This window comes from Lathyrus oleraceus, chromosome 3 (genome assembly GCF_024323335.1).
Source record: "Lathyrus oleraceus cultivar Zhongwan6 chromosome 3, CAAS_Psat_ZW6_1.0, whole genome shotgun sequence".
Taxonomy (NCBI): domain Eukaryota; kingdom Viridiplantae; phylum Streptophyta; class Magnoliopsida; order Fabales; family Fabaceae; genus Lathyrus; species Lathyrus oleraceus.
The window spans coordinates 345,989,813-346,133,991 of record NC_066581.1 but is presented as its reverse complement, the minus strand read 5'-3'; the positions used below and the strand labels follow the sequence as shown (position 1 = coordinate 346,133,991).

The following is a 144,179-nucleotide window of genomic DNA, read 5'->3' as shown; positions in this document are numbered from 1 at the left end:
ATTCTTCCCCTGATAGGACTTTTTGGTGCTTGCAGAGGTAGCCACCTGTATCTTTCCACTTCGAATGCCACTTTTAACACGTTCACCTGTTAATATAAGTTCAGTGAAACCCGATGAGGAACTTCCCAATAGATGGCTGTAGAATGGGCCAGTCAGTGTACCCATGAACATGTCCACTAATTCTCGATCAGTCATAGGGGGTTTGACTCTGCCAGCCAAATCTCTCCATTTTTGAGCATATTCTTTGAAGCTTTCTTTAGATCCCATAGTCATATTCTGCAACTGCAGCCGAGTAGGCGCCAATTCAGAATTATACTGGTAGTGCTTGTAGAAAGTTGTCGCTAAATCAGTCCAGGTGCGGATGTTAGAACTCTCGAGCTGATAATACCACTCTAACTGTGTGCCATACAGACTCTCTTGGAAGAAATGGATCCATAGCTTCCTATTAGTGGTATATGGCTGAATCTTTCTCACATAAGCTCTCAGATGCATCTGGGGACAAGACGCACCATCGTACTTAGTGAAAGCGGGGACCTTGAATTTGCGGGGAATGACCACATCAAAGACCAGACCTAAGCTTTCGAAGTCCAGACCGGGCGCCTTCTGACCCTCCATAGCTAGCATACGTTCTTCCAGCAACTTATACTTATCATCTTTTGGAGAGTACTGTTCATTTTCATAATCTTCATCGTTGTCCTCAGGGTTGAAGGGATCAGCATTCTCCTCTTCCGAATCATTTTCTATCAAATCCTCTTTATCTTTCGGAATTCCAAACTTGACTCCCGGAACCTGTCCTTTAAGCCTTCTTCCCGGGTTAATGTAACTCACAGCTTTCTTGTCTTTCTTCTTCTCGAGCAATAGAGCCTTCAGCTCCTCCTGCCCCTTGGATAAGCTCAAGATCATCTCCTGGAATTGAGCATTCTGATCCTGGAGATCTTTGACAGTTTGTTCGAGGGCCATTTTTCTGTTTAAGAGGAAGACCGTGAGAACATTGATCCTTTAGAGTACCTGTTATGCAATGTTATGGTATGCCATGCAATGTATGAAATGTTTTCAAGGACTTTTGGAATTTAACTTTGCGTAAACCACCAAAAGAGGGAAACTTTTATTAATAATTTCTTTAATCAATGTTCATTATAAAAAATAATAAAATACAATGAAAGCTCAAGTCTCCCAGGGACGGCTTCTTTTGGGGCGGAGATATGCATTGAGTCTTCGTTCCTCATTAAGTTGGCTGGTGAGCTCTAATACTTTTTTCCTTTCTGCACCGAACTGAGTTTCAAAAGTATCCCTTTCCTCCCTCAACTGGATCCAGGACTTCTTCAATTCTTCAACATTGGTAGGCATATCTGGATAAGGAATGATCTGAGGGGCACCCCCTTCAACTTTTGGCTCGACAATCAGAGGTCCGATTGCAAGATATGGCATGGTAAGCTCACGAGCTCTGGCGCGTACCCATCTGAGATAAGGTTCCATAGGAATAGAGTTTTTTTGTCCTAAAGTACTTCTTTTCACCATGTCCCAAGCTCGTACAAACCTTTGACGGAGACCTTGAGAGTCGTTGTCATAGTCAAACACAGTGCCTTGGATAATTATTTCATGCGGACCATCTCTTCGAGCATAACCAAACTGACGTAGGGCTAAAGCTGGGTTATAAGTAATACCTCCTCTTATCCCCAGGAGTGGTACGTTAGAGAATTCTCCACAACGGTCAATAATGATAACATTTTCTTTGGGTTGGGGACACCAATGGATGTCTGAATGGGAGAGCGACATTATCCTTTGAGACCATTTCAAATTTTGCTCATTCTTCAAGACTGATTGAGGAAGGTGCGAAATAAACCACCTAGATAATAAAGGTACGCAGCACATGAGAGTCCCTTGCCTTTTCATAGTACGAGTGTGAAGGGAATGCAAAATGTCTCCAAGCAAGGTGGGCATAGGGTTATGAGTGAGAAATATCCTAACCGCATTCATGTCTATGAATTGATCCGGGTTAGGAAATAGCACCAAACCATAGATTAGTAGTGCTAGAACATCTTCGAAAGCATGGACATTCATAACTTTTAGGAATTCTCGGGCCTTATTTATCAGAAATTTGGCAAGTAAACCCTTAACTCCACTTCTTGTTACCCAATTAGTTTCAATGTCGGACTTTGTCATGTGTAAAGCCGCGGCGACTTCTTCAGACTTCGGAATCTTTTCTAAACCACTGAAAGGTGTTTGATCAAGGATAGGTATCCCAAGCAGCTTGGAAAATTCTTCTAATGTGGGTACCAACTGATAATCTGGGAAGGTGAAGCAATGATGTTTAGGATCGAAGAACTGGAATAGAACTCTCATCATATCTTCCTTGAAACCGGTGGTAACTAAATTGAGGAGAGAACCATGTTTCTTGATGAACTGAGCATGATCGGGAAGCTCTGACACTAAATTCTTGAGTTGCGGAGAGATCGCTACAAGACTGATCCGGATGGTCTTCCTGGAAGCCATAGCCTGTTTGCAATGCAAAGTTAAACCCCTAAGTCCTTGAAATGGTTAGTACAATGTCATGATGTTATGATGTTATGATGTTATGATGTTATGATGTTATGTAAGTAACAAACACAAACAAGTCACACCGCAATCATTCCTAGGTTTTTAAGGCTTGCATGAGTTCCATAGGTAAGTACCCTCCCTACTGAAGTTTGGTTGGTTCCACCTGTCCTAGAATAGTAACCGGGTTCTAGAAGGATCTCCAATCATTGACCTTTCCTTAAGTCCACTTCAGTGCAACACCAAGTGGTTGACCAAAGCTTCCCTAAAGTCCAATCTCAAAGAGTGTAGTATCGAGTCTCAACCAACCCCAGTCGGAACCGAAGTCAGTTATCTCACTACTTTCTAATGGCTAGGATGAGTCAATTAGGGTTCTAAAGGTCTAGTTAACGCTTTGATGACACCACGCGGACGCCAAATTTTTCCTCAAGTAAACATGAGGAACATCAGGACATCCAAAGTGTCACATTAACCGTAGCCATCATTTTAACCATTCCAGTATACGCCGGATAGTCGCGATGATCTCTTGCTACTTACCTAAGGTACACTAGATCCGGGTGTAGGATCTTTCACTCAAGCATAGAATACCCAAACAATCCCTTAAAAGTAAATCAGACAATTCAAATAAGTGATCTTGTTTTTTAAGGCAACCTCTCTTTTTAAGGGTCCCCAGCAGAGTCGCCAGTTCTGTCATACGGTGAACTGACTTTTTGTGTTTTTGCTTTGGAAAGCAAATGTTGCGGATAGCAAGAGTCGCCACCGACTTTTCTTTTATCCAATAAGGAAAGGCGGAAAAGAACAGGAAAGACCTTGATTAGATTTTGGGTTCGGGAGGTATATTATACAAAGGGAAGGTGTTAGCACCCTTTGTATCCATGGTTATCCATGGGATCTTAATTGCTTGATCACTTATGTTTTTCTTGTCTGAAAAAAGTGTTTGAGAGCTGTTTAGAAAATGTTTTGAACAGAGAGTTTAACTTTGTAATGATTCTTGTACGAATGTATACAAAGTATTTATCTCGCTTAATTTTGAAAGCTGTTTAGAAAAATATAACTTGGCAATGATTCTAGTACGAATGTATACCAAGTGGTGATTTTCTAATAGATGTTTTGAAAAGAGTGAGGTGTGAAAAGTATTTTAAGTTGTGAGTCAGCATTTAAGAGTTATACCTACCCAAGATCTTTATGGGTATTTCCTATCCTTATGAAGGTAACACTGTCCTTACTATTGAGAAGTAAGTAGTCTTATCCTTTGGATGTAAAGGGACATCGTAGGGTCATCGATTGGTCATTGAAGGCAACATTTGTAAGGATACCTTAGCATTCGAAGGGACGATCATCATTTAACCGTAGGCTACCACGAAGGGTCATCGAGGGACAAAGTCATGTATTCGAAGGCAACATTCGAGGGATTATGATGATTTAACCGAAGGGTCTTTGCTAAGGGTATCCTTACATTCGCGGGACATGGCCGTAATATCGTAAGGCAACAAAGAGAGGGTCAAGGTCATATATTTAAAGGCAACATTTGTAATCAGTTAGGTAATTAGGATGAATCTCCACAAGGGTATCCCACAAATAAAGTGGAATACCTAGCAAGCTACCTTCTTCGGGAATATGTGAGCCCTCACAAAATTCAGCAAACAGGTCAGAATATCAAATGGGGTGCAATCAATAGTTGCACCGAACAAAGGAATCGCAGCAGTAATAATGTCAGGCAAATAATACACAGCTATGATAGGACATGTCAGATAAACACAAAACAGAATAGAAAAAAAAAGTCAGCGACTGTCATGTTCGCTACTGCCTCGGCTAGCGAAGGCTTGGCGAACACTCGCTACATGTTCGCATAGCGATGTGCTAGCGAATGGCTGCGGGTTTTGATTTTAATAACAGTACGATTTCAGCAAGCTCTAAACCCTATGACATCCATTACAGAAATTACATGGTTAAACATTCAAGACATCCATGCATACTTAGATCCACATGCAAAACCTAAGATATATTTATAAATTCAATCATTATGTCACATGTAAATTGGGAGCATAGAGAGGTAGTGTTAGTGCAAACCTGTTTGCAATTGAATTGCAACGTTGAATTGGCAGATCACTCTTGGGGTCGGTGCCGGATTGAGTTGGGCGGAGGTAACCTTAGTGCAGATGAGTTTCCTTCAGGGTTTCCTTTAGGGTTGCTCTGAATTCTCTTAGTTAGCCTCCAGGGTTTGCTGTCTGTGTGGGTTTGTCTTCTTTCCTCCTCCTTTTTTCCGTTTTTCTTCCCTCTTTTGCTTGAATGAGTTCTTGGTATTTATAATAGTTTTTGTGACCTAATGGGCTCAGAATGAAGCCCAAAATTTCTGGTATTCGCAAGCTTCGCTAGGCGAGTGGTGCAGCGAAGGTTTCGCTAGGCGAAGGATTTTGCTCGCCTAGCGAGCAAGCCAGTTTAAGTCATTTTCTGGATTTGGCCACCTGTGTGCTGGGTCTTTGTTCCTTTAAGATCAATGTCTTGAAACATGAGTTGGAGTGTCTTGAAAAATGTCTTGCAAGATTAACGGGCAAATTTTGGGGTATGACAACTGGCATAATATATGACATGCAGAAGCTTATCTCTCCGTTGCCCAAGAACTGCTCCCATTGCGATGTCACTCGCATCACACATGATCTCAAATGGTAGAGACCAATCAGAAGCAATGACAATAGGTTCCGTCACCAATTTATTTTTTATCGTTTCAAAAGCAACGACACACTCTTTATCAAAAATGAAAGCCTTGTCCTTAACCAACAGGGTAGTTAAGGGTTTAGCTATCTTGGAGAAATCTCTTATGAACCTGCGATAGAAACCTGCATGTCCTAAGAAACTTCTTATACATTTTTCATTCACAGGAGGTGGAAGCTTTTCGATTACCTCAATCTTGGCTTGGTCCACTTCTATCCCTTTGTGAGAGATTTTGTGACCCAAGACTATTCCTTCTCGAACCATGAAGTGACATTTCTCCCAATTGAGAATCAGATTGGTTTGTTGGCATCTTTCTAACACAAGGGAAAGGTTAGTTAAACAATTATCAAAAGAAAAACCAAATACCGAAAAGTCATCCATGAAGACCTCCATATGCTTTCCGAGCATGTCCGCAAAAATGGAGGTCATGCATCTTTGGAATGTGGCTGGAGCATTACATAACCCGACTGGCATTCTTCTGTAGGCGAAGATACCATAGGGGCATGCAAAAGATGTCTTCTCTTGATCTTCCGGTGCAACAGCTATCTGGTTGTATCCAGAGTATCCATCAAGGAAACAATAGTACTCATGACCTTCCAACCTTTCCAACATCTGATCAATGAATGGTAGCGGAAAATGGTCCTTTCTGGTTGCCAAATTCAACCTCCTGTAGTCGATGCACACACACGAACCCGTGACCGTCCTAGTAGGGAGTAACTCATTTTTTTCATTCCTTATAACTGTAGTTCCTCCTTTCTTCGGGACCACATGAACCAGACTCACCCAAGAGCTATCAGATATGGGATAAATTAACCCGACATCTAACAGTTTAACAACCTCTTTCCTAACCACTTCCTTCATCACGGGGTTTAGTCTTCTTTGTGGTTGCACCACCGGTTTGTGATCATCCTCCATGAGAATTTTATGCATACACACCGTAGGGCTAATTCCCTTCAAGTCTTCTATTGCCCATCCCATGGCACTTTTGTGTTTCTTCAAAACCTTGACAAGCTTGTCTTCTTGAGAAACCTCTAGATGAGAGCTTATAATAGTAGGGCATTTCTTTCGGGGTCTAGAAAAACATACTTAAGATTGTCAGGTAACTGTTTCAGCTCAGCCACTTTCTTGGTCTCATCTTTCTTTTCTTTAACTTGAGGTTCCCTTAAGTTTTCCCATCGGAGTGATCGGGATCCCTTAAAGGGCTGTTGTGTTGCCATCAAAGTTAACACTTCCATCTCCTTGTCATCAACTTCTTGAGTGTCTTCAAAGATTGAGAGACTTAGAACTCTCTCCAAGGGTAATTTTTGTTCACCTATGTGATTTTCTTTCAGAACCATTTGATCAATAACCTCTATGTGTTGGCTGGTGGCCACATCATCTTTGTATTTCATGGTGTTGCGCACATCAATTTTTAACTCTTCGTCATAAACCTTTAGAGTCATGGTGCCTTCTTCTATATCTATCAAACACCTCCCGGTCTCCAAAAATGGTCTACCAAGAATGAGCGGTATCTCTTCATCTTCCGGCATTTCTAAGATCACAAAGTCCACCGGAAACACAAACTTATCAATCTTCACAAGAACATCTTCCACCACTCCATAAGGTCTCTTCACAGAGTGGTCAGCAAATTGAAGTGTCATTCGGGTATCCTGTACTTTTCCAATCCCCAACCTCTTGTAGATGGATAAGGGCACGAGGCTCACACTTGCCCCCAAGTCTATAAGGGCCTTCTTGAAAGATCTATCCCCGATAGTGCAAGGGATAGTTACCGAGCCTCGATCTTTTTTCTTTACCGGGATCTTCATACCCTGCAAAATAGCACTCCAAGTTTCGGTTAGTACAATAGAGTCAGTGTCAGTGCTACTCCTTTTTGAAATAATGTCTTTCATGAATTTAGCATAAAAGGGCATTTGCTCAAGTGCCTCCAAGAACGGAATGTTGATTTCAAGCTTTTTGAACATCTCCAAGAATTTCTCAAAGTTCTTCTCATGTTTCTCTTTCTTCTTATTTCTTGTTGGGAAAGGGAGTTTGACAACCGGCTTTGATTCACTAACTTTTTCTTTAGCCACAGGTTCAGGTACCATCACCTCTTCACTAACAACCTCATTTTCTTTTATCTCCAAATCAACTTCAAGCAATTGGTCTTCTTGTTCATCATCTTTTTCAGGGACTTCTTTTTCCTTACCACTCCTTGTGGTTACCGCACTCACATTATTATGCTCTCTTGGATTTGTAACTGTAGCACTCGGTAATGCACCTGGTGTTTGTGAACCTGCAAGTTGTTGAGCAATCTGACTCATTTGTACTTCCAGATTTTTTATTGAAGCACTAGTGTTTCTCAAATTACTTCTAGTCTCCTCTTGAAATTGTGAACTTTGAGCAGCCATTTTTTCAATGGAAATTTCCCAATCTGCTTTTCTTGGAACCTATTGTTGAAATTGTTGTTGGGATGGTTGAAACTGCTGCTGCTGGTAAGGTTGTTGTTGTTGTGGACGATACTGTTGTTGTGGTTGACTTTGATACTGGGTGGGCGCGTGTTTCTGAGCATTTCCCTGCTGGTCCTTCCAGGAAAAATTCGGATGATTTTTCCATCCAGGATTATATGTATTGGAGTAAGGATTTTTCTGCTTTAGAAAATTAATCTCTTCTACCTGTTGAGCAGTTGCCACACAATGCTTGGCGAAGTGAGGACCTCCACAAATTTCACAACTAACAGCTTGAATAGGTTGGACCGGTTGCACTTGTGCCGCCGTTTGAGTGTCAAGAGTCATTTTCTTGAGTCTTCTCTCTACTTCAACTGTTATTTGATCTTCCATCTTCACAACTTGATTTGCCAGTTTGAGATCAATGATACCTTCAGGTTGACTTACACTGCGGTCGTAAAGTTCCAGATGCTCATTTGCTGCAATGGCTTCAATGATTTTCTTTATTCTAATGGCTGTTGTAAAGTTTGTTGAGCCACCGACAGCTGTGTCTATGAGTTGCTTAGTCTTCATTCTAAGTCTATTCACAAAATTTTGCATCTGTTCAGTTGCATCCATGTTATGAGTAGAACATGCAACCAACAATCGCTTGTAAGCGTCTCCGAGTGAATCTCCTTCTTTCTGTTTAAAATTAACAATATCATATCTCTTACGGATATACACGGAAGCAAGGAAGTACTCATTCAGAAATGTTGTCTCCATTTGTTGCCAAGCTGTTATGCTTCCTGCGGGTAAAGAGTAAAACCACTCTTCGGCATCTTCTGACAGTGTAAACGGGAACATAACCAACTTTTTAGCTTCCTCTGAGTGTCCCTCAATTTTCAACGATGTCGTCATGGTCAGAAATCTTTGTAAATGCTTGTTGGCATCTTCATTGATTTTTCCGGAGAACGGTCTCCTCTCGAGTTGACGAATCGTTGAAGGGTGCAGCTGAAAGTGATCAACATTTACCGGTTGGTTCACAATTGTTAACCTTCCAGTAGGAGCATTTGCACCCCCATAGTCACCCAGAAGTCTTTCTGCAGGAGGTAGTGGGGTTTCACCCAGTGGTTCAGAAACAGCTTCTGAGTCTTCCGAATGAACTGAAACAACTTCTTCTTTTTCAGACTCAGACACAATAGGGGCTGATTCTGAAAGTTCCAACCTAGCTTTTCGTCGTCTTGCACACAATAATCTTTTGGGTTCTGCGTCAAAAAGAAATTTAGCTGAGGCTTTACCTCGCATACACAGATTAGACAATTATTAGAATAAACAATAATACAGAAAAAATTTAGCTGCAGAGAAACAAAATTCCAATTGAATTATTTATCAACTTATACTTTTGGCAGTCCCCGGCAACGGCGCCAAAAACTTGATCGGTCAAATAGCAAGTGTACTATTTGCACCAATGTAGTAATAAAAAGGGAGTTATCCCGAGTATCGATCTCGAGGACTGCGTAGCAAGTATCAATTTTTAGAATAATTCAATTGAACAAAAGTTCATGTGGGGTTTGATGATTGTGTTCACAATTGAAAAGAAATAAAAATATAAAGTGTATAAAAACAGTTTAACCGATATAAGAAATAATGCTATGGCTAGGTGTATGAATTGTTGTGTATTCCACTTTTTCCATATCATATAACATCTATATTATTATAATTCAAAACCGTTTCTCCAGATTAGTTTTCTCTAATTCCTTAGCCAAAACCATTTAACAGGCAATTTCAATCCTAATTCCTTAGTCATTCAAATTGTTGTTATGAAAAACTTATTTTATCAAGAATTTACAGTAACCAAGTTTGATCCTCATTCCTAAGTGATTAAACGCGGGTTTTATTATACAACAAGTGATAAGGCGGTTTGTCCGACCTAAACCTTAACCATAGATCCGAATTTCATTTGTCCGATAAAATTAAGCATTAAGCACGTTGTATAATAATTTGAATTACGAAAAAATCAATGATTATAAGAACATGGATAAAATATTCATACAGTAGCAATTCAGGGACACCCCCTAGCATTGGGGGGTTTAGCCTATCATAATATTCAAAGATAAAAGATTACAAATTAAAGACATTACAAGTTGTTGTTGATGAAAGTTGATCTTCAATTTCTTCCGATCTTGAAGATCTCTTCTCTTCTCCACACCTTGCAAGGTTGCTTCTCCTTTTCGTCTTCTTTTCTTTCACGATCAAAAGTCCCTTTTCTCAGTACCCAAATTCAAACTAAATAGTTTCCAAACAACTAAAAACATTGCGAAATGCCCAAAATGCCCTTCGGATGTCTAAAGGAGTTAAAATAAGAAAAATCAGCAATTGGGGCGAAATGGCCAACACGGGCCGTGTCAGGTGACACTGCTGCCCGTGTTGGCTCCTCTGTAAGTCCAATAAGGCGCTCCATGCTGACACGGGCCGTGTCAGGTGACACGGGCACCCGTGTCAGCCCACTATTTTACTGGGTTCTGGATGGCTGGCTTGCACATGCTGACACGGGCACCCGTGTCATCCCTCTGTTTTGTCTATTTTTCGCTTTTCCTTAAGTCTCTGACCTCCATTCTTCCGGTACGCAACTTTCGGACTTGTTATCTAACCTGGAAACCAAACAGTCTACACCGAAACGCATAAAATGCGACAAAAGGCAAAAAACTACTAATGCAACATAAAACAAACGGAAATTCATAAAATGTAATAAACTCAAGAATTCATTAAAATAAAATGCAAAAAGTTACCAATTCATGAAGATTCCATGCTGGATAGATGAAAAAAACTGAGTGTAAATGGTGGCCGATCAAAAACCACTTTCTCGACCCAATTATCTAGAACAGTTGGGACATTGATACTTAGGGCTAAAGTTATCTTCTTTGGGCCCGCTTCCTCTTCGAGATTTGGAAATAGATTGAAATCTTTCAACTTGAGACCCACAATTCTCTCAACTTCTTCCAAAGTATGAGCTAATTGGAAATCAGCGAATGTGAAACAGCGTAGATGTGGATCATAATATTGTGCCAAAGAATTGATAATCCCATAGTCAACTTTCTTAGTCAGAAGGCTCAAAATTTTCCCATAGTCTTTTCCGACGTCATCACGTTTACTGAGAGTTAAATCAGGGATCAAACCTTTCAGACTGTCAAGCTTAGGTTCCTTGTACTTAAGTGTGAAAGTGTTTCTTCTTGGAGTTGTCATTTTCTAGTTCTCAATTCCTGAAACAAATAAGAGACAACTAAGAGTTTGCTTTTTATGATGTCGATGCAATATATGTGGATGAATGTGATAGATTTTTTTTGTATAAGTTCAATAGGCTTAAGGCATAAATAAGTCTGATTGCTTCATATAAAACAAGGTTCTCACCAGGTATGATCTAAGGTTTCAAAACAATAGGTTCTTATAGTCATGGATCCATTAGACTGTTTGCTACTTGCAGCAACTTACTTGCCGGGCATCAACTCCATCTAAAGAATCTACTCTAATTGAGGTTCTCGCATCGATCCAACGAGAAATTCAACTTGCAGACCCATGCTACGCAACCATCTTTCCTAGTTGGACAAAGGATTAAGGTTCTACAATTGGTCCCCAGAGTCATGGATCCTAAAGAAAATATTGAAGCTTACGACAACTTACTTGTCGGGCGACAACATCCTCTCAAGGATCTACTCTAAGTAAGGTTCTCACACTGACCCAACGAGAAATTCATCTCGCGGACCCGCACTACTCAACCTCGTCCTATCTTATGTTTTTACTCGAGACTCGGGTAAAAAGTCTTTTCCACAAGGTTTGCAATCAGAGTATCTAAGTACCAAAGCATAATGGAACCGATACAACAAATTATATCAATATGATAATAAAGATAGAAAAATCAATAAAGAAAAGCCACACAAGTAAACAAACAAAGGCACATAAATAACCTAACTAGGTTTGACTCACTTAGGGGTTTCCCCAGCAGAGTCGCCATCTGTCGCACCTCGAAAAATGAGAACACGACTTAAGCGAAGCGCAATCCCATGCTCGCATGATGGACTAAATAGAGTCGCCACCGAACCTTATTTATTCCTAAAAAGGAAAGGGGAAATATCGATAAAACCCAAAAAACAAAACAACAATGATTATGGTCATCGGAACCAATATCAAGGTTCAGGAGTCGATTACGCAAGGGGAATGTATTAGCACCCCTCACGTCCGTTGTACTCAACGGGAACCATTAGGTTAGTTGTGCGCGTTAGTGTTAGTTAGAAATGTTAGGCTTCTCAAGTTATTAGGTGGGAAAGAAAGAACAGAAGAGAGAAGAATGTTTTTGGATTTTGAAACGAAGGGGTCTAAACCTAAGTTTTTTATTAATGGGTCTGACAAGATTTACAAATCTTGCTCCTACATATCTCAATAGAGAACTCAAGGCTTACGTAGTTCTCAGTAGAAAATGTTTGTTTGTTGGTCGATTTTAGCGAAAGCTATATTGTATTAATCAACGAAAACATTGTTTTACCCAAAACAGATAAGGAGCAGACATATACCACACATCAAATGGATTTACAAATCAAGATTCGGAAAAATGTCACTTATTTCAACTCAACAGTTGTGGCCGAAGCATTGTTTTACATCACCTTAAGACAAGATGTCTCTCATTTATGAAAAGGTTTTTCTGATCAATCGCACGGAGGCGAAAAATAGAGTTTGATTGGTTGAATGTATTTTTGGGCTGGAAAGACGAGTATTTATGACTTGCAAGCTCTTACAACTTGGGTCTAATACTCGGGACTACGTTTGGACCTTTCATCTAGGAAATCTTATTTTCTTTCAATTGTATTGAGAAAAGACGTTTGAATATTTATAAGTATTTTGAAGAGAAGACGAATACATAGGGTTTACAAGCTCTTACAACTTGGGCCTAATATTCGGGACTACGACTGGATATTTCATCCAGGTAATCTTTTTCTTCCAACTTACTTATGAAAATGATTTGAATATTGGAGCGTTTTGAAGAGAAGACGAATACATAGGGCTTACAAGATCTTACAACTTGGGCCTAATATTCGGGATTACGACTGGATATTTCATCCAGGTAATCTTTTTCTTCCAACTTACTTATGAAAATGATTTGAATATTGGAGCGTTTTGAAGAGAAGATGAATACATAGGGCTTACAAGCTCTTACAACTTGGACCTAATATTCGGGATTACGACTGGATATTTCATCCAGTAATCTTTTTCTTCCAACTTACTTATGAAAATGATTTGAATATTGGAGCGTTTTGAAGAGAAGACGAATACATAGGGCTTACAAGCTCTTACAACTTGGGCCTAATATTCGGGATTACGACTGGATATTTCATCCAGGTAATCTTTTTCTTCCAACTTACTTATGAAAATGATTTGAATATTAGAGCGTTTTGAAGAGAAGACGAATACATATGGCTTACAAGTTCTTACAACTTGGGCCTAATATTCGGGATTACGACTGGATATTCCATCCAGGGTAATCTTTTTTTTCAGATTCTATTTTGAAAAATATTTGAGCAAAAAGGTTAAAGTGAAGGTTTGAGATTAAAATAACCAGAATAGGAGTTAAAACTAAAAAATTGAATGGATGTCTCCAAAAGGGCTTGATGTGAAGGAAAACAAAATATGTTGATAATAAATAAATAAATAAATAAAATATGAATAAATAAAAAGGATTTCTTTTTTTTAAGCATAAGAAAATAAAAATAGAATAATAAAAAAATGTTTTGGAATAATTTAAATTAAATGGAGTGAAAACTAAGCTAAATTAAATGGTATGATCTAAGGTTTCAAAACAATAGGTTCTTATAGTCATGGATCCATTAGACTGTTTGCTACTTGCAACAACTTACTTGCCGGGCATCAACTCCATCTAAAGAATCTACTCTAAGTGAGGTTCTCGCATCGATCCAACGAGAAATTCAACTTGCAGACCCATGCTACACAACCATCTTTCCTAGTTGGACAAAGGATTAAGGTTCTACAATTGGTCCCCAGAGTCATGGATCCTAAAGAAAATATTGAAGCTTACGACAACTTACTTGTCGGGCGACAACATCCTCTCAAGGATCTACTCTAAGTAAGGTTCTCACACTGACCCAACGAGAAATTCATCTCGCGGACCCGCACTACTCAACCTCGTCCTATCTTATGTTTTTACTCGAGACTCGGGTAAAAAGTCTTTTCCACAAGGTTTGCAATCAGAGTATCTAAGTATCAAAGCATAATGGAACCGATACAACAAATTATATCAATATGATAATAAAGATAGAAAAATCAATAAAGAAAAGCCACACAAGTAAACAAACAAAGGCACATAAATAACCTAACTAGGTTTGACTCACTTAGGGGTTTCCCCAGCAGAGTCGTCATCTGTCGCACCTCGAAAAATGAGAACACGACTTAAGCGAAGCGCAATCCCATGCTCGCATGATGGACTAAATAGAGTCGCCACCGAACCTTATTTATTCCTAAAAAGGAAAGGGGAAATATCGATAAAACCCAAAAAACAAAACGACAATGATTATGGTCATCGGAACCAATATCAATGTTCGGGAGTCGATTACGCAAGGGGAATGTATTAGCACCCCTCACGTCCGTTGTACTCAACGGGAACCATTAGGTTAGTTGTGCGCGTTAGTGTTAGTTAGAAATGTTAGGCTTCTCAAGTTATTAGGTGGGAAAGAAAGAACAGAAGAGAGAAGAATGTTTTTGGATTTTGAAACGAAGGGGTCTAAACCTAAGTTTTTTATTAATGGGTCTGACAAGATTTACAAATCTTGCTCCTACATATCTCAATAGAGAACTCAAGGCTTACGTAGTTCTCAGTAGAAAATGTTTGTTTGTTGGTCGATTTTAGCGAAAGCTATATTGTATTAATCGACGAAAACATTGTTTTACCCAAAACAGATAAGGAGCGGACATATACCACACATCAAATGGATTTACAAATCAAGATTCGGAAAAATGTCACTTATCTCAACTCAACAGTTGTGGCCGAAGCATTGTTTTACATCACCTTAAGACAAGATGTCTCTCATTTATGAAAAGATTTTTCTGATCAATCGCACGGAGGCGAAAAATTGAGTTTGATTGGTTGAATGTATTTTTGGGCTGGAAAGACGAGTATTTATGACTTGCAAGCTCTTACAACTTGGGTCTAATACTCGGGACTACGTTTGGACCTTTCATCCAGGAAATCTTTTTCTTTCAATTTTATTGAGAAAAGACGTTTGAATATTTATAAATATTTTGAAGAGAAGACGAATACATAGGGTTTACAAGCTCTTACAACTTGGGCCTAATATTCAGGATTACGACTGGATATTTCATCCAGGTAATCTTTTTCTTCCAACTTACTTATGAAAATGATTTGAATATTGGAGCGTTTTGAAGAGAAGACGAATACATAGGGCTTACAAGATCTTACAACTTGGGCCTAATATTCGGGATTACGACTGGATATTTCATCCAGGTAATCTTTTTCTTCCAACTTACTTATGAAAATGATTTGAATATTGGAGCGTTTTGAAGAGAAGATGAATACATAGGGCTTACAAGCTCTTACAACTTGGACCTAATATTTGGGATTACGACTGGATATTTCATCCAAGTAATCTTTTTCTTCCAACTTACTTATGAAAATGATTTGAATATTGGAGCGTTTTGAAGAGAAGACGAATACATAGGGCTTACAAGCTCTTACAACTTGGGCCTAATATTCGGGATTACGACTGGATATTTCATCCAGGTAATCTTTTTCTTCCAACTTACTTATGAAAATGATTTGAATATTGGAGCGTTTTGAAGAGAAGACGAATACATAGGGCTTACAAGTTCTTACAACTTGGGCCTAATATTCGGGATTACGACTGGATATTCCATCCAGGGTAATCTTTTTTTTCAGATTCTATTTTGAAAAATATTTGAGCAAAAAGGTTAAAGTGAAGGTTTGAGATTAAAATAACCAGAATAGGAGTTAAAACTAAAAAATTGAATGGATGTCTCCAAAAGGGCTTGATGTGAAGGAAAACAAAATATGTTGATAATAAATAAATAAAATATGAATAAATAAAAAGGATTTCTTTTTTTTAAGCATAAGAAAATAAAAATAGAATAATAAAAAAATGTTTTGGAATAATTTAAATTAAATGGAGTGAAAACTAACCTAAATTAAATAGTTCCAAAAAAAGAAATAAATACAAATAAAATAAAATAAAGTGACAACAAATACCCAAGCCAATGATTCAACTGGGGACATAGTGGGGGATAGTCAAAGTCTTAACCACTATGCCAAGAGCAATTGGTTGGAATAGATCTTCACCCAACGATATAAAACATGGTTTGAAAGAAAAAATTTAAAATAAAATAAAAAGGCTCGAGATTGGGCCGCTCTGGATTTGCTTGAGCCCAAAAGGGTCGCGGGTCACAAGTGGGTCGGTTGAGCGACCCGAACCCAACAATAAAGAAGTGAAGCTAGGGTTTTTTTTATAGAAAATGTTATCCTTTTCTTCCCCAAAGGGCCGTTCCCCACCCTCTTCCAGAACACATATCCAAAGAAATCCTTCTCTCCCTATTGAATTCTCTGCTTTACCTTCCAAAGTTCCAAGCATCAAACACGATAAACACATAAGCAATGGCAAAACCAAAAAAACATTCTACTTCTCCATGAATTTGTCCCTCATTTAGCATGGAACTAGAGCGTTCCAAAGCCACAAATTGAACAGTGAATCCAAACAAATTAAAGATCAATAAAAATGGCTAGTAATTTCATCAAGAACATGGACAAAAATAGACCAAAGAAACAGCAAAATATGGATAAAGCATAAGAAGGTACAGACAACTTCAATAATCAATATCTGTTATTTACATAGCCATGCACGAAAATGGAGTTAACAAAAATAGGAGGAACAAAGATTTCTACTGTATGCAGATTCGAAATTGATCCGGATATTCTTCTCCTTTCTGTTATGTAATATCCACTTTTCCTTCCAAAATCGTTCACTTGTTATTGTTCAATAAATCAGTCTCTGTTCTTTTCTTGACAGCTTGGTGTTTTTTGATTGTGTAGCTAATCTGTTATCATTTTTTTGTAAAACGTTTTTTCTTATTGTGGCTATCTCAAAAAAAAAAAAAACTCTCTTGCTTTTGTTCACGATTTTTCCTTATAATGAGGATCCTTAGGTCCCTTGTTGTATGTTTGATACCAAAGTATATATGGAGATGGTTAGCTTTTTGAAATTTCAAAATTATTTATAACATTCTATTTCTTAATTCCTGCTATGATATTGTTGTGATAATCTGCATTTCCTTTCATTTTGTTTTTTGACTTATTATCTATTTCTATGCTAACTGTATTTGTATTTTGTACCTCCTGTATAAGACAAAACCTCTGCCCAAAAAAATCAGAAGGAGGAGAGAAGATCCTCTTGTCTCACTGTCTCACGCAAACAAAAGAAAGAAAAAAAAGAAACAGACTTGAGGGGACCCCTACTAGGAAATGTCTCTTAGGATGTAGATAAAAAGTAACATAAAAACTATTTTTCTTTTAATTTTTTTTAAATAAAATAAAATAAAAATAATCTAATTATAAATATTACAAAATATTCAAATAAATTTAAACGAAATGAATAAAATGTAAAACAAAATGTAAAATAAATTGTAAAACAAATTGTAGAAAAAAAACTATCATTATCATTTTTTTAAAATTCATATCTTTGATTTGTGAAACAAAAATTAAATTATCAATACTTATTTAAACATAACATAAAAAACTTTCTTGCTAAAAATTTAAAAATAATACCAATGCAAACCAAAAAGAACCTAATTTTTGAGAACGCAAAGATGTAACTATAAATAAAGGTCATGTTTTTTTATGTGAATGGGTAAAAGAATTTTTTTTAATGAAAATTAAATAAATGTCATTAAAATAAAATGATTTATGCATATAAATGCTTATGAATAAAAATCATATTTTTTTATGTGAATTGGTAAATAGAAAAAATTCTAATGAAATTTAAATAAATTCCATAAAAATGAAATTAAAAAATGGAATGATTTATGAATATGAATGCTTATGAATAAAGGTCATGTTTTTTTATGTGAATTGATAAATAGAAGAAAGAAAGAAAAATCTAATGAAAATTAAATAAATGTCAGTGAAATAAAATTTTAAAAAATGGAATAATTTATGTCAATGAGTGGATGCAAATTGATAAATACAAATACTTGAAATGTAAATGAATGCCTTTAGGCGGGGCAAAATTTAGGGCATGACAAATTCCTTGTCTGTTTATAGTTTGTTTGTTTAACTTGTATTGTTAATCACTTTATTATATCCCCATTCGACAAACTATAACCCAATTCCCGTAACGTGTAATAATTTTATTGTTTTTCTTTATTTTTATTGTTATTGTGTTAGTTGAATATTAACTCAAAGATTAAAATCAACCACTTTTAGAAAAGAACAAAAATAACGTTTGATCCAACATCGAGCCCCTTTTCCCAAACCAATTCAAATTGAATCCAATGTTAAATATCTTTTCCTCTGATCACTCAAATGCTTTCATAATTAAACACTTGATCCAATATCAAGTTGTCAATCATTAAACTCTTTTCACAATAAGTAATTGATTGAAAAATATTGACGCATAAGTAATTTTCTTCTCATTTCTTAAGTATTCATGTGATGGCCGCACGTAGCCTATCATTTGAACATTCATCAATCGCATAAAAATACTTTTAAATAACCGAATAAATTTAATTTCTTTCACGGGTGAAAAAGGATTAGGGTGGAAGTAATTTTCTCATCTTTTCCCTGAGTATTTGTGTCATGGAGCAGAACTACGTAGCCTTAAGTTCTCCATAGCACCTGGAGATACGTAGGAGCATGATTTTAAAATCTTGTCAGGCACACCTTTAATAAAATACATTTCTCTTTTCTTTATCTTTTCTTGATCAATACATTGAAGAAAACAATTAACATCACGCTAACATTCAATCACAAATTTAACTAAAAGGTTCATGTTGAGTACAACGGATATGAAGAGTGTTAATACATTCCCCTAGCAGAAATACACCCGAACGCATTGCACGCTCGAACATACAACAGAGTCACAATCGAACTTTATTTATTCCCGAAGGACAGGGAAAACATCGATAAAACCCGGGGGAAAGAGATGTGCTGGGTAAGGAATTTGGTTATGCAAGGGGAAGGTATTAACACCCCTAACATCCATGGTACTCGATGGGAACCGTTTTGATTGTTCTCGCTCGAATAGGTGTGATCTAAAGATTACTCGCAAAAGAATGGGAAAAGGAAGAGAATAGAAAAAGTGCTCGGTGAGGATTGGAGCCCTCATGCCTACTTATCCTCATAATGCAATGAGGAATTTAGAGCTCCGTAGTTCAAGAACTAGTGGTGGGAGATGAAAAGAATTGTGATAGAAAGTATGGTCTGAACCAAAGGATTGTGTGATTTGAACTCCAACAAGGGGTGAAATATGAACCCAAGAGTAAACTGGTATGAACCAACACGTGAGGGCCTACAACACTGCATTGGAACAACCGAAAAAGAATGAATTAAGTGTTTGTGTACAAGCCAAACAACTCTTGATTCACAAGGGCATACAAGATAGAGCACAAAGGATAATGTATTTGGCTCAAAACAAGGGTATATCACATGGAGTGAGTGAATGTAGAATAATGAGTGCATCATAGAGATGGATGGAATGAAGTGACCAAAGTCACTGAAATGAATATTTGGTAACAAGTGACTAAAAAGGTATAGTTTGAAACCAAAAGTCAAAGTATATTGGAATCCATAGGAGAAATGAGATTTGTACTATATAGGGCAATATGCATCTTGGCCAAAAAGAAGGAATTAAATGTCTGGGGACAATCCAAACAACTCTTGGTACAAATGCGTACTTTTCATGAGGCGTCCTAAAAGGATGTATATGGGTATCCAAAGAAAGTGTATCTGATTTCAAAGGAATAGTATGTCACTAGAGTGAACGGTTTATGATCGAAGGTAGGTAATGGATTGTGAGATATATGAGTGGTTCCCTAAGGCGGAAGAGGAATAATTAGGAGTATACTCACCAAGGATTTGCATCCTCGTGCCTACGTATTCTCATTTTGCAATGAGAAAATCAGAGCAATCATAGTTCGAAACTACGAAAACAAAGAAATAGATTGAGAGTGATGAAAATTATAAATCATACCAACAAAATGGTAAAATGGGAACTCAAAAGGTAAACTAACTTTGAACCCAAGAGTGAAAAGGTACATACTAATATGTGGAGGAACAGAGGCATACCCACTGTATTGTCTTACCAAAGGAATGAATTAGATGTTTGGATACAAGCCAAACGACTCTTGGTTCACAAGGCGGATTGTTCATTAGGCGTCCTAAAAGGATGAGTATGAGACCCACAAGAAAATATTGTTGGGTGCAAGGAATAATATATCCCTTGTTGGGGTACAAACAATTTGAAATCAAAGGAGAATAATATCTCAGATCCATGAAGGAATAAACTTTGAACCGAAGAGCGAGAGAGGTATTGACTAGGACGTGGAGGAACCTAGGCATACCCACTCCTGTCACAACAAATTAAATGTTTGGGGACAATCCAAATAACTCTTGGTTCACAAGGCGTACTATTCATTAGGCGTCATAACAGGATCTATATGGAATCCAAGGAAAAATGATATTTGATCTTAAAAAGATGGTATTGATTGATGAAGAATGAATAATTGATTAACTGAATAAATATGGTAGCTCGCGGAGAATCCGAATTCTCCTACCTACGTATCCTTATAGTGCAATAAAGAAATCAGAGCTTTCATAGTTCAGTCCACTAGGGCTGAAAACAAGATGATTAAGGAGGCAAGAAGAGATGATATAATTATTAATTGAAATGATTAGAATGAAGGATGAATAGACTTGATAGTTACTTGATAAGAATCACATTAAAGTCTATGAGTAAAGGTGGATACGATAAGCAACGAGCCAAGTGTTTCGCACCCAAAGAGATCCAGAATGAGTGTAGGAAAGCTTCAGTCTCATTCCTTCTTTACCACTTAAGGCTCGTGGCATGTAACTCTCGTCTTAACTTACGAGTGGAGAGAGGAGAATATTTGTTGTTGTTGTATTGACGAACACTGTATCAATCGTTCGATTCGAATTGCACTAAAGTCTATGAATAGAGGTGAATACGATGAGCGTTGGGTCATTCGTCCCATACCCAAAGATATTCAGAATGGGGGCAGGAATTCTCCAGTCTCATTCCTTCTCCATTGCTTAAGGCTCGTGTCCTACAACTTGAATTATGATTGATAAGTTATTGATATAGTCCTTGCTTTTTGTATTGCTTTATGAGAGAGAGAGAGAGAGAGAGAGAGAGAGAGAGAGAGAGAGAGAGAGAGAGAGAGACTTGTCAATTGCATGATTAGAATTGTGCTAAAGTCTACGAATAGAGGTGAATATGATGAACACTATGTCATTCATCCCATACCCAAAGATATTCAGAATGGGGGTAGGAATTCTCCAATCCCATTCCTTCTCTATTACTTAAGGCTCATGCCACACAATTCTAATTTTGATTTAACAAGCTCTTGAAGATGTCACCTTTGATGTGCTTGTATTATCCACTGCTTGGTATGACCGAGGATGCCTTGAATGAGAATATTGACTTGAGGCTTCAAGTTCCACAACTTAGGGAAAAGTCTTATTAAGTGACCAAGGGTAGCCACTCAATTTAGGTTGCGGGATTATACAAGTTCCAATGATTTAATTGATCAAAATTGCTTTTGATCAATTTAAATCATGGGTTTGATTTGATTTAAGAACTTAGGTTAACCCTAATCTAAAGGTTAGAATTGAATTCACAAGTTACTCCTAAGGGGAACATATATTGATTAGTAAAAAAAAATCGATTAAAAATACTAAGTCAAAATTCCTAAGGGAGCATGCATTTGGTCAAAATGACAAAATAAACCCCTAAGGGGTAAAATGGTCATGCTCACAAATATATTAATATTCTAATCAAAAATTCAGCTATGCCTAAAATTAACCCAATTCTAAAATTATTCTAATGGTTTTAAATCCTAAAGAACTTAATCAAAACCCTAAAACTTCTGATCAAATTCCAAAATTCCAATAAGGTTCTAAAGATTCAAATTTCTAAAATCAAGCCTAATCTAATTATTTCTACTAATCCCAATTAAATTCTACTATTCAAATAATATTTAATTCATTAATCAAGAATCCTAATTATTAATCTCATTTTAACGCCTAATTAACTAAGAAAAACCTAATTAGCAATAAATCCTAATTACTAACTAACCTAATTACCAACAATAAAGAAAATCCTAACTTTAACAATAACAAGCATATTCAAAGACAATATTAATTCAAGAATTAACTAAGATTAAAAATACCTTACATAAGATATGAAATGGATTAAGCAAGATCATCATGGCCATGGGGGTGTGAGCTGCAAAAACAAAAAAAAAGTAGATAAAAAAGAATGCATTTAGGCCATGGAGTCTGTTTGGGCAAAGAGAAAGCCCAGTTTCCTAATACTCCAAACCCTAGGTCACATGAATTCTCGGATTCAGTCTCCATATTCGAACCAAACACACCGAAACATCCACGACAAGAGGTGAAACACGATCGGAGGGATTTGACCCACAAACACTATGAACACGACGTGATTTCAACTTCCTCATTCAGTTCATCGCAACACCGTCTCCCTCATTTGATTCAATGTAATTTCGTCTTCAATGCTTTTCTCCCATGATCGAGCTTCACGCGCGGAACTGTACAAAAATGTTGAAGGCCAAGCGAATAACACACGTCCATGCTCGAGTGCTGAAGGACTTACCGTCAGCACTAGATTCAGTGGCGTACACGAGAAATCGAGTTATTCCAAGAGTAGTTCCTTCACTTCTACGTTGCGCTTTCATCCGCCCTTTGGTTCGTGTTGTCGTCGCCGCGCTTTCAAGATGAAGGTGAAGATGCTTCAGTTCGTGCCTTCGAAAAGAACGCGAATAAGTCATAACCAAATTCCTTCTCTTTTTGATCCTTCCCCCTTTTCCATTTTTGTTTTTGTTATCATGGTCGTTGAGGGTCCTTTTTTGGACTCACGATTGAAGGTTTCGGGCTTTAATGGAGTTCCCCTTTTTGAATGTTTTGATACAAGGTTTGGTTATGAGCTTGAAGGGGTGATTGAAGTTACCTCAAGAAGTGAAGTTCCGTTCAATTTTTATGGCCAGTTTTGGTGGTGATTGCAGCTGGTTCAAGTCATTCCGTGATGAGGTAGGGGAAGATTTTATGTATGTTAGTTACAGGGTGGTTAAAGGTGTGTTGGAAGGGAATGGAGGATGAAGAAGAAGGCTTTTTTAAGGTGGTTTTGAGATATTCGCACCAGTTCCACAAATGGTGAATGAAAATTGCCAAAATTGGATGAAACCTCAATGGAAAAGAAGGTATTCCCCCCTAACAGGTGAGAGATTCCCTCATAATATATCCTTGTGGTGAATGATTTTATTGCCTTTTTGAATTGCATCTCCCTTTCAATTTGTTTTCTTTCAAATCTGTTAGAGTATTCTTTTGTTTGGTTCCCATTTTGGGTAGCTGTTACAGTTAAACTTTTGTTGAATTCGGTTAAAAGAGTTAGTTGGAAATTCGGTTAAAATTCTGTTACGGTTTTGGTTAGTTGCAAAAACTAGTTAGGAATTTTGTTTTAGTGTTAACCGAATTCTGTTAAATGATGATTGATTGGGATGCTGAATCCAAACATTTTCAAATGTTCAGGAAGTGTCGATGCTGTCAATTCCTTCGTCACACACACTTTGTTAAAAAAGGATGGGGACCTTGGTGATAAACCCTTTACTCTTTCAATGGACTCCTTAGAGGGCAATGGTTTTGTTTTTTAGATCGTAACCGGAGTGCATATTTACAGTTTCTCTGCCATAATTCCAGCTCTGCATTAATATCAACAACTTTCCTGCCGCTGCCAGAAAATGGATCGGTGATTTTACTTCGTCCACATTCTGCGAGACTTCTTCTTTAGTGGGAGCAACTTTGACCGGGTTTAATACTTTCAATAAGGTTTGTTTGCTGGGACTTGCAACTTGAGTTGGTTTTGCTACGGAAACAATTTTCGGTTGGATGTAATGTATGCTCTGTATGAAATGCATTCTCTTAGAAAATTGCCTTCTTGCATTATATGATTTTTAATGAAACCATGGATGCTTTTACATTCCTATATGCCAATGCTCGAGGATCAGTCATGCTAACTTCCAAATGTCATGCAGGTTATTTGAATGCAGTGGGATTACCACGTGAAGCTAAGACTTGTTAGCTACTGCATTGAATCTACAACTTCATCATTGGCACAATGGTGGTTTTGAGGTCATGGCCACCCTATTTACTTGAAATGGAATGGCGTTATGTTTCGGAAACCATGTGTATTAATTTTTAATTGAAGATTTACTTTGTAATTCAAATGATGTTGCAATCAATGGTTTATGGATGTAATTGGAAATTGGTTATGTATTTTTGTTGTGATTTTGTAATAAATCGAAGTTGGCATATGAATGGAATAAAAAATGTAGAAAAATTGGAATTTGTATATGAGTTAATCATGTGTAAGATATGGTTTGGGTGTGGTTGAAACCAAACCAAGATGTAAACCAATGGTCGGGAATGTATAGAAGTGAAAATAGGTGTAAATATACTTGAAATATTATTTGTAATTTGCTTCTGAATGAAATAGAATGTGGATGGTTATATGGTGTTTGTTATATGAAATTAGCAATTTGGAAAAGATTTGCATAGTATTGCAAAGTTGTTTGGAAAATGAAATGGCTCACATTTGGTTAATTTTTTGGAAGCTTGAATGCAATAGATGAATTGTATTGATTTATGATGGAATGGAAAGTATATGTAGGATATTTATTTCGGTAATGTATATGAAAAATGTAAGTTTAACTTAAATGATAGTGATAGGAAGTTATGAATGGAATTATGAAAGCGAATTTGAATGGAATGGTTGTTGGATGCTAAAATTGGCATTTGAATGGATTAATGGGACATGATATATGATTTAAAGATTGGTTTCAAATGAATGATCGTTTTGTCATGGTTTGAAATTGTGTTTTTGGTTTATAAATAGAAACATGTGAATGGAAACGAAAAGACCTAGAATGATATGTAATGTGGCTTGGTCTTTTCTGTTCAAGTTAAATATCGAAACGTGGAAGTAAGAAATGATATCATGAAAATGGAAACTAGCATTGGCCTTTGAAATTGGTAATTCAAGGTCTATGATGAAATTGTGTAAAATAGGATGATTCTTAGTTTGAACTTAGAAATGATTCGAGGTTGTGGATTAAGAATGGCTCATGGAAAGTGGTTGACTTTTGTCAATTGTTTGACCACAAAGTCAACAGTTGACCCAAGTCAACTATAGGTCTCAAACTGGGGTTTTCTTGTATGACTTTTGATTAAGAACACATGAACCCGTAATGGTGACTTATGAATGGTTTAAAACCTTGAGGAATCAAAATCAAACATAAGCCAAAATAACCAATGTAATGTTGCAAGCATGAGCTCCTTGAACCAAGATTAAGTAATCCACACCATATGAACAAAACACATGATCTTACAAGGGCTAGGAAGATGTGACAAGATGTCGGGCAAGAACCTTCCCTAGGCGGGTTAGGGTTTTAATCCACATGATGAGGAAAACCACCATCTTCAGGCCAAAGCATCATGAATGAATGATGCCCATGAATGGGTCATGAATGAGTCTCGAGTCAAAAGTCAGATGAAAAGAGAAAATGGATGACAAATTTTGGGGTACAACAGATACATAGGAGCATGATTTTAAAATCTTGTCAGGCACACTTTTAATAAAATACATTTCTCTTTTCTTTATCTTTTCTTGATCAATACATCGAAGAAAACAATTAACATCACACTAACATTCAATCACAAATTTAACTAAAAGGTTCTCGCTGAGTACAACGAATGTGAGGAGTGCTAATACATTCCCCTTGCGTAATCGACTCCAGAACCCAAATTTGGTTACGACAACCATTTTCTTTTTCTTTTAAGGGTTTTGTCGATATTTTCCTCTTTTGGAATAAATAAAGTTTGATGGCGACTTTATTCGAATCAAGTTTTTTTGCGAGCATGCAAACGCCTTCGCAAAGGATCGTATTTTTCGAGATGCGACAGTGGCACCTTCTGAAACTAATGAATCGTGATAACACTTTTCGTTTTTTTATTATTTTGTGTAGACTATTATGATCTTGGTGATCCACTCACAGAATGCCAATTTTATAAAGCCTTGATGTGGTATTAGGAGAGAATGAACAAACATTATTATTCATCAAATCCTAAATATTTTTTGAGTTATGAAAATGACAAAGTTGAACTTCTATTGTTAAAAGCACCTCCTAAAGTTCTCTCACACCTCCTTTTTGATAAGGAATCTCCATCTTGCAAAAGTTTCAATAACAAATAAGAGTTTACAACATGATATTTGCATTCACATCATATGGTGCAAAGTTGGATAACAAGTACAACAATGGTAGTGGTCCACCAATAATATGTATTCAAGGTCAAACTTGTCACTGAATATGGAGTTTGTTGCCACCTGAAGGTCAACCACCAAAATTTGCTCAGTTATACATCCATGACACATAAAATGAAGTGTATAATCGAATACAAGGCCTACGGTATGTTATATACGTTATCAATTATACTATAAATATTACATAGTTCATATTTAAAAAATTATTAACTATTTGTTTCCCGTTTTGGGAACCCCAAAAACATTGACCCTCTAATTACTTAAAAGTTGTCTCATATGTTGTATGAACATAACACACATGCAAAATATTTTCAAATGGGTAAACAAATGATGAATGATGGAAATGTCCATAACTTGAAGTTACATGTAATCTCTGATAGAACAACTGATGGCATGATATACAACCACCTAACTATTTTAGAGGTTATAGCTTTGATTGTCAATGATGTTGACATGACCGAGAAAATAGATACTCTTTCTATCCCAAAATATAAGAGAAAAAATAAAAACCACACATATTAAGAAAAGTAAAAGCATAATAATTTGACTAATATGTTGTTGAAATAAATTGTATAGAAATATGTAAAAACAATTGTAATTGGTTGTTGGTTATAGAAAAGACGAGAGACAATGAATTAAATGCAATTTGCATTTAATCTTACCTTACAAAAGATAAAAGTTGATTTTTTTTCTTTTATATTTTGGGACAAGAAAAATGCTTTTTTTTTCTCTTAGATTTTGGGACGGGGGGAGTATTATAATGTAAACAAAAGGAGAACTACTTTGAAGAATAAATATGTTCAATGCAAGTTACTTACCTTACCAATATCCTTTGTTTTTTCCTAACATGGAAGGTGGATATAGACCTAATATTACATATAGATACTTAGAGATATTTGATGACAACAAGCAGAATAGACTTGCCTTTCTTTTCGTATTAAAAGTAGGTCATAAGAAGCAAAAACTTAGTTATTATCTAGGATATTAGTTCAACAATTCCTAGTTGATGATTACACAATGTTCGAGTCTGAAAGATATAAATGGCTCCATAAACCAAGTAAAGCTAATAGTGTCAAAATACATAAGTCTAAAGGAAGAGTGTGATCAAAGTCAAACAACATACTCAAGCATAGGAAAAAGAGTGGTATTGCCATTGTCATGTGTTGGTAGTTGAAGGTTTATGGATCAGTTGTACTATGATGACATGCCTATTTGTAGTAAGGTTGGTTTTCCTGATTTATTTATCACATATACATGCAATCATAATTGGTATGAGATGAAAATATGGCTTGGAACTCTTAATTTGAAGCCACAAGATATACCATATATTATATCCATAATATTTAAAACGATATTTGATCAACTGCTTTCAGATTTAACAAAGAATGATGTTTGTGCAAAGTTCTTACATGTGAGTTTTAACACTTAACCTTTCTTTCTCATTGCATTATAATATTATTTTAGAAGATATTATATTTATCAACATCTCATTTGCATATTATAGTATATTCATCATCTTTTCAATATTTTATTAGTTACCATATGTCTATTACAATAATGGAATGTTGGATACTAATTATATTTTATAATATGTAGATATGCACACATCTTAATTTTCTTGCATCCATCTAACAAATACCCAGGTTCTGAAGATATTGACAAGATTATTAGTGTTGAAATTCTTGATCATTTGAAGAATCCAAAATTGTACAATTTGGTTAAGAATCATATGGTTCATGGACATTATGGTTTGGCAAACAAAAGTTCACCTTGCATGAAGGATGGAAAATATTCCAAGTATTATACCAAAAGTTTTAAAGTTATACTATAGTTGATCAAGATGAATATCTTGTGTATAGAAGAAGAGTTAATGGCCACACAATTGAGAAAAATGGAATCATCCTTCATAACATCCATGTAGTTTCTCATAACCCAAGTTTGTTACTGAAGTGTGAAACACAAATCAACATGGAATTGTGCAATCAAAGTACTTCAATAAAATACTTATTCAAATATATAAACAAAGGTTTTAATATAGTTTCAGCTGTTATTGTACCATCAGAAACAAATACAAAGGTTGAAAAATAAAACATTGATGAACTCAAGAAATATCTAGACTGCAAATATAATTCTCCAAGTAAAACATGTGAGAGGATATTCTCTTATTCAATACATGGAAGGAAGCTTGCTGTGGAACGATTATTTTTTCACATGGAAGGAGAAAAATATATTTATTATAATGATTATGAGTGAATTGAAAATGTTTTGCTGAAATAAAATGTAACCGAATCTATGTTTACAACTTATTTAGACGCACACAAAATCTATGAAGATGCTAGGTTGTTAACTTATGGTCAATTTATTCTAAAGTTTGTTTATATTAACAAATCTAGAACTTGGAAACCAAAAAAAAAGGATACATCATCGGTTGACTTATTTAGGTTCCACAATGTACATGTGAGTTATATCATCTTAAGATGTTGTTGATTGTGAAGAAAGAACCTATAAGTTATTATGACATTAACAAAGTGAATGATTTCCAACATAAAACCTTTAAGGGTGCATGTTTTTCCATGATATTTTTACATGATGATCACAAGTTTATTGAAGCAATCAAAGAGACACATGTGTGCAGGTTTTGTTACATCTTTGCGGAAGCTATTTGACATTGTGTTGTTATCTGCATCAATAAAGCGACCTGAACATGTTTGGAGAAATATGTGACAATACTTAGCTAATAGTATTCTTTATGATCAACGTCGATTGTCTAAAAATCAAGATAATTTTAAATCTAGAATTACTATTTTGTTTTCAAATCTTGAATATTATTTAATCATCATTAAATTTTAATATTCCATTTTTAACATATATAAATACACAACTTTTTCTACATTAGAACTATTTCTCACTGATGAAGAAACATAAGAATTCACTCTCATTTGAGTCACAATTATAAATAATAGAAAAAGTTTGAAAGAGTTTAAGTCAATGTCGTATTTAAAGGATTATGTTTATGATTTCCTTAGAAATAGTTTAATTTACGAAGAAAGGTATTATGATCGTGTTTCTCAAAACATTGAATATCAAAGACTATTTAAATCTCTCACAAGTAAAATTTAAAATTTGATGTTTAGTAAACAACATAATATTACCTTTATTATTGTTTGCTACTAACAACTTCATATTTTACCTTTTTAAATTTTAGATGAGCAAAGAAAGATCTTTTTGAAAACTATGCAAGTTGTTTAAAACCAAGAAGGAGGTGTTTTTTTCTTATATGGCTATGGTGAAACATGTAATAAATTTATATGGAACACTCTTTCTGTTGCACTCCGCTCTAAAAGAAATTGTTTCTTAAATGTTGCATCGAGAGGAATAACAAATTTATTGTTACATGGAGGTAGAAATGCTCATTCTAAATTCAAGATTTCAGTTCTAACTATTGAAACTTACCGTTGCAATATAGAGAAAACGTTTGAACTCATAAAGCTATTAAAATTAACGAATCTCATCATTTGAGATGAAAGTCCTATGAGACATAAGTTTTGCTTGAAGCACTAAACAAAAGTTTGAAAGTTATTATGAGTACAAATAAAAATGCATCAAATGAATATATTTGGAGAAAAAATTATTGTGTTTGGTGGGGATTTTAGACAAGTTCTCCTTGTTATATCAAGAGGTATTAGACCTGATATTGTTTATTCAATAAAAAGTACTTCTTATATTTGTGATCATTGCAAAGTCCTAAAACTACTAATGAACATGCTTTTACAAACTAGTTCTACTTCATCATCAATAGAGGAAATAAAATAATTCTCAAAATAGATACTAATTAAAGGCTGGTGAAGGCAAAATTTCAGAGTCAAAGGATGGATATGCCAAGATTACAATACCAAAATAATTTTTACTTTATAATTTTGATGACCCAATTGAAATAATTGTTTCAAGCACATATCCATATTTGATTAACAATTACATGTATTTTAATTATATTCAAAATAAGGTAATTTTGGCTATCATTGAAGTTTAGATGACATTAATGATTCATAAAAAAAACTTATTTCAAGTAATTTACTATTTTTTTCCTAAATACTTTTATAGATACAATTTATTTTAGTTTGTAAATATGATAGGGCATACATATAACACTCCACTACGAACTTACGAACTTGATGTTATCTAATATATAATCACATTGCGTGCAATCTCCTCTATCAATAGGCCCATCATTTATAATCTCAAGAATAATTGTTAAACTATATTGGATTATACATATAACACTACTCAACAAATTATGATGAATATATTAGAGTATATGTTGCAATGTCTTGAGTCAAAAGTAAAAATGTATTAAATTTTTTAATTTATAACAAACAAAAAGAATGTTTGAATACAACAAATATTGTATTTAAAGAAATTTTCCAAAAACAAACTGTTGGAGGAGTTTTTTTCACTATGGAGCATTGAACATTGTGGGACTTAATTTCTAGAGCAACCTCTTTGTGAGAGACACACCACATATTCACCCAAAATCTTAAGGTGATAGGTGAGTGGGTTCTCTCACTTATAAATGTTCAAGTCTCCACATTACCAACCAATGTGGGACTATTATCCATACTACTCACACTTGATACATTCTCAACATTCTCCCTCAAGTGTGAGTCCACAATGCTTCCCCTCAAGTGAAAGCACTACTTACTTCTCTTGTACCGCACGAAACGTTTCTTATTCACCACACTAGCGCCGTTGACACTCTTCAACGGAACGTTTCTTATTCACCACACTGGCGCCGTTGGCTTACGATACAAGTAAGTCGGTCCCTTCTCGAACCAAAGGCTCTGATACCATTTGTTGGAGGAGTTTTTTTTCACTAGGGAGCATTGAACATTATGGGACTTCATTTCTAGAGCAACCTCTTTGTAAAAGACACACCACATATTCATCCAAAACCTTAAGGTGATAGATGAGTGGGTTCTATCACTTATAAATGCTCAAGTCTCCACATTACCAACCAATATCAGACTATTATCCATACTACTCACACTTGATACATTCTCAACACAAACTAATATTTTCCTTATATTTTTATATTCTCTTCAATTTTAATTTTAATTATATATATATATATATATATATATATATATATATATATATATATATTATTCTAGTTGTTGGAAATCCCCCAAAACCTATGGAGAATTTCAATCAATCTTGATGAACAAGATTGTTATTACCCACACAATAAAAATGAAAATAAAGAACAATGGAGAAAGAAAGAGTGTATAGAACGATAAAGGAGAAGAGTAATATAATTCTGCAGAGTTTCTCTCTGCCCACATACTGTGGAAATTTTCTTATTCACTTTGCAATTCTAAAATATTGTGAATACAATGTTATGAATGCTCTATTCACTTCTATTATAAAATAAGAGTTACTCCTTCTATTTATAGATTTAGGTTAACTTGGACCTCAAGGCAAAACCCAAAACTATAAAAGTCCAAAATAGCTAACACTACTAAAATAGGCATAGGTGGTTTGACACTTCCTTACTCTGTCGAGCAACCTGCTTCGACACAAGGAATTATAATTCAACACACCACCTAATTCATTGTGTCTAAGCTATCTACATTCATCATAGCTCTTAGTCTCCTGAACACTTTGACCTGCACTCCCTTTGTCATAATGTCTGCAATTTGATTCTCAGTTCTGCAGTGTTCCACATTCATCTTTCCATCTGCTACCTGCTCTCGAAGATAATGGAACCTCATCTCGATGTGCTTGCTTCGACCATGTTTCACAAACCCAGTTGGTTGTGCAACATAAACTTCTTCTTCCAAGGGGTCATTTGGGAATGCATATTTCACGTCCATCTGGCACATCGGCCAGTTGTTCATGTTTGCTAGACCAACAACCAACCTGATTGTTTCGATCCTAGCAACAGGTGCAAAAACTTCATCGAAGTCGATTCCTTCTTTCTGAAGAAATCCTTTCGCCACAAGTCTCGCCTTGTGTCGAGTCACTTCTCCTTTGGGATTCAACTTCACCTTGTATACCCATTTCACATCAATTGCCTTCTTGTCTTGGGGCAATTAGACAAGTGACCAAGTGTTGTTGACTTTGATTGACTTCAGCTCTTCGTCCATTGCTTTCATCCATTTCGAATCTTTCAATGCCTCAGCTACATTGACAGGTTCGACATCTGCGTAGAAAGTATAATGTACCATCTCACCTTCTTCATCGACCACATCATCTGATGTAATCACACATTCTTGCAATCTTGCAGGCATGTGTCTTGTTCTTTGAGGTCTGCTTGTACTTGCTTCACCTCTGACTTCTTCCTGTCGAACTTCTCTTTCGACTTCACTAGCTGGTTTATCATAAAAGATTCACACTAAATCTTTCTTGACATTCTTAGTCCAATCCCACTCCTTAAGCTCATCTATGATCACGTCCCTGCTGATCAATACTTGCTTATTCACTAGGTTGAACAACTTGTATCCTTCAGTCGAATGATATCCTATCAGGATCATCTGATTGGACTTGTCATCCAGTTTTCTTCTCAACTGATCTGACACATGTCTATGTGCTATAGATCCAAACACCCTCAGATGACTCAAGCTAGGCTTGACACCAGACCAACATTCTTCTGGCGTGATTCCTTCTAGCTTCTTCGTCGGACATCTATTCAGGATATATGTCGTAGTCGACACAACTTCTCCTCATAATTCTTTGGGTAGATGCTTACCTTTCAACATACTTCTAACCATATTCATAATGGTTCTATTCTTCCTTTATGCGACTCCATTCTGCTGTGGAGTGTAGGGTGGCACCACCTCATTCACAATCCCTTCTTTCACACATAATGCATCGAAGTCTTTCGACACATATTCTCCACCATCATCAGTTCTCAAAATCTTGATCTTTCGACCGCTATGTCTTTCGACCATATATTTAAACTTGGAAAATACCTCGATCACTTCACTTTTCTTCTGGATCAGGTAAGACCACAATTTTCGACTGAAATCATCTATGAATGTAACAAAGTATTTGTTACCTCCAATAGAATCCACTTGGAGAGGACCACATACATCAGAGTATATGACTTCAAGAATTGCCTTCGACCTACTTCCTGCATCCTTACTGAAGTTGTTCTTAAGTTGTTTTGCCTGCACACATTCTTCACACACTTCGTTTGGAATGTCGATTTCTGGTAATCCTGAAACCATATTTCTTCTCTTCAAATCTCTGATGTCTTTGAAATTGAGATGGCCAAGTCTGTAATGCCATATCCATTCATCTTTGTTGGCTGCTGTTGTTGTTGGTGTAAGCCCTTGAGGCCAATACTTTTGGTACTTGTATCGAATTATTTAAGGTTTTTTCTTTATTATGGTTGTTTAATAAAGTCCCTAAAATAGCTAGTCCGTTTAATGTATCAAGTATGACTTGATCATGAGATCACATTAAACATAAGGACACTATTCTTAAAGTATCCGTAGTCGAGCTTTATTGTGAAGTGGGATAACATTAAAGCATTAAGACTATTATGTTTGTAGACTGATGATCACATCTCATGGATCATGGATAAAGAGTTATCAAGTCTTAAACATAGGTATGAATATTAAGAGTAATATTTATACCGGATTGACCCGTTATGAGAACACTATTTAGAAAGTTATGCAAAGTGTCATAAGTTATTCTCATGGTGATAATAGTATATACCACTCTTCGACCTGAAACCACTATGGATCCTAGATGTTGAGTCGAGTGCTTTATTGCTGATCCAACGTTGTCCGTAACTGGATAACCATAAAGACAGTTGATGGGTACTCCATGAAGCATGCTGAGGGATATGAGTGACCTAGATGGAATTTTCCCATCCTGCGTAACAAGATAAATGTCTATGGGCCCAATATTAAACTGGACAAGGATGACACGGTCTATACCTTGTGTTCAATATAGACATAAGGGCAAATGGGTAATTATACACATAATTATTATCACAGGAGGTTTTGTCAGATCACATGACATTTTTGTGACTTGGGTAGCAATGATGTGTTGCTAGATACCGCTCACTGTTTATTATGTTAAATGCGTGATTTAATATAATTGCCAACGTCGCGAAAACCTACAGGGTCACACACAAAGGACGGATTGATGAGAGATAGAGTAGCTAAGGAACACCGTAAGGTACGGTGCACTTAAGTGGAATACGAAATATGGTAAGGTACCAAATACTTAAGTGATTTTGGGCATATTATAAGATATGGGCCAAAATGCACTTAAGTGGGCTTTTTAGCTTGAAGCCCACACAAGTGGTTCTATAAATAGAACCCCTTGGGTAGAAGCATTGTCACTCCACTCAGACTAACACTCAAGTGAAGACTTGGAATTTCGTTTCCCTCGCTCTCTCACTCAAAGCCTTCATTCATAACAGCTAGCACTGCGATTGAAGGAACCCGTTCGTGTGGACTGAGTAGAGACGTTGTTATCGTTCAACGTTCGTGATCGCTCAGTGGATTTGTATCCAAGGTTTTGATCGTTACAAGAGATCTGCACCAAAGGTTTGAATCGCCACAAGAGGTAACGATTCTATCACTGATCATGCCCATTCGTAAGGATCACTAAATGGAGAATTTTTTAAATTCCGCTGCGCCTTGGATGGCAATTCTCCTTCAGTTGCAAGGCACTTATGCTCCATCACATTTAGTTCAATCTTGAAGGTTCTATTCTGAGACATTTGAGCCTTCAAGATCAACCTTCCATTTGAGTCGAGAACTCTCATCATCTTGTCTTTGATCGATACCTTGTAGTTCTTTTCAACTAACTGCCCTATGCCGAGCAAATTACTCTTCATGCCTGGTATGTACAACACATTTGAAATAATTGACCTCTTGCCATCTTTCCTCATAATCAGAACATCGCCAACACCTTCAACTGCTAGAGTGTTGTCATTTGCAAATTTCACCATGTTCTTTATGGAGGGCTTTATGTTGACAAACCAATATTTTCTTCAAGACATGTGTGATGAGCATCCTGAGTCCAAGTACCACTGGTCCTTGAATCTCTCTTCTTCTCTTGTTGTAACCATCAACAACGTCTCTTCTTCTTCATGTTTCGCCAGCTTTGCATAAGTTTCTTGATTCTTCTACTTTTTTGGACAATCACTAGAATTGTAACACTGAATGTGACTCTTGTCTGGCTTTTGACCATCACCTCTTCCTCTACCTGTAACACCACCTCTTTAGTTGCCTTGGTTCCAGGGTTTTCTCTGATTCGACCAGTTTCCTTCTTGCTGATTTCGACCAGTCGAATTGTTGTAGGTTCCTCTGCCTTTGTTGCCATTCCAGCTTCCTTTGCCTTTTCTTTCTTTTGCTGATTGAGCCTGCAAAGCCATATCACTCTTTGACTTTCCTGCAACTCTTCCAGCCATTCTTTGTTCATGAGATTCAAGCGTCTCTTGAAGCTCTTCCTTTGTCAATTTTGACAAATCTTTCAACTCTTCTATGCTTACTACCAAGTGGTCGAACTTTGGAGCCAACGACCTCAAGATCTTTCCAACAACATATCTTGATGTCAATACTTCTCCACATACCTTGATTTGATTCACCAGTTTCGTAACCTTGATAAAGAAATCAGTTATGCTTTCATTGTCTTCCATCTGAAGCAATTCATACGTTCTTTTGTGAGTTTGTAACCTCACCTCTTTCACCTTCTCTACGCCTCTAAACGATTTCTCCAGAATTTCTCATGCTTCTTTCGCTGACTATGCATCACTAACATTTTCAAAGTTATTTGCATCAACACATTGATGGATTATAAATAGAGCTTTATAATATTTCTTCTTCAATTCTTTATGTGCAGCCTTTTCTTGATCCGTCGCGGCTTCTGCAAGCGTTATCTGCTTGCACCAATTCTCATAATTGTTGTTCTTGAGAATTAGAAGATTTGCTGGAAATTTCCCGTTTGGATGATTCGTTGTCATGGTGATTTTCTTCCCACGAATCGATTAAATTGGAGCTCTGATACCAGATGTTGGAAATCCCCCCAAACCTATGGAGAATTTCAATCAATCTTGATGAATCAGATTGTTATTACCCACACAATAACAACGAAAAGAAAGAACAATGAAGAAAGAAAGAGTGTATAGAACGATGAAGGAGAATAGTAATATAATTCTGCAGAGTTTCTCTTTGTCCACAAACTGTGGAAAATTTCTTATTCACTTTGCAACTGCAAAATACTGTGAATACAATGTTATGAATGCTCTATTCACTTCTATTATAAAATAAGGGTTACTCCTTCTATTTATAAATTTATGTTAACTTGGACCTCATGTCAAAACCCAAAACTATAAACGTCCAAAACTATAAAAGTTCAAAATAGCTAACACTACTAAAATATGCAGACACAAGGAATTATAATTCAACACTAGTAACTATTTTTAATGCCTACTATTTTTTAATAGATTGTGGATTGTAATTCTCATGAATTTTTTAAAAATGATGTATTTTTTTATTATATATATATATACTTTAAATACTATACCTAATTAAAATAATTTATTTTGTATAATCAAATTAATTTTTAGTAGACATTTCAACAAGTTTACAATTATATTCAATTTATATCTACTTTAATATTTTGAAATTTTATAAATATATTTTATTATAATATGAAGATGCAGAAATTACATTTACTTATACAAGAGTATATTTTAATACTAATTACTCCCTCTGTTCCTTTTTAAATGTCATTTTTTGATTTTTTACACATACCAAAGAAGCTAATCATTAGTGTTACTTTTCAAACAATAATTTTTTTTTATCTATAATACCCTTAATTATTTATTAGATTTATTTTACTTTTTCTCTCTCTGCAATCATTATCTAAGAATAATTTTGACAAAATTGCAATTAATACTACCTTGAAATAATTAATACGTATAAAGAAACGAGGGAGTATCATTTTCCACAAAAGCCAATATTGATTGAAATAATTAAAACGTATCTTCATTCGAATCAAAAATGAAAATAGATAATTAACTTTATGAATAAGTTTAAATAAAGAGAGGAAAACTATAATTTAAGTCAAATAAATTAATTTATTCAAAATATAAAAAATGATTATGTTTTCTTTTGATATATAGCAACAGGCCCATCATAGTTCCAGCAAAAAATGCTTTAGCGTAATGAGACACATGTCTCACTGACGAAGAACCGCCTCGAAGAACCCAAAACCATGTCCCCACACATTTCCCGAAAGTTCTACACGAAATCGCGCGTTTCAAATATGCAATCCGTAACTGCGGTCTGGATTACACCACGTGTCATAACCTCCACGTCATCATCCAACGTGGCACCAATTTAGCCTCGTAATTGATACGCATCACTCTCGTCCTTCATATTTACGGACGAACCTTTCTACATCTAACCCCATCAAACACAACGCGTCGTCGTTTCATTCTCATTCTCTCTGCGTTTTGAGCTTTTTGGTTTTTTAGATCGGAGAGTTTCATCGCCATGAACGGAAACGAAGCCGCGGTGGATGCAAAGGTGGTAGATGAGGAGGAGTCAACAGAGAAAACGGTTTACATGTGGGGTTACCTCCCTGGAGCATCGTCGGAGAAAGCTCCGATACTGTCTCCGACGGTGGTGCATCTCTCCGATCCTTCCTTTGCCGGAGATTCGTGGAAAGAAATTTGCGGCGGTGGCTGTGGATTCGCCGTAGCGATCTCAGGTTAATTTCTCGATCCATTGACTATACTTTGACTAAATTCAAATCAAAATGTTAATTTACTTCAAAGAAATTGTAGATCTAAGTTATTGAAAATCAAATCATGGAACTCGATGATTAGAATCTAAAGAAGTGTTTGTTTTGTAGAGAAAGGGAAGCTGGTGACGTGGGGATCGGCGGACGATGAGAATCAAAGCTACATGATGTCGGGAAAGCATGGGGTAATGCAGTTGGTATTGTAGTAATAAGGGTTTGGTTTAGGTATGAATTTGGTGATGGAATTGATTTTGCATCTTATTGTGGATGCATGTATGTTTTTCATGAAGGAGATTCCAGGGGCTTACAAGCTTCCCACTGAAGCTTCAGTGGTGAAAGCTGCTGCTGGCTGGGCTCATTGTGCAACTGTCACTGGTAATGCTTCGAACCAATCTTAGTTTCTTTTTTAGTCTGTGTATATTAATTGTTGAAGGATTGTGATTATTTATCTTCATCTTCAACTCACTTTCATCTCCATCTCCAAACTTAAACTGTTCTTTTAATCTATGCAACTCTCTTCAGTTTCTTTGAATTTTTAGATTTTGGTTTGGATGAGAAACTCATAAATAGTTTGAAGGTGAAGACTGAGGATGGAGATGGGTTGAAGATGATGAATTTTTTTATTTTTTATTTTTAATAAGAAATATTAAAAAATGTTATTTTTTTAAGATCTGCTAATAAAAACCCTAAAAGATAATTTTATTATAATCATGAAACTACATTTGGCCTATATTCTTCTCCTTCTACCCCCTCTTCTTTATCCCTCTCACTTTATCATGCAGGAAAATTTACCAATTTATTTTTCTTAACCATTGTCAAATACAGTACGGTTTTTCTTTTGAAGAGTTCTTGCAAAGTCATCACCTAAGGATCAAAAACAATATTTAATCCGGAAGGCCGGTGGAAAAAAAATATGAAGTGAATTTTAAAATTAATTTACAAAAAATAATTTTAATTTTACTAATAAAATTATATTTAATTTTACTATATATATTTTGTATTATATTATTTATTACTATTACCATGAATATTTAATTTCCATAATTTTACATTCATATTATTTATTGTATTATTTTATTTGTTATATATATATATATATATATATATATATATATATATATATATATATATAATTATATATATATATATATATAATTATGTAGTTAATTAAATATTTTATAGTAGTTAACTTTAAGTAATTTTAGTTTATATTTTTGTTTAAAAAATTATTAATTTATAAATATAAATAAATGCGGCTGACAAAAATTAAATTGTGGACCAATAGATTATGACTCAACTAGCCCATATGACTTATATAATTTTAGTTTATGAGATTATATTATATTTTATTCATTTATATATACAATATAGGTAGATTATATTACTTTTAAGAGTGTGATATTTTTGCTTATCTTGGTTTGCAATTTCTTTAGATTCTCTTTTTTTAAATGGGTTTTGGCCTAATCTTAAAATATTGGTACTTTATTAGAAAAAATAGTGTGAAGGCTGACATAGTTTTAAAATATAAAGAAATTTGTGTTTTGCATTTCTTTATTCAAGCATTATTATTTTGTTATTTGTAATTTTACTGATTTTTATAACTTTATACTATGTTTGTTTCAATTTAAAAAAGAAGTTTGTACTATTAAATATTTTGTTTAAAAAGTTATTTTATATATTTATCTTTTTACTATAATTTTTTTGAATACTAAAATTTTTAAGCATTACTTAAATTTCAAGTAATTTTAAATAGTTTTTTATAAAAATTAATTTTAAATGTTTACTATATTTTAATTCTTAGTAATGTTTATTTAATGTTAATATGAATTTTAAATTTTTAAAAAATGAGTTAAACTATTCATTTTTTATAATACTTTTTTTATTATAAAAAATGAGTTCCTCTATTTTTTATATGTGACCCCATGATTTAGTGAGTCTGAAATTTATGGAATTTTGAACAATAAAAAATAAAATATTGGTAATGTTATTAGAGAGTGTAATGTCAACCTTTCTTTTGGATGTTTTCTTTCTTTTGGATGGAGTCTTATCTAATTGCACACGTAGGTCTAATTGCACGGGACAATGACGACTCTCTTAGTCCATAAGATTTTTTTTAGGTGTATTTATTTGCAAAATATTAAATATGTGATAAATAGTAGGAGAGACTGGACAAATCAATACAATTTATTTTTGATATTCCATTGTATTCAATGATTTGTTTCATTGAGCAAACAATTTTGTAGTGTGCACATTATTTTTAATGTTTATGCAACTGACAAAAGAAGATAATTTGTACTAATTTTTTTATTGACATACATATGGAGAGAGAGATGAGAGAGATGAGAGAGAAAAAGTATAAGAGAGATACAAGAAAGAGAAGAAATGAGTGAGTTGGAGAGCAATGAGTGAGTTGGAGAGCAATGAGTGAGAGGCGGAACAAATCAAAATAATCTTTTGAAATATTCCATTATATTTGATGATCCATTCACATGGGCAAAATAATATAATTTATACTCTAATATTTTAGAGGCCTAACAAATCAATGCACATGGGCAAAATAATATAATTTAGACTATAATATTTTTTTATTGTATGGGATGAAGAGAGATACAAGAGATAGAGAGGAAAATTCCATTATGTTTGATGATCCATGTACATGGGCAAAATAATATAATTTATACTTGAATATTTTTTTATAAGAGAGAGAGGAGAAAGATAATAGAGAGAGAGTATAGGGATGAAAAGAGATACAAGAGATAGAAGAATGGGTGAGTTGAAGAGAAATGAAAGACAAAAAAATGAGGTATATTAGAAAGAGAAGATATATGAAAGATAAATGAGTGAGTTGGAGAGAAATGAAACATATGAGATGTATTAGAGAGAGAGAGGATATATGAAAGTGAGCAAATATGAATGAGTTGGAATGAAATGAAAGAGAGAAATATGAAGTTTATTAGAAAGAGCATAATATATAAGAAAGAAAGAGGAGAGTAGAGATATGGGGAGAGAGTAGACTAGAGTAAAAAAAGAGATAGAGAGAGAAATGAGATAGGAAAGTACCTAGAGTAAAGAGAGATGAGATGAAAATAATATTTTTTTATTTAAAAAATAAAAAATAATATTTTGATATCTTTTCTATATAAGATATGAAAAGCTGTCAAAAGGTAAAAGTGAGGGATACATTTATTTATTTATTTAATTTCTTCATATCTATTTTGTTGTCTTATGATCAGTTTATCAATTTATAAATCAAACTGATGCAATATAAGTTGTTTTGTTCCGTTCCTTATCTTTTAGCAAATTAAACCATCACTTTAAAGTCCAATTTAACTTTAAGCAAATTAAACCATCACTTTATAGTCCAATTTAACTTTAAGAGTAAGGAATGATTAGAGGTGGTAAACGGGCATGTCAGTCCTAGTCCTGTTTAGGTCCGTCCTACAAAAGTCCGCAAAAAAACGGGATGGGCTAACAGGCTCGTCCTGTAAAAGCCCGCAAAAAAACGGAGCGGGACGGGGTGGCCATAGTTGAGGACGCGGGTCTAAAATTTAGGTCTGGTCCGCAAAACAGTGAGGGCGGGGTGGGGTGGGGAAAGTTCACGGGCACTGTACTCTTTAAACCTAAAAATATAAAAAATTATGTAAATGCACGTGCCCGCAAAAGTCCGCAAAAAAAATGGGGCGGGGCGGGACGGACACATTAAAGGGTGAGGGCCTAAATCCTTGGTCCGCCTCCACACTAAAGTGCGGGTAAAACGGATATGCCCAGCGGGCCGGGCCCGTTTTGCCACCCCTAAGAATGATGAACCATTTTATAGAATTTTGTAGAATAGCATTTGAAAAAGTGGACAATTATTTATTGTTTTAAAAAACAATAGTAAATGGACGATAATTATTTGTTGGTTTAAATTGTTTTTAATAGTAATTTATTAATAATTAATTATTAATATTATACGGGAAATGCTAATGGGTGTCCTCGAGATATTGGTTAAGATATTTAAATGGATGAACATTATTTAAGAGATTAAAAAGATATATTTTTTCTTTCTCAATGTATTAAAAATATAAATAATCAATTTTTAAAAAAAATATTATATTAATTCAATAAATTGAATATAACATATTTTCTTTATTTGAAATTTGGAACCCTTATTATATTTATACTTTTTTCTTTATACTTTTGTCAAGAATTAAACTCTAGACCTCCTACTATTTTTAATCCTTAGTTCACCTAGTTAGTTGAGCATGAGCTACTCTCCACTCATTAAATTATTACTTTGAATTTATGTTACTTCTTATTGTTTATAAATAATGTCTTATTTGAATTGCATAGTTATTAATAAAAAACAAAATTCTAATACTCCTTCTATTCTTTTATATAAGTAATAAAAAACAAAATTTTACTAAAACTATTATATTTAATATTATTTTAAATTTATTTTAAAGTTAATTGGTTTATTTTTCAATATTTAAATTAATTTTTTCAATTTTTTATATTCTATGTTTTCATTCCTTTTTATTAAAGTGAAAGGGAAAGGTGAAATTGGAAAGATGTGATTTAAATGCTTTTGTTATTTGCTCCATGCATCTCTAATGCTATGGGATTGTAAATTATTTTTGCTGTTTTTTTAATTTTTTTTGGAAGGATGTGTTTTTTTTGTTGAGATAAGACTAGAGAGTCAATAAATACATGTTTTATCTATATTGAAAAAACAACTATATTGAAAAAAAATGGGAACGAGGCACCTTCATGAGGTGAGGGAATAGTAAATAATTAAATTTCTAACTTATGCATTACCTTTTGATTTAGATGTTTTAATTGGAAAAACTAAGCTTGATATAGAGCATAAAGTCGAGCAAATTGTTGCTGCTCTCATATAAAAGGTTCTTTTTGTGAAACTCGTATAAAAGGCTTGGTTAGAATTGTTATTGAAATGAATGCACTTGGGTTGGGATTTATAAATTTTAGTAAAAACTCGATGATCTCTTACGATTAATGTGCCGCGCTGAAAATAGTTTTTTAAAAAAGTTCTGAAATGAAGTCATTGACAATTACTTACAAAGTACACGTCAATATCATGTTATGGTTAGAACTTGAAACCATAAGGATGGTGAACAATTGAGTGTTGAGAGGGAGAGAGTGGGAGGATAAGAGAAAGTGATAATTGAGGTGTAATCAGTTGACATATTATGTCATCTGGTTGCACTTTATTACTGTAGATTCTATTTTATAATTTTAAGGAGGTGTAATCGATTACATCAATATGTCAACCAGTTACATGCACATGAATTGGTTTTTTCTTTTAACACACTATCTTAATTCATGTAATACATGTGTTCCAAGTCTTTCATGTCCATTAGTTTCTTCAATCTTTTGAATATTTCAATTGTGACTTCTTTGATCACGAAAATTTGATCTTACTTCTATCATACTCCAATCTCGACCTTCTTTTACTAATAAGTTCTTTCAAGTAGTAAAATATCATCTCAATATTCTCATGTGTAATGGAGTTCTTAGCAAGGTTTATAGCGTAAACGCTATCAACCATGAGCTTTACAGCGTCATCCTCTGCGCTGTCCAACTCCTTCAACAGATTCTTTAATCACACGACTTTGCAAGTACACAACGAAGTTGCAATGTACTCGACCTCACAAGAAGAAAGCACCACTACCGGTTCCTTCTTCGAACACCATGAGATTGGTGTTTTATTGAACATAAAAAGATGTATCCAGTTGAAATTTTCTATCATCTTTATCTCCACACTAGTTGGAATTTGGTATATTTGAGTAAATTGCATTTTTCGTCCTTGTCCATTGCGGGAAACAGAATTCTGTAGCCAATATAACCTTTGACATGTTGTAGAATCCTCTTGATTGCTGCTAAGTGAGACACCTTCAATCTTTCTATGAATCTGCTAAATACTGACACTAAACGTCAAATCCGTTCACTTATTGCACAAATAACGCAAGGATCCAATCAGTCCCCGATATTGAGTTGGATTAACATTTTTTTCTTCCTCATTCTTCGACAACTGCAACCTCGATTCAGTTAGATTAATGGTAGCATTATAATGTTTCATTTCAAACATCTTCAAAATCTCAAGCGCATACTTTTGTTGGTGCATGAGCAGTTCCTTCCTGGATTTGCAAAACTTAATGCCAAAGAAGTATTAAATGAGGTTTAGATCGGTCATCTCAAACTCCTTCATAAGTTCACTTTGAACTTAGAAATGCATCTCTCATCGTTGTCCGTAATCAATTGTCCATGTAGAGACAAAGGATTATCACCCTTTTATTTGTATCGGTTTTCACATATACACCATGTTCGACTACACACTTGTTTATGTGATACACGTAACATTAAAACTCCCTTATCCTCCACACCCTTAACCCACTCACTTCTCTATTTAAACATATTTTGTCCTAATTAATCCAATGATTTTATGTGTACTCTCACTTTCCCCCTAATACAAACTTAAATAAGGATTCAATAGCATAAATTATGGGATCCGTGAAGAAGGAAAGTAATTTGGTAGAGATGTCAAAACAGTTTTAATAAGTAAAAGTCGATTTTCATTGACAAGTTTTTTCCTTTCCGCTTCTATAGCTTGTTTTTTATTCTCTCCACCATAGAATTTAATACCGAATGTCTGCGAGGATTTCCCCCGATTGGTTGACCAAGGTATATGAACGAAATTTACAGATTTACAATTTAGCACCACTGAAGTCTTTACCAACAATGAATCCCTAATACTTAGGGATGTCAATGGATAGGGTTTGGGCAGGGTACTATAATACCCATCCTTATATCCGTGATTTGAAAAAATCCCCGTGTTCGAACCCATACCCGCTTGGGTGCCAAAGTTAGCACCCGTACCTGTGCCCTATGGGTATGTAAATACACATACCCGTATCCATGACCTGCATTCCTATTAAAAATAAGTAGATCAATTATAAAATATCATATAATTTTAAATTTTTAAAAACATTAAAAAGTTTTCAAACAATTTATTATTGAAATAAACGAACATTTATATTAAATAAATATTAAATAAATATAAGTTAAACATTGATATATATTTTATAATGATAGATATACATATTTATATAATAATATAAATTAAAATATATAAATATAAATAAAAATACATAAATATATAGTATGCGGGTATGGGGCGGTCAAGGTGCCCATATTTGCACCCATACCCGTTTTTTTTGTGGGTAATTACCCGAACCCTTGTCCGTATCCATTTTTGCAGGTGTCTATTGGAGATGGGTCAAATTGTCATCCCTACTAATCCTTATTAATCCTGACGCCAACCAACAAACTCTTGAAATGATTCACCTTCAATCAGAGGTCAAAAACTCTTGAAATGATTCACCTTCAATCAGAGGTCATTTTAAGGTGTTGACTACAACATTCAAACATAGTTTAGACCTTCTGACGCATGATCACAAACGGTGATATAAGGTTACTTTGCCTCAGAACCACTCCATAGGATCTAAGTGTATGCCATTAGGGGCACTTGCCCCCACTTATTTAATTATTTGTTTAGTAAATATTCAATACCTTTATATATATACTATTAAATATTAATTATTGTCCCCCATATTAAATTAGATATAATATTTTGCAATCTTTAATTCTTTTGTTCAATATATATTAATATTATTTATAATGGTAATAACAAAGTTTTATTGTAGTAATCTTAAAGTTTTCTTATGTAAATTTATTTCTCATTTTTATTTATTTATTCCATCAAATAATTTTTCTTATAAATAGTTTTATAAAATTTGCAACTTCTATTATTTTTATCAATATAGGAAAAAATCTTAAAGACAGAAAAAATAATGATAATAATATATCATTGTTAAACAAATTTCTTAATTATATAAAACTATAGTAAGAAATTTGTCCCCCCTAATTAAAATTTATGGATCCGTCACCGACTCCATAATCCAATGACTTCATCTTCTTGGAAAACTTATTTTCCCATTACATAATCCAAATTTCAATTGAAGCATAAGCTCTTTTGAAATTCATTTTATACAATCAACTTTATTAAAATTTATTGACTCAAGCCGGCCGAGCCTCATAAAAAGCATTACAAATAATAGTCCTCCTGTAATTTGCAAAAACCTTAGACATAATCTTATACATATATCGACTAAAAAATTCGGTCAAAAAGCTCTTAACTTTTGGGCTTTATAACTTTTGGAATCTCGACAATGAAGGTGCAGTTAGAAAGGTGGAATTAGAGTCTTTCACAATGTAAGTGTAATCTGTGTTGAGAGTGGTCCTATTAAGAATAGGAAGGCATAGTAGTCTATCACCCATGTAGCATTGATACTTCTGAAATAATGTGTCCGTATCTGTGTTGGATATTGACACCTATACTGTCATTTGTAATTATCTTTAATTTATTTATTTTTTAAATTATTATTGATATTATCATGTTGGTGTCGTATTTGAGGTGTCTGTACACTATAGTCCATCACTACGATGCTTTATGCCTGGTAGGTGCCATTAACAATCATTATGGTTGCAGTAGTTTTGTCAAAATTGTGGCTAAGAAGGATTTTCACCCACATACAGTTTTTTCGATTTTTGTCCAGAGTTGAGTTTTTTGAGATGAGTATGAATGGTTTTAAATAGACAAAAACATCGTTTCCTCTTAGATTCTCCATGGATATATTATAGTGAATAGAGCAAACTAAAATAGAATGAAACGGAAATGAATAGAGGGGGCCGAAATAGAATGGATGCAAGTTATCACTCTGGTGTGTGGGTATTTTATTGTGGAACAAAATATTGTTTCCATTCCATTATTTGAAAATGGATGGAATGAAATGAGTTATACATTTTTTATTTCCTTATGTTTTATCTTAAATACACAAATATAAATATTATAAGTTATTATTTTTTACTAATAAATATAGAAATACTAAATGTATGACCCATTTCATTCCATCCATTTGTAAAGTTAAAGAGTGAGTTGTTAAATGATAATCCATCTAAATATTCTAAATTAATATTATATATAACTCATGGGAATAATGGGAAGTTAAGATTGTCACCCATTCACAAAGTTGAAAATCATGTGTAATGGAGGTTCGAAATAATAAATAATTCTCTAAAACAATTTTTAGATGGATTCTCATTTAACAACTCATTTTCATGTCATAAAATAATATTAATTTATATTTATATTTATATTATATTACAAAATCAATCAAATTTAATTAAGACAATATCTAAGTGGGGTTTTAACTTAAAGACTCATTCCATTTTATCAAGTCAATAGTCACTAAAGTGGGGTTTTATTACAAGACATAGGAATAGTATGTCTAATAACAAGTTGACCGCATAGGTTACCCTGTTAAGTAATAGCCAAGATACTGTACCATACTAATGCATTGTTATGGAATTAACTGCTATGTGTGCAGAAGATGGTGATGTGTATTTATGGGGCTGGAAAGAATGCGTGCCTTCTGGAAAAGTTTTTACTGATCTCATCACTGCAGGAAGCCCCCAAAAGGATCTTGCCACGAAAAATAGTTCATCGGTAGCCGAGCAAGGTGCGGATCATTGATTATACATAAAACATAAATAATTCAACAAAGAAGGGAGTTGTCTGATTTTATTTTGAGAAACTAACAGAATTTTAAGATGCTAAACAGAAAGCCCGCAAAGCCCAAACACTAGTAGTGGATCTGATTCTCATCCCGACAACAAGAAAGTTGGAGAAGAAGCTGGGAAGCGAAGGAAGGTCTCATTTGCCAAACAAGAATCTGACAGTCAAGCTTCTGGAGATGATTTCTTTGTTGTATCTCCTTCCCTTGTTACCATTGGCCAAGGGGTGAAAATTACCTCGGTCGCAGTTGGTGGGAGGCATACCATAGCACTATCAGGTAGATCGTTTTGCGTATGCCTGCACTAATTACAATGATATTCTAGGTCTAGTTGGCTCTTCCTTGTGGTTACATTATATAGTTTTGTAGGTTCTATGAAGTACGAAGATATGGAAGGTTTTTGATGAAAAGCGAGACACCTGATGCATCATATTTTAACCGAAGTTTTCAGATGTGGGACAGGTCTGGGGTTGGGGCTATGGAGGCGAAGGACAGCTAGGTTTGGGTTCTCGAGTAAAGATGGTATCATCGCCTCATCTTATACCATGTATTGAGTCTCATTCTGGGAAGGATAGGCCATCTTTTCACCAAGGGGGCAGTGCTGGAGTTCAAAGTCCTGGGAGTTATGTCGTAGAAATAGCATGCGGAGGTCGGCATAGCGTTGTGATAACAGGTCAGAATTTGACTGCTGTCATAATATGCAGTCTGCAAAAGCATCTCTGAATGTTTAAAAAGTGACATGATCTACGTGTAAATCCATGTCACCAAAACTAAGTGCAATTTGAGAATCCTGTATATCAGTAACAAAATGTCTATTCTTCATCTAGTTCAAAGATATGCGAGTTTAAGTAAGCAGTCAATAAAACAATTCTAACCTTGTGTTTTAAATGGCTTTTGTAGATGCTGGAGCTCTTCTTACTTTTGGCTGGGGTCTGCATGGACAGGTGAGTCTGCTGCTCTTAAAATAGTTTTGTATATTCCTTGAGATAGATAATAAAATGCATTACTTTTCATTGCAAAAGATGTGATACAACTTGAACATGCTGAAAAGACATTTTTATCATATGTTCCTTAGGCCTTGTGTAGGAGGAAGTAGTAATGTAAAAAGTAGCCATCAAAAGTGTAAATAACAAGACTAAAGTTTGTTGTTATGACAGTTATTACAACATAAAAATGTGTCACATAGGTGGTAAGATCACATACACGCAGCTTTTACATTTTAACAGACAGGATGGTAAATTTGTGTTTGTTAACCAAAGCAAGATATTGCTACTTCTGTCAATCTCCTCCTGTTGGGAGTGCCTCAATGCTAGACCAACATGCTTGAGTGTTTCGTAAGAAATTTACGAAGAATAGATTTGAAAAAGGCTTAACAAGATAGCTTTACTAGACAGATTAATACTTAAACTTTACAGAAGATAGAAGTGGACTGTGATCCCAGATTAGATGTTGAAGTATTAGAATCCTACTTGGGAAATGATTTTATTACCTATTTATCACCTAAGTCCTCGGGGGAGGGATGTCAACAAGTGTCAACAAGGTAGAATCTCCATCCCCCATGTTACCCAAGCTCACGTATCTGTTCCTGTGGAGTCCCAAATAACAGTCCCCACTAGAATCTCCATGTACCACTAATAATTGACATCTCTATCTAAAGGTTAGTTTCCCGGTGCTACCCCTCAAAGAGCCCAAAAAAGACCAAGTAGGATGGCTTACCACAAATACTTCATTCATGTGATATGGCAGTACATCGAGTCTTGTTTGTCAAGATTTCGATCTAGATCTTAAAATCTTATGGCTCTGCAATCCCACTGACCCGAACAATCCAGGTCTTAAGCAGACTTGTGTATTGCAGCAAGATCGAGTACGATCACTTCAAAATTGTAACCATATTATGAACAAATCATAACATCGTTGGTTCTGTGTAATCTTGGCCAATTCCAACTATGATCGGCCGTTGACCGCGACCATTCAAACCAAGAAGAAACCAGTGAGAAAAAAATAAAATAAAGGATGAGGATGATAAAAGACACAAGAGGCGCAACAAATGGGTTTAGAGAATAAACATCTTAGATGTAGGGTTTGTTATAAATGAGGGCTTATGCTAAATCAAGTAATGTATCAAATATGTCCCTAATGTGTAACAAATATTTGTGGTGGTAAATGGTAATAAGGTATGAAAATTCTATCATAACGTCTAAATAATATAAAAAATGCTCACTTGCCTACTAAAATGTTGTGTAAAAATACTTTAAGATATATAGTATAATTTTTTGTTTTAATAAGATCTTGTGACTTTCTGACCATGGTTACGATCTTACGTTTTTCACGATTTTGCTATCCCTTCCCGAATTTATTCATGATCTCGATTTTGACAACCTTAGAGACAGAAACAACTGTAATATACTGCAATAGTACAGCAAAACATCAATATAATTTTTGTAGATAAAAATATTTGAGATTCTTGTAAGTCTTCATTCAACCCTAAAGGGCATGGTCTAAGGAATCTAAAAAATAGTTTTGGAAATAAAAATAGAACACTTTCACAAATTAATAAATATATCATTTTCTATACAAAAATTACATCTTCTAATTCCTTAAACAATACCTTAAAGATACTTGTTAGCATTTACAATTTACTAATTAATACAAACCTGAGTAAAATGTGAATAGCGTGCCTCCTCCTAACCTCACTTCTTTGGTTTAGTTTAGTCTGGCAGATTAATTTTACTTTACAAAACTTGCTGAAATGGCAAAGATTTCGTAACTTATGTAAGTAGCTTATCTGACATTTCATTACCTCTTTTCACGAAATATTCCTCCAGTGTGGCCAAGGGAATAATGCTGATCAGCTAAGACCAACTCTAGTTCCTTCTTTATTGGGAACTAGAGTGAAAAAAATCGCTGCTGGACTCTGGCATACATTGTGTGTTACAGTAAATGGTCAAATTTATGCTTTTGGTGGGAATCAATTTGGACAATTAGGTACTGGCAATGATCAGCCTGAGGTATGTATGTTTAGTTTACTCATTAGTCTGAATCATTTTGTTTTTTCTAGGACAATGTTAACAGACAAATGCTTTTTCACTATTTTAAACACAATGGAGGGTTCTATAGAACCTGTTACATTAGTTTGCGGTTTTATAAGAAACTAACAGTATTAAGTATTCTAGGATTTTAAGGTTGTTGCTTGTGATAGCTTTGTATGTAAGATGAGCTTTTTTGTAAATTGCTTTTGGAAGATGAAATTGTAGGAAACAGATTTATTATTGGCATAGATCACTTTAATACATGTAACTAATGGTTAGGCTAAAGGTCCAACCCATTCAGCTTGGAAAGATCTTGAAGTTTAACATTTATGATATAAAAGAGTTAACCTTGTCAGCTTGCTTGCATTTTATTCATCTTTATGAATACTCCTCCATCTTGATGGAATGTGCATCTAGTTTGCTGGAATGTTCTTAACAATCTGATGAGAAATGTTACAATGTAGCCACTCTCTTTTCATGGAAAGCCGTGATAGTCAGACCAATTTCTTAGGAATCCAAGAACAATCTTAAAGATTAGAGAAACGGGTGTAAAACAAACTCAAATGAATACAGATAAAAGAAATTGCAAATAGCTTAAATTTCTTTTATTTGAGTTGTGAGATTGAAAGAGAATATATAAAGTTTACCATTTAAGATAACTTTGAACATAAGGGTACTAAAGGAGCACTCTCCTTTCACACCAGATACTTTAGCCACCGTTTATTTATTCAATTATTCAAAGATATCTTTCCACTCTTAACAATTGAGATCTATTTAAAGACTTTCAAAGAATATTCAATTATTAAGTACGATGGTCTCTTTAATTTTGTGTAATTTTTTATTTTTGAAAATTTATGTTTACTTTATATACTAATGTTGAATCTTTGCAAACTTGCCACATGTCATTTGCTTATAGTTTAAATTTGAACAGTACTAAGGTAGTTAATTCCAGATAGTGATTGGACCGTGGTCTCAAAAATGGAATTGCTGGATATCGTATAGATTGGATCATATTTTAGACAAATTACATGAATTATTTTAAACTTGCCACATGTCATTTGCTTATAGTTTAAATCTGAACAGTAATAAGGTAGTTAATCCTTGATAGTGACTGGATGGAATTGCTGGATATGGTATAGATTTGACCATATTTTAGACAAATTACATGAATTATTATAAATACATTTAATGTAAAATTAAACAAATAATTCAACTCAAAAGATTCATAAATCAAATTACAAGGCTGAAAAAAAGGAAAACGGAAACATTGTGAATAGAAAAAAAATAGAGAAGAAAAAGAAAAACAGAGTAATGATAGAAGAAAGAAACACATAAGAAAAAAGAAAAAGTTAAAGTTAGAATCAACCAGGAGATGTGAATAAAAGAAAGAAACTGAGAAGAAAAAACACAATTAGAGTAGAGGACGGTGGCAATAACTGCATAACGAAGAACGCTTGATTTGTATGCTAGAACTCTAGAAAAAACGAAAGTGTAAAAATGACGAATGAAGCAAGGTTAGGGTTGAAGAGAAACTCAAATTTGGTGGGAAAATTTAAAAATACTCTTAGAATTTGGGTTAGGCCACCTTTTCAAATCCAAGACAATGAAGGTGTTGGGACTGTAATGAAGGCAAGTCAAAGTGTCACAATTAAGGCAACGAGAGGCGGACCACAATTAAGGCGAAAATTCCAATCACTCCCTTATGCTTGGGTCTCAATGAGTCCGAAGCGTGGACGATGCAGGAAACCCTACAAGTGATCTAGAATAGACTCTTAAACCATCTTAGAATTTGGGTTGGTCTCTATACAATCAATTTGTAAGGTGAGAATTATCCTCACTTATAAATGTAAGATAATGGAAATCGTGTCCTTCTCATTGATCTGAATAGAATATATATACATCGATGTTTAACATTTGCTCAACTATCTAATTATGATACAACATAATTATAGAAAACTAATTATGATCAATTATAACAAAATAATATATTCTATCACACCCCCGCAGTCGACTGGTTCACAGACGCTTAGACTGGTCCGAAAATCATCAAATAGAATGCAAGGAAGTCCTTTGGTGAAGATGTCTGCGATCTGATGTCTTGAGGGAATATGAAGGACACGAGTCTGACCACGAGCTACCTTTTTTCGAACAAAATGAATGTCCATCTCAATATGCTTAATGCGCTGATGCTGCACAGGATTATCAGATAGATAGATGACACTAACATTGTCACAATATACCAAAATGGCCTGAGGAATTGGAAAATGGAGTTCCAGGAAAAAATTGTGAATTCAACACGATTCGGAGACAACATTGGCAATCCCCCTATATTCAGTTTCAGCGCTGGAACGGGAGAGAGTTGACTGCCTTTTGGAAGACCAAGAAATAAGGTTGTCACCTAGCACAGTAATCAGATGTAGAACGTCTGGTGTCAGGACATCCACCCCAATCAGCGTCAGTGTAGGAGATAAGCTTTGTAATGGGAGATGGGGATAAGTGTAGTCCAAAAGTAAGGTGTCCTGAACATAGTGTAAAATGCGTTTAAGAGCAAGCACGTGTTCCGTGCGAGGGGCATGCATGTGAAGACAAATTTGTTGAACAACATATGATATATCAGGTCGAGTGAAGGTGAGATACTGTAGGCCCCCTGCAAGACTCCGATACAAGGAGGGATCCTCATAAGAAGTGCTGGAGGAGGTGCTGAGTTTCTGCTTGGTGTCAATAGGAGTGACTGATGGTTTATAGGACGCCATGCCAGCACGTTCAATGATCTCTGATGCATAAGTGCTTTGACTGAGAAATATGTCATCAGGATGACGAGATACTGCAATATCTAGAAAGTAACTTAGAGGACACAAATCCTTCATTGCAAACTCAGATGCTAAGAGTGACATAATTGATTAGCGAGGACCTGAGTGAAGGTGATGAGGATGATGTCGTCTACATACAGCAGAATGTAGGTCATGTCTAAACCTTGTCAATATATGAAGAGGGAGTGGTCTGATGTGCTATGGCAAAAGCCAATGGTGGCGACATAGTCAGCAAAACGTTGGTACCATGTCCTAGGCGCTTGCTTGAGACCATACAATGACTTCTTCAACCGACATACACAATCTGGATGACGGAGGTCGCGGAAATCCAATGGCTGATGCATGTAAACAGTCTCATGAAGATCACCGTGTAAAAAGGCATTCTGGACATCCAGTTGATTAATGAGCCAGGATTCGGAGAGAGCAATGGTAAGCACTGTTCGAATGGTAGCGGGTTTCACCACGAGGCTAAAAGGCTCATCACAATCCACACCTGCAACCAGTGATCTGCCATCACCTACAAGATGGGCCTTATAACGCTCAAAGGAACCATCATAATATTTCTTATGTCTAAAAATCCACATACATCGAATAAGATTAGCATCACAAGGACGAGGAACTAAATCCCACGTCTTATTTCGAATAAGAGCATCAAATTCAGATTGCATTGCGGATTTTCAATTCGGGTCTGATAAGGCTAGTTTGGGGTTTTTAGGTATGGGAGAGATGATGTGGTCAGAGTGAGAGATTGATAAGTTAAATATCGTACGGGGTTTGACAATGCCTTTCATGCTTCGGGTGGTGATGGTTCGTGTAGGTGGAGGTGGATGCGATTGAATTGATGGTGGTGATGGAAAGTTTATTGTAATGGGTGTGTTGATCGAAGAGGTAGGAGATGATGATTGTTGGTTTATTGAGGGTAGTGGTTGGTTAATTGGGATTGTGGGTGTTGGTTGGTTATGTGCAACAGGTGGTGAAATTTGATTTTGCCACTGATGTATAAGGTAAGGGGTGAAGCTCATCATTTGGGAATTGATAAGAGTGAGGTGAAGGGGAGTGTATCTTGGTGAAGGGAAATTAAGTTTCATCAAAGATAACATGCCTCGAAATTATTAATTTTCTATTAGACAAATCAAAACACTTATAACCTCTATGATTCGGCGGATAACTCAAGAAGACACACGGAGTAGAGCGGGGTTGTAACTTATGAATGGTAGATGACGGGAATAATGGATAACATAGACAACTAAAGACTCTGAGATGTGTTTAGGTGGGATCACGATGATACATGAGTTGTGTTGGTGATTGATTATGAAGTGTTTTACAGGGAATAATATTTAATAGTTAAGTTGTCATGTGGAGAGCATGATGCCAAAACAATGAGCTAGCATAGTGTGTATCATATTATTAATGGTTCTTATTTTGCGTTCCGCTTTCCCATTTTGTGAGGATGTGTGGGGACAAGAGAAACGAAAAACTAGACCATGATCTATGCAATATTTTTGAAAAAGTTCATTATTATATTCACCGTCATTGTCACATTGAATTGTTTTGAGTTTTTGCAAAAATTAAGTTTGAATGAGTTGAGTAAGTGACTTGAACGTTTCAAACACATGAGATTTTCTGCTAATAGGAAAAGTCCACAAGAAGTTTGTAAAATCATCTAAAAATAAGACATAATATTTATGATCAGCAAAACTTAAATTGGAGACGTCCATAAATCACCATGTAAAATGTCAAAAGGCATCAAAGTCGTAGTTTGAGAATCAAAAAATGGCAATTTAACCTGTTTTCTAAAACACAATAGTCATAAACGACAGAAGAATTAAAAGGTTCACAACATATGAACTTATTTTTGCGAAGGGATTCAAAACAGACACGCCAGGATGACCAAGACGACTATGCCAAAGACTGGATGTGAGACCGGCAAAATTGGGAGAAGTGGTAACTGGATAAAGATCTCCACGACTGTCGCATCTGAGAAGGGTGATCCCAGTCTGAAAATCAGAGACAGTAAAACCAAAAGGATCAAAGGAAACAGAAACATTGTTGTCAGTGGTGAGTCGTCTCACAGAAATTAAATTTTTAATAATTTTTGGGGCATGCAAGACATGGTTAAGGTGAAGTGGTTGGTGAGATGTGGTTATTTGTATGTGTCCGGTGTCGTGAATTGGAATTCCATGGCCACTGCCACAATGACTTTCTGATTTGAATTACTTACTGGAAAATAAGATGAGAGATTACCTTGTGATGCGACTGTGTGAGATGTTGCGTCCGTGTCCATGTACCACTGATTGTCAGGAGTGTGGAGTGACATGATGTGCATTGCGGTCTCAATATCTATCGGTATCTGAGATGAGGAAGAAGTTGCATACACCTGAAGACGCTGTCCTAGAATGCCTGGCTGCTTAGGAGGACCGACATGGCGTGTCCACTGAGAGGTGGGATACGAACACGGTGGCATAGTCCATGGTGGTGGAGTCCAACCCCATGGTTGTCAGGTTGGGTACTGCTGTTATTGTTGCCAAGGAGGAGGAGACCAAGATGAAGGAGCGATGGGAGCTCCAGACTGAGGTGCACTGTGGTTACCACGTCCGGAGCGAGAACTGTTGTCGGGGCGGCGGTTGCCACGTTGAGAGGTGTCTTCAGTAGGTTTCGGCTGAATATAATTTTTGAATTTTCCAAATTAGAGATTTTGTAATACAAAAGAAAAAAAAATTTCAATTCTCTCCACCTAATTTTCAAAATACTCTACCTTAATCTCTCAATTTTATCTCTCAATTCTTTTCTCTACAAATTTATTTAGTTTTTCCTTCTAAATTTTCAAATAAAATCTTAAAAATACAAGATTTAGCATCACTAATTTTTATCACTGTAGAGCCAGGTTACTAACATACTGTGTTTGATCAAAGCACCAGTAACACTAACCTACAATGTTAAAGGTGGCAAAACTCAGGAGTTCTAAGGCTTGGCACCGACTAAACAAGAATAATAGAGTAGAAACTCACCTCAATCCTTTAAGTGCATATGAGGCAAGTATTTGGTACCAAAATGGAGGAGTTAGGGCACGTCTGCTTTATTTAGTACATTCCGGAAATAGTGTTTCACTTGCTTTTTTATTTACCTTCTGTGAATCTCATTTATAAAAAGAGAGTAATGTAAATCCCAACTTTGTCCCTCCAATTTTATTACGATGCTCGACTACCTAATTGAAACATGATAAAGTGCTTGACTACAGTTAGGTGATGAGGTTCGAACATATAAAAGGAAAATGGTCACACAAATTTGACAAAAATGCTATGTCTCTTTGTGGTTTTGTATGTATTTTCATAATTTGTATAAGGTGAAAAAATAAATGAGACTGTGTCTTTAATCAGTACAAGTCATGAAAAATAAGGCAGCTTATTTGTTCCAATATTCATTTAATAAAAGAAATTCAGCATGTGATATTTTTTTTTCTCTACAAATTTGTGCAGTTTTTTTTTGAAAAGACCACAGTTTTATTTAAGTCTCCAACAAGAAAACATTTGTTGTTCACAAAAATTACCTTGACACATTAGTCTTTGAATTAAGATCCATGACTTAACCGCTTAAGGTCATCTGTTGGAGTTTAGAAGGAAAGGCTTAAGGTCATCTGTTGGAGTTTAGAAGGAAAGGCTTAAGATCCCCACGGGAAGATTTTGTTTTCCATCTCTGTGGATTTCCACGATTCCGGATCCTCATGATTCCTGCAGATTCCAAAACATAATAAAATAAATTTTTATTTTTTATGTTATCAAATTAATAGTAAAAAGATGTAGAAGCTATTCTTGTGTGATAAATCAATTGTTTTAATATTTAATTTCATGCTCATAAAAGTCTCGACCATCAAAATTTTCGAACTTAAAAAAATTTATAATAATCTTTGAGATCTTTCTTCTTTTTGTTAACATAACATATATGGTTTAATTTTTATAAAAGAAATGAATGATAAGACAAATACACATATTGAAAATTGTATATCTTTAAAGATTTTATGCTAATCAAAGAAGGGATATGGTCCTTGTCCCTGTCCTCAAAGTGTCTTTTGAGAGACTTTGTTTCCATCCCACTTCAGCGGGAGAGAATTCTCATCTTTGTGGCCCCAAACAGGGAGTTCTCCGCCGGAATCTGCACTAGTTGGTGCTTTGTCATGATAAATGAAAGAAATGAAAGTTTCCAACTTGAAATAGGGGAGTTAATTTTTCTTCATAATATAAAATTTATTAAAATAGGATAACTCAAAAATTATATATTATTATAATGATATTAAAATTAAAATATGCTAGATTTCTTACCTATGCAATGCAAGGACAAAAGATAATAATAATAATAATAATAATAATAATAATAATAATAATAATAATAATAATAATAATAATAATAATAATAATAATAATAATTTATCACAAAAGATTAACTAAACTTTGCAAAACATGGTTTAAGATTTAAGTCACCAATCTATAATTAGTTAGAGTGAAATATTTAGATTTTTATTATGGTCAGATAAATAAGGATTTAGTGGGATATAGGGCTATTTAGAAGAAATTAGAGGAAGCACTATAATGAGTGCTATACTAAATATGCGGCGAATAGTCTCAAATGAATTAATTATTTTTGGATGTCCATTGCTGCCTCTAACAGAATCAAGATTGTTGACAGTTTTTAGTATGTTGTTGAAGAAGTTGCGGAAGAAAATGCAGCTAATTACAAAACAACGGGGGGACAAAGTTGTATGAGACACCATGTGCTCCTCATTGCATCAACCTGTTGTTGCTAAATCTTGAAATATACAATTGGTAGTGGTAATGGACTTTTAAATAACATTTTCCTTGGGACTATTCACCAAAAAAATGTAGTATAGTCCTCCTCTTATTGTCATGCTGGATCAGTTTTCATTCCAAAGGCATTTTTAGAAACCTCAGAAACAAAAGCTCCATTATTAGCAGCTGTTTCAAAATTCTGTGACCCACTATTTGAAGTCATTACGGGGTTGTGAAATAAATAAAAGGCAAAATTCATTTGCAAGGAGAAAATGTTAAATAGAAGGAAAACAAGGGGGGAATGAAAGGATGTGGGACATCGGGTGCAGGAAGTTTTTCATTAGGGAGTGTTGAACATTGTGAGATTTTTTTTTTAGAGCAAAAATTTTTGTGGGAGATACATCACATATTCACCAAAAACCTTAAGGTGATAGGTGAGTGAGTTCTCTCACTTATAAATGCTCAAGTCTCTATATTTTCAATTAATGTGGGACTATTATCCACGCTACTCAACAAAATTGACTAATTTTAAATAGACTACAACTAACTACAAACCTAACTATTAACAGACTATAGCTGATGACAACTAGCTTACCCAAATTATACTCCCTCCAACTCATAAAAAATGTCCTATTTGAACAATTCACTGTTCTTAAGAAAATGATTGGATGTGTTGGTTTTGATGATAAAACTAATACCATTTATTATAATATCCCTATTAATTATAGTTAAAAGAGTGATTGAATAAAGTAAAAGTTAATAAATAGGGGTATGATAGTGAAAAAATAATAATAAATGTTGCATTGATATCGTAAAAGGACAATTATTTTGAGATAGAAAAAAAGTGCAAATAAGACACTTTTTATGAGACATAGGGAGTATTAACTTCATGTCATGATTCTAGTGTATGTTGATGATAATCTCAGGGAGTTCTCGATTACAAATTCAACAACTCATTTCCAAACCCAACATTGAGTTCACATCGAAACATCTTGGAACACTATTTCCTAGGCATTGAGATCTCTCATTTGTCTTTTGGGTCTTTACTGCTCTCTAAATCTAAGTATATTAGAGACCTCCTTTCAAGAGTCAATGTAGATTTTGCAATGGGAATGTCTTCTATCTTAAAATTATCTAAAGTGGGATTATTTCCTCTTGAGGATCCTCACCGTTTAGGTCAATTGTTGGAGCATTGCACTATGCAACTTTAAAAGAAGGATGCAATGCAGTTGAATAGAGGGAGACAAAAGAAGGATCCTCACCCTTAGAGAAACATTGAAGGTTGACAAAAGAATACTTAGATATTTGAGAGACACTCTTTACTATTGCAAGCTGCTCCTATTCATCAACCTCTATCCATCAAGGGCGTATATTTACTTAGGCTCTAATATAGTTTCATTGTGGTCAAAGAAACAAACACTAGTTTGCTCCAGTGCAGAAGCTGAGTATATAAGCTTGGTAAATCTCTCTGCAGAGATACTCTAGCTTCAATTTCTCCTATCAGAACTAGCTTGCAGGTTCAACACACCTCCGATTTTTTGTGATAATCTGAGTATTCGTTCACCACCACATAATCCTACTCTACACAATTGTACAAAACATATGGAATTGGATATCATCTTTGTGAGAGAGAAAGTACTTAGCAAGAATTTCATTATCTTACATATTCTGGTCAAGACCAGTGTGCAGATGGCCTAACTAAACCACTTTTTGCTTCTAGATTCTGCATTCTTCATGACAAGCTTCGTGTGTTTGACAAACACAATTTGGTCAAGATACCCTCCACATGTAGGGGGAATGTTATAGTAGAATTAGACAACCCAATATAGTTAGAGTAGCCGGCTTCTTCACAAGACTTGCCACTGTCTATTAAGAGTTAGTTTATAGCTACTAGCTAGTCTATTAAGAGTTAGTTAGCCTTAAAATATTAATACAATTGAACAATTTTCTGACTCTCTTCTCTTAACTTCTAACAAGAAGGATGCAATGCAGTTGAATAGAGGGAGAAAGGGGAGGCGTAACAATCTTGCTTTGATTGAGTACATTCCGGAAGCCATGACATGTAGGGTCGTACAATTCAACGACCCAACACTCGATCTTGAATACCTTGGAAGAGTCGAGTTAGTCCCTAGTAAAGTAAATAAATCAAATGTTAGTCCCTTACAAAATATGAAAATACGAAAAGACCATTTTATAGTAAAAACTCTAGTTGGTTTGGATGAACATAAATGATAGGAAATCCTATACCCTTTCGAAACTAGAATCACAAAATCAATTTAATTTTAAAAAAAATGAAACACTAAAAGATAAAGGTTTATTGGGATTCATGTGTATAAACAAACAAATGTGCTTTTATTCAACATCTGTAATCAGGGGCAGAAGCATTTCTCTTAATACCAGCACTTGAACTTTCATTTTAATTCAATGTCATGTTTGGAAGGTGATGGAGAAGTCTTCAACATGGTTAGGGTCATAGTATGAACAAACTCTGATTCTGATCCTTCAATAGAGAAAGAAAGGGGAAAGGAAGAAAACAATGAAATTTTCTGATTTTTAAAATTATTTAGGAATCAAATTGTCCCTAAATGTTCCTTACTTTCTTTTATATCCACGTGTTCAACACAATTACAGGTGTAGTGCCGCATCAATACTATCATGGTTTAACAAAATAAATTTGTGGAGAAAAATTTAACAAAAAGGCTAACTTATTTGGTTTATTTTGGGGGACAAAATGCTGCTGAAAAAACATTGCATTTCCTTGATTCTTGTTTATGCTTTCAGTTGCGTTCCACATTGCCTAAAAATTGTGTTTTTTCTCTTTTTCAGACTTCACCTAGACTGTTGGATACTTTCGAGAACAATCTCTCTAGAATAATTTCTTGTGGTGCACGTCATAGTGCTTTGCTAACAGGTATGCCTCTTTGATAATATGCTTAAGCTCAAATCTTATAATCAAATCAGTTTTCTTAAAATTAATTATGAATGTCAAATAAGTTATTATAGTGTCACATTATATTCTTACTATAATGATTCACATGTTCATATTGAAGATGATGGTCACCTTTTCACTTGGGGATGGAACAAGTATGGCCAGGTATTCTCCTTGCCTCAAGTAATCATTACAACGATCAATATTGTTATTAGAGTCGATTCCTAACGATGGTCTACCTGGGCAGCTTGGCTTGGGAGATTCTGTTGACAGAAACATTCCCTGTCGAGTTTCTATTTCCGGTTGCCATCCAAGAAATGTTGCTTGTGGTTGGTGGCATACACTGCTGATGGTTGATAAACCTGTTTGAAAGCTACGATTGATGTAAAAAAAATCAGTTGGTTTTGGTTGCTTCATTCTTCTATTTCTTTGTCTGGGCATGACTCTGCATTTTCTCTGGTTTCCATTTCTAGATTGTAGTCCGGGACTAACATGGAGATATACAATAGGGGTTAGGATTTAACTTGTTTAACCATGGTTGTAATTTATAGCACCATTTAATGGAGACCAAATTTATTCTTCAGAGAGCATATCTTAACGGTCTTGTTTCATTACATTAGCGAGTTATTGATAATGATTTTTGTCCGTATAAAATATCTTGAGTTTAAATAGTCATTTGATCTATGTTATTGATGATGATTTTTGTCAGTATAATTTATCTTGAGTTTAAATAGTCATTCGATCTATGTAAGTTAGCGTATTTTGGTTTTTTGTCTCTGTATTCTTTTTTAAATAGTCATTTAGAACTTAGAGTTGTTTGGTTTATTTAGGATTCCGAATTCGAAGCAGTGTCTTAAATGTGTATTCCTATATAGTAAATAGGAAGACATATAAGTTTTATGATTTAGATTCTAAAGGAATATATAATTAAATTATGTTGAGTTGAGTTGTATGAAAACAAACTTTCTTTCTTTTAAATCGAGAGCACTGATTTGAATCATATTTTTGTGATGAGAACTATAAAAAACAACAATGAAGAAGAAACATAACATCAAGAATTAAAAGAATAGAAGTCACTTAAGACCATGGACTCGATTAGGCCATTAGAACAAATCATTTAGTATGATATCAAGATCTCCATATTGGATTGTCAAGGAGCATATACAAAGGGATGTTTTGAAATAAATTGAAGAAATTCAATCTAGCATATGATTTATTCAGGTAGATGTGGATACCTCGGGCGCGATCCACAAGTCAAACATCCGTAGTAGAAGGCTACATAGTACGAGCAATAGCATATTCATCTACTACATGGTCAACAAACATCTGAAACAACTTTATCGCTTGATTCTCTCAGAACGGGATATATGAGCATGCTTGTGGCAGATTCTTAGTGTAGTTATCATCAAATGTCTAACCGGATATGCGAGGAAAGTGAGAAAGGATTCATGTTTGAAAATGATTCAGATAATATATTAGTAACGGTGTAACACAAGTGTTATTATATTAGTTTTATCGCTTGATTCTCTCAGAACGGGATATATGAGCATGCTTGTGGCAGATTCTTAGTGTAGTTATCATCAAATGCCTAACCGGATATGCGAGGAAAGTGAGAAAGAATTCATGTTTGAAAATGATTCAGATAATATATTAGTAACGGTGTAACACAAGTGTTATTATATCAGTAATTGTAGATGTCCAAATATATTAATGTAAGCAGCGTGTAACTTCTTATCAATTGTCTTGTCTTTCGAAGATAAGTTTCACCTAACTCTAAGTACAGATAAATCAAACATGCAAAATTTATTTGCTTATCTCTTAAGCTTTCGTTTTATTTATTATTGTTTCTTGAGTCTTCTTCATAGTTGCACATCTTTGAATCAAGTTTTGAATCGATTCGTTTTAGAATTGCGTAATTCAATTGTTTGTATTTGAGTATGACGTTTTAGTCAATTGCTTGAGCTAATGGAACACGAATTATATTTGAATTTGGTTAAGTGACGTGGAAAGTAAAATCTCAAACTATTTTGAAAATTTTGATTAATTGAGATTTGGTGTGTATGACTCGAGTCAATCAGAATCCATGAATCGAATCAAATCAAATAGAGGAGAACAAAATAATTCTGATGTTTGTGATTCGAATCACAATTTACACATAATTCGAATCATGTAACTCTTGACTCGAATCTAGCAACCTTTTTTTCATCTATTTTTGTGCATAATTTCCAGCACATATAAATTCATTTAGTTAGCTTTAATTTCAAAGTGATAGCAATTTCATAATCATTGTGAGTTTGTGAAATCAACAACCTCCAAATTTATAAAACTCGAAATCTCCTGCAAAGATTTCTTTCATCTTCAACCTCTAGTTTGACTTCAGATGTTTACCATGATAGATTTGTAATTATTGAGGGAGATGTGTCTTGAAAGTAACAAATCTTGAATGTTTGGTAAAGATTTTCAAGAAGCTTGCAAGATCTTGATTGTTGTAACTGGTAGTGACAAATTTCAGTTAAAAGAAGGAGGTTATTCTCTCCAGTTTGGCTTTAGTAGTGTTATGTGGAAGCCTACAGACAAGGTATGAGTTTTTCTCAATCTTCGGATAGTTCATTGCTCAAGAAATTGGTGGGATCAGGGGTGACTGCCACGCACAAAGACTTAGAGCAGATTTACGAAGCTGCCAGACTCAAGAAGTGAGAATCAAGTAAAGATTTTCTAGAGAGTTCAGCATAAAGTGTGTGTACAAGTCAAGATCTAGATATGAGGTTTATTTTTCTCGGCATTATTATGGATTAGTGATTGTACGAACCCGTGTAATAATTGTCAAAATATAGTGAAAGAAAAACTTTCAATGGGAAACCATTGGAGAGTGGAGTAGACTTCTACAAGGACGATAAAGTTGAACCATTGTACTCTCTCTCTCTCTCTCATTTAATTTTCATAGGCTATTACATGTTTACGTTTCGTTTCTTAGCGTAGTTTATGATTAATTTTTGTTGGTAGCGATTTATTACGTAAGTAGATTTTGTTAGAATCGGAACCTAATTGAGTTTTATTGCTGATTAAAATCCTCAAACTAGTGGTGTTAGAATCCTATAACAATTGTTAACTTTGTAAAGGACACATCTCGAGTAGTTTACAATTTATCAATAAGATATAACTGGCCATTTTTTGAGTGTTGTCTTTGAACAATCTGTGGTAATTGTGAATTGCGTATGTGTAATCGTGATTGATTTTTAATACAGACATATGCTATCTATTTTCTCTTTAAGGTTTTAGTGCGTTTGAAAAACTTTGATATTATCTTTGAAAAAACTGTCAAATTATTAAAATAGTGTATTCACCGCCTCTAGATCATTTTCTATCCCATATTCCTACCTAACAATTGGCCTCGGAGCCTGGTTTTTTGATCAGGTCTAAGCGACTATTTTTTTTGAAAATATGGTTGACGATGATGATCCAATGGGATCATATAATAGAGAAACTATTTTAAAATGCGGGAGTTATGCTTATTGGAAAGAAAATATGCATGTACATTACTATTAGTTGACAAAAGTCTATGGGTAGCCGTCACCTTTGGTCCTGTTATCCGAAAAGGCGACGATGATGTTGTTAAACACCCAAAAGATTGAACGAGATATGAAATAAAAAAGGCTTTATATGATTTGAAAGCGAGAAACATATTTATCTCAGCTTTATGCGTGAAAGTATTCTACTCAATTTTACATCATAAGAGTGCAAAAATAATGTGGGACGCTATTCAAACCCGTTATGAGGAAACAAATAACGCTAAGGATTCTAAGATCAACATGTTAACAAAGGAGTTCAAACTATTCCATATGGAACCCGAAGAATCCATGAATTCCATGCAGACTAGATTCCTCCATTTAATCAATAAAATAAACAACTTAAGAAAATCTGTTACTAACATAGATTATGCTAATAAAATATTAATGTCGATGTGCATAGAATGACATCCCAAAGTTACCACCACAAAAGAATATAACGATCTTAGTACTTTGGATATCACAAAGATATTTGGGAAACTTGCCGAACATGAAAATGAGATGAAACGACTCACAAATAGTGAAGTAAAGTCGAAAAAGAAAGAAAACAAAAAGGAAGAGAAAATGGATCTTTTTTGTAAGCCTTGTCATCTAAATTGAAGAATCAAAGGAAGAAAGTGACAATTTTGACGAATAAGGTCCTAAAGAAGAGGAAATAAGTTTATTTGTTAGATTCTACAATAAATACTTGAAGAGAAACAAGCTCAAGCATTCCGATAAAAGTTTGATAAAATTCAAAAATACCCACCTGCCTAAAAGAGAACACAAGAAAAAGGATGATGATATCACATATTATGAGTGCGGAAAATCGGGACATTTTAGAACTACTTGTCTAAGCCTCTTCTCTAAACATCGTAAAAAGAAAGATAAGGATTTCTATAAGATAAAGGAAAAAGCGTCAAAGGTTATAAAGCCTATATTGCGTGAGAAGAAGATGATGAAAGCTTCTGCCTTAGATTCTTGCTCCAGCTTGGACGATGAATGTGTTAACCTATGTTTAATGGCACGAAAGAAAAGTGAAGACTCACAGGTATATATTTATGATCCTGTAAGTGAACCTTCATATAAAGAATTATCGAAAGTGTTTGATGATATGTATGTGGATTCTATAAATGCTTTTAAGAAAATTTCTCTCTAAAAGAAAATGATTGAAACACTTGAAAAATAGATTAATGATCTTAATTGCGCTTTGGATTCTCTGAAAGAGGCACATACATGTCTAGTTGATGAGATTTTAATGTTTATGACACTTTAGTTGAATAGGTAAAAAAAAGTAGAGTGTGTTACTTGTCCAATTTTAAAATATAAGTTAAAAATATCAAAGGACAGTTAACTCATGCTATTTCACTATCTACTACTAGTTATACTTCTTCAAGTGATAGAGGGACTATTTTAAAGAAAAAATCTAATGTTACTAAAAGAAATAGAAAAAGTAACTCATATAAAGATGTATGTCATTATTGTGGTGATAAAGGACATGTTAGGTTTTTTTTTCCATATTAGGAATGTTCAAGCTCCTAATGGTAAAATGACAGGGGTTCTTAAGTGTTCTTTAACTAACCCCCAAGAATCCAACTAAAATTGAGTACTCAGTTCTATCTATTGATATTTTATGTAGGAGTTTCTGGGAATATTAAAGGATTCTTAAGACAAGTGAAGAAACATCCATTAAATCATACTTTTGATCGTTTTGTATTCTTTTTGTTGTATTAGTTTTGTTATTTAATAACTTTGCTTGTGCAACAATTTTAGTCATAGATCATCATAATTGATATGGTTGTTCCTTTATTCTAAATCTCGTGTAGTTGCACTTAATTTACCTTAATTTCTTAATTGCATCATGATCATTAAACTATTTTTTCATTTTCATCAAAATTGTTTTTCACTTGCATCAAAATTGTGTTTTAATTGCATTAAAATCTTTTTCATTATATTCATCCGGCATCAAATGGTTTTTGCATTAAAGTTTTTTCATACGCAAAACATATTCTCTTAGTTCAAATATATGTCGATGATATTATTTTCGGTTCTACTAACGAATCTCTTTGTCAAATATTTTCTAGTTTGACACAGTGAATTTGAAATGTCTCTTACGGGAGATCTCACATATTTCTTAGGATTACTCATCCGCTGTCGCACACGAGTCAAAACGAGTAATTAGAAAACGGTAGTTTAGCGGAGGTGACAACTCGAGTATCGTATCACAAGGATTATTGTATTATTCTTAACCTAATGAAATCGATATAAGGGGGTTTATGTTTTAGTGGTCGATTTAGAAAACAAATAAAAAAAGTGATTAAAATAAGTGATTATAAAATAAGCCAATCTACTATTTTCGGTTTCCGGCTAATCACTAGTTTTTACCTACCAATTCCCTAAGCGACTTTGATCTCTATTCGATTCAAATTCGATTGACAAGCGCAATAGATATATGACAAATTTCTATTCATATATTCTTAATTAAGCAAACGGATAAATACAATCGTGAATTAAGCGAACACGATTTAAAAACGCAATTTAACAACAAAGCGACGAAAACGACGATTAATAGTTAGGAGTGCAATCATACGAATTTAATCAAAACCATTTCACAAAATACAGATTAAGCAAATGAAATTTCATAGAATATAATTGAAAGAGAATGAAATTAAATTGATAGAATAAAAACCTCAAAGCCTTGGAAATTCGGTTACAACAGATTGACTCTAGAAGATTAATTCATCTTCATGATCGCACAAAAGCAAAAAGTTATCGTGAATAATGTATATTTGCTACAGTACCGCGACTTCCCTTTTAAACAGAATAAGGGTTTCACTTATAATTCAAACTGGGCCGAAAAACCTAAATTCGGCCCAACAAATGGTCCAAAAGAAAATATTTCCTAAAATATGAAACTTCAATGAATTGTTTGAGACGTCTTCACTCTGAATCATATTTTGGCTTCAACATAAATGTTGTAGATCTTTCTCTTAGCTTTCCAACGTATGTCAGAACTTATAAAACGGCATCCCGTAGCCCAAGTTATGATCCAATTAGTGGACAGGTATCAAATAACCGCTAAAACTGAAAATAGCAAACGAAAATAGATTAGAGGCAAACATGAACTTAAATCTAAAAACATAATAAAATAGTAAAATAAGTAAAATAAACTTGATAAATGCATAAGTACAATTATAGAAGAATGTGCATCAAAATGCACTGATCAAATTCCCTCACACTTGAACTTTTGCACTCCGAGCAAAATTACAATTTCAAAACAAAAGGAAAGAATACAGAGCATACACTTCCAAAGGTTTTCAAGATACAAGGTATAAGCATAATTCCAAGTCTAAGCTTCAAGAATATAGTGTTAGTAAGCAACTTTTTGTGACATTTAAAGCAGATAGAAAAAACAGATTACCAAAAAGTACATCAATAACAGTAAGATCCTCACAAGATATAATTCACTCAACTCTCAAGTGTTTAGATTAACTGTTTACACTCAAAGCAGAACATGAAACTTAGTACTACCATAAGCTTGAAAGGACTCTAACATCCACAACTGAAATACATGCATACAAAGATCAAAAGGACTTTTATTTGGTTGTAACGTGGCCAAGGTAAGGGTGAGATAAATCCTAAGGGGTATTAGACTAAAATTCAAAGAGATAAAAGAGACTTGAAAGAAACTGCGGGAGTTGAATTTACAAAATGTTTCATTCACTTGAACAACTCTATAGAAATTGTTTTCTTTTCTCCTTCCACTTTTTATTCTTTTTTTAAGGAGTATGTATTGTCATGTATTGAAATATTACAAACATAATTCCTTTTTTTTTCTTCCTCTTATCCTTCTATTTTCTCTTCCTCTTATCCTTCTATTTTTTCATTCCTTTTTTATCTTTTATATTTTTTTTCTTTTTCTGACAACTTCTGAAATATTACAAACATAATTATTCAAACCCACACAACTCCAAACAAGACTCTTTCAACCATTTGAATAGGGTGATAACATTGTTTTTCACTTCTCGGCTTGTAATGGGTTTTAAACAAAAAAAAGGATAATAGGCTTAAGGGGGTTTCAAACAAGGGATGCAATTTTTTAGGGTTAGCTTTTTGGTTAACTGACTAAAAAAACAAAAGAAAACAAAATTGCCTTTATTATATCAGTGTGCACAAGTAAACAATAACATCAATAGGAGTCAATTCAAGTTCTAGAGACCAACAAACATGAGTGAATCACACAAGAAAGAAAGAGATGAATTTTTGTATGTTATCCATATAAGGCTAAAAGCTCACCAGGGTTAATGATCTACTGCTAAAGATATACAATTTAGAGTCTAGTCCTACCTATCATACTAAAAATGCACAACAAATTTTTCACATCACACCACAAGACTTTAGTCAAGAGAACTAAGAAAAATACTCATAATTGTAACTCAAAAACCAAAGGAAAAAGCATGCAATTTTCATTTATTTTAAATTTTAACTAAAAACAAAGAAAAATTGAAAACGAAACAAAGAAAATAAAACAAATAAATGGTTCCCTCCCCCACACTCAAAATATGCATTATCCTCAATGAAAGGACACAACTATTAAATGAGAGTGAGAGGAAAGGAAAAAGTGCTCACTGGTCAAGTTGCAGGGTAGGTGGGCTTTTCCAAGGAAAGCTTTTCTAAGAGTGCATCTTCAGGCACCACACTTTCATGGAATATCTTCAGGCGCTGCCCATTGACCTTAAAGGTTTTATCAGTACCTGCACCTTTTATTTCTACTGCACCATGAAGGAAAATATTAGTAACAACAAAAGGGCCAATCCACTTGGATCGAAGTTTCCCATCCATAAGCTTAAGGCGGGAGTTAAACAGTAAAACCTGTTGGCCCACAGATAATTCCTTCCTAGAAATCATCTTATCATGGAAGTGCTTAGTTTTCTCTTTATAAATCCTAGAACTCTCATAAGCCTCTAGCCTAAGTTCTTCAAGTTGTCGTAATTGGAGTTTTCTTTCAATACCTGCTTGTTGCATCTCCAAATTACAACTTTTTACCGTCCAATAAGCACGGTGTTCTATCTCTACAGGAAGGTGACATGCCTTACCAAAAACAAGTCGATAGGGGGACATCCCTATTGGTGTCTTAAAAGCGGTTCTTTGAGCCCAAAGTGCGTCTTCTAGACAACGACTCCAGTCCTTCCTGTTTGGTTGTGTAACAACCCGTATAATATATATCTAGAATAATATCATACAAGTGTTAATAATTGGTACTGATCCAACATAAGTGCCTAATGGCATCAATATATACACATGTCCAAACTAAAAACATCAATGGAACATGTTATACAATAATGCCTAAACAATAAAAATCTAAGAACTATGTGCAATATCTTCATTACACACAACTCCACAGCGGAAGATGATGATAAACGGCATCCCTTGAAACATCCATAACAGCTTCTCATAGATTCAACCTGTAAGGATTACCTGAAAAATAACAACAATGATGGGATGTGATAATAATATCAGTGAGTTCTCCTATCCTATGGGTCCACTCGGCTCTATAGGGTTTTCTAATCAATATCAACTCATATCCGACTCAAGTCAACAAGGGAACGAAGACTTGAGCGATGGGGAAACTATCTCGCAATTGTATGGCAACATGCATCTGAGTTCTCATAACTCAACCTCGATCATTATTCAAATCACGAAACATCAATTCCCGGACGGACTTACGTCTAAGCTAGGCCCGGTTCATGCATGCTCGTATGATTCGACTTTCGCGGTGGATATCAGGTTCTCCTATGGGACTCGAACCCACTTTTAAGAACCATCACTCGTATGGGACTTTACCCATTTTGAGTCTCTTTCACCGTATGGGCCTTATCCCACTTTGGTGTCCACCTTTCCCCCATGTCCGCCATGGTTGGGGCTCAAACCAAATTGAGGCTCGAATCATTGGTCCCACATCCCAATGCTTACACGTCTAAGCATATCAATAGAGATGTGTACCATCACAGAAAAACACACATTCTGAATACATGATCAGTTTCACAAAACATCGGTTCCACGAACCATAACAAAATTCATCAATCATAGGTGACTTCATTCACCATAATATACAAATAATAACATGGCATGTTCCATACAATGTGTCTCATTGTCAATCATGGCAACAATTCGTCCACGACCTCCACATAAGCGTCGCACGAATGAATACCATATTCTCATACATATATCTCACATGTTCCATAACCTAGATTATCTTTCTAAGTTATTAATCATGTTATACTCCTAGGTTTCCTCACTCTCCTTTGTAAGATTTTTAATCATGTTATTTCACAATCAAACATATCAACCATGTTTAACATCCATCAAAATACAATTCATAGAATTTGTAAGACACATAATATACTACAACATGGTATCATAATAATAGCCTTTTTCGTTATCTTACTAACGCATCCGTCCGCATCCAAAACGGAGTTATAACACTCGATTAATTCATTAATCTATCTTAATCAAGATTTAGATTAACATTTACTCATTGTATAAGTATTCAATAGTAACATCTTTGGCCTAGTGGTAAGGCTTGTACAATTCCAAGGAGGTCTTGGGTTCAAACCCCATTGGTGACATATTTTAATTCATCAAATAATTAATTCATGTCAATAGATTGATCAAATGAATCAATCGATTGAATGTGAATTATTCTAAAAAATTTCACTAAACCAATCGATTAACATTTTCTCTTTTCACTTCACAGATACCATTTCCTCTGTTATTTCATTTCTAACACACCATCCCTTTCTTCTTCCAACAAAACTCATCATATTACATGTATAACAAGGATTTCAACATCATAAACACAACCATAACAAACCATGCAATCACAACAATCATGAAGAGCATATCAAACACATGTTCATAAAAATAACAACAACAAGAGAAATATTCATCACAAAGCATGGATTATTCATGATCTATCTATGATCCTACAACCCTAATCTTCTAGAAACCTAGAGTTTCTAACTAGAACTCACCTAGGAGATGAAGATGGAGAAATAGATGTGAAGTTGGTGATGATGATGATGAAGATGATATGATGGTGGTGATGATGAGTTTATGAACTTTCCTCTTCTTCTTCCATGAGTCTTCTTCTTCTCCTCTTCTTCCTCTTTCTCTTTTCCTCTTTTCCTCTTTCTTTCTCTTTCTTTTCTTTTCCCTTTCTGATATCTCTCACTCTCCCTTACCTACTTCTTCTTATCCTTTTCTTCTTCTTTCTCTTACCACCACACAATTATATAATATATATATATATATATATATATATATATATATATATATATATATATATATATATATATATATATATATATATATATATATATATATATATATTATAATATTAGGTAGTAATAAAAATATCCAAATTGATATTTCATCTTCCAGTACCAATTGACCAATTATTAATGTTACCAAAAATGTCCCCTCTTGTACCTATTAATATTAGTCTGTCTCTTTATTAATAATTAATCTCTTCAAAGTTCACTGGTTACTCTATTGTTACAATTGATAATAAATAGAGTAAATAGGAACTCAATTGATCTCAACTGACAACTAATTGAGCATTTAAGGAAATATGGGATATTACAGGTTGCACCATTTTCTCTAAGACTTGTTTGATCTCCCTGTTTGAGATCTCAACTTGCCCATTAGTTTATAGGTGATGTGGGTAGAGATTCTGTGCACAACTCCATACTTCTGGAGCAAAGCTTCCATGTGCGGTTACAAAAATTAGTGCCTTGGTCACTTATGATAGCTCGGGGGATTCCAAACCTGCAAAGAATATTGGACCTGACAAAATCTGCAACAACTCTAGAATCGTTAGTCCTAGTGGGGATAACTTCCATCCACTTTGAAACATAATCAACAGCAAGCAAAATGTATCGAAAACTAAATGATATAGGAAAGGGACCAATGAAGTCGATTCCCCATACATCAAATACCTCACAGAAAAGCATAGATTGCTGAGGCATTTCAGTCTTACGAGTGATGTCTATACCTCCTATTTGGCACTCTTTACAAGTTCTATAGGTCTCATAGGCATCTTTAAAAATAGTGGACCAATAGAAACCTGAATCTAAGACTTTTCTTTCAGTCCTTTGAGGACCAAAGTGCCCCCTACTTGAGAAGCATGAGAAAGATGCAAAATAGATTCAATCTCATAGTCGGGGACACATCTCCTAATTACCTGATCACTACCAAACTTCCAAATATATGGATCATCCCAAACATAACATTTGGCGTCACTCTTGGGTTTGTGAATTTGTGTCCTAGACGCACCTGCAGGAAAAACACCAGCAACAAGATAATTAACAATATCAGCAAACCAAGCAGTAACCCCATGCAAAAGTAAAAGCTGCTCATCAGGAAAGTCATCCTGAATGGGAAAAGGATCTTCATCCCTCTCTATCCTGCTTAAATGATCAACCACCAAGTTCTTAGCTCCACTTTTATCTTTAATCTCCATATTAAACTCTTAGAGCAACAACATCCACCGAATCAATCTTGGTTTTGCTTTTGTCTTCTTTAACAAGTATTTTAAAGTTGCATGGTCAGTAAAAACAACAACCTTGGAACCTAGAAAATATGATCTTAATTTATCAAGAGCAAAAACAATAGCTAGAAGTTCCTTTTCAGTGGTGGTGTAATTAGATTATGCAAAATCTAAAGTCCTAGAAGCATAATAAATAACATGGGAAGCCTTATCAACTCTTTGTGCAAGGATCGCCCCAATAACATAGTTTGAAGCATCATACATAATCTCGAAATGGAGGGTCCAGTCAGGGGGCTGGATGATAGGGGCGGAGGTCAATGCTTTCTTCAAGAAGTCAAATGCTTTTTTGCAGTTGTCATCAAAGTTAAAAGTGACATCATTATTCAACAAGTTTGATAGCGGAAGATCTATCTTGCTGAAATCCTTTATGAAGCACCTGTAAAAACCTGCATGACCAAGAAAAGAACGAATCTCGTGAATGCAAGATGGGTAAGGAAGTGTAGAAATAACATTAACCTTAGTAGGGTCTACTGGAATTCCTTTTTTAGAAATTATGTGACCCAGGACAATTCCATGTTCGACCATAAAATGGCATTTTTCATAATTTAAAACAAGGTCAGTTTCAATGCATCTCTCTAAAACCAAATTTAAACTATTCAAACATGCATCAAATGAAGAACCATAAACAGTGAAATCATCCATAAACACTTCCATGCAATTTTCAATAAAATCAGCAAAAATGCTAATCATGCATCCCTGAAATGTGCTAGGAGCATTACAAAGACCAAAAGGCATCCTCTTGTAAGCAAATGTACCGAATGGACACATGAAAGTGGTCTTTTCTTGATCTTCTGGTGCAATATGAATATGAAAGTAACCTGAAAAACCATCAAGAAAACAATAGTGTGATTTACAAGCTAGTCATTCAAGCATTTGGTCAATGAACGACAAAGGGAAGTGATCCTTTCTAGTAGCCCGATTCAATCTCCTGTAATCAATACAAACTCTCAAACTATTCTGAACTCTAGTGGGAACAAGTTCATTTTTGACCACAATGAGTCCAGATTCTTAGGTACAACTTGCACTGGGCCTACCCATTTACTGTCAGAGATAGGATAAATGATACCTGCTTGCAAGAGTTTGGTTACCTCTTTCTTCATAACATCGAGAATCAAAGGATTAAGCCTCCTATAGGGCTGCCTCACTGTTTTACAACCATCCTCAAGTAAAATCCTGTGCATACACATTGAAGGACTAATGCCTGGTATGTCAGCCAATGTCCACCCAATCACCTTTTTATGCTTCCTCAAAACTTGGAAAAACTTACTTTCTTGATCGAAATCAAGGTTAGAAGAAATTATAACCGGAAGTTTTTCATTACTATCTAAATAAGCATATTTCAGATTTTCAGGGAGTTGTTTCAGCTCTAGGGAAGGTGGTTGCTCAATGGATGAGGTGTTTGGGACAATCGGGATGTCAAGAGCTTCAATTGCATAAAAAACTTCATGGAAAACTTCACCTGTAGGAGAAATGTTACCCTGCAAGGCAACATCAATCTCAGCACATACAACACAAAGGTTTATGTCAGTACAATCATCACATGAATAAACATCACCAAACCCAGATAGAGATGGAAAATCAAATGAAAATAATTCAGAAAAAGTGTCATCAACCAACTCAGAAATCAATTCAATATGAAAAACAGAATGCTCCTCCAAGGGATGTTTCATGGCATCGAAAATGTTAAATTTTGTGACAATGTCACCAAATTCCATGGACATGGTTCCATCGTCGACATCAATTTTTGTTTTCTCCGTTTTCATGAACGGTCTGCCTAAAATGATGGGCGATCTGCTTGAATTTGTTTCTCCATACATGTCCAGAATGTAGAAATCTGCAGGAAAAATCAAGTCATTAACTTGAAAAAGCACATCTTCCACTACTCCAATAGGGTGAGCATTGCTTCTGTTCGCCAAAGCATGCAATTTTCGAATTTACTATCCCCAATGGCACATGGAATAACAAAAGTTCATGGATCCTTGCACTTTTGGGGTATGACCTGATTGAGGGATGAAACAGTAGCTTTCTCAGGTGACTGCTTAGGCTGGATAAGGGCTGAAATGTTTCGTCCCAAAATTACTCTCTCATTGCCCTTCAACCTTCTCTTACTTGTGCATAAGTCTTTTAGAAATTTTGCATACTTTAGAACCTGCTTAATAATATCAAGAAGCGGAATGTTTACCGCCACTTTTCTAAACACATCTAAAATCTCTCTCTCCTTGTATCCATCATCAATCCTTTTATTTTTCAGTATTCTATATGGGAAGGGAACTGGTGGCACATACTCTTTCTCTTTTTCTTTTTCAGTTTCTAGCACAACAGAGGGTTCAGTTTCTATCACAACGGAAGAAGGTTCAAGTGTTACCTCAAGAACTTTTTTATTTTTTTCTGGGGCTGGTTCTGTTACCTTCCTGGATCTCAACGAAATTGCACTCACATTAGCATTAGGGCCTTTTGAATTCACAACTGTTTGGGAAGGAAGTTGGTTTGATCCTTGGGCTTGCTGCATGACATTCATCGAAGTGGCAAGTTGTCCAATATGTGTCTGCAAAGTCTGAATAATGGAATCTGTTCGTTGCGGAAATTGGAGATTGTTCACAACCATTTGTTTGACAAGATCCTCTAATGAAGGTCCAGAAGGTGCAAAGGTGGAGACTTGGGGAGTGGTCTGTGGTTATGGCAGGGGTATGACTAATTGTTGTTGGGTGGGCTGCTGGTTTCCATATTGAAGGTTTGGATGGTTCCTCCAATTGGGGTGATATTTGTTGGTGGACAAGTTAGGAATGTTGTACCCTTTCTGATTGTTGCTTTGGCTGAAAAAGTTAGCTGCATATGCTTGAGGAAACTGAGTGACCGAATCATCTTGAAGAATAGGACATGTGTCAGTTGGATGTTCAGTAGAAGTATAAATACCACACAACTTTGCTGTTTGAGGTTTACTCACTGCCATTTGTTTCACTAAAGAAGTAAGCTCTTCAATTATGGTTTCTAAAGCCTTGTTGGAAGAGGAAACCTGAATGTTATTCACACCTTTCGTTTGGACCATAGAATTATTTTTGGTTGTGAATTGTTGGGAGTTGAGTGACATGTTCTCAATCAGGGCTTTGGCAGCAACTGGAGTTTTATCGACAAGTGCTCCACCACTAGCAGCATCAAGAATGTTTCTATCCATTGGTAACAATCCCTCATAGAAATACTGAATAAGCAGTTGTTCGGTAATTTGATGTTGAGGGGAGTTGGATACTAATTGTTTGAATCTCTCCCAATACTCATCCAATGACTCATTTCCCTGTCTAATACCACATATTTCTTTTCGGATTGATGCAACCCCGGAGGCAGGAAAGTATCTCTCTAGGAAGACTCTCTTCAAATCATTCCAAGTCGTGACAGAATTCGGCTCAAGATAATATAACCAATCCTTGGCAACACCCTGTAGTGAAAATGGGAAGGCTCTCAACTTGATGTGATCTTCAGTGATTCCTTCAGGTCTCAATGGTGTAGAGAAAACAACCTGAAATTCCTTAAGATGCTTATGCGGATCCTCACCTGCAAGACCACTAAACCTTGACAACAAGTGTATTAAACCAGATTTCAACTCAAAAGGAACAGTAACATCAGCATATTCAATACATAAATCATTGTAATTCATATCAGGAGCAGCAAGCTGCCCTAGTGTTCTTTGTTCAACCATGTTATTAAAATCAAGTTCAGAATCAGAATCAAATAAGTTATGCAAATAGTCAAAATCAGAATCGCTAACGGGTGGTGAACTAGTGCTAGCTTGATTTGCTCTACGACGTGCGTGCAAGGCTCTCTCTATCTCAAGATTAAAATAAAAAAGATCAGAACAACCAGACCTAGTAGCTAGAACTAATGCAACAACAAATGCGAAAATGCCAACAATGTCCCTATTAGGCAGAAACAAAAAAAAGAGAAGAAATATGATCAAAATAAATTCAGAAAAATACAAAAACACAAAATTTAATCTAATTAGACGAAATAAGAATTTTGGAAATTTTTTGGAAATTTTTCGAGACTAACAGTAAAAAATTCATAAAAAATAGAAAAAAGATGAATTTGGAAATTTGAGGGTGGTTTCCCGTAATTCTTTCCAAGAGTATGGGAATAATGATCGCACGATTTTTCTGCTCCTAGTAGACAAAACAGAATTTGAATCGGACACAATTTTTCAGAAAACCGGGTTTTCGGACCAGGACGGACCAGGTGGGACGAAAGGACGCGAATTGGCCAAAACAGCAAATCGGAGGGCCAAAACACTACAATCGACACCTATGACTAAACTAACAATTAAAAACAACAAGAATCCCCGACAACGACGCCAATTTGATCCGCTATCGCACACAGGTCAAAACGAATAATTAGAAAACTGTAGTTTAGCGGAAGCGACAACTCGAGCATCGTATCACAAGGATTCTTGTATTATTGTTAACCTAATGAAATCGATTTAAGGGGGGTTTATGTTTTAGTGGTAGGTTTAGAAAACAAAGCAAAAAAGTGATTAAAATAAGTGATTATAAAATAAGCCAATCTACTGTTTTCAGTTTCCGGCTAATCACTGGTTTTTACCTACCAATTCCCTAAGCTGCTTCGATCTCTATTCGATTCAAATTTGATTGACAAGCGCAATAGATATATGACAGATTTATATTCCTATATTCCGAATTAAGTAAACGGATAAATACAATCGTGAATTAAGCAAACACGATTTACAAACGCAATTTAACGACAAAGCGACGAAAACGACGATTAATAGTTAGGAATGCAATCGTATGAATTTAATCAAAACCATTCCATAAAATACAGATTAAGCAAATGAAATTTCATAGAATAAAATTGAAAGAGAACAAAATTAAATTGATAGAATAAAAACCTCAAAGCCTTGGAAATTCGGTTACAACAGATTGACTCTAGAAGATTAGTTCCTCTTCATGATCGCACAAAAGTAAAAAGTTATCGTGAATAATGTGTATTTGCTACAGTACCGCGGTTGCCCTTTTAAATAGAATAAGGGTTTCACTTATAATTCAAACTGGGCCGAAAAACCTAAATTCGGCCCAACAAATGGCCCAAAAGAAAATATTTCCTGAAGTACGAAACTTTAACAAATTATTTGTGACGTCTACACTCCGAATCAGCTTTTGGCTTCAACATAAAAATTGTATATCTTTCTCTTAGCTTTCCACACATGTCAGAACTTGTAAAACGATATCCCGTAACTCAAGTTATGATCATAACAGTGGACAGGTATCAAATAACCACTAAAACTGAAAATAACAAACGGAAATAGATTAAGGCAAACATGAACTTAAATCTAAAAACATAATAAAATAGTAAAATAATTAAAATAAACTAGATAAATGCCTAAGTATAATTATAGAAGAATGTGCATCAAAATGCACTGATCAATTACAAATTAAGAAAGCAGAAGAAGGAACTTTCATAACTCAAACAAAGTATTGTTGGGATCTTCTCTAGAAGTTCGATATTCAAAATATGCGGAGCATCTCAACACTCATGGCTTCAAATGTGATCATTGACAAAGACGAAAATGGAGTTGAAACGGACATTACCATATATCGAGGTATTATAGGATCCTTACTCTATTTAATAGTGAGTAGGCCATATGTTATGTTTAATGTGTATATGTGTGCTAGATATCAAGCTTCACCTAGAGAATCCCACTTTAAGATTGTAAAAATAATTTTTGAGGTATCTTAAGGGAACCTCACAACACGGTCTTTGGTTTCCTAAAGGTATTGCATATAGCGTAATAGGTTTTTCTTATTCTGACTTTTTAGGATGCAAGTAGGATAGGAAAATCTCTAATGGTACTATTCACTTGTTTGAAAAATGTTTGGTTTCTTGGCACAGTAAGAAACAACATATTGTTTCTCTTTCTACCTCCGAGGCTGAATACGTATTTACTGGTAGTTGTTGGGCACAAGTCTTATGGATAAAGCAGCAAATACTAGACTACACTTTAAAACTTGGTGCTATTCCGATCAAGTGCGATAAACCTCACTAAGAATCCAATACTTCAGTCACGAACTAAACATAGATAAATTCAGCATCATTTTCTTAGAGATCAAGTTGAAAAAGGGGATGTTTTTTTTAATACATTGATACGAAAAGTAAGCTTGCTGGCATTTTTAAAAACCATTATCTTCGAAACCTTTTCATAACATTTGTAGGGAATTGGGAGTCTTAGATTCCTCGTGCTTTAAATAGATTGAGATTTATGTTTAGTTTCTTTTACTATTAATATTTTTTTCACTAACACTCTTTTGTAGCAAATCATAGTTTCACCAACCTCTTGGTATGTTTCTATAACTCTTATATCATTGCATCTATGTTTGTTCTACATATGTTCATTAGTTTTCTTATTACATTCATTATTTCATCCATTCATCTATATTATGCTTATGATTGTTCATCTTTGGATTAAAATAATTTTTAAAAGTGTATTGCTAATTATGTGCATTTGAGCATTCATATACTTGTTCATGAATTATTTAATCTTCCATTCATAGTAGTTTTAATCACTTAATTTTGTTTTTTAAACTGTTGTTTCATGTCTATTTTCATATTTTTTTCATGTAGCATATCCATCTTCGTGTTATGTATCTGATCTCTAATGTTGTACAGTCTTGTTACCTTCTTAGCTCATGTGTTTGTCTAAAATTGTTTCTCTTTGTTGTTGGGTTTTAAGTGTTTTAGACTCATTACCATCTACCTCCTTTTGATCTTGTCAGATAGGGGAAAAGTTGTAATATTCTAGAATTGTTTTATGCGTTTTATGGTGTTGTGTGTATGCAATGTTTCGGGGGGGGGGGGGGGGGGGGGGGGCAAAAGCGTTTATTTGCTTTTGGCTCAAAGTCAAGTCAATTTCAAGTAAAAGTTTGCCAAGCATAAAAAATTGGGAGACTGAAGTTGCATGTCTCTAATATATTTAGGGGGAGTACCCCAATACGATTTTGTTGCTTGTCTCTTAAGCTTTCATTTTATTTATTATTTTTTATTGAGTCTCATTCATAATCTCACATATTTGAATCATGTTTTGAATTAATACGTTTTAGAATTGCATAATTCAATTATTTGTATTTGATTATGAGCGTTATGGTTTTAGTCAATTACTTGAGTTAATGGTACAAGAACCATATTTGAAGTTGGTTCATGTGATGTGGGAAGTGAAATCTCAAACTATTTTGAAAAACTTGAAATTGAGATTTGGTGTGTATGACTGAAGTCACTCACAACCCATGTCTCAAATTAAATTAAATAGAGGAGAATAGGATGATCCTGGTGTCTATGACTCAAATCATAGTTTACACATGATTCAAATCATGCAACTTAGTGACTCGAATCACAGGTTGTACATGACTTGAATGACATATATTATGTTAGCCACTGCCTCATTTGATTCGAATCACACTTTCTACATGACTCGAATCACTCAGTTTGTCACATTTTCCTAGTTGGCTCTGTCCAAATTATTTTAATCAACCTTTTTACATGACTTGAATCATGAGCCCTCATGACTCGAATCAGAGCTACAACATGACTCGAATCACATGAATATGGGTCATGTTTTTTATGTTGATCTTGTTCCACTCTACTTGCTCATTTGACTCAAATCAACAAATGCTCTTAACTCAAATCTAACAACATTTTTTCATCTATTTTTGTTTATACTCTTCACACATATAAATTCATTTAGTCATCTTAATTTCAAAGTGATGGCAATTTCATAATCATTATGATTTTGTGAAATCAACAACCTCCAAATTTTGAAAACTCAAAATCTCTTTCAAACAAAATTTATTTCATCTTCAACCTCTAGCTTGATTTAAGATCTTGATCATGAGAGGTTTGTAATTGTTGAGAGAAATCTGTCTTGAAACTAACAACTCTTGAAGGTTTGGCAAAATTTTTTAGGAAGCTTTGCTTGAAAATACATGATGCCACATACAAGTATACATATATGTTTTAAGTAGTAAGTGATAAAATAATAAGGATGTCGAACTCACGGGGTGTGGAAAGTAACTTAGATTAATTTTGCAGAAATTTATGTTCTATAAATAAGCATGAGCAAGATAAAAGTAATATATGATTGCAACAGGATCAGTTGAATAGTAAACAGATAAAGAACAATGTTAAAAAGGTGGTTTGAATTCAATAATAGAGAGTATGTTGGGTAATGATCCATTAATGTAACATAGTCATTTATGTGTACATGATGTGTTGTTTCATTCCAAGAAAGGTAAGAAAGTGATATAAAGGTGTATCTCTATAACGTCAACATCATATGTTTTAGGGCAAGGGGAAAAATCTCTAAGCTTAACTTGTAACCCTAAAACATGTCTATTTTTACTCTGAAAATCCTTTACGGTTGTATCTACTTATCTCTAAGAAGTTATTCTAGTGAATATCTCTATACTACTATTTTTAACCACTTTTACCATGAAATATGCTTGATGTTGGATCTCTCACAACAACAAGCTTTTATTTTTTTCCCAAATTAATCAATAAAAGAAATAGATTTATAGCATATTAACATGTGATAAAATAAATAATTAACAAAAAATCACTTAACATAAAAGCTACATTATATCAACTTCTCATAGCTTAAAAAACAGAGGTTTAGCTCATAATGAGCTGAATATAAACTAAAATGCTAGTCCTTAAGCGAATCATTCTTAAATACAAAGTGAAAAAAGAATAACAACTTAAGAGCAACATTATGGTTATTAAATAAGAGACAACTTCTATCGTGCTAGGATTCAACAGTTAACACTGGAGATGGTGATAAGAAGAAACTCCATTTTCAGTCAACAATTTTATTCAATGGTTTCTTCTATATGAATGTTTCTAACATATGTTGAACTCGTTTTAGATCTTCAAGACTTGATTTTATATGTGCTTGAGCTAGGGCTTTGCCATTTGTCTTGGATCACAGGCTTGAGAATAAATCAAATCAGGCCCAAGATCAAATCAACAGAGTTCCATTATTTTCCTTCTCATTCGTACATCATGGGATATAGGTACAAACATTGGTAGGGGACAAGGTATAAAATGGAAGATTGCATGTACAAAGGTGCATGTTATTGGTGTAAGCCATAGAGGCCAATGCTTTTGGTACTTATATCGAATTATTTATTAATAATAAAAGGTTTTTTATTTATTATGTTTGTTTAATAAAGTCCCTAGAATAGCTAGTCCGTTTAATGTATCAAGTGTGACTTAATCATGAGATCCCATTAAACATAAGGACACTATTCTTGAAGTATCCGGAGTCGAGCTTTATTGTGAAATAGGATAACATTAAAGCATTAAGACTATTATGTATATAGACCGATGATCACATCTCATGGATTATGGATAAGGAGTTATCAAGTCTTAAACATAGGTATGAATATTAAGAGTAATATTTATACCGGATTAACCCGCTATATGAATACTATATAGAATGTTATGCAAAGTGTCATAAGTTATTCTCATGGTGATAATGGTGTATACTACCCTTTGACCTAAAACCACTATGGACCCTAGATGTAAAGTCGAGTGCCTTATTGCTGATCAAACATTGTCTGTAATTGGATGACCATAAAGATAGTTGATGGGTACTCCACGAAGCATACTGAGGTACATGAGTGACCTAGATGGAATTTGCTCATCCTGTGTAACAGGATAAATGTCTACGGGCCCAATATTGAACTGGACAAGGATGACACGGTTTATGCCTTGTGTTTAATATATACATAAAGGAAAAAGGGTAATTGTACACATAAGTATTATCACAAAAGGATTTGTCAGATCACATGACATTTTCGTGTCTTGGGTAGTAGTGATGTGTTGCTAGATACCGCTCACTATTTATTATGTTAAATACGTGATCTAATATAATTGTCAATGTCGCGAAAACCTACAGGGTCACACACAAAAGGACGGATTGATGAGAGATAAAGTAACTAAGGAACATCGTAAGGTACGGTGCACTTAAGTGAATTATATAACATCGTAAGGTACGGTGTACTTAAGTAGAATACGAAATATGGTAAGGTACCACGCGCTTAAGTGATTTTGACATATTATAAGATATGGGCCACATACACTTAAATGGGCTTTTTAGCTTGCAACCCACACAAGTGGTTCTATAAATAGAACCCTTGTGCAGAAGCATTTGTGCAATTGTAATTTTGTTTCTCTCTCTCACTCACTCAAAGCCTTCATTCATAGCAGCTAGCACTGAGATTGAAGGAATCCGTTCGTGTGGACTGAGTAGAGGCGTTGTCACCATTCAATGTTCATGATTGCTCTGTAGATCTACATCAAAGGTTTCAATCACCACAAGACGTAACGATTCTATCACTGATCATGCCCATTCATAAGGATCACTAAAGGAGTTTTTTTTTAAATTCCGCTGCATTTTGGATCGCTCTTCTCCTTCACATGTGATGTTTGTCTTTTTGGTGCATGGCACGCGTAGTGGGTGTACTACGCACTACCTTTTGTCTTCTAGCGCCTTTGTTCTTATCCGTTCAAATAAGTTCTCCTTGCAATGGATATCTCTACCAATTATGCCCTTGGAATGCAGTTGTTATTTCTCTCTTCTTTGTAGTTGATTCCAACCTTGTGCTTTCCTTTGACTTCTAGTTGTTGTCCCCGACTATCATGCCTAAGCTCATAAGAACTGACCTTCCAAAAAGAAACAAACAGATAAAAACTACATAAGAGAGCACCTATTGTGCTCTTTGCAAACTACTATAAAAATATCAAAATAAAATAAATGTAACTACTAAATGATATAAAAAAGATATTACTAAGAATCAGGACTTGTAGTAACTCATAAAATGTGGATTATCAGAAGCTTGCAAGATCTTGGTTGTTGTAACTGGTAGTGTCAAATTCCAGTGGAAAAGGAGGTTCTTCTCTCTAGGTTTGCCTTGGTAATGTTGTGTGGAAGCCTATAGACATGGTATGAGTTCTTCTAAATCTTCAGACATACATCACTCAAGAAATCAGTGGGATCAGGTTTGATTGCCATACACGAAAACTTAAAGCAGATTGGTGAAGCTGGAAGACTCAAGAAGTCAAAATCAAGTAAATATTTTACAGAGAGTTCAACATAAAGGCTGTGTACAAGTTAAGATCCAAATAGGAGATTTATTTTTCTCAGAATTATTATGGATTAGTGATTGCGCGGATTCGTGTAATATTTGTCAAAAGATAGTGGAAGAAAAACTTCCAATGAGATGCCATTGAAGAATGGAGCAGGCTCCTACGAGGACGATATAGTTAAACTATTATACATCTCGGTGTACTCTCTCTCTCTCTCTCTCTCACTCTCTCTCTCTCTCTCACACACACACACACACACACACACACACACACACACACACACACACACACACACACACACACACACACACACACACACATTTAATTTTTGTAGGCTATTGCATGTTTATGTGTTTGTTTTTTAGCGTAGTTTATCATTAATTCATGTCGGTACCAATTTATTATCTAAGTGTAGGTTTTGTTAGAATCAGAACCTAATTGAGTTTTATTTCTGATTATAATCCTCAGACTAGTGGTGTTAGAATCCTGTAACAACTGTTAACTTTGTAAAGGACACATCTCGAGTAGTTTACAATTTATCAATAAGATATAATTGGCCATTTTTTGAGTTTTTTCTTTGAACAATCTATAGTAATTGTGAATTGTGTATGTGTAATCGTGATTGATTTCCAATACAAGCATAAGCTCTCTATTTTTGCTTTAAGACTTCCATGCGTTTGAAAAAACTCTGATATTATATTTGAAAAAATAGTCAAATTTTTAAAAGGGTCTTATTCATCCCCTCTAGACCATTTCTCTATCTCATATTCCAACCCAACACCCAATTGTACTCGTGGATTTGCTCTAAGTAGATGAAGTATCTCAGGTAGACTACATTAATGTAGGTTGCACTTTTGTCCACAAAAATGGTAATGCCAACCAAGTACATGAGGTATGACCTTAATGTACATTGTCTTTGGTGCAAAACCTATTCATCATCACCTTCAACATCCCCTCTGAAAGCCATGTGGTATTTGTACAACTTCTCTTAATATGAAAATCTAGCATGAACTCTTCTCGTGGCATAAATCTCTATTTGGACTTAACCTAGGTCAACTCCCAAATAGGCCACCATCATGTACAATGCATTAAGTCTAGATATTCTAGAGTGGTTTAGTAATCTTTCACTGATCAGAAGATGTAAGAGTCCTGAGACATTATCAAGGGTGATGGACATCTCACCAATAAGAATATGAAAGATGACGTCTTCGAGTGTCATCTCTCCCCAAAAGTCGCCAACATGTCATGGTTAATGGTCTTCTACCCAATCACGCATAAACCTTACAGCCAATATAGCTGCAATACATCATGAAACTATGCCTCTTCATGTTGTTGCAGATTTAAAATATTCTCGTCGTGGTTTATGCTTTTTACAGTGTCGCGGAATTGTAAAAAAATATAATAACATCAGTTGATTTATTAGTATAAAATAGGTGTAATGCAAAAGAAATTAAATATTTATGCTATACTCCTTCGTACACATGTCTAGCAGCATGGTCTGCATAGAGAATAAGTATGGAGGTGTCATAGTGGCCTCTTGAAAAACGATCAAGAGCGTCAACTAGAGCATCAAGTTGCTCCTGTTGGACTTTATGAGGCTTCAAGGGAAACATGCCTTATAGAAGATGACGTTGGAGACACGTGAGTTTGAAAAGTTGATGCTTTTAGGACAAATGAAGTCGCACCAACCGGTGGTAACGAGGGTCTGACCCTCTCACTGCAAACTGATGCATGTTGGGCCACTCGACCGTGCCTCAATCTGTTATGGTTTTCAACCATTGTACCTATAATAAAACTCGAAAATCATATCATAATCAGACCCATATGACAGACATGCCAAACCAAAAAAAAAAATTTGAGTGCAGAGAAATTACAGAAGTGCATCTTCGTAATTTGGGAAAATAAAAAATTGGAAATTTTCAAGGGTGCACTTTCGTAAATCCAGAAACACGAAAATGGCAGGAAATGCTGAAACCATACATGACTTATGCCCTAATCTTAAAAAAATGTGAATGCATGATTCAATAAACTATCTATTATGAATGTAACTACATCCTAATGTACCTTAAGCAACTTATTAACTAATGTATGCATCACATCTAAAAAAAAGTGAGGAGAAACTTACCAAATATGAGTAGTCGAGAAAGCTTGAATTGAGTGAAGTGTGTAACACCCCGATAATAATATAATTATTATTTAAATTAATTTAATAATAGATTTATTAATTTAATTTGATAATTGGATTATAATTATTATTATTATTATTTTTGGGATTATTGAATTATTATTATTGGAATAATAATATAATTTGGAAAATATATAAGTTGGAAGTTAGAAAAATCCCATTTTTGGTAAAAAGGTTAATTTCACGTAAAAAGGGAAAAGAGGCAAAAAGGGCAAAAAGGAGAACCAGAGAACGAAGGTTGAAGGAAGGAGAAGCTTGGAGCTCAGAGGCTGCCGGATTAACTCAGGTAAGGGGGGTTTATCATCAATTAACGGGTATTATGGGATGATATGTACTGGGTAGTGATAGACCATTGTTTTACCTATGATTGGATAATATATGTTGAATTTGTGAACTGTTGGGATGAACGAAAATTGGAATATAATTGAAGAATTCGTAGGAATTTAGTGTGGAAATGTTAGACCCTGGGGAATCGAATAGGATCTGTTTTGAGTTAGACAAATAGGAAGGAATTTTGTGTGAAAATTGGACTGTAGAAGGTTGAATTGGGTAGATCTCGTAGCAGAGAAAGCCATTGCAGATCTGAGAATTCTGATCTCTGGTCATACGCGTATGGCACTAGGCAATACGCGTATGAGATGTTGGTATGCGTATGGGGGGAAGCCTTACGCGTATGAGAGAGAAAGATGACATTTTGAACGTGAATTGGTCTCTGGTGGTACGCGTAATGGGATATTGTTACGCGTAGTATACGCGTATGAGACAAGTGATACGCGTATGAGTTGGGCGAGGAAATGCGCAATACGCGTATGAAAGTGGGCATTACGCGTATGGAGTTGGCCAGGTTTGGGCAATACGCGTATGGCATGGGCAGTACGCGTATGGGCAGAGTTGGGATTTTCCTGAACTGTTGTTGTGCAGTTTTGGTTGTTTAGGCTGAGTGATGTACTTAGCTGAGATATGATGTTGTAGGGATCAATTCCCGTTGTTTTGAGTGGTATAGGTATTAGTAGAGTGTGCTAATACTGTGTTTGATTATGTGGCATGATATGATATGCTTTTGTGATTAATTATGTTGATAATGTGTGATGGTACACATGATGATGTGAATGTATACATGTGTGAATAGACTATATTATGGCTTAGAGTGTGAGCATGTGTCTATTCTTGATTATTGTTGATGCTGCATTGCTAGGTGATTAGCATGCATGTTGTGGCCCATTTGGGGTGGTAGCTAATTCCCATGGTGAGGAATTAGTGAGTAAATCATTTTGATTGTTGTTGTTGATGTTTGCATGCTAGGTGATTAGCGTGCATTTCATGGCCCATTTGGGGTGGTAGCTAATTCCCATGGTGAGGAATTAGTGAGTGAGTCACTATGTCTCAAATGAGTGGGACTAGTGAGCTTGGTAGCCGTGCCTGGATTTGGACGGTGAGGTTGAACTATATGTTCACAACATAGTCGGTACCGCATGCATAGAGTCTCATTGCATAATGAACGTATGGCATATGATATGAATGGATGTATTCCAGTATCATATGTGTGTTGGGTGTTGTGTTGTTAATGATTGAATATGATGGAGATTTGTACTGTTGAGTATGATGTTGGAATGGATATTACTATTGCTGAATGCGTAGTCTAATTAGGGTGAATTAATGTGTTAATTACTTGGCATTACATGTTGTCCTAGAATGCTTATTATATTGATTGAGGAACTCACCCTTACGCCTATTTTTCAGGTAACGAGAAATGAGTTGAGTAGCAGCTTATGCTTGGAGTCTAGAGTAGTTTCTTATGGGTCATGCTCTGATAGATGTAACATCGGGAGGGAATGTTTTAATTCATTTGACATTGGTTGTTGGATGATTTACATGTATAGTGTTACATGTTTTACATTGATGTTGAATTTGATTTCCGCTGCGAATTATGCAAAAGACCTTATTTTGATTTAAATAAATGAGCATGACAGGACATTTGATGAATGTAGTGAAATGATTGTGTGACACCCTTCGGGGCATAATTACTCTGATGAATATATGTGTATTTTAATTCTGATAATTTGGGGTATTTAGAAGGGTGTTACATTAGTGGTATCAGAGCATAGTCGGTCGTGTCGAGTCGTAATTATTCTGTTTCCCGGTACGGGATAGGTGTTGTGTAACCCTATCAGTACTTATTATTTAGCTTGTTTGGGTTTTCAGAATAGAGATGGCTGGAAGAGGTAGAGATGATGCTGCAATTGCTGAGGCTCTGGGTATGCTAGCTGGAGTACTTGGAGAAAATCCGAATGTTATGGGAATGGGAGCTGCTCGTCAGTTGAGTGAGTTCCAGAAGAACAATCCTCCAATGTTCAAGGGAGCATACGATCCAGATGGCGCTCAGAAGTGGTTGAAGGAGATTGAGAGGATCTTCCGAGTGACTGAGTGTGCCGAAAACCAGAAGGTCAGGTTCGGTACGCATATGCTGTCAGAGGAAGCTGATGATTGGTGGGTTGCTACCCGCACTGAGTTGGAAACCGCTGGGAATGCTGAGATTACTTGGGCAGTGTTCAGAGAGAGATTTCTGAGGAAGTACTTTCCAGAGGATGTCAGAGGGAAGAAGGAGATAGAGTTTTTGGAATTGAAGCAGGGTAACAAGTCTGTTACTGAGTATGCTGCTAAGTTCACCGAGCTGTCAAAGTATTATACTCCCTATAGTGAGGCTGCTGGAGAATTTTCAAAATGTGTGAAGTTTGAGAACGGGTTGCGCCCCGAGATCAAACAGGCTATTGGATATCAGAGGATTAGAGTGTTTTCTGATTTGGTTGACTGTTGCAGGATTTTTGAACAGGATTCCAAGGCTAGAGCAGAGAGCTATCAGCAAAGGGTTGATAGAAAAGGTAAGAATCAGGTTGATCGTGGGAAACCGTATGCAGCTGGCAAAGGTTTTCAGAGACAGAGTGGAATGAAGAGGCCTAGTGGGGGAGATTCTAGTGCTCCTGTTAAGTGTTACAGATGTGGTCAGGCTGGACATCGTATCCATGAGTGTACCAGTAATGAGAAAAAGTGTTTCAAATGTGGGAAAGGTGGTCATTTGGCTGCAGATTGCCGGTTGAAGACTGTGACTTGCTTCAACTGTGGAGAGGTGGGTCATATCAGTCCACAGTGTCCTAAGCCAAAGAAAGAGAACCAGTCAGGAGGCAAGGTCTTTGCTTTATCAGGTTCTGAGGCTTCTGCAGATGATCGTTTGGTCCGAGGTACGTGTTATATTAATGGCTTTCCTCTTGTAGCTATTATTGACACAGGTGCTACTCATTCCTTTATATCCTTGGATTGTGCTGTGAAACTTAAGTTAGAGATATCTGAGATGCGTGGTAGTATGGTGATTGATACTCCTGCGAAGGGTTCAGTGACTACTACTTCGGTTTGTTTGAATTGTCCTTTGAGTATTTTTGGTAGAGACTTTGGGATGGACCTCGTGTGTCTTCCACTAGTACAGGTTGATGTTATTCTGGGTATGAACTGGTTGGTGTTTAACCGAGTCTATATCAACTGTTTTGATAAGACTGTGATTTTTCCTGAGATTGAGGAAGGAAAGGATTTGTTTCTATCAGCGAGGCAGGTGAATGAGGAAGTGGCAGATGGGGCAGAGTTGTTTATGCTATTAGCGACTTTGGAGGCTAAAGATAAACTGGCGATTGGTGATCTAGCCGTGGTGTGTGATTTTCCTGATGTGTTTCCGGAAGAGGTGAATGAATTGCCGCCAGAGCGTGAAGTTGAGTTCTCGATTGATTTGGTACCTGGTACTAGAGCGATATCGATGGCTCCGTACCGTATGTCTGCTGTTGAGTTAGCTGAATTGAAGAGTCAGCTGGAAGATCTGTTGGATAAGAAATTTATTCGTCCGAGTGTGTCACCGTGGGGTGCACCAGTGTTGTTGGTTAAGAAGAAAGAAGGTACTATGAGGTTGTGTGTGGACTATAGGCAACTGAATAAAGTGACGATCAAGAATCGGTATCCTTTGCCGAGGATTGATGATTTGATGGATCAGTTGGTTGGTGCGAGTGTGTTCAGCAAGATAGATTTGAGATCTGGGTATCATCAGATACGTGTGAAAACTGAGGATATTCAGAAGACTGCTTTCAGAACAAGGTATGGACATTACGAGTATTCTGTGATGCCTTTTGGTGTGACTAATGCGCCTGGTGTATTTATGGAGTATATGAATAGGATTTTCCATCCGTATCTAGACCAGTTTGTTGTGGTGTTTATTGACGATATTTTGGTGTATTCGAAATCTGAAGAAGAGCATGCTGAGCATTTGAGAGTGGTTTTAGAAGTTCTCCGAGAAAAGAAGTTATTTGCTAAACTGTCCAAATGTGAATTTTGGTTAGAAGAGGTTAGTTTTCTTGGTCATGTGATTTCAAGAGGTGGTGTTGCTGTTGATCCTTCTAAGATAGAAGCGGTATCTAAGTGGGAAGCTCCGAAGTCTGTTGCTGAGATTCGAAGTTTTCTTGGTTTGGCTGGTTATTATAGGAAGTTCATTGAGGGATTTTCTAAGTTGGCGTTGCCGTTGACGATGTTGACTAGAAAGGGGCAAGCGTTTGTTTGGGACTCAAAATGTGAAGAGGGTTTCCAAGAGTTAAAGAGAAGGTTGACTACTGCTCCTATTCTGATATTACCGAGTTCGTCGGAATCATTTGAGGTTTACTGTGATGCTTCATTGTTGGGTTTGGGTGGTGTGTTGATGCAGAACAAGCAGGTTATAGCTTATGCTTCGAGGCAACTGAGAGTTCATGAAAGGAACTATCCGACACATGATTTAGAGTTGGCAGCTGTGGTTTTTGTTCTGAAGTTGTGGAGGCATTATTTGTACGGATCAAGATTTGAGGTTTTCAGTGATCATAAAAGTTTGAAGTATTTGTTTGACCAGAAAGAGCTAAATATGAGACAGAGGAGATGGTTAGAATTTCTGAAGGATTATGATTTTGGTTTGAATTACCATCCGGGTAAAGCAAACGTAGTAGCTGATGCATTGAGTCGGAAATCATTGCATATGTCTATGTTCATGGTTAAAGAGTTGGATTTAATTGAGCAGTTTAGAGATTTGAGTTTGGTGTGTGAGAGTACTCACAATAGTGTTAAATTGGGAATGCTGAAGTTGACGAGTAATATTTTGGATGAGATCAGAGAGGGTCAGAAATCCGATATGCTTTTGGTTGATAAGTTGACTCTAGTGAATCAAGGTCAAGGTGGTGAATTCAGAGTTGATGAGAATGGTGTTTTGAAATTTGGTAATCGGGTGTGTATTCCGGATGTTACCGAACTTAAGAAGAGTATCCTGGAGGAAGGACATCGTAGTGGCTTGAGTATTCATCCTGGAGCTACGAAAATGTATCATGATTTGAAAAAGCTATTTTGGTGGTCGGGAATGAAAAGAGAAATTGCGAGTTTTGTTTATTCCTGTTTGACTTGTCAGAAGTCGAAGATTGAGCATCAGAAGCCGTCTGGGCTAATGCAACCGTTGGCTATTCCAGAGTGGAAGTGGGACAGTATCAGTATGGATTTTGTTTCTGGTTTGCCGAGAACAAGTAAGAATTTTGAGGCTATTTGGGTGATTGTTGATAGATTGACGAAGTCGGCTCATTTCATTCCGATCAGAATGGATTATCCGTTAGAGAGGTTGGCTGAGTTGTATATTGAGAAGGTTGTAAGTTTGCATGGTATTCCGTCTAGTATTGTTTCGGACAGAGATCCTAGATTTACATCGAAGTTCTGGGAAGGTTTGCAGAGGGCTTTGGGAACTAAGCTAAGATTGAGTTCTGCATATCATCCGCAGACTGATGGTCAGACTGAGAGGACGATTCAGTCGCTAGAGGATCTTTTGAGAGCTTGTGTTTTAGAGAAGGGAGGTGCTTGGGATGGTTATTTGTCTTTGATTGAGTTTACCTACAACAATAGTTTTCATTCGAGCATTGGTATGGCACCGTTTGAAGCTTTGTATGGTAGGAGATGTCGGACACCTTTATGTTGGTATGAGTCCGGTGAGAGTGCTGTAGTTGGACCGGAGATTGTTCAACAAACTACGGAAAAGATTAAGATGATCCAGGAGAAGATGAGAATTGCTCAGAGTCGTCAGAAAAGTTATCATGATAAGAGGAGGAAGTCCCTTGAGTTCCAAGAGGGAGACCATGTGTTTCTTCGTGTTACTCCGATAACCGGTGTTGGTCGAGCTTTGAAGTCGAAGAAGTTGACACCTCGATTTATTGGTCCTTATCAGATTTTGGAGAGGATAGGAGAGGTAGCCTATCGTATCGCTTTACCGCCGTCGCTTGCGAATTTGCATGATGTTTTTCATGTGTCTCAGTTGAGGAGGTACATTCATGATCCGTCGCATGTAGTCCAAGTAGATGATGTACAGGTGAGAGATAACCTGACTGTTGAAACATCACCTATGAGGATCGAGGATCGAGAGTTGAAGCAGTTGCGGGGTAAAGAGATTGCCTTGGTGAAGGTAGCTTGGGGAGGACCAGCAGGTGGCAATGTGACTTGGGAACTTGAGAGTCAGATGAAGGAGTCTTATCCTGAGTTGTTCGCTTGAGGTATGTTTTCGAGGACGAAAACTCTTTTAGTGGGGGAGAGTTGTAACACCCCGATAATAATATAATTATTATTTAAATTAAGTTAATAATAGATTTATTAATTTAATTTGATAATTGGATTATAATTATTATTATTATTATTTTTGGGATTATTGAATTATTATTATTGGAATAATAATATATTTGGAAAATATAAGTTGGAAGTTAGAAAAATCCCATTTTTGGTAAAAAGGTTAATTTCACGTAAAAAGGGAAAAGAGGCAAAAAGGGCAAAAAGGAGAACCAGAGAACGAAGGTTGAAGGAAGGAGAAGCTTGGAGCTCAGAGGCTGCCGGATTAACTCAGGTAAGGGGGGTTTATCATCAATTAACGGGTATTATGGGATGATATGTACTGGGTAGTGATAGACCATTGTTTTACCTATGATTGGATAATATATGTTGAATTTGTGAACTGTTGGGATGAACGAAAATTGGAATATAATTGAAGAATTCGTAGGAATTTAGTGTGGAAATGTTAGACCCTGGGGAATCGAATAGGATCTGTTTTGAGTTAGACAAATAGGAAGGAATTTTGTGTGAAAATTGGACTGTAGAAGGTTGAATTGGGTAGATCTCGTAGCAGAGAAAGCCATTGCAGATCTGAGAATTCTGATCTCTAGTCATACGCGTATGGCACTAGGCAATACGCGTATGAGATGTTGGTACGCGTATGGGGGGAAGCCTTACGCGTATGAGAGAGAAAGATGACATTTTGAACGTGAATTGGTCTCTGGTGGTACGCGTAATGGGATATTGTTACGCGTAGTATACGCGTATGAGACAAGTGATACGCGTATGAGTTGGGCGAGGAAATGCGCAATACGCGTATGAAAGTGGGCATTACGCGTATGGAGTTGGCCAGGTTTGGGCAATACGCGTATGGCATGGGCAGTACGCGTATGGGCAGAGTTGGGATTTTCCTGAACTGTTGTTGTGCAGTTTTGGTTGTTTAGGCTGAGTGATGTACTTAGCTGAGATATGATGTTGTAGGGATCAATTCCCGTTGTTTTGAGTGGTATAGGTATTAGTAGAGTGTGCTAATACTGTGTTTGATTATGTGGCATGATATGATATGCTTTTGTGATTAATTATGTTGATAATGTGTGATGGTACACATGATGATGTGAATGTATACATGTGTGAATAGACTATATTATGGCTTAGAGTGTGAGCATGTGTCTATTCTTGATTATTGTTGATGCTGCATTGCTAGGTGATTAGCATGCATGTTGTGGCCCATTTGGGGTGGTAGCTAATTCCCATGGTGAGGAATTAGTGAGTAAATCATTTTGATTGTTGTTGTTGATGTTTGCATGCTAGGTGATTAGCGTGCATTTCATGGCCCATTTGGGGTGGTAGCTAATTCCCATGGTGAGGAATTAGTGAGTGAGTCACTATGTCTCAAATGAGTGGGACTAGTGAGCTTGGTAGCCGTGCCTGGATTTGGACGGTGAGGTTGAACTATATGTTCACAACATAGTCGGTACCGCATGCATAGAGTCTCATTGCATAATGAACGTATGGCATATGATATGAATGGATGTATTCCAGTATCATATGTGTGTTGGGTGTTGTGTTGTTAATGATTGAATATGATGGAGATTTGTACTGTTGAGTATGATGTTGGAATGGATATTACTATTGCTGAATGCGTAGTCTAATTAGGGTGAATTAATGTGTTAATTACTTGGCATTACATGTTGTCCTAGAATGCTTATTATATTGATTGAGGAACTCACCCTTACGCCTATTTTTCAGGTAACGAGAAATGAGTTGAGTAGCAGCTTATGCTTGGAGTCTAGAGTAGTTTCTTATGGGTCATGCTCTGATAGATGTAACATCGGGAGGGAATGTTTTAATTCATTTGACATTGGTTGTTGGATGATTTACATGTATAGTGTTACATGTTTTACATTGATGTTGAATTTGATTTCCGCTGCGAATTATGCAAAAGACCTTATTTTGATTTAAATAAATGAGCATGACAGGACATTTGATGAATGTAGTGAAATGATTGTGTGACACCCTTCGGGGCATAATTACTCTGATGAATATATGTGTATTTTAATTCTAATAATTTGGGGTATTTAGAAGGGTGTTACAAAGTGTATGTCCTGGGATTGAATGTAATGAGGTAGAAGTAGTGTTCTAGCTTTAAATATGACCTAGTTGCAATTTTCCTAGAGCTTTTTTGATGTTTTAAAATTTTAACAAATGAAGAAGAAAAATAGGAGAAAAATGGCCCAAAATATATGAATTAAAACTCATCCAGAGATGCATCTCGATAAAAATCATTAAATTTTGAAATCAGGATTTTTACTGAAGCTTACTTACAAAGTCACCCTAACAGTAATACAAATATGCGTTTCCGAATTAAAGTTTGAAAAAAATGGAAGTGAGTCACTTACGAAAAATTGATGTGTGTGTATTCTAAGCGCGTACGAAGATATATTTCCGAATTTGAAGAGTATTTTTTATTTTTCACTAGGGTACCCCCATGGAGTACAAAGTATCCCCCTAGATTAATGATATGCTTTGTTGTTTGTCTGAATTTGACCCCAAAAAAATATAAATTATAAAATGTTATCGTAATTTCTTAATGCACCCTATGTATTACTAGGGCACCACGTGAAAATACAAAAAATCCCCTAGAATCCGAAGATGCATATCCGGATGCACCCTAAGTCAATAGAAGTCTGACTATGTGAATAAATACAGATATGCATCTTCGTAAAAATTAAAGAGACGCGTCTCCGAGCGCTGCGTGTACATAACACGCCAGAACCATTCTTCTTCCTCACTTGTTAAGAAAATATTTTTTTCTCTAAAACTCTCTCAAAATCACATTGTCTTAAAATCAATCAAGCAACATCAAATATTTTTCAATCATCAGCAGACGACATCAAAGAGCTCATTCAACTACATTAACTTCAAATATTCCTCACTTCTTGTAGGATTTTTATTGTTGTAATTTTTTTTGAGTTTTCGTATAAATTTGTAGAAATTGATGATTAGGTATTGAAATACATAATTTGTGCATGTTTGATAGTTGATTCATTATGAGAAATGTGTTTCATAGTTAAAAGTAATGATCAATGCATTATTTTTTGGGTCTTGGTGGTCAACATTGGCGCCATTGACGAAAATGAAAGTTGTAGGAAAATCCGAAGAAACATCTCCATATTTTTTCAACGTTTGGATTCCCAGGAACCGGAGATGCATCTCCGTATATTTTCAGTGTGCAATTTTTTTACTTTTCTTGCTTGTAGGATTGTTTGTAGTAATTGTGTGACACTTGTCTGGTTCACTTACAAGCATTATGGCAGATATAAATGATAGAATGAGGCACGACAGGATTGCATAACATGCATCTGTTAGGAGGGAAAAGAGTCAGGTTTCTTAGGATCCCATTCCCTCTAGCTTGATTAATATAGAGGCGTCTACTTCTGGGGCTCATATATCTCCATCTTCTTCTTCCCGTAGGAGACGTGTGTCACCTAGTGGCGCATCACTGCCTCCATCTTCCCATAGGCGATAGGTGGCACCTACTCAGGTCACAGAGGTACCCGAGTCACATAGGTACCTCAGTCATTAGAGGCACCAGAGGGGCCTCAGGATGATGAGGTAACAAAGGTATTTGGAGTAGGCCCATTAGAGTTGTCACTTCTTCCTCTTTACCCAGACCATACTGCCAGACATATGTGAGACGGAGAGGTAAAATTAGTTGGATTAATTATTTTTAAAATATGTTTATTATTATATTACAAACTTATGAAGATGATTTGATTTTATGTAGGACCGTGATATGTTGAAATTCATTAACAATGGGCAAAAGATTATTAGCTTGCATCAACTTAATGATGAGTGGTTTCAGGATGTTTTACATCTATCTGCGATGAAGGACTTATGCAGGACTGAGTAAGTTACAGTGAACCACGAAATGCTTAATGCATTTGTAGAGAGATGGCATATTAAGACCTCATTATTTCATCTACCACTTAGTGAGATGTCTATCACACTCGAAGATGTGTTGTGTCTGTTGCATCTTCCGATTAGAGGGAAGCTTTTAGATCATGGGAGGATTAGCAAAGATGAGGTACTTGAGTTGATGGTAGACTATCTGGGAGTTGACCCAAAAGCTGCCTTAAGGGAGTTTGAAAAAACTAGAGGGGATATTGCTAGGTTTAGATTTTTTGAGAAGGTATATACATATGATTTGGTTAGAGCAAAACGGGCTACTGGTGACGAGGAGCAGGTTGGGAAGCATATAACATATGTTATGAGAGTATACCTGTTATATTTGGTTGGCACTGCCATTTTTATGGACAAGAGTGTCACTTATATGGATGTCCCCCACCTACAATACTTAGAGGAATTTAAGCGGATCCATGAGTAAACTCGGGGGTTGTAACACCCCAATTTTATTAATTTATTTTATGTAAGTCGTTTTGATTTAATTATGTATTTTGTTAGAATTATGTGTTTTTATGATTATTTTATTATTGGGTGTTAATGGGGTCTGTGTCCTTGAGATGGGAGAATAATTAAGGGGTTGTGACCATAGGATTAATCTAGAATAATCTAGAGTTACTTTAGAAAATTAAAATAATTACGATTTGATTAATTATTTAATAAAATAATAAGAAAAATAGAATATGTAGAGATTTTGAGGGCAATATTGGACTTATGTCGAGTAAGTGAGGACAAGGTAGGCATTATGAAAAAATATTAAGGTTAATATGGGGATAGCCTAATGGGGGAATTAGGTTTTTGGATAAAAAAGAGAATTGTGAAGGGATAGAGGTTACAACATATGTTTCTGAAAGTTTGAGTAAAAGAGGCTATTTGGCTAGAGGTAGAAGAAGGGAAATCAAGAGAGGATTGCATCAACTGCCAGGATTTCAGGTAAGGGTGGGACATTATTTCAATAATAAGGGGTGTGATGGAATGGTAGAATGGAGGAACCCTTAACCTCCTTAGGATTGAGTGTTCTAAATCTCTATTCATATTTTTGTGTTATAACTGTTGTTGTATGTGGAATTGGTGTGAAATTTGTGTACTCTATGTATGCATATATTTTGTTTTGATGTTGTTGATGATGTTATGACATTAATTGTTGTTTGAAGGTTTTGACCTTAATTGTATTAATGGTGATTTAGAGATGATGAACATGATGAGGTTTTTGTAATATGATGTTGATTCATGAACCTAAGGAGTAAATGATGAGTTAGGATGCTATAATAATAAGAAATTGCATTTTGTTTGATGAATTTTTGTAACATAAACTTTGGCACATGAGGTAGTGATTAGATGGTTAAAAACTCTTTTTTTTTACAAAAAAATAGCAGTATATGTCGACCTATGAAGGTCATGTGCCGACCTATTCGATGAATGCTTCGACCTTTATAGGTCATGAGTCGACCTGTATAGGTCATAAGTCGACACATGCAGTCAACATATTAAATTGAATGCTACATGATTTAAAATGAGGTACATGGACGACCTATACAATTTATGTTTCGACCTTTATAGGTCATGAGCCGACCTGTACGAGTCATGTGTCGACACATAACTGCGAGAAAGTTCGTTTTGTAGTGCTGGGTGATTTGACCATAAATTTTGATCAGTATATCCAAATGACGTGACGTTTGAAGTGTTAGAAAGCTAACACTCAGATATATAACGTGGTAGGGAGATTCAGGAATGATTGAACTATGATTAGATGTGTACTATTGTGGCTCTCACGATGATGTTATGAATCGTTTAGCAAAATATTTCTAACATAACTGCAGGCTATTTTGATTACTTTGTTTTGATGACAATGTGGGTTGTGATGTATGGGTTGAATGTGAAACTATCTTGTTGATGTTGTACATGAAATTATGTGGTTCAGTGTGCTACCATTTGTGTTGTTTCAATTGTTGTGATAATGTTGATGTGATTATGGGATGGATTGTTATAATTATAATGATAACATATTGAGTTGAGATGTGTAGTTTTGATGTGAAACTATCATGTTCATGTTGCATAGGAAATTATACGGTTGATATGATACCTTTTGTGTTAGTGAGTTATTGCGAAGATGCATACATTCATTCATGCATCATGAGTTGTTATTATTGTGAAAGAGGTGATTACAGGTTTTGATGTTGGTGACCAATAATTGCCCCAAGCTTGATGTTGAGGCTTGGAGCTCGGTGTGGGGCTCATGGGTTTGTAGTTGATTGGAACCCGGTTCATAATTGGAAAACCATTGTGAAATAGGTAGTTACAGGTTTCGATGTTGGTGAACGATAATTGTCCCTAACTTGATATTGAGTCTTGGAGCTTGGTGTGGGGCTCATGGGTTTGTAGTTGATTGGATCCTGATTCATGATAAGAACCATTGTCGAAGTTGGTACCGCATGCATATGAGCCTTTTGATGTCGTTGAGAGTCACATTTGCATATTGATTGTGTACTATTGTGAATTGGGTGAAATTTGAATACATGTGTTGTGTTGTATAGTGGACTATGTTTGAACTATATTTTATTTAATATACTTTGATTGTCTATGCACCGTTTATTATTTTAAATGAATCATCACCCCTTCTATTTGAATATTGCCTTTGCATGGGCATTATGCAGATACTCAGGAGTAACATTGTTGAAGTAAGTGGAATCCAACTCTTGGAGTTGCTTCTTAATTTAGCGTTTTTTTGTAGCGTCTTGCTCTAATTATGTAACATCGGGTTGGGAACGCTTGTTTTAATTTTATGACATGCTTATGTTGAAGTCATAAGACTATTTTTGTTATTGTGCATTCTTAAGCATGTTGAGTGGATTGAATACAACTCTTTTTTTGTTATTAAAGTTGGAGTTTGAGACAAAATGTCATTACTTACCTTATCTTCCATAATTTTGATGATATTTCTGATGCGATGATACTTTAAAATGGAAGTGAGCATGCAATGACAAGTTTAATGTGAAATGATGTAACCCGTGTTACAGAACGAGATGTGTTTATGATGTGTGTGACACCCTTATAGTTGTGATTTTAATTAAAGCATCTGATGATTATGTGTGGGGTTTAGAAGGGTGTTACATAGTGGTATCAGAGCAGATCGGTCCATCCGACCATGTTGTTTAATTATGTTTGTTCCCTAGTATGTGACATGTGTGTGAAAACACTGTTGATACTTATTTTGTTTTCCATTTGTAGGTTGGGAATGAAACAAGTGGGGGAGAAGCGCATGCTTCTCTTGGATGTTTTAACTATAGAGGGTTTGGACATCATGTTGCTGCATGCGAGAGTGCAGTGTTGGCTAGTTCAACTATTTTGAGAATGTTGTTCCTTTCTTGAACCCGAAGAGAGGCCGGATTCGAGGATGGTGTTGGTTAGCAAATGGTGTGATTCTTGAGGGAATACGGTCAGGTATTCTCATTGTTCACTTCCTTGTAAGGGGGAAGGCGATGTTTTGGCTAGAGATGAGCCAATGATGTGTTGAGTATCCTGACGTGTTTCCCTAAGGATGTGTATTATTTGTATTTAGTTGGAATAAGTTGATGTTATTCTTGGAATGAATTGGTTGAAGTTAAACTAAGTGTTTACCAATTATTCTGATAACTCGATGCAGTTTCTTGAATCAAAAGAGGATGTGGATTCGAGATTCCTGACTGCTGGTCCAGTTGAGATGTCTTTAAGGGAGAACGATTAGGTGAAAAGTTGATGTTTGTATCTGTTAAGCAAGTGAGAGAGTCCGTGAAGGATGGTAGCATGAAGTTTTATGTATTTACAACAGCTAAATAGGGTGACTATTAAGAACAAGTATCCACTTCCGAGGATTGATGATTTGATGGATCAGTTGGTAGGTGCTTGGGTATTTAGCAAGATAGATTTGTATTTGGGTTATCATCATATTCGTGTGAAGCCGAAAGATATTCCAAAGACGGCTTTCAGAGTGAGGTATGGTCATTAGGAGTAATCGGTAATGTCATTTGGTGTGTCTAATGCGCTTGAAGTGTTCAGGGAATACATGAATCAGATATCCCATTTGCATTTAGATCAGTTTATGGTTGTGTTAATAGATGACATCTTGATATACACAAAGTCTAATGAAGAGCATGTGCAACATCTGAGAATTGTATTGCAGACATTGAAAGAGAACCAGTTATACGCGAAGTTTTCCAAGTGCAAGTTTTGGTTAAGATAAGTGAGTTTCCTTGGTCATGTGATTTCTAGTGGTGGTATAACTATGGATCCATCGAAGATAGATGTTGTGTTACAATGGGGGACTCTAAAGTCGGTCACTGAGATTATAAGTTTTCTTGGAAGCTGGTTACAACAGGATGTTTATTGAAGGTTTTTTGAAGTTAGCATTGCCGTTGACTCACTTGACTCGAAAGGGTCAAGCCTATGTTTGGGATGTGCATTGTGAAGAGAGTTTCCAAGAACTCAAGAAGAAGTTGATGTCCACTCCATATTTGATTTTATGAATCCAAGTGAGTCCTTTGTTGTATATTGTGATGCTTCAAAGATGGGTTTGGGACGTGTGTTGATGCATAATGGTCAGGTTGTGGCTTATGCTTCAAGGCAATTGAAAGTTCATGAAAGAAATTATCCTACACATGATCTTGAATTGGAAACAATGGTATTCATGTTGAAGATTTAGATGCACTACCTATTTGGCTCCATATTTGAAGTGTTCAGTGATCACAAGAGTTTGAAATATAGGTTTAATCAGAAAGACTTGAATATGAGGTAAAGGAGATGGCGTGAAATGATGAAGGATTATGAGTTTGATTTGAGTTACCATCTTGGTAAGGCTAATGTCGTGGCTGATGCGATGAGTAGGAAATATTTACACATGTCTATGCTTATGGTTCAAGAGTTGGAACTGATTGAGCAATTCAAAGATATGAGTTTAATGAGTGAAGAAACTCCTGATAGTTTGAAGTTGTGTATGTTGAAGCTAACGAGTGGTATCCTTGAAGATATTAGAGAAGGTCAGAGATTTGATTTGAGTTTGATAGATCGTCTCACGTTAATCAACCAAGGTAAAGGAGGTGGGTTGCGAGTTGATGAGAATGGTGTGATGAAGGTTCTGAGACAGAGTTGGTGTTCCAGATGTACATGTACTTTAGAAGAGTATTCTTGAGGAAGGACATAAGAGTAGTCTAGGTATTCATCATGGTGATACAAAGATATATAAAGATTTAAAGAGGTTGTTTTGGTGGCCAGGAATGAAGAAAGATGTTGCTGAGTTTGCGTGTGTCTGTTTGACTTGCTAAAAGTCAAAGATTGAACATCAAAAACTGTCTGGTCTGATGCAACCTTTGAGTATTCCAAAGTGGAATATGATAGCATTTCTATGGACTTTGTGGCAAAATTTCTAAATACTGCTAAGGGCAACAACTCGATCGGGGCAATAGTTGATAGATTGACTAAATCAGCTCATTTCTTAATGATGAAGATCAATCATTCCTTGCAAAAGTTATCTGAGTTATACATCGAAGGGGTTGTGAGGATGCATGGTATACCTTCGAGTATTGTGTTGGATAGAGATCCTAGATTTACATCAAGATTCTGGAAGAGTTTGCAAGCTACATTTGGAACTAAGCTGAAGTTGAGTTCCGCTTGTCATCTGCAGACAGATGGTCAGACTGAGAGGACTATTCATTCGCTAGAGGACTTGTTGAGGGCTTGTGTACTTAAACAAGGATGTGCTTGAGATAGCTTTTACCATTGATTGAGTTTACATACAACAACAATTTCCATTTGAGTATTGGGATGACCCCGTTTGAGGCATTGTATGGTAGAAGGTGTAGGACGCCTTTGTGTTGCTATGAGTCAGGATAAGGTGTTGTTATTGGACCTGCGTTTATCCAAAAGATCACAGAGAAGATCAAAGTGATTCAGGAGAAGATGAAAGCTTCTGAGAGTCACCAAAAAATTTATCAATATATGAAGGAAACCACTTGAGTTCCAAGAGGGAGACCATGTGTTTTTTAGAGTTACTCCGGTAACCAGTGTTGGTCGAGCTTTGGAGTCTCAAAATCTTACGCCATATTATGTTGGTCCTTACCAGATTATGTAAAGGATATGGGATGTGGACTATCATATTGCCTTGCCACCTCCACTTGCTAATCTTCATAATGTGTTTCATGTCTCTCAGTTGAGGCGATACATTCCGAATCTGTCTCATGCAATCCAAGTGGATGATGTGCATGTGAGAGATAACATGAATGTTGAGGCATCACCCATACATAAAGAGGACTAGAAAGTGAAATAGTTGCGTAGTAAAGAGATTGCATTGGTGAATGTAGTATGGGGAGGACCAGCTGGTAGGAGCATAACTTGGGAGCTTGAGACTCAAATGAGGGATTCGTATCCGAATTTGTTCACTTGAGGTAACTTTTTAGGGTGAGAATTATTTAAGTAGGGGAGAGTTGTAATACCTCAATTTTAGTAATTTATTTTATCTAATTAGTTTTGATTAATTATGTATATTTATGATTATTTTATTGTTAGGTGTTGGTGGGGTATGTGTCCTTGAGATGGGGGAATAATTAAGGGGTTGTGACCATATGATTAATTTAGAATAATTTAGAGTTATTTTAGATAATTAAAATTATTATAATTTATTTGATTATTTAATAAAATAATAAGAAAAAGAGAGTGTGTAGAGATTTTGAGGGTAATATTGGACTTATGTTGAGTAAGTAAGGATAAGGTAGGCATTATGGAAAAATATTAAGGTTAATACGGGGATAGACTAATAGTGAAATTAAGTTTTTGGATAAAAAAGAGAATTGTGAAGGGATAGAGGTTACAATATGTGTTTTTGAAAGTTGAAGCAAAAGAGGCAAATTGGCTAGAGGTAGAAGAAGGAAAATCAAGAAAGGATTGCATAAATTGCCAAGATTTCAGGTAAGGGTGGGACATTATTTCAAAAATAAGGGGTGTGATGGAAGGGTAAAATGGAGGAACCCTTAACCTCCTTAGGATTGGGTGTTCTCAATCACAATTCACATTTTTGTGTTATAATTGTTGTTGTATGCTAGAGTTGGTCTGAAATCTGTGTATACTATGTATGCATATATTTTGTTTTAATGTTGTTGATGATGTTATGCCATTGATTGATGTTAGAAGATTTTGACCTTAATTGTATTAATGGTGATTTAGAGATGATGAGCATGATTAAATTGTTGTAATATGATGTTGTGTAAAAGTTATGTGTCGACCTGTACGAGTCATGTGTCGACACATAACTTCCAGAATGTTTGTTTTGTAGTGTTCGAGGATTTTGGCCATAATTTTTTATCAGTATATCCAAATGATATGCCGTTTGAAGGGTTAGAAAGCAAAAACTCAGATCTATAACATGGTAGTGATAGTTAGGAATGATTGAACTATTATTAGGTGTGTACTGTTGTGGTTCTCACGATGATGTTATGAACTGTTTGGCGAAATGTTGAGTTCCTGTTGTTGATAAATTGATGTGGTAAGTTGCTAACCTAATTGTAGGTTGTTTTGATTGTTGTGTTTTGATGAAAATGGGGGTTGTGATGTGTGGTTTCGTGAAACTATCCTGTTTATGTTTTCCAGGAAATTATGCGGTTCGATGTGCTACCATTTGTGTTGTTGCAATTGCTGTGATAATATTGATGTGATTATGAGATGGATTGTTATAATAATAATGATAACATGTTGAGTTGATATGTGAAGTTTCAATGTGAAACTATAATGTTGATGTTGTACATGAAGTTATGTGGTTGATGTGATACCGTTTGTGTTGTTGAGTTATCGTGAAGATACATACATTCATTCATGCATCGTGAGTTGTTGTTGTTGTTGTGAAAGAGGCGATTACATGTTTTGATGTTGGTGACCGGTAATTGTCCCAAACTTGATGTTGAGACTTGGAGCTTGGTGTGGGGCTCATGGGTTTCAGTATATTAGAACCTGATTCATAATTGGAACCAATGTGAAATAGGCGATTACAGGTTTCGATGTTGGTGACCGGTAATTGTCCCAAGCTTGATGTTGAGGCTTGGAGTTCGGTGTGGGGATCATGGGTTCGCAGTTGATTGGAGTCCGGTTCATGATAAGAACCATTGTTAAAGTCGGTACCACATGCATATGAGTCTATTGATGTCGTTGAGAGTCACATTTTCATATTGATTGTGTATTGTTGGGAAGTGGGTGAAATTTGAATACATGTGTTGCGTTTTATAATGGATTATGTTTGAACTGTATTGTATTTAATCTACTCTGATTGTTTATGCATCATTTATTATTTGAAATGAATTCTCACCCCTTCTGTTTGAATGTTACCTTTACATGGACATCATGCAGATACTCAAGAGTAGCATTGCTGAAGTAAGTGGAAGCCAACTCTTGGAGTTTCTTATTAATTTAGCATTTTCTTTAGTAGCATCTTGCTCTGACTATATAACATCGGGTTGAGAACGCTTGCCTTAATTTTAGGACATGTTTATGTTGAAGTCATAAGACTAATTTTGTTATTGTGCATTCTTAAACATGTTGAGTGGATTGATTACACCTCTATTATTCGTTGTTGAAGTTGGAGTTTGAGACCAAATATCATTACTTACCTTATCTTCCATAATTGTTGATGATATTTCCGCTGCGATGATACTTAAAATGGAAGTGAGCATGCGATAAAAAGTTTAATATGAATTGATGTAATCTGTGTTACGGAACGAGATGTGTTTATGATACGTGTACCTATGTAATTTCACCTGAGTTGCACACTATTTTTCGTTAAATTACATTCACCAAATTTTCTTTTATAAAGCAATTCATATATCACATGCTAGAAATGTCTACAAAGCAAGTCAGTCTTGTTTCTACATAACACCTCTGCATCATTCTTGTTTACATATTCATGCAGTCATCAATAACAACTTCCACAATAACACTGATGAGAGCAATTATTTCCACTACTATAGTCACCCAACTATTTTAACTTCTATATAAAACAGAACTTGTCATTTAAAACTGAAGACGAGATAACTTTCCTTCATACAAGAATGAAGGGTCAGCTTTCTTATGAGACACAGTTTCTCCTAAGCTGCAAAAGATGCAGTAAAGGACATAAAATATCCATCCTGTGAAAACCTCTTGGAACCTGCGCATGCCAAAGAAAAACTTAGAGTTGAGTAATAACAATACTGTAATCAAATTTAGAATAACAAGATTAGGCATGTTTTTATCTACCTCGACGATGAAACAAGCCCAGCTTGTGCTCGAACGGTTTTCTAAAATCCCTCTCAAGATGGTAATGTCCAGTCTTCGGATCACCTGAGCAATCTCCAAGAAAAGTCCGTGATCATTGCATGCCATCTGTAAGAAAATGTTGAGCAGTTCAATAAATACGATTCTTGCATGTTATTAGTTTTGAAAAAAATATGAGAGCCAAGTAGTCTAAGGGAAAACCAAGAGTTGGAATGCTCTCCGGTATTAAGAGATCCATTATGTAGAGAAAGACTCATAGAACATAATAATCTTTCTTTCTCTGGAATGGACCGTCTTGTACCGGAGAGAATCTCAATTCAAAAACCTGAATACCTCTATGAGCATGTGCCCTGAGGATTCGAGATCTTCTATGACTATGGGCCATGACTGTTCACTTTCTAAGTCAAATGCACAGCTTCTTCCTGGATAGCTGCCATTTGTTTTCTTCCTTTTCCTTTCAGGTACCTGTAAATCCTAAGTCAAATATAAATGAAACGGAGTTATTCATTTTCTCTGTATGGCTATGTTTGGATGGATAGATCAGAGCGGAGCAAAATGTAACATGATTGAATGGAGTAGTGAAGAGACATGTTGTTGAAAACAAAATCTTGGATCCTAGTTTAGAAACTTTCCTAAGCAAGGAGATATGAAACTTAGTGAGCCTTACCTCACGATCAACAAATCGTTTCAGTTTCTCGGCGTGGCTAGTTACCATTCTTAAGTACATCATGTGCTTTACGGTTCGTTCCAAAAGGTTGTCAATGCTACACTGTATATCATAATTCCAAAGTTAAACAATTTAGAAACTACAAAAGGGAAACCAAACACATAGTTTTGGTAATGAAATGTAAGCTCTTACCCTTCCACCATCCGGGATGAGTTCCCTCAACTCCTTCATCCTGTCCATGATCAATTGTCTATCTCTTGGCCTTGAATTTTTCTTGTTGCCTACTTTTGCTCTTTTCTTGCTCACACTAGAGAGCTTTGGTCGACTAATAGGAACCACATGATTATTAACCGGTTCCCGTGGTGCCTCATCAACCAATAAACTTGAATTTCCATCGAAAGATGACGCAAATATGTCTTTCGCATTGGTTGTAACCGCAGGCATAAGACCACTTCCAACATCTGAGTTTTTCACAAAGGCAGTTCTTTCTACAGATGTGATTTTCGGCTGAATGGAGCCAGTAAACTCTGACGGCATTGTTATATGAGACCTAAAACTGTTGGATCTACACGAGGTATCATCGGAGGCACTGTATAAATCGCCAACAACAGCATCCAAAAGATATTCTGGTTCGAGTCCTTCATGAAGCTCAAAACTCGTGATATGATCATGCTCCTTTTTATTGGATATTAAAGTCGAGCTACTGAATGTATCCTCGTCCAAGATATTTCGATACGCAACAGACCCAACTGCTTTGTGGAATGCAGACACTGAGGGGACAGAAGAGAAGTCATTGAAATTCTTAACGTTAACATGACCAGTCAAATTATTATCAGAATAAGAACTTAATCCATAAGATGTCTCTCCGAACTTTTCTTCATTGCCTACAAATTGAGACCAGGGCCATATCTCTTCTACCAGATGATTTGGCTTTGTCTCCACATAACTGATATGTGTTAGATCAGTTGACGCCTCGAATGATGAGGAAAACATCTGATTTTCATTGGCTCTTTTGAGAGATTTTAGCTGAGTTTCTCTGGAGAACAAATACTCATCCTGAGAAAATCTGGCCGATTCGTTCATATTGAGAGAAGTACTAGCTGCAGAAGATTCATCGATGCTATCCATCAAATAATTTGATAGATCTGAGAATGACCAATCTTGAGAATCAATTCCATAGTTCAAAGCTGTGGTATTAGCTTCCATAGAATGAATGAAATGAAATTTCTCTTTGATATTTGCAACAAATTCTCGGTCTTCAGCAACCTAAATTTTTATGTAATATGATCAAACAAACAAACAAATTAGAAAACCAAATTTTGCACATAGACCTAAAAATAAGAAACAGATAAAGATTTACTCACTCCTTTAAATGAACCGAACTGCAAAACCCCTTGTGGAAGAACTGGAACCAGCACAATAGTCTGAAAAGTTCAAATCACCAACTTAGCATTTGCTTCAACCGGCTTTGTTAATTGCTGAAATATTAGTATTACACAAGAATTTTTTACCTTGATGCCAGAAGCAAACTGAAGAAGCCACTCGTCGGGACACTGGAGGAAACAATGCAGTTTTTTAGTATATTTCAAAGCAGGATGGTAAATCAAATTCACATCAATGTGGATGTTGAATGTGTAGAATCTCACCTCAGGAAGCAAACTAGTGTCAAATTTACCGGTGAAAATATCCTCGCTGGAAACCCAACAATGTTCCTTGGCAAGAGCTGATTTACCAACAACCCTGAAAGAAGGATAACCGGGAAAAATGGTTGAGTTTGCATCATCATTATAGATCCATAATACCAACAATAATTTGCAACACCAAATTCTGATATGAACTATAAAGCATAGGCTGTTACCCTTCTCCCAAACTGTATTTACGATGAGACATTTCGATCATGAGAAGTCGAACTGAATAATCACCTACATCATCAGTTCCTTCAGTCCTTGAAGAATATACATCTTCTACGGATTCGAAATTGATGTCCCCCCACATACTCCCCAAAGGCTCATTACTTTTCTGGTAACCACTTTCCCAGTTCAATGTCCTAAAACAAATAGACTTGTGTTATACAAGCTAAATAATAAGCTAATATATCATATCTGAACCATATGTGATTTAAGATTCAAGTTATATATCAAATGATTGAAGCGAAGCGGTCGACTAATTCAAAGTTGACCGAAAAACAACTATCTACGGTTCACATCATAGGAGCATAAGATCAGAAGCAATTCAACGGCGAAAGAGCTTACATTGGAGAAAGGTGGTTAAGCTTCCAAAAGACAGCATACTGCCATGGCATAGTATCACAAAAGTCCTTCAACAGTTCTGTTATTGAAGAAGCTTCCATCTTCTACTTTTGCAGAACTTCACTTTTTTGTAAAATAAACAACAAACACAAAACACAACAACCAACAACAATTTTCAAGCACACAACCACAACAAACCTAGCTTCCTCGGTATGAGCCTCTACCAGCTTGTTTAATTCTCAAACCAACTCTCTTTTTTAACATTGGCCCTATTGTACTAATCAGCAACAAAATTACCATAACTTGGTTCATCCAACAAAAAACTATGACAAAGTAAATATGTAGAGCCGTTCTGTCAAAATCAATTATCACCACAAATGCTCACAATTCCCATTCTTGCAGCCAAAATTCAAGAAAGTAATTTCACAAACTTGGCACAAAGCTATAGTTTCTGCCACAAAGTAGGTCAATATAGAAGAACAGCACTTCCTGCAAAAATTAATCAAAGAACTTTTGTTAAAAACTCATGAAAATAAGTCAACTTGAGAAGATCTTGATGATAATTCAATTCTAATTATTAGCTTAATTTTCATTTTATTCATGACCAAACAAAGAAACTTGAGCAACAATTGACAATAATTTTTTTTGCTTGCTTACCACTATAACTGTTGACTATATTATTTTCAAAAATTTCACCATATACAAATTCATCAAACTCCATGAGAATTTAGCCTCTGAGATTATATTTATATTTTTATGTATGATTCAAATCCAAACAAGGACTAAAAAAGGAGAAAAAAGAAACAAAGACTAGCACTGTGTTTTAGAGAAAGAAAGAAAATCTAGAAAACAAACTCAAACTTTGATTTTGCAATATTGTTTAGGGTAGTGAGCACATACATGCTTTTTGTTTATATAAAGAAAAGATAGAAACAATGAGTTGAGTGGAGTTGTGGTCACTCACACAACGGATTTGAAAATGAAATAAAGCTGGATTTCATAAAAATGGGTGGAGAGGTGGGACCTTCAGACAGTGATAGAGGCTGATTGTTTATGATTATACTGTTCTATAGAGCGCGTGGGAAAAGGAATCTGCACTAGAAATAACATTGTTCTGAGACAAGAAAAATAACATTAAACTCAGACAAGTTCTGTTCTTGTTCAATTGTCTATAGAAAAATTAAAAATGGTACTCCCTCCATGATATAATGAGCATTATATTATATTAAAGGAATATGTCAGCTCAAGCCTATGATGAGTTTCAGTAAGTGTTATCCTATATTAGCAAAACCCTTATAACTACCTGTTAAAGATAATTAGAATAACTATAAGTCTATAACCATCCTAATACTCTTTGTTATGTCTCAGTCAAATTTGGTTTGGTGACACAAATTAGTAGAAGGGCTATATATATATATATGATAACAATCACAATTGTATAATTACATCTTAAAAGAGTTATACATTTGATGAAATATGATTTAAGAATATAGATAAAATTATACTAGAGGTCTTTTAAATTATTTTTTTAACAGGTTGATTTTTTAAGTTTTTTATAACAATTTAGTTTATTAGGATGATTTCTACATCATTTTTCTCACATTTTAAATATTTAAAAATTGTGACTATTGTATTTCTGATTGCACTTCATCATTTTCATACCACTCAATAATTACATCCACAATTAGTATATTTACTTTGTTAAAAAAATGATAATGATGCACACATTTGATAACTTAAAGAACCAAGTTGTTATAAAAAACTTAAAGGACCAACTTGTTATGCAAAAGTAACTTAAAGGACCTCTGATGTAATTTTGCAAAAATATATTTATAAATGAGGTAATCTATACGTTATAAGTGTTTTATAAAGTTGTGTTAGGTATAATCATAGTTCTAAGATGTTATCAAAATCAAATTCAAGATCTGTTGGGTCACCTACTATTAGGTTTTCGCTATCTGACTACGTATAATTTATATCTACACATCAAACCCAATAATATTGGACGTTGGGATGAGTTTAAGAGTGACACATCGAACAATATATGGTATCAACATATATTTATAAGTGAGGACAATCATCTCTAGAAGATGAAAATGAGAGAATCATATGAACTTCTAGAATATGTGGTGTAATTTCTCAATTGTGTGTTGCTCTTTATCCAATGTGGATGCTTCTCATGATGATCCAACAATGGTACCACAGTCGATGGTTCAATTAATGGACCGACTCCTTGTATAAAAAATCATCCGAACAATGTGGAGGTCATGCGACGTGTTCCATTGTAGTGTCCGCAATGGCGATACAAGTGTATGTGGATGAAAGAGTTTTCGCTTGACGAGTAGCATAATGGATGAGCTCAAACTTGAGGGGGATATTGTTGTGTATATGTGTGAGTTGGAAGTCTCATATTGTTTATAAAAGTGGAGATTTAGAACTCTATAAGTGAGATAACTCATACACATATCATCTTAAGGTTTTGGATGAATATGTGATATTTTTCTTACTTGTGTGTTGCTTTTGACCCAATGTGAATCCTCATCATGATGATCCAACAATGAGTTAGAGTCGATCCAAATTCTAACATTACAAAATCAATATAATAGAAATTCTAGTGAAAATTCTGAGAGAATCATGAGAAATATTCTAAATTTCAACATGGTATTGGGCGAGCCACACAATGACATAATGACACTTCCAACACGTAGAATTTTCATCACTAGCTCGATTGATGACCCTTACTTCTTACTTTTAGCACACCTTATTTTCTATCAACTCTAAGAAAATCATTTCTAAAAATTATTTACTTTGGTGTCAATAGGTTGAACTTGTTATCAAAAAACTCGGAAATTTGTTACAATCGTAAAATTTGAAGCTAATCAGAGTTCGAAGTATTATAGTAACAAGACCACCTCCTTGTCGAATGGTTTCAATCCCCAATGTCCAAAGTAAATTTTCTCACATCATACGTATTTTAAACAACATGTAAACGTAAACATTTTCCAACTTCACTCCGAATTAAAAAACATGGGACTTGGAAATCACTTATTTTTTTAGTTCCTTCTCAAAATTGATTCCATTGGTGACTCAAATCCTACTCCAGAAAACAAGGAAAAATTACTATCTTTGGGATCTAATGATATCCAATTCAAGAAATTTGGTGAACTCTTTAGAGAAAGGGGTTGTAGATCCAGCAAATGTCAAGTCTTCTAGAAGTATGGACATAATGCTTCAGTTTTATTTCATCGTTTTAAAAAGAATTATGCACCATCACATCCCCTTGCTTAAAGTCCTTAAAAACTCTTACACCTATAACTCAATTTCCTATGATGTCTTTATTGAGTGGCACAATCAGATTAGGAGTCAGGAGGATGGATTTATTGAAGACGTCACAATCGGAATGAATAATTGATTGATAAGTAAAAAAGATATCACAATTGACTATGAAAGTTCGATCGATATGTCGAATGTTTAGCGCCACGGAAAACTGATAAGCTAGAAGTGAGGTTCTAAGAACTAAAGAGAATAAACTCTAATTATTTACTCTATTAAAATCTATTTTTATTTCATGAGAGAAAATTAGAATTTATAGAGTTTTTGCAGGAATGCTTTCTGGTATAAGTTCTAAACAACAAATCAAAAATTTTGTTCAATCATGTATTTGAAGAATTCTTTAAATTTTATAAAGATCTATAAAAAACAAGAATTAAAGAAAGAAATAAAAATGGATCCTTCATCAAAATATTAAAAGAGTCTACAGGACAAGAGACATAAAATTGATTCCTAAAAGATCAAAAAGAGAAAAGATTCTTTAAGTGTTTAGGCAAGTCATCTATTAGAAAATAAATATGGAAAACTCTGGTTATTTTTTTGAAGAACCGCTAAACTATTGGATTAATTCATTCGTTTTATTTTTCATTGAATGTGGGTTCAAGTTTTGTTTTCAACAAGAAGAAGAGGCTTTTGAACCTAAAGGGGAGGTATAAAAAGTATTTTTGCTCAAAGTCGTTATTTAGGCCAAAAAAATAGAAGAGTCTGAAATTCTCGCCTCTTAATCGATTAAACCTAAGTGTCAATAGATTAGAATCTCTTGAGATTAAAATAAAAAACCTTCTAATCGATTAAAATAGTGATATAATTGATTAGAACTTAAAAATAAACAATAATTTTCAATATCCATTCAGAAGTTGATTATGATTAATGATCTAATCAATTAGATGACGACTATAAATAGGTAAACCAATATTTGTTTCTCATCCACCTCTCATATCTTCATCTAATTTATATATTCTTCTTTGTTTTATTGCTTTTGCTATTTTCTTTTTATTGTTTCATCATCATTAGCAATCGACACTTAAAAAAATTCGTACATAAGCAAGCTCTTCATCTCAAATTTATGAGTCTAACAATTTATTATCTAAAAATCAAGTAAAATATTTCAATATTAACTTTATCAATCGTCCTCGTCCTCTTCTCTAACTGAAGTCATTCTTAAACCCACATTTGCAAGCATTTAAGATAACAACATAATGCTTCAAAGAATGAGTGCTAGTTTCTTCCCGACTGATTGGTGATGATAATGATGGCACCAATCAGTAGTTATATTTTTGTTTCACTCTTATTTTATTGTAATTGTTTTCTTTAGTTTTAGTTCTTATCTTTAGTTTTGTAACCCATGTTATGAATATATGAATGTTGTCCTCTCGGCCATCTATTTGTTCAAATGTGACATATATGGTCTATATGATGTTTATCTGACCTATCTATCTATCTATTTATCAATTTTATTCTTGTTCGTTCCTGCATTTTGATAACGAAAAATAGGGAGTAATATATTCTCAGAGGAGTAGAGTATACTCTCTTTATCTATGAGGGAAGTAAACTACTCCATTGTGTTCATCTGTTGTTTTTTAATTATTTTATCACCTCCCTGAGAGATGTGTTATCATCATCTAAAAGAGAAAGAATATGGTTCTATGTGTTTTGCGGGTTAAAGATTTCTATGGTTTTGATGATGACAACTAAATAAGACACAGTTAATCATAAGCACAATCAAACAATAAGCTATCAAAAAGCACAGTTGATCAAGTTCCAATATTGAAAGAAAAACAAGAAACTCAATTTCAAAGTTCAACACCGAAAAGACTTGAAGATGTGAAAGCTCGCATGATCCCGCGCTTAAGTGTTTTAGTCTTTCTGACCAATTATATGTAAAATGTGCAAGAATATGTCTCTAAGTACCAATGCAATGCACACACGCTCTAAAACATATTTAATCTCTTAAACTATTTTTCATTTCTTCTAAAAACCATTTTTCGCAAATGCTTAATTGATTAAGAAGCAATTCTTACAAATTAGGAAGGCTAAACTTGTTGTATTATCGATTAGAGATTTCTTCTAATCAGTTAAAGAAGGAGTTCACCTCCTAATCGATTAAGAAGACAATTAATCGATTAAGGAGAAAAACTAAATTAAGGTTTCTTTTTGTGACTTAATCAAACCGATTAGCTTATCGTTTCTAATTGAAAGTGAGAGGTCAGACCCATGCATTGTTGCCTTTTGTGATAATTTTTTTTCCTATATAAAGAAGTGTTGTGCTCACTTCTAAAGCAAATTTTTTCTAAACTATCTACTCTTCTATCTCACTCATTCTCCTTCAAAAACAATTTTATTTACTACACACTAGTCCTGAGAGAGTGAAAAACGGATCTCAAGAGTTGTGCAATTCTATTGTTGTGTTGAATTTGTTTATTTAAGAGCTTAGTTTTCTTGTGCGTTTACAATTGACTTGGAGGTTGCAAGTTAAACCTATAAAAAGTTTGGTGTAAAAAAGGTTGTTGGGTTGAATCTGCATAAAAGCTTCAGTTGTTGATAGTAAAAATCGCAAGAGAAAACTATTGGAAACTAAAGTATAACCCGTGGTATAAAGTCAAATCAGTATAATCTCTAGTGTGACCTCGCTAAGTACATCTCTTTTATTTTTTTGTCTTTTACTTTTCCTATACCTAAATTTCTATTTCTAACCAATTTCTAAAAATCAATTAACTCAAAATCAATCTTTTACAAATAAAATTTAAAATTCAAATATCACAATTCACTTCTATTTTATATTTAAAATCATTTGCTCAACAACCTTGAGTTGTACACCACTTTTTAACAATTCATATTTATTTACTAAAAGATTTAAAACATAAATAGGTTAATCGTCTATGTAAGTTAACACATTTTTTATTTTCGTATATTTTTTTCTTAAAATAAATTGTGGATGTTAAATTTTTTTTATAATCGTCCATAACGTTAAAATATGCAAGAAAGTTATTTTTATCTACAAATTTTCTTGTAATTTTTAATATTAGAGACGGATATCAAAAATATTTAACATTCAAAAATTATTTTAAATAATTTTTTTTACGAAAATAAAAAAATCTTTAAGTTACATGGACATTTACCTACTTAAACTACAACAATTCTTCTCTATTTCAGTTTTCTAACTACAAATTCTTCTCTGTTTCATTTTTTTACCTATTTAAACTACAACAATTCTTCTCTTTTTCAGTTTTCTTACTACAACCATTCTTCTCTATTTCAGTTTTCTTACCCCACTTTTCAAACAATGCATAATTAAAAAAAAGTTTTTAATTGAAGTGCACTGAAAAAGATATTAAAAAAAAAAAACAAAGCAACTTACCATATAAAATTGCACCCTCTTCCGATCACCTCTAAAATATAAAATTACTTACATATCTAATAACATTTTTCTACTTAAATACCTATAACTTCTAAAACACAAATTTAAGACACATTCTACTAATAACTCTCTATTATTGTAGTTCTTAGAGTTTGTTTTATATCACATAATATTTATATATATTCCTAGAAAACTAATGTTGATATATGTTATATCACACTATAATTTAAGATTAGCTACCACAAAAAATGGAACACATATGCGGTTTGACTATAACATTTCTCGCCATGTAAATTGGACTAAATTATCTAAAACGATTCCTAGCTAATTTGGAGCTAAAATTAAAAAATAAATAGTAGCGAATTTACCGTTAATTGCTAGTAAAACTTATACGTGTCCAATTCATCGCTATTTCATAAACAAATAAAGTTATTTATATATAATATATATATATATATATATATATATATATATATATATATATATATATAATATATATATATATATATATATATATATATATAGATATATAGATATATATATATATTATATATTATATATATATATATAATCTATATATATATATTATATATATATATCTATTATATATATATAGATCTATATATATATATATATATATCTAACTATATATATATAGAGATTATAGTATATATAATATATATATTATAATATATATATATATATATATATATATCTATCTATATATACTATATTATAGATATCTATATATATATTATATATCTATATATATATATAGATAATTATATAATTATATATATATATTATATATATATAGATATATATATATATATATAAATTTATATATATATATATATATATATATATATCTATATATATGAAATAATATATGAAAAAGTATTATATTATACTATCAAATAAGAATATGAAAAAAATATATTATATCACTTGTGCACTCCACAGTCATATCATATGCCTAGTATTCTATTATATTTGCCTATATAAGACTTAACTGTCATAAAAGTGTTACTTAATATATATGTACATATCAACATTTAAAAATAGTTATCTAAACATTATTGGGTCAATTACATGTTACACTCCAGGTATCGTATACGTAATCAGTGTATCAATATCCGGTTGTTCTAATTGTAAATTATTTTATGATTTGTCATGTTTTATGTTTAAGAATGACATATTATATAAAAATTAAAATTTTAAATTAAAATGAAAATATTAAAATATTCTAAATTTAAAATAGATAATTAATTTCATTAAATAAAACTAAAACTAAAATTAAACCGATATAATAAAAGACTTTTGACCTAAGCATAAATAGAGCTGCCCAATTAAAAAAAAAAGTTGTTTAGAGGTGTTCAAATTTAATCCGATCTAAATAAAAATTATAATTGATTAAAAACTTTAAAATGTAAAAAAAATTAAATATTATTAAATATATTTGGATGTCATTTGGTTTGGATCGAATTTTAGATTTACTTCAAAATCGATCCGCTTATATATATATATATATATATATATATATATATATATATATATATTATATATATATATATATATTAGATATATATATATATATATATATATATATATATATATATAGATTATATATATATATATATATATATTTATTATATATATATACTTATATTATATATATATATATATATAATAATATGATATATATATATATAGTATATATATATATATATAATATATATATTAATATAATTATTTATTTATTATATGATATGTTGTGTTAATTAATTTTGAGTAATATTTATTTTTAAATATTTTTTATTATTTGTTTAATTATTTATTTTTATTATTTTATTTTTTTCAACCACAATTAGTGTTATTTGATAATATTAATTTTAACATTCTATATATTATATATTTTATCAAATATATTATTATTTTAATTTTTATAATAAAATAAATATAATTTGTAGGATATTCAAATGGTGGAGTGATGGGAAATGTATAATTTGCTAGAGAAGTTACAGAATCTTCACCTTCAGTTTTCATGGACGCATAATGGTGCAGTGATGGAAGTTTTGAATGTCACTCTTGATACGAGGGAAGGGATTTTACAAAGTCAATTGTTAGATGATATATTGCAAGCAATGTCAACTCAATTGGGTTTTACTCATTTAATTAAAGGATATGTGGATTTTTTTTTCAAAATAATCCATTTTTTCAAATTTTTTTCGAAAATAACCAATTATTAAAAAAAAAATACTAAAATAATCAAGTTTGGTAGATGATGTGTCAGATGAATTGACGCATCCCCAAATCCTAAAGAGGAGGCGCCAATAGCATTGGCGCATACATTGGACTCCTCATGAGGAGGCGTCAATGCTAGTGGCGTCAACATTGATCCTCGTGAGGATGCGCCAATGCTAGTGGCGCCTTAGTGTGTTTTGGTTGTGTGGGCGCCAATTCATCTGACGCCTGCATGTGATGGTTATGTGGGCGCTAATCCCTTAGGCGCCCACAAGTTTTGTACAATTGATGTTCCGTCTCTATAAATACCACACCTTGGATACAATATTTTTCACTCAAACTCATCTCCTAATACCATAATTTGTCTAGTTCAACCATCAATTTCAATTCTCTCTGTTTCAACAATGTCTGCATACATTCAGAAACAAAATGCTGATGTAATATTTTCTGCCGTTGCGGCTCCGATACAGGTTCGACTTTGGAACACAGATACGTTTGAACGTCTTAATCGGACGTTGTATAGTTGGTTAGAGGGAGAAATTGGAGAGGGTGAACAGATTAGAAGAATACAATGACTTGTGTCCACGTTCAACCAACACGGAGAAGTGCGTGAATGGGTGGATATTAAGACCGACCAAGACGCTCGTAGGATGATGCATTACATGTTCAAAATTGTTTTGATGGTTGTAATTGCATAGTTCTTGTATTATATTTGTTATAATTATCTGTGTTACTGTTTATATAATGGTACTTTCGTCACAGACGTCTAATATGAAATAAATTTAGTTTTTCATATTTTGCAATAGAGGTACATGTAAATTTATCTGGTTGTGCTCGTTCCAACACTAGGACATTTATTACGATTGTGACCTGGTTGATGACATGAACTACATAGTCTAACCATTTTGTTCGCCGTATCCATTTCAGTTCGAATCCGGGTGCTGTTAGGGCGACCCTTTTTCTTCATTCGCATAACTTCGTTGTGCCAGACGATGTCCCCTTGATATTCTGGCCAATAATCCTCTTTTGCCACTACCGAAAAACCTAATTTATAAACATTTGAAAGACTGGTGACTTTGTAAACTTCAGATAGCAAGTAGGATGGATCCCTTAGAACCTTTGAGCATGCTGCAATGACATGGGAGCAGGGGGTACAAAAGGCTTGGAACTTTCCGCAGTCGCACCAACCTCTATCTAGTTCGACTCTGTACTGTCCCATCGACATGCCCTCATTGTGATCCATGGACTCGGCAACACTAAACCAACCTTTAGTTCGGTCAAATACCGTAACCACATATGTGTTTGCTTTGGCGGCTTCATGTCTGATGAATTTCATTGAAGCATCACTAAACAACTGTCCAGATTGCAACACTGAACTCCATTTTGAGCATCTGGTTTCAAACAACGCCCCTAGCCTGAAAGATGTAGCCTGCACCAAAGCGGTTATTGGTAGATTACAAATGCCTTTGAAGACAGAGTTCATTGATGCTACAAGATTTGTTGTCATGTGGCCCTAACGCTGACTGTTGTCGTATGAATATGTATCCCACGATCCTTTAATAGAACCATATATTAGAGGATGTAGATTTGGAAATCTACTAAACATTATTTCGTACTCGGTGGACTACAAGTTCATTCTGGCTTTGTTGGAGAGGTGGAGGCCCGAGACCCACACATTTCACCTTCCGATTGGTGAGTGTACCGTCACACTTGAGGACATGTACATGTTATTGGGTCTCCGTATAGACGGAAAGGCAGTGAATGGTCGAGTTAACCAAGACAACAATATCTGCAATGAATTATTGGGTGCCCCTTTGTTAGACAACGAAACTGAGGGAGACACCTCCGGTCAAGTAAGGGGGCAAGGTATAAATTTAAAATACCTAAAACAATATTATGCCAGTATAGTATTGTCCGACGGTTCAACCGAGTATGAGAAAATAATAAAAGCTCGCTATTATATTATGATTTTATTTGGTAATTTTTTGTTTCCAGAAAGTACAGGTAATTCTGTGAATATAATGTATTTACCTTTATTACGCAACATTAATAAGGTAAACACTTATAGTTGGGGTTCAGTTGTGTTGACCCATCTATATAGTGCAATGTGTAGAACTGCAAAAAAAACTACCTGTACTTTTTTTTCATGTGTGTATTTGTTTCAAGCTTGGGGGTGGTCAAGAATGTCGTCCCTCGCCCCGATAAATGAGCGCCCATTCGTGTTCCCGTTTACGACCAAGTAAGTCTAACACTTTACCATTCACCATTTAGTTAATTATATTTATTATTATAATTAACAGTAAATAATATTTTTCACTTCTTTTTTATCTTAGGTGGTCAGTAAGGGGAATGAACTACAACAGGTGTCTGAAACACGCTATTGTAGTCTATCGAAATCTATTGGACCACATTGGACATGACAATGTAATAATCCTACCCAACTATATTTTAATTTAAAAATACTTCTCAAATTATTTTCCATCTAACCATTTCGTATTGTTTTACAGTTTGTTTGGAGGCCATATCTGGGTCTGAATCATGATGTGAACCATGACGATGCTGCAGTTTGGACAACGAAGACACCGATTATCTGATTCACTACGGTGGAAATGCACCAGAGTGACCGGGTCAAACTGCAGTTCGGAATGCTACAACAGATTCCAGAATCTCCCACGTGTTTGGGGAATTGATATCAAAAATGGGTTGATGCACAGTGGGATTATTTTGACTGGAGAGACTTTACAAAAGACATATGTCGTCAATGGAGGAATCGACGACAACACATCTTGAACGAACTAGTCATCAAAGGTGCAAGACCCACTTAACAATATATGGCATGGTTTAGGTCGGTAACAACTCAGCAATTTGTATCTGAGCCGCGGTATTTGATGGATCCACACCAACTTACTTCGTCATCGTATGCCCTACAACAATTCACCACCCAACACCAATGTGAACCCACCCAAACCCAACAATCAACCACACAACATCAACCGACCACATACACACAATAATCAAACACCCAACATCGCAACTCGTTCATGCAAACCACCCAACAACCAACCATCCAACGTCACATCCCATTCATACCACCCACCCAAACACAAAACCAAGAATCAAACCCCGCATCCACAACCGTCTACAACCCAGATAATTCATATGGGTCACTTCATCGTAGCCCCCCATCGATGAACACCCAACCATTGTTTAACCATAGTACGCCCCAGGAACCATTGCTTCATTTCCAAAACGACTCAATGGCCCAATTTGGGCAACTATACCGTCCCCAATTCACCCAACCTCAACGCCTTAACTACGATGACATGGGCACTGAACTCCATTACGGAAGCGTCGTTGGCTAGAGCCCCTCCGGATATTGGGAGCAAATGATGACACATTTGTCAAATACCGCTGGAACTTCTACCAGACCTTCCAACCAGCCATCGCTCGATCAGGTCAGCACCCAAAGACCATAAACACCTCAAGAAAATCGTGGGAGACCTCGGAGACAAACTAACGCACCGGGATGTGGAACCGGGGGACGTTATAATCGGGCCAATCATTAGTTTATTGTCAGTCCAATGTAACAAATTATTACATATTCAATGAATTTTTTTTTTCATTACTATTTCTTATTTATTAAATAATAAAAATTAAATATTAAAAATTAAAAAAATTAAAAAAAATTAAAAAAATTAAAAAAAAAATATGAGGGGGTGTATGTGCCAGATGAATTGGCGCATACACCAACCAAAACACACTAAGGCGCCACTAGCATTGACGCCTCCTCATGAGGCCCAACGTAGGCGCCACTAGCATTGACGCCTCCTCATGAGGAGCCCAATGCATGCGCCAATGCTATTGGCGCCTCCTCTTTAGGGTTTGGGGATGCGCCAATTCATCTGGCGCATCCTCTACCAAACTTGGTTATTTTGGTATATTTTTTGAATAATTGGTTATTTTCGATTTTTTTTGAAAAAATTGGTTATTTTGAAAAAAAAATCAGATATGTGTCTTGAATGATGCGGAGTTAAGAAGGAGAGTTTTGGAGGAGATACATAAGAGCATGTTTATCATTCATCTAGGTTCATCAAAGATGTACCAAAATTTGAAAAAAACATTATTGGTGGTCTGGTATGAAGAAGAACATTGCGGAATATGTGGTTGAATGTGTAGTATGTCAGCAAGTGAATATTGACCATCAAAGATCATGTGGTTTGTTACAACCATTGGAAATTCCAGAATGGAAATGGGATAGTATTTTTATGGATTTTGCAGTAGGGTTACCACATACCCATGGTGGTTACAAATCAATTTGGGGGATTGTAGACCGGTTAATGAAGTAACCTCATTTCCTAGTAGGGAATATCACATACAAGTCTATTCATCTTGCAAGGTTGTTCATTTCAGAGATTGTAAGGTTGCATGATATTCCCTTTAGTATCGTATCAGATAGAGATTCAAAATTTACTTCAAGATTTTGGGAAGTGTTTCAATATGTTATGGGATCGAAGTTATGCTTGAGTACTTCTAACCATCCTTAGACGAACGTGTTAGGTGTGAATATAAGAGTAGAAAAACGGTCTAGAGGGGGTGAATAGATTCAAATAAAATTCAACCGCCGTTTAAAAAAATTATCCGAGTGTTTTCAAAATTTGCGAGCGGAAGGTTTGATGCGAAAATGTGAAAATTATACTATTCAAAATTTTGATCACGTTAACACTAGATCGTTTAACAAACACCAAAGATGACTATGATGAAACACCAGGTATTCAATTGATTCAATTGTGTAATCCATGAGGTGTATTTAAACAATAATTCAATGTCGAGAATTCTAACTTCAATTGTTTATCAGAATATTGATCACCAATTCAACCCAATAAGGTGTCTAATTCCAACAAAACCTAATACTTATGTAATAAATCGCTGTGAATTGAATCAATGATAAACTACACTAGAATTGAAATACCCAAGCATACAAGTACTATGAAATTAAATGCAAGAGTAAGAGAGAGAGAGATGACACCGAGATTTATAGTGCTTCAACGTTCGTCCTCACATTGTCTACGTGCACTCTTCAATGGTTTCCCATTGGAACTTATATTATTCCTTTTTATTTGAAAAACATTTGTAAAAATTCATATAATCACCAATCCACAATACAACTAAGAAAAATAAAATCTCTTATCTGGATCTTGAATTGTATATAATGCAATGCCAAACTCTAATACGTAATTTTACTCGATTAACACTTCTTGAATCTTCCAACATCACCAATCTGCTCCAAGCCTTCATGTGTAGCGATCAATCCCTTGATCCTACCGATTCCTTGAGCGATGATTGTCTGAAAATTTGATAAGAACTCCGCCTTATCCATAGCCTTCCACACAGTCGCTACTAAGGCAATTCTAGAGAAAATAACCTACTTCTTTTCAATGGAATTTGTCATCACCATTGACAATCACTTCAATTTTGCAAACAACCTGTAAATCTTAACCAAATCTTCAATAATGATTAGTTTCAAGAACGTGCCTCCTTCAATCAATTACAAATATCTCGTTATCAAGATCTGAATTGAGTTGAAGTTGAAGATACAAGAATTTTGTTGCATGATTTTTGAACTTTCAAAACATAGGAAATTGAGTTTTCACAAAATCATAATGTTGATTATGATTTGATGTTTTTGAAAATGATGACAAAAAGGTTTTATATGTGCTTGAGATTAAGCACTGAAAAAGGTTGAAAAGTCAGTTAGATTTGAATCAATAACAATTCATGATTTGAATCAACTAGAAAATGCTGAAAATCTATCTGATTCGAATCATGTGTAATATTTGATTTGAATTAAATCAAGCATAGGTGGCCAATAAGAGATTGATTCTAATCATGTGTACAAATGATTTGAATTAAATGATTAGATAATCTCTGGTTTGCTTATGTCCAATTTGATTTGAATTAGAAAGTGTGTTTGATTTCCATGATTCGAATCAAACACATAAAATATCAAATTTTCATAATTTCAAAAGCACTTTGAGATTTTTATTTGTATCCAAATCAAATAAAAAACATAAAGGGTTCTTATTCCATTTACTCATGAAATTGATTGAAAATATCATATCGAGATCAAACCTAACGAATGGTTTATGCATGCTAAAATGAATTATTTCAAAACTGGATTCAGAGACGTGCAATCATGAAAGAGACTCAATAATCGAAAGAAAATCAAAGATGAAAGCGAAAAGACAAGAAAAAAAATTGTATTGGGTGTTTCCCCTTAGTGTATTAGGAACATGCAACTACATTCTTCCTCTTTTTGATGCTTGACATGCTTTCTCTTGGAACTGAGTCGACTTTGAGTATGACGCGAAAAACTCTTATGCCCCCCCCCCCCCCCACGGAACCTTGCACACAAACCACACACAAAATAAAAATGCATAAAACAATTCCAGACTCATTATAAATTCTCCCCCGGTGACAATACCAAAAAGAGATAGATCGAAATGCGTCTAAAACCAAGTAAACAACCACCATCAAATAATTCCAATAAACATATGAGCTAAACTGTTAAGAAGCATATACAACAATAAAGATCAGATACATAACACAAAGATGAACATGTCACAAGCAACAAAATGAAAATATACACGTAACACCAACATTCAACAACTAACAATTAAGATATCAAAACTTGTATGTCAAAAAATGCATTAACGATCATAGATAATGCATGAACAATTATAAAAATGCTCAAATGCACATAATTAGCAACACACATTTAACAAGACTTAAATGAAAATAAGAGCAATCAAAGACATAAGCTAGAGATGAATGAGTATGATAAGGATGATATTAGAAAACCAACACACAACTCTAGAACAAACACATAGAATGGCGTAAACTGGATAAAAGGGTTATAGAGATATATCATTGTAGTTCGGTAAAAGCTATTATTTGCTACAAAATAGTGTTATTGAAAGCAAAATATATAGCAAATGAAACTAAAAAAAGTCCTAATTCTATTTATGGCATGAAGAGTCTAAGACTCCTAAATCCCTACAAATCTTGTGAAAGAGATCCGATGAAAATGGTTTTGTAAAAATTTCAGCAGTCTGACTTTTAGTGTCAACGTATTCCAAAATATCATCCCCTTTTTACACTTGATCTCTAAGAAAATGGTGTCGGATATCAGTGTGTTTGATCCGTGAATGAAGTACAAAATTTTTAGTGAGGCTTATTGCACTAGTACTATCGTACTTAATCGAAATACAACCAAGTTTAAAATCATAGTCTAATAATTGTTGTTTTAGCCATAAGAGTTGTGCACAACAACTACCAACGACTACTGTAACACCCCGAAATTTGATTAGTTAATTTAATCAAATATTTTATATTTATTTAATTAATTAGTATGTAATGTACTTTTAATTAAATATATGTTGAGTTATGTCTGTATATGGTGTATGGTGGGGTATGGTGAGACCATTGGTGGGGTGTTAAAAGGATTAGAATAATTAATTTAATTGGAAATAATTAGAATGAATAATTATTTTTAATTAGTTTATTAAAATAAATAAGAAAAAATTATGGGAATTACTGGAGTTGAGTCTGATTTGACATAAAGGAAAATAAAGGGCATAAAGAGAGATAAGAGATAATATGATGGGAAGAAAATATAATTATTAAAAAATTGAAATAATTAGGTGTTTAGAATAAAAGAGGTGAGAGTAACCTAGAGCAGTCAGTACTTGAAAACATAATTTTTTAGAGAAGAATCAAGAACAAGGCTAGGGCTTGAAGGAGGGAGATCTCTATTCACAAACCTTGATCAATTCAGAAATTCTGCTAGGACTCTAAGATAAGGGGGTAGAAAAGACTTCTATATGAGTGTTTAGCATGAAAGGGTAGAGAAGAGAGACCCTTACTCTCATTAGGGATTGTGTAAATTCTATTTTGATGTGTGTTGTTATGTTACAATCTGAAAATTTGATGATTGATTATGTTGATTATGTGATTGTTGTGACTGAATTCATGCATGAATCATTATGTTTATGAATATATGACTTTCTTCCATTGTTGGATATTTGAAGCTTTGAACATGAACATGAATTGATGAAAGTGATGAATGATTTGGGGTGTCTAATTTCCATGATCCATGACTGACACTATAATTTGTTTGATTTTGGTGATATTGTTGTGTACTGTTCAATTTGTGTTATGGGGTAATTGAATATGGTAATAAAAATTGGAGTTATGTTGAGGGATAATGAATGAGGGAGATGTAGATCATATGTAAAAACTGGGAATTTATGGAAAATTGAGTTATGTCAATCGATTGACATCACATGTCAATCGATTGCATGTGTATTGTTTTTGAATTTTTTATAGAAAAAATAACTATGTCAAGCAATTAATGTTGGGAATTAATCGATTGCATGCAGTCTAAAAGCGAAAAATTTCAAAGGCAGAATGCAAAAAGATTTGATGTCTATCGATTGACATCCCATGTCAATCGATGGATGCTATCCAAAATTTGAAAAATTGCTTAATTGAAACCTAATATGTTACCCGATGATTTATGCCATAACTTTAGTTTTGTAGGTCCAAATGAGGTATTGTTTGAAGCTTGGAGAGCTAACGCACAAAGCTGCCTCATGATAGTGCCTTGTGTGATAGTTGATGTGTGGACATATGTTCCATGTGTGAATGTATATGTGAGATGTATGAATAATTGTGTTAATTATTGCACCTTCCTAATAATGAATTGATGTTAAGATGATTTAACATGATTTAGTGTTGTGTGAATATGCATTTGATATGGTGGTGATTTTTAGTGATGTTATATGGCGTGAACATGATTCTCCTTGTTATTAAATACATGATTATATGATGATTAATTATTTATTGATGGTGTGCATTGTTGTTGCTATTGGTGGATCATGATTCAGATGTGGGGATTACTATTGTGTGTCAATGCATGTTATTTATGGTCAGAAGGGGGCCATAAACATTATTATTGTTGTTGCATTGATTTGTATGAACATACATCATTGTGTTGTGACGTTGAAAGAGGCATGTTTGATAGTTAAGAAGGGGAGACTAGTGGCTTGTCCCAAGCTCAGAAGAGGGATTGAAGCTCATAAGTGGGGCTCATGGGTTTAGAAGGGGGACCCGGTTCCATAGAGAACCAAATATTGAGTTGATATCGCATGCATAAGTGCCACATTGTGTCGTGAGTCGCATTGCATTTAGATTTGCATATTGTTATGACTGGGTGTGGGATTATGGTGATGTTTATTATGTATTGGATGTATAACTTGTTGTGTATTTCTATACCTTCGCATTATTTACACTGTTCATATTGAAGTTGTTTCTCACCCATTTGCTTCATGTTGTCCAGCATGGATATCTTGTAGATACACAAGAGTAAAGTTGTTGTTGTGTGTGGAAGGTGGCTTGTTGGAGCCACTCTTCATTTTATTTATCACTTTATCACACATTAGTCGTTTTATTGATCTGATCTTATAACATCGGGAATGGGGCGTTTGGTTATGTTTTTTAGTTGATGTTGATTTTGGTGTTTTAAAAGTTAATACTTTATTGATAAAGTTAATTTGAAAGATTTTAGTATGTTGATTCCACTGTGTAACTTCAAATGTTTTGATGAGTTTTGAGTGGTGATCGTTGGTGACACCTTAAATTTTTGAATAAATATTTTATACAAGTTTCAAGGTTTAGGATGTTACAACTACATATTCAGCCTCAGCGGTAGAAAAAGCAACACTATGCTGATTTTTATTGTGCCAAGAAACTAAAAAGCTCCCAAATAAGTGACAGGTACCACTAGTACTTTTCCTATCCGACTTGCACCCTGCAAAATCGAAATCAGAATAACCTACTAAGCTACAAGAACTACCTCTAGAATACCAAAACCCGTGATGGGAGGTTCCGTTAAGATACCTCAAAATACATTTTACGATCTTAAAATGGGAATCCTTAGGTGATGCTTGATATCTAGCGCGCGCGTACACACACACACACACGCGCGCATATACATAAATTTGAATTAAGAGGATATGTTTTTCCTGATGTCTTATAAACAAAGTGGTGTCGATTTTCCCACGATTGAATCCTTGTTTGATAAAAAAAATCCACCCAATCGCTCATACTAAGCTCTAGGAGCTTGTTTGAGACCATAAAGTTCTCTTTTCAGTTTAAAAATATGATTAGGATTATCATGATCCTCAAAATCCATGGGTTGTAAGACATACACCTCTTAGTTTATATGGCCATTAATAAAAGAATATTTAACATTCATTTGGTAAAACTTAAAGTCTAGGCAGCAAGTGGATGCCAAAAGAAGTCTAATAGCTTCTAGACGGGCTACATGAGTATAACTCTCCTTGTAGTCTATTCCCTCATCTTGAACATATCCTTTTCCCACTAATCTTGCTTTATATCTAGTGATTACACCATTTTCATCCATCTTGTTCCTAAATAGCCATCTTGTGCCAATGACGGTTTTTTCAACTGGACACGGAACAAGGTCCTAAACGCCATTGCATTTAAATTAGATTAGTTCTTTTTGCATAACAAGTAACCATCCCTAGTCAAGTAAAGCATCAGATATCGATTTAGGTTCAATCTGAGAAATGAAATCATCGTACTTACAAAAATTATGAACATGTGACCCAGTACTTACTCCCGTTTTGATGTCTCTCGGGATTTGATCAAACGGATGATTCTTTGTGATTGTCCAATCTTGAGGCAGCTAGTTCGAGGTCTCTTATTTTTCATCCTCATGTAATCTTTCCTCTTTATCTTCCATAATATCCTCATCCTTTGTTGAAGGAGTAGGATCCTCTTTGGAACTTTCATCGTCGATCAATCTTTGTGTTATCACACTTGAAACATCATAACAAATACCCTTCTCCGTCTTTTGGGGTGAGGAGTCATCAAAAAGAACATGAATTGACTCTTCTACATAAGCAGTTATATGATTGTAAACACTATAAGCCTTAATCGTATACGAGTACCCTAAGAATATACCTTCATCAGATTTTTCATCGAATTTACAAATATCGTCCTTTCCGTTATTTAAAATAAAGCATTTGCAACCGAAAATACAAAAATAAGAAGTATTAGGTTTTCTACCCTTAACTATCTCATAGGGTGTCTTCTCTAGGATGTATCGAATGATCACCATGTTTAATACATGGGATGCGGTATTAATCACATCTGTCCAAAAATACTTAGGTAGGTTCATTTCATTTATTATGGAGTTCTCGAACATGAGAAATTTTGAGCAATTCCATTTTTGGTGCAAAAGTTTGAAATTGATGGTTAACAAATTCACCACCATGATCACTACGAAGAGTGATGATTTTAAAACCAATTTATTTTGGACAACCTTAGCAAAATCATTGAAAGCCTTAAAAGTTTCATCTTTATGGGCTAAAAATAACGTCCAAGTAAATCTAGAGTAGTCGTCAACAATCATAAATCTGTAATAGTTGCCTTCTAAACTCTTTGACTGTGAAGGGCCAAACAAGTCTTAGTGGAGAAGCTCGAGAGGTTTTGATGTTGAAATAGCCTTCTTTGATTTGAACGAAACTCTCGTTTTCTTTCCCTTTTGGTAAGCATCACATAATTTATCTTTTAAAAACTTTATTTTAGGAAGACCAACTACTATATTTTTGGATGCTATTTTATTTAACAAGTCAAAATGCACATGACTTAAGCGTCTATGTCATAACCAAGAATCTTCACTCTTAGATACTAAACACTTAGTTCCATGCATTGACACATCATCTAAATCAAACATATAAACACTTTCAATCCTAGAACCCTTAAACACAAGGTTCTTACTAATATAATGCTCAATTACATGACTAAGAGTATCAAAAACTACATAATACCCCTTTTCACATAATTGGATTATACTAAGTAAGTTGTGTTTAAGCCATTTGACTAAAAGCACATTTTCAATGGTAATTGTGGAGGGATTTCCCACAATACCTTCATTAAGAATTTTACCTTTCGCATTGTCTCTGTACATGACGTGACCATTTTCCTTCTTATAGAACTTGATGAACATGGAATGATATCTCGTCATTGGTCTTGAATATTCGCTATCTAGAAATCATAATCTTTTTGCGGAGGAAAAACTTTCCTGAGACAATTCAAATAGGCAATTTAGGTCCCCATCTTTCATTTTAGGAAATATCTCATCATTGGTCGTAAATTCATCTAAAGCACCTCATTTTTTGGATTCTGAATTATATACCTTTGAAGTTTCACCTTTCTTACGTGCCATCAAGAAAAAGTTGGTACACTCATCATCTGAAATCGAGCAAGAATTGAAGGTGGAGCTCTCATCATCTTTTTCCCACGTGATGTAGGCTCTACGACCTTTCTAACTCTTTCCCTCCATCTTGTACAAACCCTTGTGTCATACCCCAAAATTTGCCCGTCAATATTACAAAGCATTCCTCAAGACCCTCTGACTTGTTCTGCAAGGCACTAATATCAAATGGACAAAAGCCCAGCTCACAACAGGCCCAATCCAAAGGCGGCCCAAAATAGCTTGCTCGCTAGGCGAGCAGTCCCTTCGCCTAGCGAACATTTCATCATGACACTCGCCCAGCGAAGCATCAGGTCCAGAAAAAAGGCCCAGAACTAGCTTGCTCGCTAGGCGAGCAATTCCTTCGCCTAGCGAAGCTTGCGAAAATTTGAAATTTTGGACCTCATTTTAAGCCCATTAGGTCACCACCACTACTACTATAAATACCAGCTCCTCTGCCACGAAAATGGAGACACACAGACAGAGAGACCGAGACGGGCGGAAAAGAACGGAAACCCTGGCACAGAAACCCTGCTGATCCAGAGAATTCGGAAGACGGAAACCCTGAAGGCCGCTCATCCGCTCCAAAGCTACCACCGCCCAACTCAATCCGGCCCGCCAATTCAAGGTTGCAATTCGATTGCAAACAGGTTTGCATTACTATTATCGCTTTATTTTCTTAACTTGCATGTGATACCGCTTTAGGTTCTTAATTTGCATGTGATACCGCTTTATATTCTCAATTTGCATGTGATACCGCTTTATGTTCTTAATTTGCATGTGATACCACTTTATGTTCTTAATGTGCATGTGATATTATAATTGAATTCATAAACATATTTGAGGTTTTGCATGTGAATTTAAGTGTGCCTAAATATTGTGAATGCTGAACCATGTAATTATGTGTTGGATGCCATAAGCCATGCCGCAGGTTGAAGTCATACTGTTCTGAAAAATCAAAACCGCAGCCGCTCGCTAGCACATCGCTAAGCGAACATGTAGCGAGTATTCGCTAGGCCTTCGCTAGGCGAGGCAGAGGCGAATAGGACAGTCGCTTATATTTCGTTTCTTCTGTGCTATGCTTCTCCGATCTGTTCCCTTATCATCATACATTGTTTTGCGTAACATTGATGCTGCTGTGTTTCTTTTGCGGTGTGATCCTCGATTGCACCCCGATTTGGTATTCTAACCCGTTTGCTGAATTTTGCAAAGGTTCATATGTCCCAGAAAAGGATCGCCGTTTAGGTCTTCCACTTTATTTGTGGGATACCCTTGTGGAGTTTCACCTTGAATTGCCTAATTAATTTTAGTGTATTAATTTTTAATGTATTGGTTTTAATGTGTTGATTTTAATATGGAAATTCACCATAAGTACATAATGAACATTAAAATATGGACTTTAAATAAATGATATCGGACCTCTCTTTATTACCCCACGATTACGATATTACGGTCATGTCCCGCGAATGTGGGGATACCCTTAGCAAAGACCCTTCGGTTAAATCATCATGGTCCCTCGGATGTTGCCTTCAAAAATACGATTTCGTCCCTCGATGACCCTTCGGTGTAGCCTACGGTTAAATGATGATAGTCCCTTCAAATGCTAAGGTATCCTCACAACTGTTGCCTTCGATGACCTATCGATGACCCTACGATGACCCTTTTACATCCCCAGGATAAAACTACTTACTTCTCAATAGTAAGGACAGTTTTACCCTCATAAGGATAGGAAATGCCCGGAAAGACCTCGGACAGGTACAACCCTTAATTGCTCATTCATAACCAAAAAAAAATATACTATTCACACCTCACACATTTCAAACATCCTTTTTAGAAAATCACCACTTAGCATACATCTGTACTAGGATCATTGCCGAGTTATATTTTTCTAAACTATTTTCTAAATCAAACGAGATAACCACTTTGTATACATTCATGCAAGAATCATTACAAAGTTAAATTCTCCCTTTTCAAGACATCTTTCACACTTTTCACAAACACTTTTCAACTAGGAAAACATAAATGATTGAGCAATTAAGAGCCCATGGATAACCATGGATACAAAGGGTGCTAACCCCTTCCCTTTGTATAACGTACCTCCCGAACTTAAGAATTTAAAATTAAGGTCTTTCCTGTTCTTTTCCACCTTTCCTTATAGGATAAAAGAAAAGTCGGTGGCGACTCTTGCTAACCGCGACATTGCGATTACAAATCCATTAAAGTCAGTTCACCGTATGACAGAACTGGCGACTCTGCTGGGGACATTTAAAGAGAGGTCACCTTAAAAATCATTTATGTTTTATTGTTCTTTCTTTTAAGGGAGCTTTGAGTGAAAGATCCTACACCCGGATCTAGTGTACCTTAGGTAAGTAGCAATAGATCATCGCGACTATCCGGCGTATACTGGAATGGTTAAAATGATGGCTACGGTTAATGTGATACTTTGGTTGTCCTGATGTTCCTCATGTTACTTGAGGAAAAATTTGGCTTCCGCGTGGTGTCGTCAAAGCATTAACCAGACCTTTAGAACCCTAATTGACTCATCCTAGCCATTAGAAAGTAGTGAGATAACTGACTTCGGTTCCGACTGAAGTTGGTTGATACTCGATACTACACTCTTTGAGATTGGACTTTAGGGAAGCTTTGGTCAACCACTTGGTGTTGCACTGAGGTGGACTTAAAGAAAGGTCGATGATCTGAGATCCTTCTAGAACCCGGTTACTATTCTAGGACAGGTTGAACCAACCAAACTTCAGTGGGGAGGGTACTTACCTATGGAACTCATGCAAGCCTTAAAACCTAGGATTGATTGTTGTGTGACATGTCTGTGCTTGCATAACATCATAACATCATAACATCATAACATCATAATATCATGGCATTATACTAACCATTTCAAGGACTTAGGAATGTAGCTTTGCTCTGTTGAACAGGTTATGGCTTCCAGGAAGACTATCCGGATCAATCTTGTAGCAATCTCTCCTCAACTCAAGGATTTGGTGTCAGAACTCCCCGATCATGCTCAGTTCAGCAAGAAACATGGTCATCTTCTCAACTTAGTTACCACTGGTTTCAAAGAAGATATGATGAGAGTCCTATTCCAGTTCTTCGATCCTAAACATCATTGCTTCACTTTCCCAGATTATCAGTTGGTACCCACATTAGAAGAATTCTCCCAGCTGCTTGGGATACCTATCCTGGATCAAATACCTTTCAGTGGTTTAGAAAAGATGCCAAAATCTGAAGAAGTTGCCGCAGCTTTACACATGACAAAGTCTGACATTGAGACCAATTGGGTAACAAGGAGTGGAACGAAAGGTTTACTTGCCAAATTTCTGATAAGTAAAGCCCGAGAATTCCTAAAAGTTATGAATGTCCATGCTTTTGAAGATGTTCTAGCATTGCTAATCTATGGTTTGGTGCTATTCCCTAATCCGGACCAATTCATAGATGTGAGTGCTATTAAGATATTCCTCACTCATAACCCTGTGCCTACCTTGCTTGGAGATGTCTTGCATTCCCTTCACACTCGTACTATGAAGAGGCAAGGGACTCTCATGTGCTGCGTACCTTTGTTGTCTAGGTGGTTTATTTCGCACCTTCCTCAATCAGTCTTGAAGAATGATCAAAATCTGAAGTGGTCTCAAAGGATAATGGCACTCTCCCATTCAGACATCCGTTGGTGTTCCAATCTCAGAGAAAATGTCACCCTCATCGACCGATGTGGAGAATTCCCTAATGTACCACTCCTGGGGATAAGGGGAGGTATTACTTATAATCCTGCCCTAGCCCTACGTCAGTTTGGGTGTGCTCGAAGGGATAGTCCACATGAAATGATTATTCAAGGTACAGTGTTTGACTATGACAATGACTCTCAAGGTCTCCGCCAAAGGTTTGTACGAGCTTGGGGCATGGTGAAAAGAAGCAATTTAGGAAAGAAAAATTCTATTCCTATGGAGCCTTATCTCAGATGGGTACGCGCCAGAGCTCGCGAACTTGTCATGCCATATCTTGCAGTCGGACCATTGATTGTTGAATCAGAGGTCGAAGGAGGTACTTCCCAGATCATTCCTTATCCAGACATGCCTACTGATGTTGAGGAATTGAAAAGATCCTGGACCCAGTTAAGAGAGGAGAGAGATACTTTCGAAGCTCAGTTCAATGCAGAAAGGAAGAAAGTATTAGAGCTCACCAGTCAGCTTAATGAGGAACGAAGACTCAATGCATATCTTCGCCCAAAAAGAAGTCGCCCCTGGGAGACTTGAGCTTTCATTGTATTTTATTATTATTCCTTTTGTAATAAACATTGAAAAACTAGCAATAAACATTTCTCTCTTGTTGGTGATTTACGCAAAGTTAAATTCCAAAAGTCCTTGAAAACATTTCATACATTGCATAGCATGACATAACATTGCATAACAGGTACTCTAAAGGGATCAATGTTCTCACGGTTTTCCTACAAACAGAAAAATGGACCTCGAGCAAACTGTCAAAGATCTCCATGCTCAGAATGCTCAACTCCAGGAGATGATCTTGAAATTATCCAAGGGGCAGGAGGAACTGAAGGCTCTTTTGCTCGAAAAGAAGAAAGACAATAAACCTGTGAGTTACCTTAACCCGGGAAGAAGGCTCAAACGACAGGCCACAAGAGTCGAGATTCGAATTCCGAAGGATCAAGAAGAGGAAACAGAGACAGATTCAGAAAATGAGAATGCTGATCCTTTCAACCCTGAGGATGACGATGAAGATTACGAGAGTGAACAGTACTCTCCAAAAGATGACAAGTACAAGTTGTTGGAAGAACGCATGCTAGCTATGGAGGGTCAGAAGGCGCCCGGTCTGGATTTCGAAAGTTTGGGTCTAGTCTCCGATGTGATCATTCCTCGTAAATTCAAGGTCCCCGCTTTCACTCAGTATGATGGGGCATCTTGTCCTCAGATGCATCTGAGAGCTTACGTGAGAAAGATTTAGCCGCACACCACTGATAGGAAGCTATGGATCCATTTCTTCCAAGAGAGTTTGTCTGGCACACAGTTGGAGTGGTATTATCAGCTCGAGAGCTCTAACATCCACACATGGACTGATTTAGCGACAGCTTTCTACAAGCACTACCGGTATAATTCTGAACTAGCGCCTACTCGGCTACAGTTGCAGAATATGACTATGGGATCTAAAGAAAGTTTCAAAGAATATGCTCAAAAATGGAGAGATTTGGCTGGCAGAGTCAAACCCCCTATGACCGATCGAGAATTGGTGGACATGTTCATGAGCACACTGACTGGCCCATTCTACAGCCATCTATTGAGGAGTTCCTCATTGGGTTTCACTGAACTTATATTAACAGGTGAACATGTTGAAAGTGGCATTCGAAGTGGGAAGATACAGGCGACTACCTTTGATCCTCCGGAGACTCCTAATGGCATCACTGCCCCTCTGCCTAATCATGACGAGACTGTCAATGCTGTGGAAGGTACTGATAACGATTATGACTTGGATAGCTGGATTTCCCCAATAATTGGTGACAGACTCAATAATTGGAAGGCTGAAGATACTATCCCGATTTCCTTTAGTCAGGAGTAATTGTTATTGCCATTTTTGTGTTTCAAAGCATTGTGTCTAGGCCCGGGGCATAATAGCTAATTTTTCAAGGGTTTTGTCATTTTCATAAGCATATTTACATTCAATAAATCAATGGACCTTTTGCATTCAAATATTGCGCTCTTTATCTTTCCTGTCATTTTTCAAAACAAGCTATGTTTTCTTGCACACACTCACGTAACAAATCGCGTATCCATATTCACTCTGGATCCTGTGGATAATAGTTCTACTACTGTTCATTATGACTTTGAAAATCCGATCTACCAAGCCGAGGATGGAAGTGTGGAAGATTGTGAAGTACCGGGTGAACTTGTCAGACTGTTACTACAAGAAGAAAAGACCATACAGCCGCAGGAGGAATCAATTGAAATTGCAATGGGTACTGAAATAGACAAGAAAGAAGTCAGAGGTTTCTTGGGGCACTCGAATTACATTGCCCGATTCATCCCACATTTGACTGCTACCTGCAAACCCATCTTCAAATTACCAAAAAAAGAAAAATCAAGAGATGGTATGGAATGATGAATGACAAAATCAAGAAATATCTCCAAGAACCTCCAATTCTAATGCTACCAGTTGAAGGAAGACCTCTAACTATGTATTTGACCGTGTTAGAAACTTCAATAGGGTGTGCTGGGGCAACATGACGAGTCTGGTCGAAAAGAGCATGCCATACACTGCCTTAGCAAAAGGTACCGACTGTGAAACAAGATACTCACAGCTCGAGAAAGCTTGCTGTGCTCTGGCCTGGGCTGCTCGCCGACTAAGACAGTATATGTTGAATCATACCACTTTATTGATTTCTAAGATGGATTCTATCAAATATACATCTGAGAAACCTGCTGTCTCCTGAGAGAGTTATCACTGATAATGGTACTAAACTGAACTCTACACGCAGTTCAAAATAAAGCACAATGACTCTTCTCCGTACCGGCCAAAGACGAACGGCGCCGTGGAGACTGCTAATGAGAATATCGAGAAGATCATACCAAAAAATGCCAGTAACATACGAAGACTGGTATGAGAGGTTACCCTTTGCTCTCCAGGGTTATCGCACTTCAATACGCACTTTGACAGGGGCAACTCCCTTCTCTTTAGTCTATGGAATGGAAGCCGTTTTACCAGTGGAAGTTCAGATTCCCTCTCTAAGAATCATGAAAGAGGCGGGCTTAGATGAAGATGAATGGATTCAGACTCGACTTGATCAGATAAATCTGATTGATGAGAAGAGACTTGCGGCTGTTTGTCACGGGCAGATACATCAGAAGCGCATGACCCAGGCATTTAACAAAAAGGTCAAGAGACGAGTGTACCAAATCGGCAACTTAGTTATCAAGCGTATCATTCTACCACAAGGTGACCCCAGTGTAGCACCTCAAATTTGCACCTATCATTGTACATACATTTTCATATTAGGTCATAGCATATCATGACCCATTGCATAACATTTGCATTGTCCCTCAGTTGCCTCAAGAGCAAGCAATCAGAAATTAGGTCAAACTAATCTCCTGATCAGTCAACCAAGCAAGCAGAAGAATTTCTCATTGAATCAAGGCCTTGGGGTTTGTCCAACAAGTTCACATGGCTTAGAGGTCTATTTGAAGTATTTTGGTCAAGGGTTAAGGGCTCAGAGGTCAGCAGTTCATGCCCAGACAGTCAAAAACCCTAAAAAAGTCAACTGTCAGTCAAAGCAGTAGATAGTGGTCATTCTTGTGGAATTTGGGCACCATGGTCAATGATCAATAATTCATACAACTTGGGACATCATTTGAAGTCAAGTTCTCAAGGAATTAGGGTTTGGAAGTCATCAGTCAATGCACAATCAGTCAGAAACCCTAAAAGTCAACTGTTGGTCAATTGTCCATTTAATCAGTGATTTGATGATTGGAATTGGTTTGTGAGAGTTCATTCATGTCCAAATAGCCATCATATATCATGCCAAACACCATCATGGAAGAATTTGAAGCCAGATCAAAAATTTCCCAAAACGGAAACTGGGCCTGTAACTGAAAACTGCCATAAATGGAAAGTTTTGATCCTCAAACTTACATCATGATACAAGCCTCAAATGAATTTTTGCCCAACATGAAAGTTGAAGATCTTGTTCTCCCATTTCCAAAAAGTCCTAGAACTCTCAATTCCCATGTGTGGTTGGCAAGTTATGATCGAATCGATTTCAGAAAATCTTGAACTTCAAAGGGCCATATCTCCCAAACCGTTTGGCCAAATTTGGTGGGGTTTTTTCCTACAAACCACATTTTTCATACTCTTTCCAAAAATATAAATTTCATGACCTAAAACCTTACCAATCAAAATGGCATTTTTGGACCTTTTTCATTTAAATTCAAAGTTTGACCAAGAGTTGACTTTTTGACTCAAGCATTTTTTCAACATTTGGCCAATTGGAACAGCTCATAAATATCATTTTAAGTGTGTTTGCAAAGCCAAATTATGCAGAACATGTGAATCTTGTTTGGTTGCTTGAATTACAAGAAAAGTACCATTGCACCATGCTTGTCCTTGCTTTCCATAACCATGCTTTGTACCAGCATCATTATGCAGCATTCTTGACCATTTTTTCTGTCATGGTGAGCCTCATTGTGCAGCCATACTCCAATTGTACATATGACCATACTAGCTTACTTGAGCATTGGCAAAAGGACATTGTTTCAACAACCAAAGCCACCACCATACCTTGTACTTACAGCAGCAGACCTAGTGGCAATGGTGTGCAGCATTTTATCATGGTTTGGATACACATATAACAGCAGACCACACTCTCTCTCAAAGGATCACCCTGCTGTGCAAAGGACAACCAATACCATGCCATGTACTGCAGCAGAATTGAGGCCATTTTTTTTCTGTCATGACAGCAGTAGCACAAACACAAAAAACCACTTGGCCAAGGCAAGAGAGGGGAGGGCATACGGATTCAAAAAAAGACTTTGCAACAAAAGCACAAAACTAACATTTTGCATCTGATTATTTTTCTTCTGTCCAAAAAACCATTAGCAGACAAAACACTTTCCACTCATTCTCAAAAAGATCTCATCCTTGCCATTTCATAAAACCTGGCCCTGCTAATCTGCAACACACAAGCACACGATACTGCAGCAGGAGATAGAAAGCCTTGGCAATTTCTCAAAACAATACTTCCATACCATACTTGTGCTGTCACATGGCAGATTACTTCATCCATCATTTTCTGTCATACACACACACATAGAACAAGAACAACCCTTGGCATTTTTTGGTTCTTTCTTCTAAAAAGTCTGCCAACACAACCAACAGTAAGAGCATCACACAAAAACCATTTTGGCCTAGCAGCAAAATTGGACTTCACTTTTTCTGTCAAAGAAAGTGAACAAGTAGCAGTAAAGGACCATACCCTCTCACACCTCATCCTGCTGTACAATTCAAAAGGACTATACCTCTACACAGCAGGTGGTGGAAACGCATCCTGGGCCATTTTAGACAAGGAGGTGATCAAAACTTCCAAAGAATACAAAAAAACTGCTAAGAGCCAACAGCAGAAGTAACAGCAGCATCACAAGATTTTTGGCATTAGGCTTTGGCTGTCAAAAAACTGAATAACCTCAAAACAGACCAAACACTCTTCATTCACTCTCAAAAAGCCTACCTAAACCTTGCCTTGCCTTGTGTGTTAACATCCTGCCTAACTCTAAACACTGCCTTGCCAGCCATGATAGTTTTGTCATCTCTATTCTGCATCATTTCCAAGCTTTGCCAACATAGCCAACAAGCCACAAACCTTTTGGCCAAACAGTGAAAAGGAGCCACACTGTCAAAATCCTGCAGCATCAAAAGTCAACATCTTGCAGCAAACACCATTGGCATTTTTCTCCTCAAAATTCCCTGTCACCATACCCTGCAGCAGAAGAAAAGCATGGCATTTTGATCTTTGTGAAAAAAGGAGCAGACCAACCAATCCTTCATTTCACCTTGCTCTCACTTGGCCTTGGGATTCTTCAAACTGGCTGTCAACAAAAACTTGGCTATGACCTAACATCAGACCCCTCCCTCATTTTCTGTCATGAGCCAACCAAACCAACATGACAGGACCTAACCTCATTCACTCATGCTGAACCTGAGTAGCATTCTCAAACCTATTTGCCTTGCCTGTTCAAAAAACTGTCTTGCCAATACAGCCACCTTGCCCTTGCCTTGCATTTTCTGCCCAAGTTTCCAAGTAATTCAAACCTAGCATACCACAAAAAGAACCTTCACTGAACTTCCAACCAGAAAATCCTTGGCCATTTCTTCACAAACCTGCCACAAGCCAACATGACCAACTGCACTCACCCTCATCTTGCATCTCATTTCTCCTGTCCCAAGGCAAAGCAACCAAACCTGCCATACCATAGAGCAGTACCCAATAGCATGGCTTGACTTGGATACAACCCAAAACCTCACCTGCTGTCATCTTTTGAATCACAATTGCCTTGCCACGACTAGCATAACATGAACTAGCCAACAATACCAACTTTTCACATTCCACTCAGCATTGTGAACCAGCAATAACCTTCATTGCTTTTGTCATATTGCAGCAAAAAACCAGAGAGGATTCATTCATTTTTCACTTGGCATTCATTCATTCATTTTTCACTTGGCAACTGTTTTCACCATACCTCCATGGCAATTTGTACTGTCACATGAGGATTACTACAGCCAAGCATCCAACAGCAAGGGAACCTTGCCTGACTGCACATCAAAAGACCTCATTTGGCATTTTACAAGAGAAAAAAACCTGAGCTTTGCATTTTGTGCTGAAACACCCTGCAGCAAGAAAACCACTTGCATTCTTCCAACCTGTCAAAAGGGAAACTCAAGCAGAACAAAAACCTGACCTGGCCTGGCTTGAGATAGTCATCAACCATATAACAAAAACACATTAGCATCATCAAGGCAACATTGTGAACCATTGCAATCACATCTTTCACACTTGGAAGCATTGGCCAAAGCATCTCCCTCCCTCATCAAGGCATAGTTGGAACTTCATTTATTTCACTTCAATTCCATCAAAAGCATCAGCAACATAACTGCTCTTCCAAATTGGTGAGTTTTTCAACTTCCACCCTTTTTTAAATTGACACATGTTTTGAATAGGTCTTTCATTGCTGAGTTTAATGATGGCCTTAGTTTTGGAAATGGTTGAGTTATTATGAAGATGTCTTGAAATGAACATTGATGATCAAACTTGTCTCATTCATTGCTCTTTGCCTAGCTCGAATTATTGAAAATCAATGCTTGAATGCTGTTGTATGATGATTGATGAACACATTGGTATGGCCAATTTTAAATTCTGGAGAAAATTGTGAAAGCTCAAATTAGGGATGAAGCACTGTTCATTCAAACCCTAGGGAGATTTTGCCCAGAAATTTTGAACCTCCATGCCTTGTTACTGTACCCGCGCCCCAGAACTAATCACATTATTCCATTTCCCTTGCCAAAACGCTGTGTTTTATTAAGTGGTATACATAATTACAAAATTGCCATGCTGACCCTTGTTGACCATTGCTTTTGTTCATGTTTTCATCCAATTGTTCCTCCACTTCCATAATTCATATTTGATTCATTATTCATCCAAAAATTATGAAACTTTTTTCATCATGTTCACAAGCATGTCCTCTATTTTATCAGGAATTTTATTAATTTTTTGCTTGGGTGGATATTAAATGGCTCTAGGGTTTGTGAAATGTGACAAAAATGATACATCTTGCCATTTCAATTGTGAAATACTCATGTTGCATCCAATGAGCTTGAAATTTTTTGTGATGAAACTAGACATGTTCACCTTCATTTTGGTATAAAGTTTGTGGATTTCCCATTTGTGGTTTGCTGGTTATGATTTTTTGAAGTCATGTGTTACATTTGGTGCCATACCATGATCATGCATTTTCCCTAATTTTGTTCACATGTTTCCTTACATCCAAATGACTTGATTTTTTGCATGAACCTACTATTGTATGTCTAGTTGACTTGTGAATTTTCTTGGATTTAATTAAACTATTTTCCATTTGTTTGAGATTTTTCTTCCCTGCCTAGTCAATAGTTGACTTTGTGTGACACATGTTCCCATTTCATTTGTGAAATTCTCATACTTTATTAGATGGACATGAAATTTGATATGTGATGACTAGACATCTCAAGCTTGGCATTGGTGTTAATCTCATTCATTTCTCATCTGTTTTCAATTTGATATGATTTTTTGAAGTTGACCCATGCTTGTTGACTTTCTTTGTGCATGCTTGAATTTGGTTTGACTTCATGATTTTCATTGACTGCCTTCCTCTCATCCAAATGGGATGAAATTTGACATGCTTACCATGCTATGTGTTAGGTTTGATCATGATTTATTGGGTGATTTTTGGAAAATGTTTAGATTGCTTTTGAGATAAGTCTTGCTGTTGACTTCTATGGGTTTCTGTTTGCCCTACTTTGACCTAATTGGTTCATGAAATGATGATAGTGATTGGTATGAATGTGAACCCAATTGGTTTTGTTTCCTAATTGTTTGAACATGATTTTGGATACTTACCCCTTGCTGTCTTGACTTTCTCATCCACTTTTGACCCTAGGCTTGCCCTAGTGGTCCTGTTACTCACCTTTGAGTTTGTGATTTCAGGTTGACCATCAAATGGCCATTGAGACCAGTTCTTTTGATTGAGCTTGCTTGAATATTGTTATCTAACCCCCTTGTTTTGTAGGTGGCTTGGCTCACATGCCTTAAGCCTTGTGCCTTGCACATCCATGTGCCTCCAATTAACTGTTGGTGTCTGTTTCTATTTGTTTGGTTTGAAGTTGCATACTAACATCTGCTTGATTGTTTCAGGTGCTTTAGTTGCTTTTAGTTCCTTGTGAACTTTTGCTTTGCTTTGCTTGTATAAGCAATTTGCATTGAGGTATGCCTCCTTTACTTCATGTAGTCTGGAAGACCTGGCCTGTTACTTGGCCAGGCAACTGTCTGAAGTCCTCCTTAAGAGGCAATGTTTGTGATTGTTTACTTTTGTCCTTGCATAGAGTCAAAGTCCTCCTAAGTGAAGAGGCAATTGGTGGAAGGTAGGGATATGCAATCTATCCCCCACTATTCAGTGTGTCATCTGCTTTGCTCACACCACTGTGTTGATGCATTGCGGATACAAACCCAAGATCTTGTACAAACTGTACAGTTGAGTCAGTTTTAAATGTGTAGAAGGGTTCCCACTTTCTGAACCCACACATTCTTGTCTTGAGCTCTCCCAGGCCAGGGATAAGAGCTGTGAGGTCTCATCCTCACTTCATCCTTTCATCTGCTTCACCTTAGCCCCTCAATGGCAAGGTTAAGAGCTAACTTCACCCAGTTCCAGAGGTTTGTTTGTCGAGGTTGATATGACCCCTCGACTAAAACCTAACCCTTGTTCGAGCCACTTGCTTGTGTATAGTGTGTGCTATCTGTGCTTGTAGGATTGTTTGACTTGCTTCCTGTGCAAGTTAGGATTGTTTGACTTGCTTCCTGTGCAAGTTAGGATCAGTTTAGACTTGCTTCCTGTGCAAGTAGGTTTTGCTTGGCTTGCTTCCTGTGCAAGTTAAGTGTGTGTGTGGCTTGCTTCCTGTGCAAGTCATGACTAGGATAGTCTGGCTCCCTGTGCCAGTTAGCTAGAAACCTTAACTTAGGGATGATTTGCATGATAACATCTAGGCTCGAGTCGTAGTCTCCCTAGTTGTGTCTCCCTCTGTTATCTGGTTAGGCTAAGTCCTTTATCCCTGCGTAGGGGAACTACATCGCCCTGATCTT

The 144,179-nt window shown here is 35.4% G+C and overlaps 3 protein-coding genes and 2 long non-coding RNA genes across 8 annotated transcripts; 1 reads left to right on the top strand and 4 right to left on the bottom strand.

Moving 5' to 3' along the window:
- Window positions 1-37,703: 37,703 nt before the first annotated feature.
- On the top strand, window positions 37,704-61,841 carry LOC127127580 (ultraviolet-B receptor UVR8). Of its 3 annotated transcripts, XM_051056824.1 has the most exons (11): window positions 37,706-38,044; window positions 38,189-38,262; window positions 38,368-38,452; window positions 47,524-47,655; window positions 47,758-47,988; window positions 48,161-48,382; window positions 48,610-48,653; window positions 50,535-50,717; window positions 61,156-61,240; window positions 61,380-61,423; window positions 61,506-61,841. In XM_051056824.1, exons 1-11 carry the CDS (start codon window positions 37,828-37,830, stop codon window positions 61,626-61,628), a joined length of 1,440 nt encoding a protein of 479 aa, XP_050912781.1. In that variant the 5' UTR covers window positions 37,706-37,827; the 3' UTR covers window positions 61,629-61,841. The 3 variants fall into 3 exon arrangements, with proteins under 3 accessions (XP_050912782.1, XP_050912781.1, XP_050912783.1); XM_051056825.1 differs by lacking the exons at window positions 61,156-61,240; window positions 61,380-61,423; window positions 61,506-61,841 and adding an exon at window positions 56,491-56,765 and having other exon boundaries at window positions 37,704-38,044; XM_051056826.1 differs by lacking the exons at window positions 61,156-61,240; window positions 61,380-61,423; window positions 61,506-61,841 and adding an exon at window positions 51,203-51,330.
- LOC127127582 (uncharacterized) lies at window positions 48,266-50,010 on the bottom strand. The gene is made up of 3 exons (XR_007805372.1): window positions 49,426-50,010; window positions 48,585-48,689; window positions 48,266-48,414 (listed from the first exon to the last, which is right to left on the bottom strand). It is a non-coding gene; the product is annotated as an uncharacterized LOC127127582 (long non-coding RNA).
- Window positions 54,407-56,784, bottom strand: LOC127127581 (uncharacterized). The gene is made up of 3 exons (XR_007805371.1): window positions 56,557-56,784; window positions 55,793-56,207; window positions 54,407-55,545 (listed from the first exon to the last, which is right to left on the bottom strand). It is a non-coding gene; the product is annotated as an uncharacterized LOC127127581 (long non-coding RNA).
- Window positions 61,842-73,513: 11,672 nt separating the features above from the next.
- On the bottom strand, window positions 73,514-76,019 carry LOC127131226 (uncharacterized). The gene is made up of 3 exons (XM_051060157.1): window positions 75,414-76,019; window positions 74,481-74,892; window positions 73,514-74,232 (listed from the first exon to the last, which is right to left on the bottom strand). Exons 1-3 carry the CDS (start codon window positions 76,017-76,019, stop codon window positions 73,514-73,516), a joined length of 1,737 nt encoding a protein of 578 aa, XP_050916114.1.
- A 30,110-nt stretch (window positions 76,020-106,129) lies between these two features.
- LOC127127579 (transcription factor bHLH155) lies at window positions 106,130-110,424 on the bottom strand. 2 transcript variants are annotated; one of them, XM_051056822.1, is made up of 11 exons: window positions 110,172-110,424; window positions 109,518-110,003; window positions 109,124-109,312; window positions 108,912-109,005; window positions 108,777-108,818; window positions 108,630-108,689; window positions 107,458-108,531; window positions 107,266-107,367; window positions 106,932-107,072; window positions 106,581-106,706; window positions 106,130-106,491 (listed from the first exon to the last, which is right to left on the bottom strand). In XM_051056822.1, the coding sequence occupies exons 2-11, from the start codon at window positions 109,613-109,615 to the stop codon at window positions 106,411-106,413; spliced, it is 2,007 nt and encodes a 668-aa protein (XP_050912779.1). In that variant the 5' UTR covers window positions 109,616-110,003; window positions 110,172-110,424; the 3' UTR covers window positions 106,130-106,410. The 2 variants fall into 2 exon arrangements, with proteins under 2 accessions (XP_050912779.1, XP_050912780.1); XM_051056823.1 differs by having other exon boundaries at window positions 106,932-107,063.
- Between the last annotated feature and the right edge of the window lie 33,755 nt (window positions 110,425-144,179).

Excerpts from the sequence above, each read along its gene's own strand:
- LOC127131226 (XM_051060157.1), bottom strand. The coding sequence starts at position 76,019 with ATGGTTGTGAACAATCTCCAATTTCCGCAACGAACAGATTCCATTATT. Across the intron at positions 74,893-75,413 it reads CTGTTTCATCCCTCAATCAG|GGTAACATTTCTCCTACAGG; the intron begins GTCATACCCCAA and ends GTTGCCTTGCAG. Across the intron at positions 74,233-74,480 it reads AACCAAACTCTTGCAAGCAG|GTTACTTTCATATTCATATT; the intron begins GTATCATTTATC and ends ATGGTTTTTCAG.
- LOC127127580 (XM_051056824.1), top strand. The coding sequence starts at position 37,828 with ATGAACGGAAACGAAGCCGCGGTGGATGCAAAGGTGGTAGATGAGGAG. Across the intron at positions 38,045-38,188 it reads ATTCGCCGTAGCGATCTCAG|AGAAAGGGAAGCTGGTGACG; the intron begins GTTAATTTCTCG and ends TTTGTTTTGTAG. Across the intron at positions 38,453-47,523 it reads TCATTGTGCAACTGTCACTG|AAGATGGTGATGTGTATTTA; the intron begins GTAATGCTTCGA and ends CTATGTGTGCAG.
- LOC127127579 (XM_051056822.1), bottom strand. The coding sequence starts at position 109,615 with ATGGAAGCTTCTTCAATAACAGAACTGTTGAAGGACTTTTGTGATACT. Across the intron at positions 108,819-108,911 it reads ACACTAGTTTGCTTCCTGAG|TGTCCCGACGAGTGGCTTCT; the intron begins GTGAGATTCTAC and ends TGTTTCCTCCAG. Across the intron at positions 108,690-108,776 it reads AGTTTGCTTCTGGCATCAAG|ACTATTGTGCTGGTTCCAGT; the intron begins GTAAAAAATTCT and ends TGAACTTTTCAG.